Raw genomic sequence first — 144,179 nt, 5'->3', positions numbered from 1 at the left:
ATCATCAAAACATGAAATTCCAACCCTATCATGATGCGTTTGGTCACATTGTCTTTTCTCCCGCTACATCCTATTCCAATGATGATGAAAATCTTATTGACTATGACAGGTATCTTGAGAGCCTTAGATGCCTTTCGCCAACCATCCCCCAAAATCCAACCATTCCTCCAAACTATCTAGTCATGCCATCTCATATCCCAGCTTCTCCTCCATCACCCAATCAACCAAGCTTCCAATCTTCCACCCCCATCACACCAGCTATTCATGTCAATCCACCACCTCCACCTCCAACACATGAGTCTCCCAAGAATCTCCTAGAGGAAATACAAGAAAAGCCACCTCCAATAGTCGATAAGCCATGTCATCTAATCCAACCATGTGAAGTAGTCAGTAATGAAGCTTCCCCATCTATAATATCACCTCCATCTCCCATAGCTATCATCCCCATACCATCCATCAAATTGCTTAAAATCCTTCCACTTCCCACAAGCATCAAAATCCCACCACCTGTCAAATCCCTCCAAATCCTATCCACATCACCTCCAAGCATTTCTAAAATCTCCCGTAATGACCCTTATGCATCCATCTTCTACTCACCCATCTCCACTACTAAATCTCCCATCTATCCATCCGTTGCCTTTGAAGAATCCATCCCTTCACCTCCTATCGCACCATCCACTCCAATCCAATCCTATCAAGATCCTGCCCAAAAGCATGTTGACATCTCCCAAAGCATAAACGAAGATATCATCATACCATGTCTTCCATCCATAGTGCAGTCACCATCCCCTCCATCTCCACAACCTCAAGCCATACCTCCACTACTACAAGATATCTTTTCATCCCCTCAGCTAAATAAAGATCCTATCCTACCATCTCCTCCGCTCCATACATTCATCTTACCACCTATCCAAGCTATTCCACCATCTATAATCTACCCTCTTGATTCACTTGCATTCATCCATGGTGGCCTCGTCTCAACAGAAGAATTAAGAACAGTATCTCCTTGTTGCAGTACATCTAATAAAGCACTTCTACCATTTTCTACAAGCAAAAAGTTTCTTCAGCTTGTTCAAATGCTCAATTGATGGAATTAGCAAGGTCAAGGTTTAGGACCACAAGAGCAAGGAATCAGAAAGCCTATTATTGTACAAAAGAATCCAAGATTTCATGGTCTTGGATATGTATCCAAAGGCTCACCATCTAAAAGTGTTGGTACACGCCATCCCCAAACCAAGCCTATCTCTAGGCCCACCATGCTAGCCTCCCATCACTCCTTCAAAAAATCTTATGTCATCCCCCCTCCACCATCTTTGCAACCCAAAAAAACCTACCATATCCCCCCTTCATCCGCTAAATCCATTTTGGGTTCCCATGTCCCAAAATCTACCATCCTCGATCCTCCTATTAGCCATCATAAAAATCCTATTCCCTCCATTTCTACGCAAGATCAACAAAGGCACATATCAGGGCACATCATCCATCATCATCCCCCTATACGCTCTTCCATATCCTCTCCATCTCACAAAGCTTCTCCTAACCATCTTCCCAAAGCTTACCACAACAATGTGAATGCCAACTTCAAAATGCATAAAGCTAAAAATCCACATCCTAGGCAATCATATGTCTATTCTAAAAGACATACTCCAAAAAGGAAAAATCCAATCAAAGAATGCAAAACAATGCAAAAGCGTATGAAAAGAAAATCCAAAACCATGTGGATCCCAAAGAAAAAAGTTCAAACCCAATGCATAATGGCATCGACCATTGCTAATCCCCCATCCAATGATTCATGTCCCCCATTTCCCAACTCCATCTTGGGTGCCTATATCCCCAAGCACGCTTCCAAAAATCCTCCATCAAGCCCGCGTCTACCATCTATCCCCCATATGCTCTTTTCACACCCATCCCAACATGTGCCAATGTTGATCCTAAGCATCCCCATCTCATGCTCCTTTCGAGCCTTTTTATCCCTCCATCTCCTACCATCAATCCCATCTAATTTGATCTATTGCATAAATCACACATCCAGGTACCAATAGCTAGCAACAAAATTGAACTTTCCAACAGCCAGTGAAAAATCTCAAAAAAGCTAAAAACAGCTGAAGAAAGCCCAAATCATTCCAGCTAAGTCCAAAGTCAAAAAAGTCAAAAAAGAAAACAAGAAAATAAAGCATCCACTGGTGAAAACTTGGCAATTCAAGCACCTTGGACAAGTACCATGATGAAAACTTGGCAAACAAGCATCATGTGTAATCCAACCATCCCTAGCTTAGCCTATCATCCTCATGCTTTTGGTCATATATTGCCATCCAGCTCCATCTTCCAATTTATCCACCTATCATTCATCCTCCAACTTTTATCTATCACTATCCATTTATCTTCTGCAACCTCACCCCATCATCCCCGCTACCATCCATCTCCCTAGCGCCTTCAACTTTTCCATCCTAGCTTCAATCCTATCACATCCATCGTAAGCCCTCCTTCCGCATGTCATCTTCTGACTGGGGGCACTGTATTCCTTGGAGATCTTGTCTTGTCCATCCTCCCTTGTTATTGGTATCTCACTCTAGGCTATCCTCATGCAAATCCAATGCCATCCTCTCATTAGCCATTCACTTTAGCGCCATCTATCAGCTCAGCTACCACCAACCTTAGCATTGTCCCCATCCTTGGTCGCACATTTATCATCATCATTGGATGCATTCTGCCAAATCCATATCTTCTGCTATCACCTCATCCTTAGCTTCTGCATCTTGCACCAACTTGAGCCATCCCACTATCTTATCATCCGGAGCTCCTGTACAGCTTGTAAATCTTATACGTCATCTTGTAAATCTTGTACCAAAGCTTGTATCATCCCTTGTATCATACCTTGTATATCCAAATCTTGTCCATAGCTTGTACCATATTCCAAACTTGTATTATATGCCATCTTGTGTCCCGCTCTTGTAATTATCCTTGTTTATATTATCGCTTGTACCATATTCCAACTTGTAAATAATCTTGTATCCTAGTTTGTACCCTATCACATGCACACACAAATCCTACTTCACTTAAGATTTTCACAAAACCCTCAAATTATCCAACTATCCATCTATCACACATTGCAAACATCCAACACACTCTAAAAAATTTCCATCTCACAAAACCAACACATGAACAACCTTGTACATTTGTAACATATCTTGGTCTATCATCTTGTACATCCTCTTTAGCTTAGTACCATTATATCTATCCAACTTTTGTGTCAGTTCATCCTTGACCAGCATCTTGCACACATTGCACAAATCTTGGTTAGCTATTCCAATGCATCCTTTAGCTAGATCTCCTGTCATCAAAGTGTTATCCTTCTTAGTTCAACTTGCTAGATGCATCACTCATCCAAATCCACTAGCTTAGGTGCTCTCCGATAGATCCTTGCAGGATATAGCTTTCCTCATGTCTGATCTTGGTTCGTTAGTACCTCGTCCTACCCATCTCATTGGCAAATGGTTCTCTTTTGGATTTTCTCTTTCTTTTGATTTGAAATCTTCCCTTTTGGGTCTTGAAGTATCTTTTCCAAGCAATATTTTTGTTCCCTCCTCAAGGTTGCCACGATCTTCCATATCATGGTATGCTACGAATGGGGCACTCTGAGCATATAGTTTTGATCAAGTCTTTCATTTGTTTCTTTTTTGCATGTGGGTTACCCAGCGTTGGTTCCATGCTATTTCCTCCAAGTTTCATGTGTGATGCTGGGGCAATCCTTATGTGTTTGTTTTGAGTCAGTCTATCAGTCCTCTGGATGGTTGGTGACACAGCCTTGATGTTCTTAGTAACCTTGGCAATTAACCAACGGTCCTATAAAAAAATCTAGTGCTCAACTACATGGTGGTACTTCTCTTTGAAGTATCCCCCTACTCAAAAAGCTTCAATGCATTCCCTTCATCTCCATTATCCCCCATCCATATCCAGCATCTGTCTCTCCTACCCCAGCTTATGCATTACTATCTCTTTGAATCAATCTTCACTTTTAGCTTTAGGGATCCACAATCCTAGTCTTAGGGATCCACCAATCCAATCAATCCACCAAGCCTCATCTTTCGAGATCCACAATCCTAGTCCTAGGGATCTCCGAAACCCATCTTCTACCAATCTGACTCTTTGAAATCCTGTTGCATCAGCTTTATAATCCCCTCATCCTTCTCCCTATCTTGGATTCCTTTTTATAGTGCTTTGCTCCTTCATCCTCCACCTTCCCTAAAGTCTTAAGCTTGCTTCCTCTTGTGCATCTGATTCTCCTTTATCATTCTCTCATAGTGAGAGTTTGAGCTAATTCAACCCCTTCTCTTTGCCAATCTGAGTCTCCTTGCTTATCCCAAATTTTTGTATTTTTTAAGAAGCTGTTGAGCCTCATTTTCTCTCCCTACCGCCTTCTTGAGGGGGCATCTCATAGTCCAGTCTCTCCTTCTTATCCAAGACTGGGGCAACTTTGTTGCTAAAACATCTTCCTCATGTCGTTTATATTCAAACTTCTTTGAAATAGTGTTATCTCAACACTATGTCAAAGAGGGGCAAAATGTACACACCTAAATCCTTTAAAAAATAAAGTATTTTTATTTTCTGAAAAAGTCTCTGATGACATCATCATTTATTAATTATTTATTTATTTTATTTATTTGTTTATTTTTATGCCATTAAATCCCTTTATCTTAATTAGAAATATTTAATTAAGGAATCCCTCCCAAAAATGTTTAAATCTTATTTAAACATTATTTCCTTATTTATTAATTATTTAATTAATAAATTGACCAAAAATCCCAAAATAAATAATTTATTTATTTTTTACCCAAAACTTGGTCAATTTACTTAAGACCACTAACCTCTTCCAAAATCTTCTAATCCTTCTTTAATTTTGATTAAAGGCTAATCTCATCATTTCCTACCCCTAATCCCAACTCAAAATATTTAATTAAGATTAAATATTAATCCTCATGTTTATTAAAAATACTTTAATAAATATCTCCTCAACCCAAACCCTTGAAATAAATAAAACTTTATTTATTTCCTAAAAACCTTATTTATCCTCATCCTAAGAAGTTCTAGACTCTTCTAGAAAGTCTTCATCCTTATCCAAAGCCTAGACTCTTCTAGAAGATGTCAATCCTTATCTTTGACCCTAATCCTAATCCCCCCCCCTAACCTTGTCACATTCTCTAAACATGGGTTAAGACTTGCTAACGCAATCCAAAGCCAACAAATATCTCCTCCTTCACCCACCCTCATTAAATGCCATCCACTTGCCCATCTCTAACAAGCCTAATCTAATATTAACCCAAGTCTAATCCAAGCCTTAATCATTTGCACATTCCTAAGTCAAGCTTAAGATTTTCTTAATCCAACCCAAGTCAAAATATCTCAACTCTCTCACAATTATCCCAACCATAAAACTTTATGAAGCCCACAAAGCCATAAATGACTCTTACAAGTTCATTCATTTCTCTTACAAGCCATTATGAGGGTCTTTATGAGCTTTGAGCCTCCTTTGTTGACCCCTCAACCCCTCTTGCTCTAACCAATGACCTTGTGACATGTGTCACTCCTTGATTGGCTGTAAGGAAGCACAATCCATGTGCTCTCCTCTCATTCAATCTAAACCTTCCATAAGCTTTCTCCCATCCTTGCATCCTAGCCCTTGATCCCTCAAGCCCTTTGCCTATTTAAGGAATCCTCTCCCAAGCCATTTTAACACAATCACTCATAGTAACAAAGTAATGCCATTTCGATCATGAAGTAAAGCCATAATACCATTTTTGAAAAGCCATTTTACATCAAATCCATTCACCCAAGCCAAAATCCATCAACAACACCATTGAAGCCTTTGGAGAATCGAGCATACATCCTATCTAATTAGACAAACCTACTCAACAAGAGAGCTTCTCATTGAGAGAGCCCATTAATGGCTCATAGTCTCAATTGAGAGCTCATCTTAGTCTATCTTGAAGTTATGTTTATTTAGTTTTGTGAATACTTTTGATTTTATATTTAGTGTTTTTTGCATTAGTAATCCTCATATACATTAACATCCATTTGGTATACTTTCAATCCTTTATAAGTAGCATATGCAAACAAAGTTGTCACTCTTTCAAATATTACAATTGGGGAAAATATCTCTCCATAGTCAACTTCTTTTTCTTGTGCATATCCCTTACAAACTAGTGTTTCCTTGATCGTTGTGACTTCACCTTTCTCATTCATCTTATTTATGAAAACCCACTTGGTTCCAATCTCATTCTTATCCTTTTCATGTTTCTTTCTCAACTCTAGCCAAATACCACTTAAACATTTGAAATGCATCATATTTTTCTTTTAGATACATCACAATCATCATTATATACATCATCAATGAATAGAATGAAATATTTAAAACCATAATAGCTTTTCACTCCAATAGGACCACATAAATAAGTATGAACTAACTCCAAAATATAATCAAAAGAATGAGTCTTGCTCTGGAAACTAGACTTTGTCATTTTACCTATTTGACATTGTTTGCACATCACTTTTTCAAGTTTTCTCAATCTTGGTAACCCTCTTACTCTTTTCAACTTACTAATGCTCACCAAATTATCAAAGTTCAAATGACATTGCCTTTTATACAATTATAAAATAACTTCAAATTGTGCAAATAGACACGTATCTTTAGATAGGTCTAGCTAGAACAATTTACCTCTTGTTTGATCACCACTTCCAATTAGTTCACCAATAGCATCATAAATGCCTGCCTTCCTATTTTGGAATTCAACTTGGTAGCCTTGACTGATCAATTGTGGCACACTCAACAAGTTATATTTTAAACCATCAACCCAATATGCACTGTGACATTTGATCTTATCATTCAATTCAATTGATCCTTTATCTTTCACATAACATGGTGCATCATTTCCAAACTTAACAATACTTCCATTATAATGCTCTATCCTTTCAAACTTACTTATATCACAAGTCATATAATGTGAGTAGCCACTATCAATTATCCATCTATCATTCTTACTCACATGTAAGATTAAATCAATTTTATGATCTTCATTATAATCATCTTTCATTGCTACATATACAACTTCTTCATCATTTTCATCATTATCACTCTTAGAACCATCTTCTTCAACAATGTAATAGGATTTCTTACCTTTTCTTTTGTAGTTTGTATTACCTCATATGTCTTTGTTATCTCTCCTTCCTTTGTATTTTTTTTTTCTTCCGTTCTTCCTTTTCATCTCTATTAGGACATCTCACTACAATATGACCAACTTTGTTACATGTAAAATAATAATAGGAAGTTTACCTTTGTATTTTCTTTTTCCTCTTGGAAGCCTTCTTGCCACTAATGCTTCAAGATCATCAAGATCATCATCTGATTCACTATCACTATCCACATGTCTACTCTTCTTCTTTCTCTTAGATCCATCAAGGGTTAGTTGAGACTTGAAAGCACATTCAATACTAGTAGGTGAATAATTATGAAAATTTGACAACTTAAATGTAGTAAGTCTCTCAAATGTAGCAAGTCTACCAATTAGACTATTTAAGGTTAGATCATTACCAGGTGTACATCTTAGTTCTTGAATTGTAGATACTCTAATTGCATACATAGAAAGTAAAGTCCTGAATACCTTGTTTATCACAGTGTCATCAGATATGATGCCTCTAGATCCTATTCTAGCATTCACAACCTCATTGATTTAGCCACAATATTGTGCAATAGTTTCACCTTCCTTCATTCTCATGTCATCAAGCTTACCTCTCAATCTTTCAGCTTTAACTCAGAAAACATTTTTGTCAACTTGTCCCACATTCTCTTTGCAGTAGTGTTCTCTTTGCAATAGTGTAGTCATTTACTCATCAAATTCAACATAGCTTAGTATAGATGTTAGATCTATAATCATTTGATCATGTTCATCCTTCTACTTCATTTTCTCAAGAATCATGGGTCCAAGTACTTCAATGTATTCATTTAATAGGTAGTATGTTACAGAATCTCGAACTATAGATAGATTCAATTTCATTAGTCATTGTCATGCTGGAAGTTCTCCTTGTTCAACTTAGGTACCTCTATGTGTACATCTTGATCTTTGATTTGAGCCCCTTTAAACTTTCCTCACAAGCACCAAAAGTTATGATACCAATTGCTAGAATATTTAGAATAACTAAGATGGGGGGGTGAATTAGTTATCCTCAAGTCAAGATGTACCAATTCAACATATTATAAATTCAAACTTTAAAAAACTCATTAAACAAATCAGTCTATATAACATCTCATTACCAACTTAACATTCTTTAATTCTTTGTTTGGTATATATGTCAACTGACAGTAAACTTAACAACAATAAAATTAGCATGTATAACATAACATTCACACAAGTAAATGACACCAGGATTTAATATGGAAACCCAATTTGGGAAAAACCACTAGTAACATGGTACCAACTTTTCACTCTTCTAAAGTGAAATCAGTTAAGAGCCAACCCTATTAAAGGTTACAAAACACACTATTAGGTGTGACCCTATTAAAGGATTTAATCACCCTATTAAGAGTGTCTTGGTTAGAGGACTTTGAATCATTATATTAGAATGTTAGCTTGATTAAAGGATTTACAAAATGACTATTAGGTCAACCTTGATTAAAGGATGTTGACTGCCACAATGATTAGAAATTAATAACAAGTTTGATCTATTAAAACACATCTCACTTTGCAAATTCAAATCTCCATTTAGCTCATTTACTATTTCATTGAATTGACTTCATTATCATCTCCACCACTAATTTTCTTGGCATCCCTTCAAGCAATCACACTTCACCAATCTCTTCACTTCTCCTCTGCTACTTTGTTCTTCATAGATTATCTTTGTGATCACCATTCAACCAACAAACCAACCTTAGAAAACATCTCTTGGGCCTCCTTAAATAGGTAATTTTGATCTTTTACTACTTAAACATCATCGTAGATCTTACGGTTAGGTTAGATCCATTGAATCTATCCATCATTTTTTCCTTCTACTTGATCTTGATACTTCTAGAAGCTTATTCTTAAATCCTTATCTTTGATCACATAACAAACTCTATTTGTGCATTAAATATCCCAACTCATCAATCCTTATCATCCATGCATTTTGACTAATCCAAAAATTCAACTATGTCGGCCTCAAACTTGATTCTTTCAAAAACTATAATTTTGTTGACACTCAAACATCACTATGTAACCTGATCATTACTATTATGTCTCACTCATCTTCCACTAGCTCACTCAATCTCCATTACACTTAGTTGCTACTCCAACTTTCTCGGCCATAACTATCGCTCATATAATACTATTTACTTAGCTAACCTTTAAGTTTCTTAATCTTCTTCTTCAATAGCCTTGTAAAATTGTCACTTGATCAAGCTTAATGTTTTACTCAATTGCTTGTCTTCTCTTCTAAACATCAATTCATTTATCTTCTCCACTTCATATAATGATTAAAAAATTCATTATCTTGTCAAAGACTAACTGATAAAATGTCCATTATAATTCCACCATACTTACTCCTCATCACTTCTCAACTTCACTACTTCATCTAGTTATCTCTCTTTTCAAATCCTCTTCATCAATCAACAGATATAACACTCAATGCATGCAGTAAATGTCTTACCAGTAAGGTTTGACATCTATGAAAACATACCAATTATTTCAACTATAGCTTCCAACAAGTAGAACACGGGTACATCACATAGGAAAATAGTTTCCTATATGACCTCTCTCCTAACAAGACTGAACAACTAGAAGTTCTAAATGATGAATCCAAGAAGCTAGACAAATAAGTTTTTCAACTAATGGATGAACTAAATAATACCAAAGTATAATATGAAAATATGAGGAAGTCCAACGAAAGCACCAAGAAGCTAGAAGAGAAAATAAGGACTCAGAGGAAGACCATTGATGCAATCGATCTAGGATTTAAAGGAATCAACACAACTAAGAAAGGAGAATATTCAAGAGAAATAAGGCTCAAATTCCACAAAGAACAAAAGGAAAAAGAATGAACTTATGTCATCAAACAAACCTACTTATTTTTGTTGTGGTAAAATAGGACACAATTCAAATGTATCTTGGTATAAGAAACTAGTAACTTGTAGTCAATATGTCTATTGAGGCTACCACAATATATGTTACTAGTATGGACACAATGCACATGAGTGTAGAGATATCACAAATAAGGAAAGAGAGAAAGGTTATTGTTACCATTACAATAAGTAGCATCATAGATCTCAATCATGTCAATCATCTCCAAGGTGGGAAATATACACTAGGAGTAAGTGTGAGAGAGAATTTTTCTCCACATTTGTATATGATGGTCATTTGACATTTCATTGAAAATTGAAAATAGGTCACATAAAAAACATAGGACATTGGAACAATACAATAAGGACATGCTACAAATTTCATAAGATAGGTCAGTTTCCAAGGATCTTTGAGTCAAGCGTAAATCCAAACAACATCACAATGTCAAAAAAGGAAAATACAAGGCCATTTATATTGAGCAAGTCAGCAAAAACCTTCCTAAATTATGGACCAAGAAAATGTTGGAGGTAATTGGAGTGAGGATTGGAGAAGCAATAAGCTCATTGAAAAGTGGTGAGACTTCCCAATAAAGTTAAGAAAGTAAATCATAAGAGGGGTTCGGAAAATGAAGACAATTTTGCATCGGTCCCTGCATTCAAACTGGTAAGTCATGACCAGTTATGCATTGGAAAGTGGTCATGTTGTTGCCTAAAAAGTGAAGGCAGGTTGTCTCCAAAATCTAATCATTGGGTGAGTTGTCAGAAAGCATTTATTGAAAGAAAGTAGAGGTAGGTAAGAGATGAGGCTATCTTTAGGACCTTAACATTACTTCTTAGCTAGATCTATAAATAGATATATCATTTCACAAATATCACTTTCACAATCTTGAGATCCAAAGACCTTTTATTTGTAAAACCCTAGCTACCAAAAAAGTTATCTTTGTGTGAATCTAAGCAAGAAATTACTAGTCACATTAAACCCTAGCTACCAAAAGAGTTATCTTTGTGTGAATGTAAGCAAGAAACTACTAGTCACATTGTAACCCTAGAACTAGTGAAGTGCAACAAATTGTGTAAGGAGAAATAATTTTATAGCTAAATGTTACAATGGCACAGGAACAATATGATTATCTGTATGATATCAAATTGGTTGATGGATAAGAAAGAGAGCCACTTGTTTATGAATTAATCTTGCAAAGTGTAGATGAAAATGATATAATAGGATCACTATCCTCACTCCCAAGTATATGTTGTTGATCAAATATTTGAGAGACTATCTAAAGGAAAAGATAGTGGAACTAGGAGATAAGGAGATAAGATCAAAGTATGAAGAGTTATCTGATAACGACCAATGAAAATTAGGTTTTGAAGACCTCAAGGAAATAACCCTATCCCATGTGGTGGATATCACTAATTTCTTCAAGAATGAATAGGTAAGATTCACACTAAGAAGAGTGAACAATGAGTATATGTAGCTTGATAAGCCCTAAGAGATCATAAAGGAAGTAATTGATAGAGTTACAAGGTTCAATGGAACTACAATTGAATTAACAATCAAGAAGCACAAGCCGAATGAAGTGTCTAAGCTAACTCAATGTCATCATGATGGAAAAATATACTCACTTTATGATGCTACAGATGAGAAAGTGCAGTTTGTAGCAAGGATGATTTCATATGGGCTTTACTAGTTGAGAAAGATAAATAGTGTGCTTAGTAGAGTGGTGTAAGGAGCACATGAAATCATAAAGGAGAAAATCGATTTTAACCTTTGTGGTTGGCTACATAATCAGATGATGGGGAATGAGAGAAAAATCAAAAGGGACAACAGTGCACACATATTCAAGTATGGTGTTTTACTTGTATGTGTATTCTTTTGTTTCAAGGTAGAGTTTCTTGGATTTTGGTTAGTCCAATGGAAGTCCAAGGGAAACATAGTTTCTCAAAGATCAAGTATGTATAACAGGTTAGGGAGAAGTGCCCTTAATTCACTTGAGGAATACTTTGATAAGTTTCAGATGAAGATACACATGAGAAGAAGGATTACCCTAAAACTAATTATTGACTACACAAGGCAAATCTAAATTCTAGCTAACATTGACAAGTGCATAGTTCAAGTGGTCAAACCATAAATGCATTGGTTGAAAGAGTTCCCTTATGAAGTTGAACAAAACTTGACCATATAACATATCAAATGGTTGTTGGAAAAGCTTGTTGATCAGGAACAACAACGGTTTGGAACAACTAAAAAGAAGATAAAGGAGTTGATAGAGCTACAAGAGACAGTCACTCAAGGGAAGGAGTAGAAGAAGAAGGGTACAAACAAGTTGAAGAAGAAGGCCAAGAAAGAAAAGGAAGAAAAATAAGGAGATGAAAGACCACATATGAGGTCTCAAGGTGAATCTTCATGTGAACTAAACTTAAACAAGAGGAGACCAACAAGAAGACCTCTTCTACTGTTAAACTACCAACAATAGAGATCTATAAGAGGAAAGCCTCAATGAAAGCAAAGAAGAAGCCTCCTACTCCACTAGAGGAAGAAGAGTTAGAAGAAGAGACAGAGATAGAGAGTCTCAAATCATTGAAGGTAAGAAGCTTACCTTGAAGAACATAATTGAAGATATTGAAAATAATGGTAATTATAATACATTGAAAGAAAGATGCTTTAAGCTTAAAAAACTCAATAAAAATAAGATTGTAAATGTTGTGTTGGTAAGTTTAAGAGTGTTCAATAGAACACCAGGGAAGATAGAGGCATTAGTTCCAAGAAAACTATACACAACAATCAATGAAATATGGTATAAAGGCATATTAGAGTGTAAAAATATGCTAGATGATGTTCTATCCAAAATTGGACTAGATATGAATGAAAAAGATAGGAATGGATAGTAGAGTTGTCTAGGAAATATTTTGGTATGCCCTCAAATGTAGCATTGAGTTTTGAAGAAAGATGCATTTAATAATACAAAGAAATTTTGGATCAAATTGCATAAACAAGAGGAGTCTAGCCTAAAGAATAAGAAAGATCAAAAATAAAAAGTAAAGGAAGCCAAACCTACTAATCTAGAGGCCCCAAAGAAGAAGACAACATAACAACTTGCTCATCAATGGAGGAAAGGACAAAGATCAATTAAGATTTGAATATGGAGCCAAAAGAGAGTGGCGAGGTCCAATAGGATCAACCCACCAATACATCACCAAAGGTGGAAGAGAAGAGAAAAGATGGTACACAAGATGGAGAAGACAATCCAAATATTACTGATGTCACCATGGAGGACATAGTGTTACAAGCTAGAGTTATTGTTGCACCAAAAGATCAACTTGTCAATGCCCAATACAACCACTAGACTTATATAACATGGGAGGTAGTTAAGCCATGTCACGAATCCTAAAGGGAAATGTTGGCGATTAGTCCAACAATCCCCCCCCCCCCTCAATGTTATCCGAGGAGATTTGAACCTGTGACCAAGCTCTGATACCACTTCTTACAAGCTAGAGTTACCATTGCACCAAAAGATCAACCTATCAATGTCCAATACAATCACTAGACTTATAGTACATAGGAGGCAGTTAATCCATGTCACGAATTCTAAAGGGGAACAATGGCAGTTAGTCCAATAGATAGGTCCAAACCAAATTGAGTAAGAAAAAATGTCAAGGTATGACTGCTAACAATGATTAACAAAGAAAACAATCTACAGGAGAAAAATACACTGGAGAAGAAACACAGGACCAATAATTTCCTACTACAAAAATTCTCTAAGATATAGTAGGACATGCATCTCAATCAAAGGAACTAGTGAGGGAAACTGAGCATGAAAAAGGAGAGATCACAAGCCATCATGTCAACCAGAAAGGACTCCAACTAAAAATATACCATTCGGGTTACCATTTAGAGGAGAAAGGAGTGTCAAGAAACTAGAAAAAGCAAAAGAAAAGAGGAGAAGAGATTCAAAGGAATATGGAAGTAGGAAGAAGAGTAGAGGAAGACATGAATCCCTAGAATTATTAGAGTCATCAACATTAGAGGATGAGATTGAACTTGACGATGTTGACATAGAGGAAGTTGCAATAATGAAAGACCTTGGTGAAAGGGTAGAAGAAATAAGCAAGCATTCTGGTAAGATGAACACCAAAGAGATGAATAAGTATGTTAGGCTCATAGCAAAATAAAAACTAATGAAGTTGAATAGCAAGAGATATGACAGGGAAACTACACTAGTGAAGGTCCAAGAAATCTTCAAGCAACTTGCACTAGAGGCCCAATAAAGAAGATGATTTGATCAGTTAGATCTAAGTTCTTCTATGACCTCTATGATAAAACATCAAAGGTAATGCAGATACTTGACCAATAGGCTCCAATATCAAATCTGGACAAACATGAATGCTTTGTTCAAGACAAGAAAGAGGAACTTATAGCCTTAAGGAATAAGATGTTAGAAGAACATAAAGACATAACCCCCATATTTTAGAATCCAAGCACATCACACACCTCAAAAATTGATCTAGAGCAACAAAAGGAAAAATTGCAACAAGATCTTGATGAGGAAACATAGGATTATGATCCACTAACTGTATCCACCTTGGACCATATAACCAAAATCCAAGATACCATTCACCTGATACATAAGATGCAAGTAGAAGAGGAGAAAACAAAAATCCTCCTTATTGAAATTTAATGTTGCATATCCCCACTATCTTATTATCAACATGCACATGAAGAAAGTAGATACACAATTGACCAAACAAACTGCAACGACAAAAGATGAAATTTTGGAGCAATTGGCAGAACTGAGACGTGCCACATTGGCCCTCTCTCACTTGAAAGAGTCTTGGGGACTCTACTAAATACATCTAGGGAATGATACAAATGTATCTTTATGAAGTCGTAAGAACCAATACCCCACACCACCTAGCAATTGAAGGAAATTGTTTATAAAGGTACCCTTTTTCATTGATGTAAAAAAGGGGGAGAAATATTATTAGCAGGTGGATGATGAGAACCAGGGAGATAGAGAAATAGGAGAGATTGGAGATGAGAAGAAGGGAGGAGATATTATTGCGAGATAGTCAAAGAGAACCAAGGAGATATAAAATTAGGAGAGATTGTAGATGAGAAGAAGGTTAGATCTTACAAGAGTAATCTACCAAGGGGGTGAAAACACAAAAAGGGGAGCATAAACAAAGGGGGAGTCTATAAATAAGAAGGAAAATTCATAATGAAAGGATATTGCATAGTAGGTGGAATAATGAGAAAAACAATCTCTAAGGTCACAAATAGGTAAAGATGAGACCATGTGCAATAGCATATCTCTCGTTAACCTACAAATTTTATTTCCAAGTATAAATTTTTTTCCATCAATTCCAAAGAGGGAGATTGGTGAACTAAATTACAATGGCATGATTGACCAGGAAAAATGAGAAGTGAAATCAAACATTGAGTAACTATCGATGTGTTGTCAATGATTGAAAATTAGTTAACAAGAAAACTAAAGTATTGCAAGCAAGTGCAATCATTGGTAGACTATCATACTAGTCTTGACAAAGGAAGAGAAGATGAAAAGCCTATGAAAGGCAAGTAGACGTAATACCAGATGGTTACAACCTAGTCACCATTGATGTGGACAAACAAAGAGAAGGTCTGAAAGTGATGTAACATACATGCAAAGAGAAGGGGAAAATGTGACAAAAGAATGTAATGACTCAAGTCTACAAGTAGACTTATAGATGGATAGGTAGGCCTACATGTATATGCACCTACAGATAGATAGCCATGGGTGTCTTCTGACTATGCTCACTATTCATTTAAAATTTCAAATTCATAGTTTGAGAAGGATAATTTTTAGGTTTTCTACCCATGAACAAAATAAGGGATTTAAAGACACTTAAGACTTCATTTTTGAATTTGTCATTATTATTGTCCCTATAATGAGCATAGATCATGGAGGTAGACAAGAATAGTCATGAGAAGAGTGTAACAATAGATCAATGCACAAGCACAAGCAAGAGGAGGTGAATAGAGAAAGTTCACCAAGTTGAGCCAGATCAGAGGAAGGAGATCGAAAGATCTTCAAGGAGTTTTCACAAAAGATCTATAAGGCAAGGTGTTCCAAATATTTATATCTATTCTTTAGTTTTCTTTCTTACCATTGCAACTATTGTAAGTCTTTGATAGAGATTACTTGTAATAAATCTTTGAAATCCTCTAGCAAGGTATCTCTTGGAAAGAGATCAAAATCCTCTAGCGAGGTAGCCTTAACATGTAATCTTAACATATTATATGCATTCCTAATAGGATGAGTTCTCAGAAGAAACATATGTGAGCCTTTAATAGGGCACCCTTTTACTTGCAAGGAAAGGTTAGTGGGTACATTACTCCCACCATGTTTTTTATCCCCACTTTGAGAGTTTCCATGTTAAAATATGTGTCATTGATGTTTGCATCTTTGTGTAATCTTGTATGGTTTTACTACATTGATTTTATCATTACCTTGATAGTGAAAGTTTTAGTTACAATGTGTTTTTAAATTAACTACAGTAATTGATATAACTTGTAGAATTGGACACACTAATTCAACCCCCCCCTCTTATTACTAGTTGGGACCAATATTCGCATGCCCAAAATATGCCAACCACCTATCATAACAACAAATCTAAAACCCTCAGATCTACACTAAACAACCTACAAAACCCAAATATCTTGCCCTTTCTTTTATTCATTCATAAATTTGCATGGAATCAATAAAGGGTTACAGTAGCAAGATCATAGCTCTGATACAAGGAAACTTGCAAGTAAAAATATCACTATTTCCATACAAACCATAATAGATATGTAACAAATAAGCACTTAAAACCCACATGCAAGAGAATAGACAACATACCCACAAAAATGTGACAAAAGATATACCTTGGGAAATCCTCATTAAGGGAAAAGAACCAAACCTCCAAAAGCATCCATCATCATATATTATTTATTAAACCATCGTTGCAATACAAGCATGGAAGCCTTCAATGTCTTAGCCAAAACCAAACAATCCATGCGAACAAGCATGAATCCATACATCCCATGCCATACTTCCAACATCCACAAAATCTCCCTTGGCTAATATATCTATCACTCATCTTGATTTTTCTTTCATCTAGAACTACCCTTGTGGTTGTTTTCATTGTGGCAAGATCTTACAAACCCACCAAGTGGTATTAAATAAACCATGTGTTAAAACTATGTGGTACCTAACTCCCAGCAACCTAGATTTAATATTGGGCATTAAATATTTTTCTCCAATATTAAATAACTACATCAAATATTATCACAATGTGTCAATACAACTCATCGAGAATATTCCATGGGAATCTCTACATGTTGTACATCCATCTAGGTGCTCCTATGTGGAACATTACATAATAAAATAAATCAATATAGTATAAACAATATTATGCAATGTGTGAAACACACATAATCTCAAGAGCATTAGTATTACTCACCTTCACAATGTTATTAAACTTTATATCTCAATTATTCTATGTCATAACCAATAGTCATCAACTTTATCAACCAAGCAACTTATCTTAGTAGGATTCACTTGAAAAATATTACCTTCGGTTCTTGTACATGTACTAATCAATTTACCATGTTTGTCTTCAGTTGTGCATGTCTTCTCAATGAATTGTAGATGGTATCCCTTATCAACAATTTGTCCAACATTCAATAAGTTATGTTTCAATCCATCAACAAACTATACATCTTTGATGTTAGTTTTACCATCAAGTGTAATAGATCACTTTTCCTTAATTGGACATGGAGAATTATTACCAACTCTGACTACACCAACATCATAAGTATTAAATTCAACAAATCTATCTCTTTCACCTATCATGTGATGTGAACATCTAATCAGTTTTTGTTTACTTAATTTGTGATGCAAGTGTTTTTTTCTTCCTTAACAAGATTCTCTTTCTTAATAGAAACAAAACTTATCTCATCTTCCTCATCATTGTCTAAGAAATTTATTTCTTTGAATTCTATTTCATCAACACTTGCATACAAACATTCCTTTGGTATCTTTGACTTATAAGGATTCCTAGGCTTTACTTTTTGTTCTCTCTTTGAACACTGATAAGAAAAATGAGAAAATTCTTTGCAATTCCAACAAGAAAAATATTTCTTACCTTTAGGTTCTCTCTTTACAATTAGTGAAATAAGATCTCAGTTTTCTTTTCTTCTTCTTGCTATTCTACCCAATCTCCATCATAATCACCATCAGTGCTTGCATTTTTAGTTAGTATCCTTTTATCATTTTATAGACTAGTTTTGAAAGCAAATTCAATTCTATGCAAGTTGTCTTTTTGTCTACTTGATGCAAATGCTTGTGACTTTTTAATCAAAGTTTATGTATTGAAGTCAAGCATAAATGGAATAACTTCTTCTATGTAATCACCTTAGTATCATAAGCATGAGTTAATATCTCATAGTTTTGTGACATACCTCATCTTTTGATATTGTTCCTCCAAAACCTTTTATTCCTATAACAATTTCAATAATCCTTTGAACATATGACCCAACAAATTCATCTTCTTGCATTTTGGCACTTTCAACCTTCTCTGTATATGTATCACCTTCATAAAGTCTTTCTAATATATCTCAAATTTCAAAAGAAATTTGTAGATTGTTTACCTCAACAAACTCTATTTCAGGTTATGCAGAGATCAATACTTCTCTTGCATACATGTCACACATAAAGAGTTTCTTTTCTTCATTGATACATGAGGGTAACCCTTTTTCTTCCTTCACTATTTTTTTAGCTTTTTTGATCCACCAATAGTCAATTCCCATGCAAATTAGATGATTTCTTATCTTATCCTTCCAACTTTCATAGATGTCTTTGTCAAATTTCATACTCTCCTTTCTAAATTCCATGAATCTCATCAAGTTTCTAAGATTCCTTATCAAAGAGGACCTGGTGCTCTGATACCAATTGTTAGAAAGTGAAGTCCACCCACACAACTTGGGGGGGGGGGGGGGGGGGTGAATCAGTTGTGACCAAATTAAACTTGAATCTAATTACTTATTATATCCATCTTTAATAATCAAAATAATGAAATATAAGAAGCGATAAACCATGCACAATAACACAATTATTTGTTAATTAGAAAAACCCTTGATCACAACAAAAATTCTAGTGGGGATGACACCCACAAGATACTAATATAAGTGAAAGGATGTGACCCTGTTAGGAGCCATATATAATGCAATTAGTACAAGTGTCTAGGTTAAAGAACAAATTTCTATTAGGATACCTTAAATCCTTGTTAGAAGGTTCAAGCCATGTTAAATGATTGTAGGGAGACAACTGGACTCATTGTCTGAATCACTTCAACCAATAACGAAGAGCAGATTTTCAAGATAACATATCCAATGTCGAACTAACCAATAGTGCAACTCAATTGCCAATACAGCTCCTTTGAAGTCCAGTTTGATTAACCAACTCTATTTTTTTCTCTACTCTAATCAAACTCACATCCTTTGACCACATGATTATTCCCAAACCAAGGAAACAACTTTCCTTTATACCCCATCCAAATAACTAATTAGGTCGGCTTATTAGGCCTTTCAATATACAATTCATTACATACGACCACATTAAGGCATACATGCCTTCTTAAGCATCATTATAATTATTACACTAATGTTCCTACACGTTATAATACAATCAACACTTTCACTATCAATATTAACTACCAATAGAACATACCACACATTTTACTTCCACGACATTTCTAGAATAATCTCCAAGATGTGTTATCACAAAAATAATGTCTAGAACATGTCTTTAACCATGATCCAATCTCACTCACCTTAATTCAACCTTGCTAATAAGATACAACCAATCTACCAACAACTATCTTTGTCATAATTTTCTACACACAAGTCTACTACTAGTCTTCACCAAATTAACTACAACTCATCCAAAGCTCAATAGAAACATAGGTGAACATAGATGTAGCTAGCATCAACACTTATTCATGAGCACAATTCTAAGCTCACATAGCTTTAATTGTTATGTGCTAACTTCATTGATCAAATAATCCTTTGTGATGTTCAAATCCTTGTCTATCGTGTACTCAAATATATATGTTGACATCAATGACAAAATTTGTCATGAGTACAACACATAATTGCCATATCCAAGTGCCAACCAAACCTTTATTCCTAACACAACCATCATAATAAGATTTTCATTTGTTCTTGTCCATATGGATACAAAGAGGTCATAGATTTAGATTTTTTCCCTTTGATAGTAATTCATACCTCTTCCACATTTTCAACCTCATCCTTGCAAGAAATAAAATCGAGAGAAGTCTCCACTGAGAGAGCCAAGAGAAGGATCCAAAAAGGGACCAACATAATCTAAAGGTGCAGGTTCAACAATAACCAAAGAGATGACTCAAAAGCACCAACAACCTGAGGCACAATAGCCTTAACACTAATTGTATGTAGCAAAACCAAAACATTACCACCCTCCTAAGAAAAAACTATACCAATCACTTGTGACACATAATTCAGAGGGAAGGAGAAAAAAATCTTGTGTAACCATTTGGGAAAAGCTCTGTTGGGACAATTTCTTCTCTACCATATAATGTTGAGAAGAGGTGCCTTTCCACCAATACACAAATCATCTTGATCACACTTAATTAGCAACATGACCAATTTTAAAGCATCTTTTGCACTTGAAGGGAATCCCTTCATATTCGAAAGGCTAAATCTAGCTACCCTTAGGAGAGATAAGCTTCATCTCCACATGCAAACCCTTAGAGTCTTAAAGCCTTTGTTTATCATTTTGAATTTGATTCTTATGGTCATGTATGGATTCGTGCACGTTCCAATGATAGTTGGTATGGTTCATATTGACATGTTCCTTTTTCTTTCATATGTGGCATGTTGGAGGATGTGAAAATATTTTTTCTTGAGGTGGGTATGATGATTGCATTTGTAGATGTAAAGTATGGTGAAGATTCATATGGTACATGGATGACTAAGGGATGGTTTCCTTGTTTGTGATTCCTATGGATGTATTTACAATGTATTGTGTTATGTGGGAGAATGTTAGGATTAAGGGGCAATCTGCCTTATAAATTCAATGACATGGTTCCCATGTCCTTCGAAAGTCTCCTAAGGCCTTGAAGATGTATTTAAAAAAAAGTTTATGGTGTTTATTTCAATTTTCTTTACAATACATCATAAGAGGTGATAGGTTGCACTACTAGTAGTAAAATTGGGTTGTCAACTATTTCATATTATGCCCCCACTTATAAATGTCTAAAATAAGATATTTAATGACTTTAAATTTTGAAAAATGATTACCTATGGGATCTTTTTAATTATCTGTTGTGTGTATAAAAAAATTTATTACTAAGAGGAAGATTGAATCTTCCTTTGTATCTATTGGTAGTGCCCCATTCACAAAGGGAGTTCGCCCATTAATTATATAATTAATATATTATTTATTATTTATATAATCATATTATCAATTATATTATTACAACGTTTATGTTATCTATGTCGACTCAAAGGAATCCAATCATAGCAACAATTAATATTAACACACTCTCTTAGCTAGGGAGGAATCCTTCTCGATATTTGAATAATGTAGTGGTATCCACCATGGATACACCAGGAAGGTGGGTCCATCATGACTACTCCCATGAATAGAAATGCAAATAAACACAAGTGCTCATCATAAAATCACTCAATGTAATGTTGCCATCGCATTATGATGTTCACCATGGCTACTCCCAGATGATGAATAAACACAGGCTTTAAGTCATAAAGTCTCTCATATGACATCCCCCATGGATACTCCCAGAGGGTAGAACAAGGGCTTTTACCTTAGACTTATCTCTCATAGAGAAAAAATGCATTAATAAGGGCTTGCACTTCAAACTTCTCCCTCATAGATAAGAATGCATTATCAAGCGCTTGCACCTGAGACTTTTCTCTTACAAAGAGAGAGATGCATTAACAAGGGCTCGCACCTCAAATTTATTTCTTATAGAGAAGAATGCATTGACAAGGTCTTGCTCATCAAACCTCTCTCACAGAGAATTTTTTATAATACAATTCTAGAATTCATTGATGCTGAGACTCCCTTTCAACAAGGACTTCATTCACCCCCGTTCCAAGCTTGTCTTAAAAATAGAGAAACTTTACTCTAGCAAGGGACTTGGTGAGAATATTAGTCATCTGATCATCAATACTAATGCACCTCAATTGAATAGCACTAATTTGTACCATATATATATATATGATCTCCACATGCTTTGACCTATCATGAATACAAGGTTGGAGTCTTGATTACCCTTGGTGAATCTGAAGCTCACCAAGTATCCATCTATCTAGGAATATCATGACCTAGGTGTTTGAATATAAGGCCTTGCATCACATGGGACTCCATGTCATGAATCATATTCCTCTTACTAGTACAATTCTTGATCACTAGAGAAACCATCTCGACATGGTCTACTCCCTCTGAATAAATATGAACCAAATCATCAGAAGTTAATTATAGTATATCATATAGTTGCTCCCTCTATCATAGAAGCATAACCTGCTCACATGGTCCCAATTAATGAGGCTAATTATTGCCTCTATTTCATGATAGTTTTTAAACACTTTGTTTCATTTTCATCATGACATTTGTGAGCCTATGTTTACCTAAACCAATGATTAACCTATGGGTAAATAGTATGTCATATTTTGCCAATATCATATATATGATGCAGTATTTCATATAATGATCAAAATGTGTGTTCTTATATTTGAATTTAATTTGAAAATGCTTATTTTCAATTATCTCTGCATTATCACTAACTTGTTAGCAATGAAGTTGAAGATGATTGGAAGAATTCAAAGATGAACGTTGAAGACAACCAATAGCATTCAAGGAGAAAAGAATGTTGAGGTGTAGCCACAGAGGAGAAAAGTCATAACAATACCAAAGGACACGACAGCAAGTATGGAGGAGCTATGAAGACTTACTACATTCTATGCATTTATTATTATGGCAAGAGGTTATTTAGACTTTATTATTCTCGCCTTGAGACGTTATCTCGTCTTCTCGCCTTGAGTTGTTATTTTCCTTCTTTCTCTCCTGAGGATTTATAGCTAGGTTGTTTAGTTTTTTGTTTTGGAATAAGCGTCGATCTTTTATATATAGGGATCAACCCAATTGTGTTAGTTTAGTTAGAAGGAAAAAGTTTATGAGAACAAACTGTTAACTTTTACAGTGAGTTGTTTTTACAGTTCTATGTGTTGTTTCTATGTAATGAATTTTTGAAATGTAATGAAATAGTTTTTGGCTTCTATCCTGTTAGTAGTTTAGTTGAAGCCAACCAAGGGGGCCCACTTGGGAGGTGGATTCGATTAGGATAGTATAGATTTATTTCCAAGCATTTTTAGTATTGCAAGTAGAAGTTGTAAGTTCCTTCCTGTAGCACCATACTTCGTGAATGTTCCTGCATCATCTATGAGAATAGTTTTAGTAGATGGACTGAGTTGGAATATTTGTTAGCCTTTCATTGTATTTCCATTACTCATTTCATAAAGAGTTAAGTGTGTTAGTTTCCTACAACAATAGTGTAAGTTCTTTTCCTTGCATTTTACTTTCCTGCAACATAAACATAGTGACTCATTAAGAGACCTAGTGCACATATTGTGCCGACCATTTCAAGTATATGTCCTTGGGTTGAAAAGATTAAATGCACCTTATAGTGGGAAAAATAATCCTTAGATTGAATACATTATTCCTAAGCATGGCCTAGAGCATGATTATTATATACCTATTGTGAGGCGAACCATTTTTGGTGTCGTTATCGAGGATGATGTCAAGCTAGGAGCATTTTTGAGTCATAGTTCTTAGATAAATTTTTTTAGAAATTTCTAGTTTTAAAGCTTCCTTCACCAGTGTGAAGAGTTCAATTGCATGCATCAAAGAGGAAGATGATGAGATGAATATGGCAGATCTCTTCCATTGGAGTCTATTAATTTGAATGAAGAAATTGAAGAATAAGAAGTTGAGTTTCCTTTTGAAGATGCCAGCCCTATTTTTCTTACAACATCATCTTCAAGAGTAGAACCAATAGATATAAGTGATCTCCAACCTTTTACTGAAGTTTTGGCCAGTTTCCTTGATAATACTACTTTTTATGCACCAATTGTTAATCATCTAGTACCCAATGTTCCTTTTCAACAACAACCTCATAATCTAATACCTCCAGTAATGGCACAACCTACTTTTTCATTTCCTCTCCCAAGTCTCATAAATACTGATAATCTCAAGAATATACATGCAGCTACTCTTCCAAAGTTCTATGGCCTTGCAACCGAAGACCCTGATACTTTCTTGTTTGAATTTGACATACTTTGTCATAGTTTTGACTACAACACTGACACCCATAAGCTCAAATTGTTTCCAGCAACATTGAAAGAATCAACTCTACAATGGTTCATGGGCTTAGGAGCCAATGCAATAGGAACTTGGGATGAAATGCAAACTCTATTTCTGGATAAATATAAAGAGTATTGAAAAGCATCTAGTTCAAGAGGAGATGATGTCTTCAGGATATCATAGAAGGAGGAAGAAACATTGGAAGACTATGTTTCACATTTCTTATATACACTATAGAAGAATTCTCAGCATGTGTTGTCTGAAGATTCACAAAAGCTAGTCTTTCTAAGAGGTGTGAATGATAACTGTCTAGAAGCACTAGACCTAATGGTTGGTGGTGATGTATATCAAGCTTCTTGGGATGACCTCAAGAAGATTTTTCAAAACTATTCAAGGTCAACCATAAAGAAAGGTCGAGGACCTCGTTCTACAGTCACTAAAGGAATCAACCAAGGGATTTCAAAGCTTGAGATATCTAATCTATTGTCAGATTTCAAACAAGACATCATCAATGATGTCGCTACACATCTTGACACAATGACTGCAAAGAAGAAGTACGCAAAAGATGAGTTACAACTAGCTGACTACTACCCTCATTGCCGAAAGCAAAAGAAGGATTGCTAATGTAAACTAGTTGCAAGCACAAAAAACTAGCATCTTCCAACTGAGTACCTCAAGATAGATGGAGATGATGAGAAAGATTTTTTTGTTGCTCAACATCAGCCATGGGCCCAACATCAAGGTATGCCTCAGGACCCTTTGCAAAATTCAAATTCATATGGTAATCAATGGCAAAACTGTGATCCCCAAGGTCCTCCACAATATCAACCTAATTGAAATAATGCTAGGCAAAACAATCCACAACCCCAATGGCCTCATAATTCCCAACCATCTTGGCCTAACCAATAGAATAACCAATGGAAGAACTAATAGAACTACTGGCAAAACCAATAGAACCAATGGCAACCACCCCAAGGGAATTTGCAGTCTACAAACCAATGGAGGGTATCTCAACAATGGCCTAACCAAAATACCAGTACTCCACAATTACCACCTCCAATTCAAAAACCTGCTCTAATGCCACCACCTACAAATCCTAGAGCTCAAAAGTAGACACAGTTACCTGCACAACTTTAGCCAAATCCAAATAGCCAACAGACACAACAACCCATGTATAGTGTTGATGCTCAACAATATCCTACTTACGATTTGAGTGTTGCAAATATACATATGAGATTCGGTACAACTTTACCAGTGCCTAAATTACCTCTTATAACTGAAATACCAGATCCTCTTGTAGCATCAGAACCCTCAATCGCTGAAATGGTTGACCCAACCAATGTCACCATGTCAACCCAAGCTCAACCAGTGGTGGAACCTCCTTTTCCAAAAAAGTTTATGAAAAGTAAAGCTATACAAACAAAGGAACAACCTTTTGATATTGTTGATCAGTCGAAGAACATACATGTCCAAATACCCCTGTTCCAAGCCATTAAAGATGTTCCAATCTATGGAAAAGCCATTAGAGATGCTTGTCTGAAGAAGCCTAGAAGGAAGAAAAAGGACCCCACCACAGTTCATGTTGTGGGACAATTGGCTGACATTATGTTAGGAAAATTGATCACACCAAAATATTCTGATCCAGGTAGTCCAATAGTGAATGTCAATATAAATGGTCAATCTGTTAAAAATGTTTTAATAGATCTTGGCACTACAATAAATGTATGAAGAAGTTGAAAATAGAAGGATTAAGGGCTACTCCAACAATTCTACAACTTGCAGATAGTTCTACTGTCACCCCTGATGGGATGATAGAAAACATAGTTGTAACCTTAGATTCTCTAGAGTATCCTGCAGACTTCATGATTCTATCCCCCAAAGTTAATCTATCTGGTTACCGTGTCATCCTAGGTCGACCATGGTTAGCCATAGCTGATGCAAATATAAGTTGCAGATTAGGGAATATGACCATATGCAATGGCCAAGCAACAAAGAAATTTGATTTATATCCTCCAGCACAACCATTACCAGATTTGAGCACATCTGTTTGGCCAAATTTAAGGGATGAAGAAGAAGAGTTAAATTCTATAGTATAGCTCATGATGTTACATAGACAATCTTTTCTAAAGCTGCAAGAGGAAGATTTTGTAATTCAAAGTATCCTTACTAATAGTTGTGTGGTAGAAAAATATGTATCTAAAAGTTATGTATTGGAATTAATAACATATGAAGAATGTGATGAGAGGTGTACTCTGCTCAAAGAACCTGACATTCTTCATCCACTCTTATCGTGTGAATTAGAGGCAAGTCCAATCTCTGAAGCTACTATAATAAAGTCTACAACTACTTTTGAATTGTCTAAAGGTCATAATCTCCATGTTAATCCCAAATTAGCATCCACACAGATGGAACAATTAATAGAGTTGCTTCAAAGGCATGAAAAGGCCTTTGCATGGGACTATAGTGATATGAAAGGGTTGAGCCCTACATTGTGTACCTATAGGATATACATCAATGAAGGTTGTCTACCACTCTGTCAACCCCAGAGAAGGATAAATCCAAACCTTAGAGAGATAGTTAAAACTGAATCACAAAAATTGCTTGATGCTAGTTTTATTTATCCTATATCTGATAGTAGATGGGTGTCACCCCTGGTCATAGTGCCCAAAAAAGGAGAAAAATGGAGAATTTGTGTAGATTATAGAGAATTGAACAAGGCCACCAAAAAGGATCACTTTCCTTTACCATTCATAGACAAGGTTCTAGAGACTCTAGCTGGAAAGAAGTATCTTTTTTCTAGATGGGTATAGTGGTTATAATCAAATCAGTATTGCTTCTGAAGATCAAGACAAAACCACATTTACATGCCCATGGGGTACTTTTGTATACTCTGTCTTACCATTTGGTCTATGTAATGCTCCTGCAATGTTCCAACAAATTGTTATTAGCATCTTTGCTGATATATCACATGATTGTATGAAATATATATGGATGATTTCACAACATTTGGAGTCACTTTTGAGGAAGCAATGATGAATCTTGAAATGGTTTTGGTAAGGTGTCAAGAACATAATTTGTCACTTAATAGTGAAAAATGTGTCATGCTCATGCAAGAAGGTGTGGTACTTGGTCATTTCATATCAATTGTAGAAATACAAGTGAATCCAGCTAAGATAGAGGTAATTCAAACATTGCCCATACCTACAAAATTGAAAGATGTAAGATCTTTTTTAGGTCATGTTGGATGTTATAGACATTTTATAAGAGATTTCAGCAAAATAGCTAGTCCCTTATATAAATTACTCACAAAGGAAGCTGAATTTAGTTGGACATCCAAATGTAATGAAGCCTTTCTGCAGCTTAAGAAATTTCTGACTACAGCCCTAGTTTTACAAGGCCCTGATTGGAATTTACCTTTTCACTAGCACAACAATCTCAAAATCTTGAAAATGCAATATATTATATTAGCAAGAGTCTTCATGGACCAAAATTAAACTATACAGTGACAGAAAAAGAATTGCCAGTAGTAGAATAATCCCTGAACAAATTTTGACATTACATAATTGGCTATCCCATATTTGTTCATACTAATCATGCAGTAATTAAATATCTCATGAACAAACCTGCTATAACAGGCAGGTTAGCAAGATGGTTACTGTTGTTGCAAGAACTTGATCTAACTATTGTTGATAAGCCTAGAAGAACCAATGTTGTAGCTGATTATTTATCAAGAATCCATCATGATGATACTGACACTACTTTGGTAGATGATGCATTTCCAGATGAGCGTTTATTTCATATTGCTGTTCAAACTCCATGGTATGTAGACATTGCTAATTACATTGCAGCTAATAAAATACCAGAACATTTTTCTTACAAAGAAAAGAAGCTACTTGTAGAGAAAAGTTTTCGTTTCTCTAAGATAGATAATCTCTTGTTTTACATTGGACCTGATCAAGTTATGAGAAGATGTGTGAGAGAGGATGAGACATATGACATTCTACATGCATGTCATAATGAACCATGTGGAGGACACTTTGCAGCAAAAAGAGCAGCTTTAAAAATCTTGACAACTGGTTATTATTGGCCTACACTTCACAAAGATGCATCCAACTATACACAGAAGTGTGATAAGTGTCAAAGGATGGGCCGACCAACAAGAACAGATGAAATGCCTCTTAACCCATAGATGACATTAACACCATTTGACAAATGAGGCATGGACTTCATTGGTCCAATTGATCCTCCATATAATGGGAAATCCTATATTCTTGTGTGTATTGATTACCTGACAAAATAGATTAAAGTCAAAGCCATGAAACATGCTCGTGATGAAAAAGTTGCAAAATTTCTATATGAAGAAATATTTACTTGCTATGGTGTACTCAAAGAGCTAGTCACTGACCAAGATGCGCAATTTACCTCTAATCTGATCTTAGAATTGATGAAATAGTATAACATCAGGCACCGAAAATCAAGTCCTTATCAGCCTCAAGCTAATGGACAAGAAGAAGTCACAAATCATGAGCTAGAGAACATCCTAACAAAAACAGTTCATCTACACCATAGGGATTGGACCAGCAGATTACAAGAAGTTGTTTGGGCCTACAGAACAATATGGAAGACTACTACAGGATTCACACCATTTGAGCTCCTATATGGGAAAGTAGTAATGCTCCCTATTGAATTTGAACATAAAACTTTGAGAATTGTATTGGAGTTAGACATTGAACTACCTATAGCACAAAGAGAACATCTTCTACATCTTAACTATTTGGATGAAATACGCAAAGTTGCTTTGGAACGTACTGAAATTATATAGAAACAAAGAAAAAAATGGCATGACTGATATTATCAGTAAACAATTTCAATTTGGTGATTGGGCACTACTATATGATTCTAGATTTAAAGATATGCCAGGCAAGCTACAAACAAGATAGTTGGGTCCATATGAAATTAATCATGTCTTTGATAATGGAGATGTTCAATTAACTACCATTGATCCAATGTCTTTTAAATTATTAGTCAATGGTCACAGACTCAAGTTATATAAATGGCCCCAAACAAAAGAGGACTTCTTGCAGCAGTTCCAGTGGCCAAATTCAAATACAAACCAGGTAACTCTTCTTGCAACCGAAGGTGTCAACCTTCTGCCTGCAGCTCTTCAACACTAATTTCTTTGTGCATGCTCATAATAAAAACTTTATACCTACATAAAGTTTCAAATTTCTCCATTTACTTTCTCATTTCATCTCATTTCTTTACCTTCCACCCATCCACCTCATCTCATTTCTTTACCTTTCATTCACCCACTTTCCATGTCATCATTTTCTAATGCTTTCAATAAACCTCGTGAGTTTGCTAACGAATGCTATCACTACTGATGTACCTTCCACGACCTTTTGGTATGTGCGACGATCAATTAACAGGTATAAGGTTTTCAAATTATAATTCATTTATAGTTCACAGATTTCGTTAATTATATTTAATACTATATTCTTTATATTATGGAAGCATTATGCCAGTTCCATACCCCGTACTAAGTCTGACAAGTGTGGACACTTGTCCATATTTCGTGGGGGGTAGGGAAGGTTACTAAAACCCAATGACTGCATTTATTCATAAAGATTTTTCCAAATCTTCATATTTCCTTAAGTACACAAGTGTTTAGGTGTTGTACCCCTTATTTTTTAATGATTTTATTGTTAGGCTGTGATGTGACGTGTTTAAATTTTAAGTGATCTGAATCCCATTTTCGGACGATTTTCACACACTTCCATGATTTACTCTCATTAAAGCCATATTATTGCTCATAACGAATCATTATGACATTAATTACCTGTTAAATGAAATGTGAAAATGGGTCTGTAAAACAACAAAAGAAGCCTGAATTTGTAAGGGGGAAATAGTGCAAGCAGTGCAAATAGTGAAAGTGTTAAAGCAAAATGGGTGGAAAATTGCAGAGGCAAGAATCAATGGAGCATATCGTTTTGCTCTCAGATGTAGAGGTTGTGAGGAGATTTAATGTGTGTGGCTAGTTAGGGTACTTTATAAGTTTGACTGCATTTGATGAAGAAGTAGCCACATAATTCACAAAGACGTTTGATGAAGGGGAAGCTTATGTATGTGACTTAATGGTGGTTGCTATAAGAGAACGTATAGCAGAAGTAATTGGGTTACCGATGATAGGAGAACATTATCCCAACACTCATGATGCAAGATCAACTAGGGCTCAATTTGTCATACCAACCGACCCTCAGATGGATATTACCAAGCAAGGTTGTAAAAGAATGTCTCTTTTGCCACCATACAATGAGCTAACCATGCACATTATCAGGTACCTCACATGCAAAGGAAGATTTTCATATTTACATGCACATCATTTTAAATTGCTCAGTTGTATAAGGCATAATCATCCAATTAATGTTCCCAATTTCTTGTACAATATGGCGTGTATTAGTGTGGAAGAAACTCAAAAGGGAAAGGACAATTCCATCACCCATCATGCCCTAATTAATTACTCATAGAAAGGTCACTTAGGGATGTTTCTCCCCTGTCATCGGCAGAATTTGTCCAAGCTAAAACCTTACAACCCCAGGCTGCCCTTCATGAATAACCTAGTGAGGAGAATGTAATTCCTACTCATGAACCTACTAAGCAAAGCACTCAAGAGGCTAAAGCCGAAAATGTGCAAGAGACTGTGCCTTCACCTGTTCAAGAAACCTATCTCTAGCCGAGCAAAGAGAAAACGAAAATTGCAAGAAGAAATCTTTGTTCAAGTAAAAGAAGAGTCAAACCCTACAATCATGAGGCAAAAGAGAACTAAGAATGGGTCCTATGGTAGTTACTCCTGCAGTAGAGACACCAAAAGGAAGAGGTAGGCAGAAGGCTGTGATACTAGAAGAAACCCCTGTAAAAAGAAGTTCTAGAATGAGAGGACAAATTTCTAAAGAATCCCCCTCATCCAAGCCATCTACTAAAGAATCCCCTGTACAAATTGTTCCTGATCACTCTCCTACTCACCCTAAAAATGAAAACATTTCTGAAAACCCTAACGAGGAATGTAAGGTTGAAGTCAATGAAAATCTAAATGATACCCCAGCAGGCCAACCAGGTACTTTGAGTTGTAGGAATGAAATAGTTCCTAAACAAGTTTATCCAAACACTGCCCTAGTTCCCTATAAATCAATATTGATATTGTAGAACAATTATGGAGGGAATAGAGAAAGAGGAAAAGAAATCATGAAGAAGACAGTGGTTTCATTACCCTGCAGAAACTCCTTTTCCAGTTGTTTGAACAACATATGTTTGCTAAGGCCTTATGGGAAGAGGAGAGGAAAAGAATGAAGAAAGACATAGTGTCTCTAAGTGTAGAAATTATAGATTTGAAAGAGCAATTGGCGAATCAAAAACAAAGGATGGATCATGCCCTCAAATTGGCTCATCAAGCACTTGCCTGTAGACCGCCGCCATGAATTTATGCTCTCTGTTTAAAAGAACAATTTCTCTTATTCCATCTCATGCTAACCTTTAAGAATATAAATGCAGAATTTAAATCAGCCTAGGAGTTCTATGGTTTACATCAAACTCTACCATCCTGGCAGCAAAATTTGCTCTGTGAATTATATGTGCATAATTTTTTTATCCCTTCAGAAACCCAATAGAACCCTTTACTCTATATAGGGGATATACATTTAAGAGCTTTGATGTCCTGGATGTCTAATGAAGCAAACTATGATAGGCAACTGAATAATTATAGAGACGAGGAAAGGACAAAACCCTTGCCATTAAGAGTCGAGAGCAGCAAACTAGAATAAGTTTGTAGGGATTGGTTCAGGTTAACTTACGGAGATAAGAACAAGGGAGTAAGGGATAGAATCTTCATTGCCAGAGCCAAGGCCTATGCTGATTATGAGAACTTGCCCTACGTTGCTTTCCAGAGAGCTATGGCTGGTGCTAGAAGTAGATGGGCCAGATTACCTGAGTCACTTAAAAGGTCAGACCCAAATAGTCCCATAAACCTGGAAGCTGCCCTTCACTAAGCTCCAAAGTATTTAGAGTTAGGAAAATAGGCTAGACCTGAATTATGGTGCCCACTCACTATGCAACCTCCAATGCTCATGTGGCCTTTATATGACATTAATGCTAGCAGACTTGACAAGCTATAGGAGGACAACAGAAGGGAGGTTTGGGAAAGAACACGAGGATTCTATTATACTTTTAGGAGCAGCAGGAAAGGAAGGGTAGAAGTGGGGGAATTCAGGTCACTGCCTAGGAAATGCCATGCTTGAGGACAAGCATCAGTTTACCAGGGGGCAGATGATGAGACTAATTATTGCCTCTATTTCATGATAGTTTTTAAACACTTTTTTAATACTCTATTTTATTTTCATCTGACATTTGTGAACCTATGTTTCCCTAAACCAATGATTAATCTATGGGTAGATAGTATGTCATCTTTTGCCAATATCATATATATGATGTAGTATTTCATATAATTATCAAAATGTGTGTTCTTATATTTGAATTTAATTTGAAAATGCTTATTTGCAATTATCTCTACATTATAACTAACCTATTAGCAATGAAGCTAAAGATGATTGGAAGAATTCAAAGATGAACATTGAAGACAACCAATAGCATTCAAGGAGAAAAGAATGTTGAGGTGTAGCCACGGAGGAGAAAAGTCATAACGGTACCAAAGGACACGATAGTGAGTATGGAGGAGCTATAAAGAATTACTGCATTCTCTGCATTTATTATTATGGCAAGCAATTGTTTAGACTTCATTATTCCCCCCCTAAGCCGTTATCTCTTCTTCCCGCCTTGAGTTGTTATTTTCCTTCTTTCTCTCTTGCAGATTTATAGCTAGGTTATTTACTTTTCTATTTCAGAATAAGCGTCGATCTTCTATATATAGGGATCGGACCAAGTGTGTTAGTTTAGTTAGAAGGAGAAAGTTTATGAGAACAAACTGTTAACTTTTACAGTGTGTTGTTTTTACAGTTCTATGTGTTGTTTCTATGTAATGAATTTCTGAAATGTAATGAAATAGTTTTTAGCTTCTATCCTATGTTAATAGTTTAGTTGAAGCCGACCAAGGGGGGCCACTTGAGAGGTGGATTAGATTAGGATAGTATAGATTTATTTCCAAGCATTTTTAGTATTGCAAGTAGAAAGTGTAAGTTCCTTCCTGTAGCATCATACTTCGTGAATGTTCCTGCAGCATCTGTGAGAACAGTTATAGTAGATGGACTGAGTTCGAATATCTGTTAGCCTTTCATTGTATTTCCAGTATCTGTTTCATAAAGAGTTAAGTGTGTTAGTTTCCTGAAGCAATAGTGTAAGTTCTTTTCCTTGCATTTTACTTTCCTACATCATAAGCATAGTGACTCATTAAGAGACCTAGTGCACATACTGTGCCGACCATTTCAACTATATGTCCCTAGGTTGACAAGATTAAATGCACCTAATAGTGGGAAAAATAATCCTTAGATTGAATACATTATTCCTAAGCATGGCCTAGAGCATGATTATTATATACCTATTGTGAGGCGGACCACCAATTATGGAAGATATCTCACTCTGAGATTCTAATCATCTGGCATGATCCTTGTACAATTGAAAGTGCTAGATCCAAGGCCACCTTGGACCTATTGTTAGAAGATCGACCCTTAAACTAAAAAGGAATATGACCATCCTAAGATTAGAACAAAATCTTGTTATAGTCTACTCCCTCTCACTAGTAGAGGCCTCTTGTCTCGACTTTGCTTTTATAATCCTAGATACTACCATCACCTACATAATTGTCTCAACAACATTCCCACACTTAGATTATTACATTAAGTTACAATTTACTATAATGACCAACAATGAGCCTTCGAAGCTTGGCATTACTTCACAAGCTTGTTGATCCTCTACAAAGGACTAAATCTAAAGCTCTTAACTCATGCCATTATTTCTCAAAATGTAACTCCTTGTGAATGCAATCGCTCATCATTCTTATGCTTCTTGATTCATGTCGGAAGCACTTGACAAAGATTAGTAATAGACTCAATCTATGTATCGAGTGATTTTAGAAGCATACATGATTCACTATTTACTATGTTATTGTGTGAATTAAATACATAAAATTCATGAATAATATTCAAAGGTATTGTCAAATAATAACGCCCTCCATGTGATACTTGAACTCCTTGAGCAACAAAGCCTTCAATTAAAATTTTGGTCCAGTCTCATGAAGATTAGAGATCAAAGAGTCTTACTTTACAACTCCAACTTTGACCAAGAAATCCTCGAGCATCATCTCCCCCAATGTGACTTATAATTAACTTGACTCTCCAAGTGGGAGCATGCAAGGGGCAACATCCATCTCTTGTTTTTCAATGATCTCTTACATTTAATATAAGGTTTATCTTGTAAGTATAGGTGCCCCTGTTGGAGGGAAGGTATTGGAAGCTAAAATGATATCTTTTCAAGTATCATGGAGGCATTCCAATGATAGACTCTTTTGTGAACCTTTATTGGTGGTTTTGTAGCTCTTGTCAATTCTATAAATACATCATTTGGGGCAGAATAAGATTAGAACAATTGAATGTAGAGATCTCTACAAGAATAAATGATTATATGAGAGGCATAAGAAGGTTGTTCACATGTGCATAGGTACTTCTCAATCTTTTCTATTTAACCAATTTATTTCCCAACACATTTGAAGTACCACACTAAGTGCATAATTTGATGCATCACTCTCAATCTCAGTTTCTACGAATGACACAATTTCTAGCATGATGCAAAGTTGTTGCTCCAACTCCTCAAAGGCACATTGATCAATAGATATCCCCAGTGAGACAAGTGGGATTTGATTCAACAATGCTATGTATGAAAATCCAACGTAAAAAAAATAATCTTAGAAAGATTGGTCAAAGGGTGCTCAAGGTCTCCTTATATGCATGGAACTTGGGCAATGAGGTAGCCCTAGTAATAAAGTTGTTCAAAAAAATGTGTTATTTGCACTTACACAACGAGTCAAGGATGCTCCCAATATTTTGAATATGCCCTTTCACAATCTTGTAGAAAAGAGAACAATATCTAAGTAGGTGATGATAACGAGTTTATGAAAAGTTTGAGAACACCTTTAATTAAGTGCAAACATGTAGTCATCAACTTAGTCCAACTTAAATCCATAATCAAGTCTTTATAAAATCAAATATTATCTTGAAATATATCCTTGAAAAATCCTAATAATTGATAGGAATATAGTGATGATAGATTTATCATCAAAGTTGTTGAAATATTATGCACCTCGAAGGTTATCTAAAAGGTCATCACCACATGAGTAAAGGCCTCAACATTTCATTATTGTTTTGTTGTGTGTGACAATTTGTGCACAAGAGCCATGTGCTACCTTCCTTCAACACAATAACCATCAAATTGCCACATAGAAACAACATAGACCTAACCTTCTCAAATGCATATGATGGTATAAAATATTTATTAGGGGAAATATTAAAACTAGTTGATATGACACTTTATGACAAATTTTAATGTAGTACCTTTAGACTTGTCAAGGACAACATACCATTACATTAGTTTTTCTATAGGTCATTTATTTTGCATAGCATATAACTTTTGGCATACTATCAAAGAACTAAGGTGTGTTTTGGCAAACCACAAGTAACACAAAGTTCCATATACTATGCAAGCTTTAAGTGTTGCTTGAATGATGCTATTTTGACTAATTTTTAGAAAAGATTTCAAAATTTTGAGGACATATTCCACATTTATAGTTCATTCTTATGGTTTAATTCTATAGAAACCATCAACATATACATGTTTAACTTGTCGAGAAGAAAGACACATGCCTTAAGTAACCCCATATCACAAGTTGTATATGCTTAGCTCCACACCCAAACATATATTAACTCTTGAATTACATTCCCTTACCCTTCTATAACCAACAATAAAGTTAAGGGTTGCCAATAACCAAGGTTCAAGTCCCTAAGGAGTCACTCTCTACCATGGTTCCTAATGGAGAATGAGAGTTGTTTATCTCGATCAAGAAACTTTTAATCCTTGGATGATGAGTCATGGGCTAATGATGAGGATGAAGCTTCTACTACAAAACCGGGTGATGCTCCTACTACAAATATAGGTGATGCTCTTACTACAAATCGTATGGATACCATTATTGCTACTACTAGTGTGGCCTCCTTTAGCCCTGAGGACCCTTCTCTACCTCCCACTCTTGCTTAGCTCCTATCTCCAACTAACAATATACAACTTTCACAACATTTTGACCCATGTGCTTACAATAGCTCAAATGGGATTTCATTACTTCCGTTATAGGAAATATGACACCACCTATCACCTTTCCATTCTTGTCTATGATGTTATAAGAATTAAAGCCTTTTAATGGTTGATTTTCTTCTTGGTGCAACATGCCAATTATTCATGAGAGTTTTATTTCATGTCAATCCCTATACATGGCATCAAAAGATGTGAACTTCCACATCTTTTCTTTTGGATCTTCAAGCCACACTGATACACTTCCTATAATTTGTACTAGTGAACGATTCTCTCTTGGAACAAATACAAGGATACATTTCCATTTTGAGGCCTCATCATGCTTCATCTCAATAACATGAAGGCTTATAAGGTAGTGACATAAATTGGTGTGAGTTTGCCCTAATTGATTACATTAGAGTAACTATTGCAAATTCATGAAATCCCTAACACTTGAGATATTCCACTGATGAGACTAGTGTGAGCATTGTGGTGCAAATAAGATTATCTTTTCAAGGTCAAGAGACAAAGATATAAGATTCTATGACCAAGTATATTTATTATACACAATAACATTAATCTTTCTTTGAAGCATGTGAATGTCTAAATAGATTTGGACCTTAAAACATGACTTGCTATGTAAAGTCATGTTTACATGTGAGACATGAGGTTGTATCAAGGTCAAGGTGACCCAACTGCATCACAAGTTCAAAAACTTTGATCAAGAGAAATACATTAGTCTTAAAAAAATACTAGAGTTGTTAAGCATCTACGTGGGTGTCAAAACTTTCTTTTGAGAACTGAGTGCTACATAAACCAATTGTGTTCCCTACATTGTTGTGCACTAGTATTAAGACGAATTAACAAATGGGTACCATAAAACTTGCTTTGATACCAATGATGATAATCCCAAGGAATCTCTTAATCACAACACTCCATACTATGAATCTAGATGCTTTACATGTAAAAGTGGCATTAATGATTCTACAGAATTTTAGGACAAACGATAGAACTGAGACCAAAAAAAGGGTATGAGTCTATGCATTCTTTGCATTACATAATCTCTTCAAAGCGGTATGAGCATCTTTGACTAGCTCAATCTATGCTATGACAATTTAATCTACATATGATGTTATAGTTGCCCATTGTAAATTAAGAAGGATGCTTGCATCGAGAAATGTTTTTCAATGATTTCGCTTAAATAACAGTGTTACTATTTGTCTCCCAAGTAGAAAAGTGTGCATATAGGTATGTTGAAATGGTGTGCCTTAGCAGCATTATTTCACATTATGTAAGCCTTAGACGCACCAATTTGATGTGGCAAAGAGTTCTAGCATGATATGTGAGTCATATGCACACCGTTGGATTTTTGTGCTAACCAACGATGAAATGAAACTTTTTGTGCTACATAGCATCAATATGCTAAGAAGAGAGTTTTCAGTTAACCGTCATTAAAAGATGACAAGATGGCCCTAAAGTTGTAATGACAAGATGACCCTAAAGTTGATAGCTTGTGAGATGGAGTGGACTATGCCTTATTGATGGTGTGGCCTGACATGATTGGTGTGAATCATCCCAAACATTAGTAGCCTATGACTTAACTTTGTAATACACAAATATATAGAATAACATTGTTATTGTATTTAATAGCAATTTTGACAATATGCAAAATACAAGCAAAAATGTTTATATCCACTGAAAATAATAAAGCAAAGCATGTTGTCTTGCAATTTTTATTTCAAAGGTAAAATAAATCAAATTATTATTTCCCATATGAAAGAGCTTTGTAAAATCTAATCTAGAGGAGAAATGGGATACATTACAACAGACCAGCATAGTTTTGGTGAACTTGCTCTAAGTACAAAATAAATAGAAAGCTATTTACATATTTTGAAAACAAATGAGGCTCACGTAGTCTCCAGGCCTCCTACATGAAATAATATAAAAAAGAAATTGTGCAAAATCAGACACCACAAACTGGGATGCCCTTATGACATATTTAGTTCAGAAGAAATTACGAAGTCCATCCCAAACCAGAGAACCCTTTATTGCCCACTGCTTTCAATGGTGAAATCAAACCATCTTTTTTATTTCCAAGGCTTTCTCCCTGTATGATGCAGCAACATAATTTAGTGATCCATTAACAGTTCTAGCAATATAATAAACTTGATCCAACTCACAATAGATGCCCATAGAAAGAAGACCATAGAAACCAGAAATGAAAATGAGAGAAATAAGCGGTAGATGCATGATCTCTAAGCAAAGAGATGAAACATTTTCATGGATGTTCAATTTTGTTGATTGATTTGGCCATCATTGTTGAATTTACTGAAAATGAAACAGAATAAAAACCATCTTAAAAATATTGCTTCATTAAATGGCTCTAAAAAGCAAGCTGGAAAAATGTACAATGCCTAAAAGTTGAAACAAAACAGCAGGGTGCCTGTCACAGCCCCAACAAAAGGACCAACTGAAACCACCAGTATCAAGAAGAAACTAATATGAAAAAAGGTGACGGTAAAAATAAGTTAACTAGTAAAAAAAGGCACCACAAGAATGTTTGAGGAGTGTAACATTGCCGGAGTAACATAAGCATGGTGCTAGCTGTTCACTCACCCAGCACTTAAGACCAGATAAAAAGTTAATAATGATGCCTGCATTACTATATAGCTGAAATCTCTCATGTCTCATCTTTGCAATCTGAAAGTATTAAAATATTCTCTATTTTTAGTTTTCTTTTTAGTCTGCCATTCTTAGAATTTCTTAATTGCTCTATCAATGGTCATCTTCGTTTAAGTTGTCAAAATCTTTAGTCTTGCTATTTTTAGCACTTTAGTCTTGTGATCTTTGTTTAAGGAGCCTTGGTCTCATTAGTTTAATACAATGGATTACATCAAATATTTGAACATAGTATCAGAGCAGGTTTGGCACCGACTCCCTCAAGGGAGTGCCTAGGAATATGGAAAAAATAATCTTCACAAGTCGCTGAGCACATGGATAAGAGCAGTAAATATTTTAGGCGCAACTAGGGTTTTGAAAGAGACCTTTTCACCCCCATAAAACAAGTTTGGTTGTGTTAAACACATCTAGGTTTTCTGGATTTTTCACAGATAAAATTGCAGTTAAACGATCACACTTTTACCATTCTCCAGCTGCGATCTGAGGGTCTTTCTCTGCCACATTGTTTTCCTACAGAATGATCCATGATTTCCATCTAAAAAGGCATGATTTTTCAGGCCCTAATACTTTTTTTCTCACCAACTGATTCTCTCCCAGAACCACTGGATGCTGATGCGGATGCATTCTGGTGCGCAGGTGCTTTTGGATGCTGCCCGGATGCACCCAGGAAGCTCATTCCGGACCTGTGGAATCAACTTCCCGGGCGCATCCAAGAAGCATCAAAGAGCATACATGGGCCAAGATGCTTTTCCAATACCCTAAATGACTTAAAAGTTGTTTTTTGCATGTGCTTTATTGTTTTATTTTATTCTTTTTGCTCCTAAACCCTAAAACAGCCCTAAGAGAGGCAATTCATTGTTCATTCTCTCGTTTTGTTTGCAGCTGGGCTCTTCTCATTTGGTCTCCATTTTGGCATTCTGAAAGCAAGGTCATTATTTTTGAATAGGATCATTTGTAGGATGTCAAATAGCTTCTACCTTTTGACTTCTAAGCATCCAAGGTAAGCATTTGATCCCATTCTTGAGTTCTTTTATGATTTCTATTTTAGGAAATGAAGAAACAAGTTTAGCTATCTATTTTAATATTTTTGTATCATATTGCTGCACTTGTATGCTTGATGTTCATAATTTATTTCTAATTTAATTTTTTTTATTTTCCTATTAGATTCATAGATTGTATTGTACAAGAATGGCCACTACCAGTAGTCAAAGTTCAATAACAGGGCAAGGTGAGTGAAGTGATAACTTCAAAATTAATGTAGCATCTCCATTATGGAGACATACCACAAGATTATGATAGGTTTTAGAAGGTGGGTCATATATTTGGAAATGTAATGTATGTCATAGTAAACCATTCAATAGCTCATGTTCTCAAGTTAGAGCTCATTTTATGGGCCCTATCCGTAAAGTATTAGGATTGTGCAAAGGAAGCAAAGATGGAAATGGGATGACCAATGCGTAATTAGAAGGATTTATAAAAGAACAAGAATTTGTTGATCATTTAGTTAACAAATCAAAAACAAGTTTTTATTAACCTTCATCTGGAAAGAGCAAATTGAAATTGCCCACTGATCATGTTGTATCCTCCAAACATCCATTCTTGCAAGTACCTATTCTGGGAGAGGAAGAGGTAGGTAGAATTTATTGCCCACAAAAGAGGTCTGTTGGATTCCACATTTAAAATGGACGCAAGAGAGCTTGTTGATCAAGCAATTGCACGTTGCTTGTCTTGCCCACCCATAGTTTGTTTTTTCAGTTATGTTGTCGAACACTTTTAGGCTAGTTTTTCATTACGAGTTAGTTCACTTAGTGATACTTGAGGACTTGTTTGTATGGCATTACACTATGATTATACTTATATCTTGAAACAATGCTTTGACATTACATGTTTCAGTTGATTGCTACTATTTTTCTCATGGTATATTACATTTTATGCTTTCAGTTGATTTCTATGTTTTTTAAATGGTATAATTATTTTATATACTTCAAATAGCAATTATTATTCTTATCATGATGAATGGATTTATATGTTATTATGTACGATGATGAGTTATTGGTCCTAACCCCATACTTTTATGTGTATGGTTTTCTTGTATGTTTTACTTTTTTGTTTTTTGTTTTACGTGTGTGATGTGGTTGAGGGAGGAAGTCGTAGTCACCAGTGAGTTGGGATCTTCACAATATACCACTCCCCGCCATTGCCTGTTTAGTTAGATATATATACATGTACATGCTTGTCTCTTATGTAGGATTGCAGATACCGAGCATCGACTTCCCTGAATTGCCAAGATGAGCGTGCCCTATCACAATAACTCTATGGTAAGAAGGGGAGATAATATTTAGGTCGAAATCCTAACCTAAACCCAGTTTGTCCTAATACAGTGGACAAGTATCATTTTGACTACCCACCAAGTTGTCAGATGACATGGATTCGGTAACCTATTCTTGAGCATGGTGTTGCATTACTGGTTATAGGTATGTTTTCTCGGTTATGGTATGTTATAAGATGATTTGTTTTGGAAATTATAGTATTAAATAGTTAAAGAAACTAAATAATATTACTTAGATAATAAATTAATACTAAGTGTTTGGAGAACTTTAAGTTTATATGCTTTTGAGAGTTAATTAAATACTATTTAATTAATAGAAAATTATGAGTTAAATACATATATTATATAATGGTAAATATATTATGTGATTTTTTCAATTATAGCATATTAAATGGTTGCTAAAATAGAAATTGGATGATTGAGAATAAAGTTAAAAAGAAAAGAGAAGTAAATAAATATCTCACATAAATTAAATCTCTATAAATGTCAACATCAAATTAGATTTTCTTGAATATCAAGTTGTCTACATATGTCACATCACTTAGATATTGGTTAGGAGACAACTACAAGCTAAGATATTTTATCTCAAAATTAGATATCCCAAAGGGTCATGTTCTTAAAGTAGATTTTCTACAAACATCAACATCACCCAATTTGATCTTGTTTAGAGAATCAAGATATTAATAAAATAATAAGATATTATGATGCATAATTAGTCTAATAAAATAATATACTATGATTTATTCAATTATAACCTATTATACATATTAAATAGCTACAAAATTATAATAATATATGTTTATTTATTTATAGCATATTGTAAAATATCAAATAGTGATTAAAAGATTTATGATGTGACAAAAAAGTATAAATAAAGTCAAAAAAAGGAGGGAATACCATAGTAACACGGGGATGCGTTCCCCCCCCCTTTTTGCCCCATGTCCCGAAGACTTCAACTCACCGGGGACTTGGGGACTTGGTCCCCCCGTCCCCAACGGCACCACCAGATTCTGCCACCTCCACCAAGGATGAGGGACATCCTGATGTTGACTATTTCCAGATTCGACTATTTGTGTTTAATGTTCGATGTTCCAATTCAATGCAATGTTCAAGTATTTACTCTTTTACATCTTTATATCTTATATTGCAATATGCATTTTCATAACTAGCATTTTAAGTACCATATATATATATATACCCCCCTCCTACCCCCGCCGTCGTCCCCCCATCATCCCTAAATTACAGCCCCTCTATCCCCTTGTGTTGGAAACTTGCCCCCCTCCCGTTCCGCCATCCCCCCGTCCCCTAGGGCAGTGTAACTATGGGGAATAGTTAAACACAAATTAGATCTTCTCTACATGTCTAGTTGTCAAAATTAGATTCTTCTAAAAAAAATCAAGACACTAAATTTGACTTTCCCAAATGTCACACTACTAAATTAGATTCTCCTAAATATTTTATTACTAACTAAATTTTTCTTAAATATTATAATCCAAGATTAGATTTTTCTCCCAAAATATCATGGCATCAAATTTGATTTCTTAAATATAATAATACAAAATTTGATTTTCTTGAATATCATATTAGTGAAATCAGATTTTGTGAGGGAATGAATAAATCTATATAAAGCCATCTTGGCCATTTCTATATAAGGGTTTTTGGGAAGAAGTCTTGGAGGTTTTCAAGTACATATTGACGGAAGTTTTATAAGAGAGCTTTGTGAAGAATTTTTTAGGGATTTTTAGAGTAAGTTTAGAATAGTTTTGATGCAGGAGCATCTTGCATCGTAAAACAAATGGGGGCATTATTAAAATTAAAATTAAAAAAAATAAAATTGTGGAGAGAGAAAGTAACAAAAATTAGAGGAAAAATAATAATGGAGAAAAAAAGGGAAAAAGGAATTTCATTTACCAAGGTGGCATTTTAGAACTTAGTGGAAAGTTCCTTATTTTATGTATTTAATGTGTGCTACCTAGCCGACTTGTGGCTTGAAGGTGTATTTAATGAGTGTTTGTTTAATTTCTTTTATGCTAGGCCGACTTGTGGCTTGAAGGTGTATTTAATGAGAGTGTTTTAAGTAGAGGATCTTGTGGAGTCGAGAGTCATTATTTATCCAGCATGGAGAAGAAGAGTAGCTAAGAAGAGAGAAGTTGAGCAGAGCTATAGCTGCAACTTGAAAAAACAAGATTAAGGTTGCTTGGTGGCTTGCGAACACAAGTTTAGATTCTTCTTGGGGTTTTCTACTAGATTGCGGATCTGGGGTAGCTAGGGTTTAGATCTTGCGAGATCTTGCAGAGCAGTTGTTGTATTTGCTTATGTATTTCATTGTAACCTAGAAGGCCTTATAGTCAAGCATGTTGGATATAAATCTTATGATTATATTATGAGAATTGGCATTATTTTGGATCTAAATCTCTGTGTTATTGTTATTCTTCTATTGTGTGGTTATTTGCTGGGGGCTAGGACATCTCCTATGGGGATTCTCCTGCCTTGTACTACATTAAGTGGTATCAAAGCTAGTTTTCTTGAGCATGTAGACAGATCACTGAAGTTGAGGCAGTTTGCACCAGGACCTAGAGTGAAGATTATTAGAGCAGAGTTCAATCTTGTGGTGGATTGTTTCTTCTGGAGTCCTAGATATCTTTGTTGTGAGGTGGCAAATCGTGGTTTTGACTTACAATTACAGAGGGCTTGCAGATGGATCATGATATGAAGAGATGGTTATGAAGATGAAAGGTTGATCTTATTGAGTGAAGGTTGGATCTGGTTGAAGATTTTGTATAGAGTGTTTGCGAAGATCTTGGAAGATGCCTTCGAGAAGATTGGACCTTGCGATGATTGCATATCTCTGTGATGTGCTGGAGATGAAGATTTCAGAGACGTTTGCTCGGTTGGAAGCTAGTTTAACCAATCGAGTTAAGGGATAATTGAGTTTCACAGAGATTTTTGGAGCTAGAGTCTACTGATCCGAAAGAGAGTGGTCTGCCCAGTTAAGAAGATTGTGCAAAGGAGAAGATACTTTGTTGTTAAGGAAAAGGTAAAGGATGACTTCACTAAAGCTGAAGAGGATATTTGTTTTCCTTATCAGTTAGATGGATCTGACATAGAAATTGCAGAGCATCATATTGTGGATGATGAGATTGCTGATTATGAGGATTTTTAAATGGCTGCCGATATGGATTTCCATATTGCTGCTGATATGGATATGGTTTTGGATTCACCTGTTGCTGGACATTCTTTTGTTGAGGATACTGATGTTTCTACTAATGTGGAGTTGGATGTTGCTGGTGTGGATTCACTAGTTGCTGATGTGGTTGAGGCTCTACATGATATTGCAGATTTGTATGTTCCTGATTTGCCTGTGGTTGACATGGCTGAGGATTTACATGTTGCTCTTATTGTGGATTTGAGCTTACTTCTTGATTCGGTTCGGGAGTTACCTTATGTTGCTGACATGGATTTCATGTTTGAGGATATTGTTGTTAGTGGTTGTGATCAGCTACAGAGATTGTTGGTGAAGCATTATGTTCAGTTTGTTCTTAGGAGTGAGCTTTCTAATTGGGTTGCTAAGATTCATTTGATTATGATGTTTGAATGGATGAAGCAAAGATGGTGGGTTTGCAGATTGGTTCTCTTGTCTTTGATGATTGAAAGCCTTTGGTGAAGATGAAGATGGGTGCAAATATTTCTTTTGGCATCAAAGTATGGGACATACTTTTTATCTACCTGGGGAGTCTGATGCAGGAGCATCTTACATCACAAAATAAAAGGGGGCATAATTTAAATTTAAAAATTATTAAAAAAAGAAAAAAAAATTGTGGAGAGAAAAAGTGACGAAAATTAAAGGAAAAATTAATAATAAAAATAATAATGGAGAGAACAAGGGGAAAAGGAATTTCATTTACCAAGGTGGCATTTAGAAGTTAGTGGAAAGTTCCTTATTTCATGTATTTAAATTTTAATGTTTGCTACCAAAGCCGACTTGTGGCTTGAAGGTGTATTTAATGAGTGTTTATTTAATTTCTTTTATGCTAGGCCGACTTGTGGCTTGGTTAGCATAAGTAAAGGGTCTTGTGGAGTCTAGAGTCATTATTCATCCAGCATGGAGAAGAAGAGTAGATGAGAAGAGCAAAGTTGAGCAGAGCTAGTAGCTACGGCTTGGAAAAACAAGAAGGTTGTTTGGTGGCTTGCGAGAACAAGTTTAGATTCTTCTTGGGGTTTTCTACCAGATTGCAAATCTGGGTTAGCTTGGGGTTTTCTACCAAATTACGGATTTGGGCTAGCTTGGGTTTGGATCTCGCAGAGCGGTTGTTGCATTTGCTTATGTATTTGGCCGTAACCGGGAAGGCCTCATAGTCGGGCATGTTGGATGTAAATCTTATGGTTATATTATGAGAATTGGAATTATTTTGGATATAAATATCTGTGTTATTGTTATTCTTCTGTTGTGTGGTTAGTTGTTGGGTGCTAGGATATCTTCTTTGGGGATTCTCCTACCTTGTACTGCATCAAGTTTTGAGAGAAGATTTATAGAAATGTTTTGGGAGCTTCTTGAGGAAGATTTTGCATAGGAATTTTAGAAGAGGAGGATATTTTGTTGTAGAACTCTTTTTGAAGGTTAGGAAGGAACTTCAATAATAGAATTTTGATTCAAGAGGTTTAGCTTGGCTACTACAACTATTCTTCATCTCAAATTTTCTAGCTAAGGACTTGAAGTAGGTTTTGTGCTTAAATTTATGCAATCACTTCATGAAAGAAACTGACTTCTTTGTGCTCGCCTTTGTGTTAATAACCGGTTGTATTAGATTTTTGTATGTAGTTTTACTTAAGGAATGAGGATCTGAATGCTTATGTTGAGAATTTCTATATTCTTTTCTTCAATTCTCTTAGGTCTCAAACTCTTTAGACTTTTAAATAAATAAATAAAAATATTGATGAAGGAAAATAATAGAAGGATAAATTTAGCCTCCTTTACATATTTGGAAAAAATAAAAGTATGTATATATCTAAATATGATGAACATTTTAAATATATTTGATCTAAGAATTAGAGTTAGTGATATTGGTTGTTAAGTTATGTTAAATTCTATTTAATTAGCATGTACTCATTATAGTAGATCAGTTTTAACTATTAACTTTAAAAAACTATATACATATACATATACCTTCAAAGGAATGGTAAATACAAGTTTTATCTATAATAGACTTGATTAATAAGAGAAAATCATTTAGTCTTAAATTTAAATTTATCATGATATTTGGGGTTTAGTTTACAAAGAAGAATGAATAGCATTTTTAGGAATAATTGGGCACTTGATAAAACTTTAAAGTATTTAAATTATATAACTAGAATTGACACTCTTAGAAAGTGAATCCAATAAGTATTGTTAAGTACATAGCACTTGGGTGCATGAATTTCTTATGTGAATGTTTTTATTCACTATCCCTACTTATGTGTAGCTATGTAGATTTTTATAAAGTCTTTATTAAGGGTTAGTTAACCTCGTAGGAATGTATATCACGAGGCTTGGGTAGATTATACTTGGTTGATGTGATGTGCATTAGGATAATTTTATGTTTTTTATCTTTACATCCCAACCTAGTTAGTTAGCTCTTGTTATGTGGATAACTAGTATGTAAATGTGTGACATCTATATATTGCGATGTATCATGATCAATAAATCCCAACTTGATTTGAAAAGCTGGTGTTATCTGGATTCTTGGAAATTCTTTTATGATTCTTGATTTGAAGACTTTGTACTAATTTCCACTTGATTTTTACTGAAACAAAAGTGTATATTGAGCTTTCCGGATTTCTATATGATTTATTGAATTTTAAACCTAGGGTAGGTAATCTAGGAGTGTAGAGAGGGAGGCTTACAATGAGGGCCGAGGCCCTAAGTGGCTTCCAAGGTAACTCACTGTAAGTTACTTAAACAAGTGATAACATCAAACATTAATAGGGTTTAAAATGAACTAAAAAGATATATGTGCCTCGCCCATGCCTTGAGCACATGTACAGGCTAGGATGGGAGTGGAAGAAGATGGATGATTGAGGTTTTGCATAGTTAGTGAACCCTATATGTACAAAAAATTACTAACACCACATAGAGTCACTAGGGGGCCGGGGTCTAGAGAGACTACTAGGGTAACCTTTGAGTTGGCTCATGTGATAACACTTCCCCATATACATCTAGGTTTCCTACATGTGTTGCTTTGCCTCTAGAAAATTATGTCTACCTTATTTTATGCATGTTTAACCCATTGTGTTAGATAGCTATCAGGATTTCCATCGCCTAGATTCCTTGATGTGTTATGTGGACTGATTATCGAGTGGGACCTGAAGTTGTCTCCTTAGCATGGTGGGAGTGGACCATTTAGGTTCCACATGGTCGGGTGGTATTGAATTTTCTTACCATACGAGTTCTCTAACAAATATGGACCAGTGCTAGAAGACTCTGATGTATTTGTATATCCATGTTCAGCATACTTGAAGACTTGAACTTGTCTTCATATTTTTCATGTGCCTTGTATCATTTTGAGGAATCTTCAACGATACCGTACCATATATGTACTTGTTTTTGTGGACATACCCTACGACTTGTGCAACGGTGTCACGTATCAAGTTTCTCAAAAATGGAATTGGTTTAATCATATAATTTATATTGTAATAATGGTTCATGATGTTAGATAATGTTACTTTTATTTGGTTGTTTAATGGTAATCTTAAACCTAAATAACTAATTTAATTAACTAAAAATTTAATACATGTGATTCTTCATTATGGAGCCTTAGCGGAATGTAATCTATGTTATTAGAAAATCAATGTATCGCTTCCGCACTCTTATAAATGGTGTCGTATAAACTTTTAATAAGAAAAGAAAAGAAAATGTTTGGTAAACATTGTAACTCTTAAGGCTAATTTCTCTGGGCTCCTAAGTGGGGCCTTACATTGCCTCTATGCCAATGATCTTCCTTTCAACTTGGTGAGATCACCATATTGGAAGGAAATGGTGGTAGTCGTCAATATAGCACCAACTGATTACACTAGTCCTAGACACGAAAAGGTGCACGCTACTCTTTTCCAAAATGAAAAGACTTCTATAGAAAAAGCTCTTCAACCAATTAAAATTTCTTGGAAAAATTTTGGTATAACTATTATGTATGATGGATGGAAAGATAGAAGGAAACGGCTATTGATTAACGTGATTGCAGTGTCCCCCAAAGAGACTGTTTTTAGGGTGGTTGATTGTGAAGAAGTTGAGGATTCATAGTCCATTTCTAGAATTCTCATTGAGGCCATAGAGATAGTGGGTTGTGAGAATGTGGTCCAAGTGATCACAAATAATGCCAAAAATTGTAGGGGTGCAAGCGCTTTGGTTGAGAGTTGATACAACCATATTTTTTGGACACCATGCATTGTACACTCTCTCAGCTTGGTCATGCAACAAATTGGCAGCCAAATATATTGGTGAAGCAAGTATACTAAGAGGGAGAGGAGATCCACATGTTTGTGAGAAATCAACACATGTCACAATCCATAATCAAATCATTTCTCCAAGTTAAAATTATTGAAAGTAAATTCAAAATTGTAATTAATTTCATTTATTTGTTAATTTGAGTGAGTTTCATGTTCATGTTCAATTATCAAATTGTATATAACTTTGCTTGATATTTATTGACATATTGCTAACTTACTTAGGTGGTTGAGACCTAATTTGCATCTCAAACTATTGTTGTGAGACGACTCCTTAAGATGCAAGGGGCATTGAGCCAAATTGTTATTTCTAGCTAATAGGGTATGTGGAAGGCTTCGCGAACAAGGAGAGCTCAAAAGATCAAGGCTTTGGTTTTGGATGACGGTGGGCTCGTGTGCAATTTGCATTGGATTTCACCAAGCCCATCATGACTATGCTCCGCTTTTCTGATATAGATTCACCTTGCTTGGTGGATGTGTATAATGGCATGGACAACATGGTAGAAAAGGTAAAGTTTTCCATACAAACACATGAGAATGACCCCACAAAATGTAAAGCCGTATGCAATAAGGTGGAAGCAATCATTCATCATCGTTGGGAGAAGATGACTACCCTATTGCACCTCCTTGCATATGCCTTATCTCTAAGGTACTATAACCAAGAATTACTTACTATGCTGGATAGAGTTACACCATATGCAAACGAAGAAATTGCTAATGGGTGCTACAATGCATTTGCAATATTCTTCCTGGATTATGAAATGCACAAAAAGGTGAGGCTAGAATTTGACTTATTTGCTTCGGGATCAAACTTACTCCATATGCAATAAAGGACCAAAATGACATAGGACCTATTACATGGTTGTACATGTAAGGTCAACCATACAAGCATCTACAAGCTCTTGCAATCAAGATCCTCTCACAAGATTTTTATTTTACCAATTGTATTCTACAATTTAGTGTTTAACATTCTTTAATTTGCTTTTCATTTGTATGTTTAATTTAATGAACACTATCCACGTTGCAAGTTCTTCTGCTCCTGAACGAAATTGGAGGACATACTCCTATATCCATTTAGTAAAGTACAGCCGGTTGGGCTCAAAGAAAGTTGAGGACTTGGTTTATATTCATGCCAACTTCCATCTTTTGTCACAAAAGGAGGATGAATACAAGGAAAGGTCGACAAAGCTTTGGGATGTAGCCCTTGAATGTGAAAATTTGGATACAACGTTTCAAGATCTTACTACAATCACCAATGATGATGTTGATAGCATCATGGGACATGGTGCATCTAGCACAAGTGGAACCATTTTGGTTCAAATGATCTTGTACTTGCAAGCGTTGCAGCAATTGGCGATGATGAGAATGTGAATTTTTTTAAGAATCCTTATGAGTTTGAACGACTGAATCTGATTAGTAAATCCTGAGTCTTCACTCTTGATTGCTGAACATTGAATCGCGTACTAAATTTTGATTTTGAAATTCAAATTGCATTAGAATCTTGTAACTTGAGTAATTGACTAATTAGTTATTTCAATTTGTATGTATTTGTGAAGTTTGAAGTTGAACCATGAATAGTGAAGTATCATACTATGGAATGGTTTCTTTTTGTATATTTCTTCCATTTCTTTGCATATACAATTTATATATTATTATACATATTTTGAATATATATATATATATATATACACACACACACACATTCAGACACATCCAAACATGACCCCAAAAAAATTTGCACATCCAACTCTCGCATCCACATTAGCATTCATAACTTAGCTTTTTTTCTATTTTTTGTTGTTTGTGTGCATCTATACTAAACCCATGACTATCATGACTATGCTCTGCTTTTCTGATATAGATTCACCTTGCTTGCCAAATGTGTACAATGGCATGGACACCATGGTAGAAAAGGTAAAGTTTTCCATACAAACACATGAGAATGACCCCACAAAATGTAAAGCCTTATGCAATAAGGTGGAAGCAATCATTCATCATTGCTGGGAGAAGATGACTACCCCATTGCACCTCCTTGCGTATGTCTTATCTCCAAGGTACTATAACCAAGAATTACTTACTATGTTGGACAGAGTTACACCATATGCAAAAGAAGTTGCTAATGGGTGCTACAATGCATTTGCAATACTCTTCCTGGATTATGAAATGCACAAAAAGGTGAGGCTAGAATTTGACTTATTTGCTTCAGGATCAAACTTACTCCATTTGCAATAAAGGACCAAAATGACATAAGAGCTATCACATGGTTGTACATGTATGGTCAACCATGCAAGCATCTACAAGCTCTTGCAATCAAGATCCTCTCACAAGTTTTTTATTTTACCAATTGTATTCTACAATTTAGTGTTTAACATTCTTTAATTTGCTTTTCATTTGTATGTTTAATTTCATGAACACTATCCATGTTGCAAGTTCTTCTGCTACTGAATGAAATTGGAGTACATACTCCTATATCCATTCAGTAAAGTGTAGCCGGTTGGGCTCAAAGAAAGTTGAAGACTTGGTTTATATTCATGCCAACTTCCGTCTTTTATCACAAAAGGAGGATGAATACAAGGGTAGGTTAACAAAGCTTTGGGATGTAGCCCCTGAATGTGAAAATTTGGATACAATGTTTCAGGATCTTACTATAATCATCGATGATGATGTTGATAGCATCATGGCACGTAGTGCATCTAGCAGAAGTGGAACCATTTTGGTTCAAATGATCTTGTACTTGCAAGCCTTGCAGCAATTGGAGATGATGAGAATGTGAATTTTTTTTTAGAATCCTTATGATTTTAAACGACTGAATCTGATTAGTAAATCCTGAGTCTTGACTCTTGATTGATCAACATTGAATCATGTACTAAGTTTTGATTTTGAAATTCAAATCGCATTAGAATCTTGTAACTTGAGTAATTGACTAATTAGTTATTTCAATTTGTATGTGTTTGTGAAGTTTGAAGTTGAACTATGAATAGTGAAGTATCATCCTATGGAATGGTTTCTTTTTGTATATTTTTTCCATTTCTTTGCATATATATTATATATATTATAATATACATATTTTGAATATATATATATATATATTCAAACACATCCAAACGTGACCCAAAAAAAAAATTTGCACATCGAACTCTCGCATCCTCGTCCGCATCCGCATGAGCATTGGCAACTTAGCTTTTTTTCTATTTTTTGTTGTTTGCGCGCATCTGTACTAAACCCATGACTATCATGACTAAGCTTTACTTTTCTGATATAAATTCACCTTGCTTGGCAAAAGTGTACAATGGCATGGACACCATGGTAGAAAAGGTAAAGCTCTCCATACAAACACATGAGAATGACCCCACAAAATGTGAAGCCTTATGCAATAAGGTGGAAACAATCATTCATCATTGTTGGGAGCAGATGATTATGCCATTGCACCTCCTTGCATATGCCTTATCTCCAAGGTACTATAGCCAAGAATTACTTGCTATCCCTTATGGCACCATATGCGAACAAAGTTGCTAATGGGTGCTACAATACATTTGCAATACTCTTCCTGAATTATGAAATGCACAAAAAGGTGAGGCTAGAACTTGGCTTATTTGCTTCGGGATCAAAACTTACTCCATATGCAATAAAGGACCAAAATAACATAGGAGCTATCACATGGTGGTACATGTATGGTCAACCATACAAGCATCTATAACCTCTTGTAATCAAGATCCTCTCACAACTTTTTTTTAACCAATTGTATTCTACAATTTTAGTGTTTAATATTCTTTAATTTTCTTTCAATTTGTATGTTTAATTTCATCAACACTATCCAGGTTGCAAGTTCTTCTACTGCTGAATGAAATTGGAGTACACACTCTCATATCCATTCAATAAAGTGCAACCGGTTGGCCTCAAAGAAAGTTGAGGACTTGGTTTACATTCATACCAACTTCCATCTTTTGTCACATAAGGAGGATGAATACAAGGAAGGGTCAACCAAGCTTTGGGATGTAGTCCCTGAATGTGAAAATTTGGATACGTTTCAAGATCTTACTACAATCATTAATGATGATGTTGTTAGCATCATGGCACTTCGTGCATCTAGCACAAGTGGAACCATTTTTAATTCAAATGATCTTGTACTCGCAAGCCTTGCAGCAATTGGAGATGATGAGAATGTGGATTATTTCTAGAATCCTTATGATTTTGAACGAGTGAATCTGATTAGTGAATCCTGAGGCTTGACTCTTGATTGATCAATCAACATTGAATCATGAACTAAGTTTTGATTGTGAAATTCAAATTGCATTAGAATCTTGAACTTGAGTAATTTACTAATTAGTTATTTCAATTTGTATGTGTTTGTAAAGTTTGAAGTTGAACTATGAATAGTGAAGTATCATCCTCTGGAATCGTTTCTTTTTGTATATTTATTCCATTTCTTTGCAAATATTATATATATATATATATATATATATATATATATTGAATGTAAATACACACACATCCAAACGTGACCAAAAAAAAAAATGGCACATCCAACTCTCACATCTGCATTCGTGTTTGCATCAACATTGGCAACTTAGCTCTTTTTCCATTTTTGGTTGTTTGCACACATCGGTACTACACCCATGACTTTTCCAAAAGCTTCATTTGCGACTTTTTAACATTATTCCAGCCAAATTCCCTGATTTTTGGAAGCTTTTATTTTTTTAAATTTTTTTTTGAAACCCTAATCCATGAGAGCTGAGAGGATATTTGTTGTTCCTGTAGCCACACTTTAGCCGATGGGGCCCTGCTATCTTTCAAGGCTAAAATTGTGAAAGATAATGGGTTGTAACCGTATAACGCCCTGGAAGGAAACATGCCTATCAACATATGATACGTCAAGTTGTAGCAATACTCGCACACATAAAGCCACTTAAGCCAAGCTCGTTGTTGTCTGGAAATAGAGTTGCGGAGGTACCCTTCTATCCACTTGTTCACCGCCATTGTCTACCCATCCATTTGGGAATGGTAACTAGTGCTAGGAGTCATTTGGGTCCCAATGAGTCTAAAAAGCACCTGTCAAAATATGCTAAGAAACTTACTATCCCTATTAGTGACAATTATCTTAGCTAGACCATGTAATCTGAAGACCTCTCTAAAGAATAGTGTTGGCACTTGCGCAGGGGTCCAATAAGCTGCCACTGTTAAGTTTGTAGTTGCAGTCAGATTGATTTGATCATGAGATACATTGCTGATGGTAAATCATCATTAGATAAATATTCTTAAATATATTATATTATATATATAATAATATATATATATTATACTTATGGTTATTTATATTATTAATGTATTAACTAATGATGATTAACTACAGAGACATGTCTCTTCATGAGACATGCGTCCTCTCATATTTAGGAGTCTTCAAATCTGCATTTGAAAATTATCAATTACATTGGCAGTGTTAATACATTTGCAGAAAACAATCCATGTTTCTCAACATGGTATCAGAGCCTAGTTCCTTTTATAAAATCTAACAACTTGAAGGTAGATCTCTAGAGCAAATCTAAGGAAGATTCAATCAGCTTATATAAGCAGGGATGAATCACATATGAAGGAACAATATCTGTAATTATCACTTGTCACCATGAACATATAATGAAATACATGGATGTTGTTTGAATGTTCAGTCTGTGGCTATACTCTTAAATGCCAATATGGATCAGATTCCCAGTAGTATAAGTAGCAGTGCAGAAGGAACATTGCAACATAACTTTTCATGCTTGAGAGAAATAATTTCAAATTGGAATGTACACTCAATTTTAATCGTCTATGACCTCATGAATATGACCTCTATATATACCAATCTGGAAATCTGTGATCTCCAACATGTGACGTGCACTGCATAACGAACTGTATTTAGAATAGGGATAGTAAGTTTCTTAGCATGTGGGAATAGCATAAGTATCCTTACTATCCTTATATACTTTGACAAATCAGAAGTAGCATGTGGGAATAGCAGAAATAAGTATTTACTAATCAAAAGATGCATTTAGAATTCTAAGTTATCTATTGCATATGCAAACAGACAACTGTACACAACCAGTGATGGTTTCTTGGCCATCGAGCTATTAACAGTGGCAATTATATTAAAGTAATCTCCCTTTCTTAAGAAAGAATTTGGAAGTAATATGGGCCACCGGTATTATAATGACAAATAAGCAATCAATATATTAAGGTGTGCTGCTATACCATGCTCATTATCATTCTGACATGGTAACAGGAGTTTGCCATTTAATAATTATGGAGTGGAGGCTTGTGATGCATGAAGAATGGCATCTGCTTACTACCACTGAGCAAGAGGAGCAGTCAAAGGAAATATAATACTATGTTGTTTAGGAAGAAAGACAAGGTCCATATGTGCTAGACAATAAACATTTCGGTAGTTAATAATTATGAAAGGAAGATAGTAATTGCTAGGGAAAATGTGATCATAGGGAGGAAGGTAGCCTCGGTTGGTGATAACAATTATTAAGAAGACATCAAGTGTTGCCAATAGCCAGATCCAAGAAGACTAAAAGCATCTGAGACACTTAAGAAGATTGTGAATAGGATTTGAAAAGAAGAGTGTGAATACCAAAGAAGGGCCCACATTACCGAGTAAGAGGTTTGGAAAATGGGTGGTCAACTACAAAGGGCCCATGACATTGGATAAGGTGCAGATCGGGCATTGCAAACAGTCACATGTGATTTTACCACGTCAAGATCATAAGGATTGGTCACCAACCGACCAAGGTATGTGGGATGTTATTTAATAATTGATTTTCATCTTATTAATGTTAAAAGGGGATATGTATTCATTAATCCCATATATCTAAAATGAAATTAGGTATATGGTAATTATAAGGGTATATAAAGTACATTTATTATTTCATAAACAATTACTAATGAATTTAGTCTGTAACAGAAATCTATAATGCATATAAGATTATAGATTGGAATAATGAATATCAAGAATTATAATAAGGATTGATTATAATATATTAATAAATTGTTGAATATTCGACTATACTTAGTTCATTATGAATTAAGTATAGAATCAAAATTTTAAATGTTCTTACAATTAAACTACAATAATAGTTTTATTGAGAAAAATGATTAAAAGTGATTTTTTTTATAAGAGCTACATGCCTTGATTTTTTCTCTGAGAATGTTATTGCATGTGAGGAAGTTTGAGATTCCAAGGGAGCTAGACATGTCATTAGAGGCAACCTTGAAAGAGAGGGAGCAAATAGAGGAAACATGTATTCCGAAGAGTAAAACATGTACAATCTCCTTAAAACCAAGGTAAACCCTACTACATATCAAAGTGAAAGATGAGAAATATTCTACAAGGAAACTACAAGGATCCTCTTGAAATTGGGAAATCAGATAGAATCAAAGCAACTGTATAGAGGGAACTTTACATACTCACACCAAGGAGATGATGATATGAGGAATAATAGCAATGATGGATCATTTGTGGAAGCAGAACTTCAATACATTCCTCAAGATACATAGAACAAAATTATCGCTCATGAGAACTAAGTATCACTAAATAGATACTATCACCCAGCAATGTTGATGGAATGAGCAGGAATTTTACATTGTGGGGGGGGGGAATAATAACCAGTGTTTCATTCTCATTAGTTGACAAATGTTTATACAGAGACATCATCTTATTTGATGCATATGGACCTTCATTGGAACAACTTGTATCAAGAACATTGATGTGCATAGAAGTATTTATTATTATATTTACTTGCTTATTGTAGTCTCTCTCTTTTTTGTAATTCTACACATACTATAAGAGTTATTTGCCTTGATCTTTTCCTTTGTATCTGAAGTTGATCTTGCAGGAAAAGAAGAATGACACATTAGGCAGCTTATCACAATAGCTTAAAAGAAGTTGTGATCAAGCTAGATAAAAAGAGGCTCTTGAAGCAAATATCTATGATAATTGAGATTATGAGTATCCTTCTACATTAAGAGAAAGTATGACACTTCTTCGAAGGCAACACAGGAGATTAGAAGATTAATACTCAGAGGGAGTCTACAAATACATGTGTGACTGCATGATTTTGATGGGCCTACTCTTGAGTGCATCATGGGTAAGTATTGACTTATCACTAGAAAATCGAAAGATTGATATCAGATTCAGAGTGAGTCTAACAAGAATCCTTGGGGGAAGAGAGCCTCTAAGGGAGTAACTACTGGACCTAACTTCCTAGGATCATTGTTCTGAGGGAGAATTTTGAAGTGCAATCCTTTGTGAATGATATCTTCTCTATGAGGAGAAGTTCTAAGTAAAGTTCCTTGTGATGCATTCTACTCTGTGAGAGAGAATTGAGGTGAAAAGCCTTTGTACCAACCTCTGACTTAGTTCATGGTAGTTACTATTTCACATTTGATATGTAATGAAAGGTGATGATCTTTCATTGACATATATAAACAAAAGGTAACCATTGTAAGGTGACGATCTTATAAATGGTAGACCTGTTATCATGATAGACTTCATTAAGTTGTTGTCCCAGAGTGTTGGAAGTCATGATAATGAACGTATCATGATCAGACAGAAGGTAACCATTGCAAGGTGACGATCTTATAAATAGCACACCTATTATCACGACAGACCTCATTAAGTTTTTGTCCTAGAGTGCTAGAAGTCATGATAACAAACGTGTCATGATTAGACTTCATTAAGTTGTTGTCTCGAAGTGTCGAAGATCATGATACTTGTCATGATAGAGACCATGACATTGTGATTTCTTGTTATCTAATATACTATATTAAATTGTTGTCCCGGAGTGCCGGAAATCAGATAACGCATATCCTTCTGGGATATATCATATTCTTTTAGTAGGCATCAAGGATTTGATGCCAGTGCACATACCAAAAGAATATACGTATGATGAATATCATATGATTGATATTTCTTGTTGAATCATACTTCGCATTATATCAAAAGATAACATCTAAGTTGATGGCTTTATGTTGATTCCAAGAGTATAATACTAAGATGATATCTCTTCATATACTTAAAAGCATAATGTGTTCTAGATCAATCCTCCCTAACTAAGAGGGAGTGTTAAGTTTGTAGTTGCAATAAGATTGATTCGATCATGAGATACACTGTTGATGGTAAATCATCATTAGATAAATATTCTTATACATACATACATACATACACACACACACACACACACACACACACACACACACATATATATATATAATATTATACATATGGTTATTTATATAATTAATATATTAACTAATGATGATTAACTGTAGAGACGTGTCTCCTCTCATATTTAGGAGTCTTCAAATCTACATTTGGAAATCATCAATTACATTGGCAATTTAGTACATTTGCAAAAAACATCCATGTTTCTCAACAACCACAAAAAAGAAATGGGCATACTTCATCAATCTACTCATCACCACGAATATGCAACCCTTACCATGTACCTTCAAATGTCTTGCAATGAAATTCATGGATATACTTTCTCATTTGTGCTCAGAAACTGGTAGAGCAGTAATAAACTAGCTAGGTATACATGTTCGGACTTGTTCTGTTGACAAGTCATACATGTCCTAACATGCTGATGGATATCACCCTTAATGCCCTTCCACGAGAACCGCTCCCTAATCTATTTGTATGTTTTGAAGTACTCGGGATGACCTACTGTCGAGCTATCATGAATGGCATGCATAATTTTCTCCTTAAGTTTGGATTCAGAGACCAAACAAATTTTGTTTTTGTAGTAGATAATATCATCTATAACATTATATCTGTCATCCTAAACCTGCCCCATTCATAATCTCACATGCAAATGTGTTCTTGAAATACTCACTAATAGTTGGACTTCCAATCAACTGAAATTTACGACATAGCACAGCACAACGTTGGTTGGTCTCCCGGAAAGTGCATAATTAATATATTAACTAATGATGATTAACTGTAGAGACGTGTCTCTTCTCATATTTAGGAGTCTTCAAATCTACATTTGGAAATCATCAATTACATTGGCAATTTTAGTACATTTGCAAAAAACAATCCATGTTTCTCAACAACCACAAAAAAGAAATGGGCATACTTCATCAATCTACTCATCACCACGAATATGCAACCCTTACCATGTATCTTCAGAAGTCTTGCAATGAAATTCATGGATATACTTTCCCATTTGTGCGCAGAAATTGGTAGAGCAGTAATAAACTAGCTAGGTATACATGTTCGGACTTGTTCTATTGACAAGTCATACATGTCCTAACATGCTGATGGATATCACCCTTAATGCCCTTCCACGAGAACCGCTCCCTAATCTATTTGTATGTTTTGAAATACTCGGGATGACCTACTGTCGAGCTATCATGAATGGCATGCATAATTTTCTCCTTAAGTTTGGATTCAGAGACCAAACAAATTTTGATTTTGTAGTAGATAATATCATCTATAACATTATATCTATCATCCTGAACCTGCCCCATTCATAATCTCACACGCAAATGTGTTCTTGAAATACTCACTAATAGTTGGACTTCCAATCAACTGAAATTTACGACATAGCACAACACAACATTGGTTGGTCTCCTGGAAAGTGCATATGCTACTACATTGTTCCTCCCCTTCATGTACTCAATGTCAAAATCATAAGCCCAAATCTTGTTGATCCACTTTTGTTGTCTTTTATTTAGCTCCTCTTGTGCCAAGAAAAAATGCAAACTATTATGATCAGTCCTTACTACAAAACGTCCACCCACCAAAAATGTATGAATTTAGCTAGAGCGTGATGATAGCTAGCATCTCTTTCTTGTAGGTGGAGTACAACTTCTCATGATCCTTCAAATTCCTCTCTCATTGGTGATAGGATGCCTATCCTACATAAGTATCGCCCCAATCCCAGCACCTCAGGCGTCACACTCCAAAATAAATGGTCTAGTGAAATCCGGTAAGGACAATACTGGGTATGTGCTCATCATCTGCTTGACTCTATCAAATATCAGCTCTATATTTGTGGACCATCTGAAAGCACCCTCCTTTGCAAGATCAGTAAGTCGTGCCGCAAGCTAAGAAAACCCCTTCACAAAACTCGTGTAGGAAGAACACAACCCAAGGAATCCTCTCAGATCTGAAACATTCTTTGGTGGCAACCAATCTAGTATAGCCTGTATCTTTTCCTAATGAACCTTGACCCATTAGCTTTGATTACATGCCCAAGGTACACGATCTCTCTCAAAAAAACTAACATTTGGATTCTTTAGCAAATAGTGAATGCAGCTCCACGATGTTCAGAACCTCATCCAAATGTTGTAAATGTTTCTCCCATGTCTTGTTGAAGATCATAATATCAACAAGGAATACTAGCACAAAATTACAGAATTACTTATTAAATAAGTCATTCATGCATGATTGAAATGTATCATGTGCATTGGTAAGTCCAAAGGGCATCACCAAAAATTTGTAATGTTCGTAATGGCATATGAAAGTTGTCTTGTGAACATCCTCCTCGCAGACCCTAATTTGATGGTACCCTGAACGAAGATCAATCTTTGAGAAGTAGACGACCCCATGTAACTCATCCAGTAGCTTATCAGTACGGGGTACGGTATACCTATTCTTAATAGTCCTCTTATTCAGGGCTTTGTAGTCAATACACATTGATAGAGTCCCATCCATCTTAACCAAAACCACCGATGAAGAAAACAGGCTCGAGCTTGGCTTGATGTGTCCCATATCAAGCAACTCTCAAATGGTACTATCTAATCTCCTCCATATAATGCCTAGGGTAACAATAAGGTGTTGTAATAACCGACTTCGTGCCCTCTTCCAACTCTATCACATGCTCAAATCCACAATCAAGAGGTATACCAGGAGGGATATCACTAGAAACTCCTTTGTGCTTGTCTAGCAGAGACCGAATATTGATATGATGTTGTCCTAAATCTGAAATAGATATAATGGAGATAAAGCAATGTGTTGCCCACTATGTATTATCATGCCTCAAAATGGACTCCATTCTATGAGCTCAAATGATCCTAGGCCCCCTACCAATCATAGCTTTGAGTATGATCTAATCACCTCCACTCATGAACTCAGTATGTTTTTGACCATGATTGATAGTATACATACAAAGATTTTGGAGCCATTGAAGACCCAAAATAGCATTCATCCCTCTTGATTCAATCGCATAAAAATCTGCAATAAGTGTGTAACTACCCAACTGAACCTCAAGCTAAGAAATCATCCTTGAACAATTAAGATCTCCAATAGCAACTTTAACATCAAAATGTGAAACCGCATTTACCTATAACTTCCTTTTTGTTGCTATAGAAGTGATAATGAAGTTATGTGTAGCTCTTGTATCCACCAAGCAAACCATTTGTTGACCTCTAATTGCTCCCTTAAGACGGATAAGACTGCCTGTAGAAATTCTTGAGAGGGTGGCATTATAGGAGGCTCATTTGAAACTTGTATCTCGATCTTCTCCAATTGGGGATGCTTATATTTACCTTCTTCCTTGTTGTCATCAGATTCATTGCCTTCATTTTCATTAATTGAAACCACTTCAACAAAGTAAGCATTACAGAGGGTATTTCAAAGGGTCTACCTGAGAAATTTAATGTTGAACTTCCTAATGGGAGTAGCTGGATTCAGATATTGGATTATGAAGGAATTCCCTTCAAATATAGAAAATGCTTCAATACTGGGCTTGTGGCAGCTCATTGCGATCTTCATAGGCCTAAGACTAATAAGGATTCTTCTTGGTGGAAGGGGGCTTCTTCTGAACACTCTACTATTGCTAAGAAGCTTGCTCAGGCTTCCCCCATTATAGAGTCCTCTGCTCCTATTGCTCTTGACCCTGCTCCTGTTCAAATTGTTTGGATGTGGCTGGTTTGGATGTTGTTGTGTGTTCCCCTGCACTGGTGGAGGCCGATCGTGTCAAGGTTCCTGTCAGAGTCAGTTTTTTTGTTGTTGTTCCCTCTACTGGAATTGTTGTTGTTGGCTCTACCCATGTCTCTTCTATTGGTTCTTCTAAGGCAGATTTGCTTATTTTGGAATCACAAGTGGAAGTCTCTAGAAAACACCATCAGATATGAATCTTCGCTCCAAGAAGAAGGGAGGTAAAGGAAAATCCTAGTGTTTTCCTTGTTTTATTTGGTTGAGGGTTTCTCTCCCTCAGGGCTGATTCAAATTTTTTTTCCCTTTACCAATTGGTCTTTGATCTTTCTTTCTTGGTTTTTTTTCATTGATTTATTGTGGACTGCTAGACCTTTGTTTGTTTACTTGGTGGCAGAGAATCATGAATGTGGGGTTCTAGATCCCCTTTAAAATCTATTTGTACGGGGTTTCAGGTCCCCTCAAAGCCTGCTTTTACCATAAATTGAAAACATGGTGAACATTACCCTTCCCAAGGCATCTATGATCTAGTGACCAAGGTTCCTTGCATGTAAGGCACAAATTATTCCCTTTTAACTCATTCCTTGACTCAAAATTTGTTTTTGGCAGAGTACCCTTATTCTGATTTGAAGATTTCAGATTAGTCTTTGATCCCTAAAAAAACTTTTGGGGAGGCTGAACCACTAAAGATGAACTATCTAGATCAAGTGCCATCTAAATTGCATCTTGGAGAGTACTTGCTTTCAGCACCTTGACAAATCCCTTGAATCTAACTCTCAAAACTTCCACAAACAATTTCACATTCCTGTTTTCAGACATGCAAGGGACCATGATAGATATTTGTTAAAATTCAACATTGTAAGTGTCCAAAGCACCAGTATGCTTGAGCTGAGCTAGCTTATTGTAGTACACTTCTATACCCTTCCTATCAAATCTGGTTATCAACTTGTTACTGAACTCCTCATATGAGTTAATCATGCCATGATCTTGAGTAACTAGTCCATGGTGCCACCAATCATAAGTTGGTCCATCCAAATACATAGTAGCAAACTTAACTGCTTCAATTTCAGTCATTGGTTTTAGTGTAAGAAATGTATCCAGCTTATGTATCCATGCCCTAGCTGTAGTTTTTCCACTGCCATCAAATAGTAGTAAGGTAAGTTTGTTCATGGCATGCTATCCTGTCTTGCTCTCATTATTTCCCTTCATTGTCCAATATACTAAACAAAGCTTAAAACTGCCTTAACATTACCGGAAACAAATCCCATTCAATGTACATGGCCATGACGTCGTTCAGAATATCCATTGCTGCTCCAACATTAACAACCTCAACCTCTTCATTATGTTCAGCAAATATGGGCATTAATGGTCTATCAGTGGTACGAGTGGGTTCTCCCACGCCTTGCGGAGTTCTTGCTGCATTACAACCCTCATTGTGATAGTCCGGAGTCCTCTGGGCCCGGTATTCATTTGTTGTATTGCTTGAGTAAGCTGCTGCAATACATCAGCAACATTTGTGGGGGTCTCCAAAATCTACATGGTTCTCTGTTATACTGATGCATTCAAAGCTAACACCCACTAGGCAACAGGTTAAAGATGAATTTGATTTTGTTACCAGAATTGTCAACTAAAACAGTCAAGGTAATCTAACTCTGATATTTGTCAAAATCTGAAATACACTTCAATATGATTCAAGGTAATCTAACTTTGATATTATCAAAATCTGAAATACGCTTCATTATGATTGCATATAATATAAATGTCAACCAATATCATATCCAGGAAAACTAAAATTCAGTCCTATCCATGCAACTTAGAGTTTTTCATTAGATATTATCAGAACTCATTTATAATGAAGTTATGTTCGATTCAAATAGCTACAACCATAGTTGGCATAATCACCGATTGCCACTAATCGCCAAGTTTTTTACTTAGGAGAGTTTTTGGCAGATTTAATTGCATAGTAAAAACTCGTCATTTTTTTGCATTTAATCACTATTTAATTGGCGATTTTTTAAAACAACTCGGCCGCGTTAGTAGACAGCAAGATAGAGAGAAAAAATGATATCGCATTGTTTTCCAGTTAATTTTCTACGTTTGGAGGCATTTATATATATCTAAATTCTACTTGTTTCTTTTGTGTTCACTTTAATTAATCATTAAATGCATCTTCTCAAAAAAATTAGCCATTTTTTAGGTTCTCGAGTTTTCCTAAGTTTTTTTTATAAAAATTGGAAGCCTTTTTCCCAAATTAACTTTTAGGGGCTTGGCGAGTTTTTGCCAAGTGAGAGTTTTCCAACTATGGCTACAACAATTGGGTACCATAAAACAGAACCAGTGAATACCATGCACCTGATATGTGATTGGCAACCTCCAAAATGTTATTCCACACACACGTTATGTGTCGAAGTGGGTTGGACTTTTTTTTAGCTATTTGTAGGTCGTAGTATAAACAGAGGGATCCTCCTTCCCTGTCAAGCAAGGTCAAGTATTGCCTACCAACTATAGTGTCTTACCACGTGACCTCATTCCTTTCCACCATGAGATAATGTAATAGGTCCATGTGTGGATTGCAGAAGATTTTCACCACTCGATTACTACTCTCAAACATTCAATCCAGCGCAAATGAGCTTCTCCATGAATAAACAATAGAGATTTGATACCATGAAATGAAACAAAACTGGATAGGGGTGTCGTCCTATCCAATAAACAGAAGGGATTTTGTCCTTCAAGAAACACATGAATTTACCTTAGGAGAGCAAAGTTTTGAATTCAAGCATATCTTGCATTTCTCCTTCATCCACCTTAAGCCTTCATTCGTTCCTAGGATAGCGTCCATTACATATGGAAGACCATGTATGGAGACACAATAGAATCCTATAGAAAATAATGTTTCCAACTGCAAGGAGTTACAAAAATGGTAAGCGCTAATATGTTCATAACACTTAGCCAAGTCACCAACCGTTCTATCCACCTTTGTAACACACATCGTCTTGGAGCCCACAACAAAGATAAACTTCCAAAAACAGTCTAAGGCTCCCATGTCATCCCTTTCACTAGCTCCTAATCTGCCTATTGGGATGCCTAATAGGCTGGGAGTTGTTAATGCAGGTCAAGTTGGGTTGGGAGACATGACAGATGTTGGAACTATGTGAGAGGATTTACAAGGTAGACAAAACCTTAATCCTAAAATTCTTGCAACTCAAATAATTGTGCACCAACCTCTAGAGCAAGTAATTCCCTTACAACATGTAGCCCCTCAACCCTTGGCTAAATATTCTAATGATGAAGACATACCAAATATTGAAGAACTAGTTAAGTCATGCACTCACCACCTAGGGTTATGATTAAGGCGCCTCCTCAAGATAGAATGTTAGTTTTGTAACAAGAGATGTGGTAAAATAAGTTAGGGCATAGGCTTGCACAACATTTATGTCAAAAGACAAAATAGTCAAGTCTGAGGAATTCAAAAACTTCCTATTCAAAAACAAAGGAGAACAATATAGCAAATTATTGAGGGCAAGGAAGGACACTAAGGAAGTTTAATGTCTCTCGTATTATACTTGGGGAGGTAACAAAAAGTGGGTTGGAAGTATGGGATATTGCTTATGTTGTTGCTCTAGACACAATCAAAAGGCAATATGTAGATGAGCTTGTTAGCACTAGATGAGCAAGCCCATTGACTCTAATATCGATTGCTCATATATGATAGGAAATGAAGAATTTGCACTCGAGGAATATTGTCAAACACTTTGTATGCATGCTGGTTTCTATTACAATCTGATTGCAATTGATGTAGGAAAACATGTAACAACTAAACATGAACAAATTTGCCCAAAATACACTCTAATTCTGAAGTATACATTTCATCAAATACTCACCATACATGCTCCAGAAAGAAGTATGAAAATTCAATACTGTGTCATAAAGTTCTGATTACAATTTTAGACATTATAAGGTGCAAAACAACATTTATTTATTCAATACAAGCGACATGAAAGCACTCTAATGGCTGCCCCTAATTTCTGAACACAAATACCTCAGAAAATAATTACTTAAACGACAATTAATGCTCAAAATCTGGTATAAGAAGCTGGAATGAATTTCAGATGTAATCATGACCTCACAAGATTTTTTTGTGATTTTTCTAAGCCCTCCAAGTGCAAAAACGACCCTAGCATATGTCTGCTTCCTTGCCCTTGTGTTGCAAATGTAAAATAAAATAAATGCAGCCACTGAACTCTTCCAAACCACCCTTGAATTGATGGGATAATCGATAGAAATTGTTTGCACAAATACCCAGAACAAAATGATGCTTCAAAGTGAAGATATAAGCAAAAATATGATGTCAATGATGCCCTAGCAGCAATATAGAAGACCTCATAAAACAATAATAAGCAACCTGATAATTCCTCCAAGATACTCCAAAATGATTGCCACATCCTTCCAGAATTATTGCTCCAACACCCACAGAGAAACAACAACAAAATGAAGCCACAAGCAAAAATCTGAATATAGATGACTTCCATTAAAGCTTCAGCAAATCTGGCCTTTCACCACCAAATCGGCACAATGAAGAGACTGAAGTATCTCCTCTAATTGCTGCAAAAATCTCAGCTGATAATTTCACAGCCTCCAAACTTGCTTAACCTACAAAAATTTCCGTTCCCAAAGGCTCAATAAAAACTGCAGAAACCCTTGGCTCCACCAAAGAACATAGCAAAGAACTGGATGCTCAACAATGAGGCGCTCACCTCTATTTATTATTTTTGTCCACCCCTTCTAAACACAAATAATATATTATTTAATTGCACTTTCTAGAATATTCCCCTTGAAATAATAGTATTTAATTCACTTAAGTGACTTTATGATATATTATTTTCTATAGTCACTCTATTAAACTAATTAAATATAAAGGCATCCTTTTGATGTATTAATTTATTTGAATAACTTTATAAATAATTAACTTAATTTTTTAATTAAAAAAATCAATTGAGCTATCCTTAATAAATATCATTAATTTGAACAACTTAATTAATTAAATTAATTAAATCACTTTGCCTCCAATTTGGGGGCATTACATGACCACTATTCTGGTTCAAGGTTCAATGCAGAGTATCAAACTCTAGCACTATGATTAGTAGGCCCTAAAACTGACAATCCACAAGTTGTCAAGGGATGTGAGTGAGCTCTTCAGAAACCTTATTGTTAGAAGGTTGGTTGACACAAGTGCCCCACATGTAGCAGCTCCAGAAGTAAGATAAGATAAAACTATTAATGTCCAACAAAGACCAAAAAGTGGGTCCATGGGACTGCCGAGAACAATACAAGGGACCAGCTTAAAGGAGGGGCACCATATGGTGCTCGGAAAAGAGCAGTAGAAACAAACAAACCACCACCAAAAACAGGAAGAGAGAGAAAAAGAGAGAGGGAGAGGACTCCAACAGGGAGAACCCAAGCACCTGCTACAAGATCTGCACTACCAAAAAGAACCCCATAACAGAAGGATAACCTCAAGTGCAAGCAAGGGGGAGTCAAAACTGCTTCCAACGCTTCGCAGGAGGGGAAGAGAAAGGAGAGGAGGTCTATTGAAGGATAGATCTCATCCAAGAGTTGGCAGACCGAGAATAACTGGATTGCAGATCTAGTTGACACTTAGAACCACACCTAGAGTGAACCCCAGTGAAGGAGACGATAAGTTGACAAGAAAGCATGGTGGCATGATGTTGGTGATAATGTTGCTGCTGCTGTGAGTGGTCTCAGAGTCTACCAAGAGAGTTCCATTTTCATACCTAGATGTTTCTACCTCAGATATCACATAGTCCATTGATGCAAATATTTGCTTAACCAACCCACAAGCATCTACATCAAGAAAGCAAGTTCAAAGAGAGGAAGACTTGTTGAAAGAGGTGAAAGACCTTAAAGAAAAACTAGATAGGATGGAAGCTGTGAGGATAAGAGACGATATGAGGAGAAGAATTGATGCTCTAAAAAAATCTTATGCAGCTAGTAATTTAGTTGTGTCAAATGTTCTCCCTCAGGCTTTTCCTGTTAATAAAATCCGTAGCTCCATATGGGAAGTCAAATACGCAGGATACTAAACAATAAACCCTATATGCTTCCATATGGGCAATACTAAGGCCAATTAAACTTGACAGCCCATGATTGTTGCATTGTCCTCACCTTTATCTCGTTGGAAGTTTAGAATAACATCCCCAGCTTTAGCAAGAAAAATGAAACATCGAAGATGAGATGACATAAAAAAAATGAAGAGCTAGATGGTTACAAAATGCAAGAACAAAATCTAAGGATTAATAAAATTGACGTGTATCTATGTACTATTAACTTCTATGGAAATGATATAAAATTCTTGGTTGAGGCATCTGAAATCGAATCTCATGAAGACCCAACTAAATGTTTTCTGGTCTCAGGAAGTGCTGGCACTGTCCATCCATATCATTACTAACAAATTAAAATAATCAAGATCAGAGTTGAGCTTCATAAGGCAATGCTAGAAGCAAAGGAATAAAGTGATGAACTAAGGTAATACAATCACGAAATGGATTTTAAATGCAGTAATTAAGGTACTCCTAGGAACTTTGACCCAGTATTTCCTTGAAAAGATGTCTTAAAAGAAACCTGAGACATTGAGAAAAAAAATTAAATCCCTGTTAAGATTTTTTATCACATTTTAACTAATTTTCAAGTTCAATTCACTATATGTAAGACACTTGAACCTAAATAATAATAATTGAATTTGATATATTAAATCAGTATATATATGTTGCAGAGCAACAGTTGTACTGTGTTTACGGGTGGCAGTTAAACACATAGAAAACAGGTGCTTTGATTGTGTGTTCGGTGATTTATGGCTATATTCATTCCCGTCTTATCTTTACTGACTTAGGAACGTGATCTTTTACCAATCACACAAAATGCCCACAATTCCTTGTTTCAGTTCGCTGTCCTTTGACTGGTCTCTTTTGTCCTTTACTGATTTGCAGTCTACTCTAATTGGTATACTTCGCTAACAGTGTTCTTTAATATGGTATTTTGTTTCATGTGTATCATTCTTGGCATATTCACCAAAGGCATATAAATAAGGGAGTAAGGCTGTTTCAGGAGACCCTGTCCACAAATGGACATGTCTCCCACCTGGAGGCATGTCCATTCTTGGATGGATCTCCCTTACTCCAACTGACATGGAAGTCAATCTTAATACAAACAAATTATAGTCGCTATTTATCATAATGCAAATGGTGATTGTACTTAATAATAAAATTAGTTTCTCATGCGGTTAAAACAGATGCTCAGACATTTAATCAATTCAACATTATAATGTGCAATAGTTTATGTGAAGGATAATATATATATATATAATTTATTGTACATTTATAATATCTGCCATATCTTATTTATATATCACATATATATGATACGATGAGAATTCTATCCGACTGAATTATAACATTAACACTCCCTCTTAATGAAGAAGGATAAACACATGAATAAATATTACACCATAGGTAATATTAGGTATGGCAATTTTAAGGATAACTTTGATTAGAAGATATTCACCATTTTGATAATCTATCATGATTTGTCTAGACATCATAAGATGTCCATCACAATAGAAAGCCATGGTAAGGAACTTTATCCACCATGCAAGTTTATGATCTATTTGATCTGTTTAGACATCATAAGATGTCCATCACAATAGAAGGCCATGGTTTGTTTAAGGAACTTAATCCACCATGCAAGATATCATCTATTGTGATCTGTTTAGACGATGTCCATCACAATAGAAGGCCGTGGTCTATTTAAGGAACTTAATCCACCATGCAAGATATCTTCTATTGTGATTTGCATGAACATCATGAGATATCCATCACAATAGAAGGCCATGGTCTATTTAAAGAACTTAATCCACTATGAAAGATATTATCTATCATAATAGAAATTAATTTATTGTAAAAACGTCACCTTTCAATAACTTCTGCAAATACAAGTGATAATCATTTGGAAGTCGTCACTTCCTCATGATGTACATAGGGCCCATATGAAACAAAAGAAATCATTCATTAGTACAATAATCAAATATTATGATACTCTCCTCAATAATTACAACATACCAAGTTTTACCTCGATAGTGTTCCACTTTCAAAGGCTTGGTGTGGATAGTAAATGATTGTAAACTCCCTCGTAATCCAATATTACATTAACTTTAAGGATATTTCTTTAGAATGGAGAATTCTTCGAGTCCAAGTTTGGATTACTGACTTCAGTGAGGGAAGCTTGATGCTTAAGTCTGTTAGGACATGTTGTTGTGTGCCCATAGTTGTCGCATCTATAACATTGTACTTTGGAGTGGTCTCTTTGTCTCTTGTGCGAGTGTTTACTATTAGAGCACTTGCCCTTTTTCCTTTTTAATTTAGTATGAAGAATCTGAATGTTTTCATTTTTGGATCCATTACTGATTCCTCTAGATAATAGACTACATTCTTCTTGAATGCGATCAGCCTTCAGTCAATCAAATTTAGGGACTTTGGAATGAGCACATACTTCTTGTCTAAAATTTTCCCATGAAGTAGGGAGTCCATTTAATGTTACCATAGTTAACTCCTTACTATCATAGATGTGACCAATTGTTAAGAGTTGGTCTCTTGATTCCATTATCCTCCTAAAGTATGAGGTGATGGTTTCTCCTTTATTCATTTTTATAGTAGCAAGTTGATTATTTAGAGTAATACGCCTACTAGTGTTGTTAGTTTCAAACATGTCTTCTAGTGCTTTTAGCATATCATATCGTGTTGTCCTTTTCCCATTGATTCGTCTCATTTTCTATCTTAGGTTTAGGAGAACTCACTATAGTTATTAGGTCATGCTTTTTTCAAAACTAGCATCATTCATAATTTCCAAGAAGCTCCTTCAAGTCTGTCTTTGAGTCTCATGCCATTTACCATTTTGATATAGTGTGATTCTTTTAGTGTTAGTTTGATAATCTTCAATAATCTGATAGATCTTTTCTTCAGGCCTACTCTAATACCATGTTAAGATTTTTTATCAAAATTTAATTGTATTTCAAGTTCAAGTTCAATACACTATATTATTAGGTTGATAGATTCAAAAAGTTCTATCAATATATATATATATATATATATAATTGAATTTGATATATTAAATCAATATATATATGTTGCAGAGCAACAGTTGTACTGTGTTCACAGGTGTCGGTTAAACACGTAGAAAACAGGTGCTTTGACTTTGTGTTCAATGATTCATGGCTATACTCATTCCTGTCTTATCTTTACTGACTTAGAATGCAATCTTTTACCGATCACACAAAGTGCCCACAATTCCTTGTTCCAGTTTGTTGTCCTTTGACTCGTCTCTCTTGTCCTTTACTAATTTGCAGTAATCTAATTGGTATCCTTTGCTGACCATGTTCTTAAATACAATATTTTGTTTGTGTATCATTCTTGGCATATTCACTGAAGGTGTATAAATAAGGGAGTAAGGTTGTTTCAAGAGACCCTCCATGAATGGACATGTCTCCCACGTGGGAGGCACGTCCATTCTTGGATGGGTCTTGAAGAGCACACGATAATACTGACAGGGGGTGGGCAGGGTGAATCAGTATTATAATAACTTTTGTCAATTTAAAGGTTTTTATCCAAACAATCAACTTCGAACGTAAAAATGAACAATTATGCACATGAACACAATAACACAATTTTCACGTGGAAACCCAAAGCGAGATAAAACCTAGGCAATTTAATGGCTTTTATATAACTTTGGTCTTTTACAAAAATTTGTAGGCTCCAACCTACAAGAGGCTCCAACCTCGATTTTTACGAGCACCAACCCACTGGAAGCTACAACTCCCACAATTCGTAGGCTCCGACCCGCAAGAAGCACCTCCTCCCACTGCTGATGAAAAACTTATCTTCCACCTTTGTTTTTTTGCTCTTACAATAGATGATGGAAACTAATAAATCGTCTTGCTTTGAAGTCGGCCAATATTTCTTCAATGTATGTTCCTTCTTTCAGCACTCCTTACACTGCTTCTATAATTCTGATTTAAATATATCAGATTAAAATATCTGAACATATATTTCTTTTGTTTGCCCTTTTCTTCTACTCAAAACTGCTGACTTACTTGAAAATAAAATAATCCTTATATATATCTCTGTGACTTTGCAAAAATGAAGTGTCATATCTCTTTACAAATAAATAACACTCCTCTTTTTAAAATAATCGCACCATTTGATAATTATTAATTAATGAACCAAATTCTTAATAGTTTTTAAGTAAATATTGACATATCGTTATTATATTGTTAGTATTCACAATATCGCTCAGTCTATTTGGCGTGTATTTCACATGGAAATGACCCAGTTTGCTGCAATTTCTGCCGTCACTTATTTAAATTTCCATCCCTACATACTTGAAAATTTATATGATCGTTGTTCCTAAGTTTTTAATCTCTTCCGTCATCATGCGTTTGTTGATTCATATGTGATGTTTGTATTTGCCGCATCATATGTTATTCTGAGACCATCGTGCCTTGTGCTTCTGATACTTGATAGTATATCGTTCCTTTCTAATGATGTGGCATGATTAATAAGCTCATTCAACACTTCTTCTCAAAGATATTATCACTCTTGTCACCAACTGTGAAGTAACTTCTAACCCTTGTCGATTGACTCTCCAAATTGATATTCTTCTAAAAATGTAAATCCTTCCCTTAAAAATAATCATACAAGCCAAAATTGAATGTTGTTATCGTAATCGACTATTTGATGACTTTTTCTATTGTGGCTATTCTTGGTGATAATTGTACCTTTCTCAGCGATGTTCTGAGACTCCACAACTTTCTTTGAGGACTCTCTTATTGTAACAACCCCTTTTCTTAAGCCTTAGCTAAAAACTAGCATATCATTGAAATACACTTACTATTTCACATTCATGAGAAGGCAGATATAATAGTTACAGTGATGCGAAAGAGATTAATTGTTACAATCAATTTAACTGAATTGTCATAACTTACAATTGAAGGCATCATCAATAAATCTAAATAGAGGATTTAAGTTTTGCATATATTAAATTCTGAAATTGTAATCCGCTTAAGGCAGCATCTACAAAACCCAGGTTAGTCCACATATACCACTTAGGGCACAAATAGTTATACCACTATATCGTAATGACAATACTATTTAGGGCATCAAATACCACTGTATCATTCCTTTTCTTTCCTATTGCTAATTATGGCAAAATCGTATAGTTTAAAGATAAGTTCATATTCATTATTCACATAAATGAAGGACAGTTATAACAACCATCAAGTAAGCCTATCTCATGCATGCAGAGACATTTCATGATCAATTTCAAAATCAACTGATTAACTATTTTTTGAATACATTAAAGAAGAACTGATTTGTAAGCATTGAGGGGAATAACTAATTAGATGATACTAATCAATCTAACATAAGTCCAACTTGAGATTACATATATAAAGTAAAATACCGTTACCAGAAGATATTTTGAGTGTAGTTTGCATCTCTGTCTTGTGCAAGCCTAGGCCTCCGGTGGAGGGAGAAGCATTGTCAAGGGCTTAACCTCCCAATCACGGACCCTATAATATCCCCACACAATCTCATCCGAGAAAGGCCCTCGCTACCCGAAAATAGAAAGGGAACACCATGTCTAGTCATTGAGCATCCCAGTATTTAGAGTATCAACCCACCACTCGAGTAGACGACAAGATCTAAACATTGGACCTCCATGAGCTGACTCAATATATGCAGTTTTGATTATTAATTTACTCTTGTTTACTGACATTCAATGGTTCTTGCAAGGATACTTTTCCTCTTCACCCATTTATGCTTGACCTTTCTGGCCTTAGGTGCATCCTGGGAGATTTTCTAGTATATATGTATTTATCAATCAGAATTTATTTACTCCAATCTGATTCTTATCTCAATTGGTATATTGATAATACCACTGTATAAGTCAGACATATGCCTCATTAAATATAATGGAATCTATGTGTGGTGTACGTGATTATGCATTTTACAAGTGTTTTCTTAACAATTTCAATGGAGTCAACCTATGCATAATTGTATGGGTATGTACTAGCACCCGATATTCATGAATAAAAGAAACTATAATAAGATAGGAACAATTCTTATGTTTCAGAATCAATATACTCTTGAGCCTTTAGTTACGGCTAGTATGCTTACCCATGCCGTGGATGTACATTATCACAACATTCATTCATTCCCGTAGTGGGAATCATCTTTAAAACAATCGAAAAGGCATAGCATATATATATATATATATGAAAAGAAACTTGAGTAACGATTTCATGACTTGAGAATGATGGTTAAGATCAGTTGTCATGCTCTGACAACACAACTTCAACACGAAAATGAGCTTCTTGTACTACTAAAAATGGCCTGACTAATGTTGCAATTGTGGTATCGTGACATGTAACAGGAATGATATTGAGTTTCCGAAAGAAGCTGAAGTAATGGAAGATCTCCTTAACGATGTGCGACTGTGCATTCAATATGCAAATGGATTACAACATACAACTATGCTTCTGATTTATGCAATTGTGAAGGCAGTGTACGATGGGAATATGTTGGGTAAGGTGAATATAATATGCGACTAAGTCATGGATTTAATTGCAAAGTCATAAGCGATTGGAAAAACATTGCTATTGAACCATATCATTGGTAAATAAGAACCCTCGTACACAGAGCTTGCTAAGGTATGTAATACCAATGGTAAAAGTCTCATCATATCCATAAATTACCTCAAGCTCCGATAAAGAAAAACAAGAAAGGAGCGGTGAAGGAGTTATAAAAGAAAACAAACAGCCATTGGCTATTACTTGGCAACATTCTATAAAGAAAATAAAAAGGTCATCAGCACAAATGTTTAAAATGACCATCTCAAACTTATAAGCCCTGATGGAAAATAATATAGAAATATGAAAAATGGCCACACATGAAATAATATTTAACCATAGCCAAGGTGAAAGAAATAGTAATACTGTCTTAATATATATCATCATGGTATCTAAGATACCTATATATGTATGTATGTATGTATATATGTATACATGCATAAACACCAACAATACATTTCTTATGTGTACGCCAAATATTAGATATGCATATACGTCCTTATATATATATAATTGGTTTATGTATATACACATATACATGTATGTACATGTATAGATATTTAGGTATCATGGTGTCGATATGTTAGGACATGCCTGCTACACCAAGAGGCTCCGAACAAATAACTCAAATGATAAAGGTAACAACTTGCTCATATTTCAATTTATGCTTAGTGATTTCTTTTATTATCAAGTGATATATATATATATATATATATATATATATATATATATATATATATATATATATATATATATATATATATATATATATATATATATAGACTGATTAGCTCATGGTTGTCCAATGTACACTCTTGCTTGTCTAGCAATTTTTCCCTTAGCCATAAGGGTTCACGAATCGTACTTATTTTCCCAATGATGGTGTTGCCCCCCATGCCCAATTCCTTTTTGGCAATGCTTCCCCCCCTTCAACGTGCTCCTGCAAGGAAATTCTTCACGATTATATCATATTCCTTAATATAATCGCAATTACAAGTTATTATTCATAAACCATCATAACGGCTAACCACCAATTTACTTCCATGATGAATAACCAATTTTTCGAGATTTCAAGATAACAATATAATAGCATCATAACAATTAACTAACATGTCATCTTCATATGAAATTATAGCGATTACCCATCTTACCATTTCACGTGATCATAACTAATTTTACCTTTCAACTAGCTTCACATTAAACCTCAATGGCTATATGAACATTTTTTAATTGAGTCAAAAATTGGGATGTAACATACCCTTCCCCTTGTGTTTCATCCTCCTCAGTGAACTTTGAAATTTTAACAAACACTATAAAGGAGATTTAAAATTAGGCTGAAAATTGGGATGTAATATACCCTCCCTCTTGTGTTTCATCATCCTCGCTGAACTCTGCATTTTTAAACACTAAGAGCATAATTCCAAATACATGATATATATAGCATCATTAAATCGTTTCATTTCAAAATTGAATCAAAATCTAAGCCATGACCAAAATCAAAGTCTATCATTCCTTATCTCAATGTTTTAAGAAAAATGCTTACACAAAATGAAAAGTGAAACGCACTCACCTATGTTTATTTTACCGTACTTGTGCCCACTTCCACATTACTTTGAATTGATAAATGTTTGTAGGATATTCCATTCCATATTCCTGTCATACTCAAGTAGAAACTCAATATTTTTAGTTCAATTCTCATATTGATAACTCATGTAAGAGAATTTTCAGTGTTCAAGAATCAAGAGTGAGATAGCCATTCAAAAATTTGTAATTGCTCAACTAACATGGTCTAGATCATAACTTGATCACATAAATTAAATCACTCATATATACCATCTAGCATATGGTACTCATCAAATGAGTTAGGTCATCCTTGTAAACTCACCGATCACCTAAAATGGTTAATGGGTCCATGTTTCCATTTATGTAACCTGGGCCTTATGCCATCTTACCACAATAACATTTCATTAGAATAATCATTTCATGATAGAAATATATTTCATCTCTAAAACAATATAAAACAACTCAGTATGTCTTAATATTCCATTACCATTTAAAATCAATATCGCATGTCTATTATACATGTATAACAGTGTGCCAAAAGGTTAAAACATAATATACTATGAAAGATCATCGTACATCCAATCAAGATCATAGAGGTTATCTTTAACATGGTACCACACCATTTGTATCCCAGTTTTCCTAAGCCCTTGGACTACACACTCACATGTGATTCTTGAGCTCGGGTGTGGCCCAGAGGCTTGTATGTTGTATTCGCATCATTTCAATTGTGGCTGGGACCCTAAATCTGATCTATCCACAAAACTTTTGCATATCCATGGGACTCTACCTATAGAAATCTCATCACTTATCCATAATCAAGTTCATATTGATATGCTTCTCATAGTATCAACTCATATCATAAATCTTGTTCACGTAGGTAGATCATCTAGGCGTGCTTGCCAATCACTTGTAAAAATTTTGGAAATTCACTTTTCCCATTCATGCGACCTAGGCTCTCATACCCACCTTGTCATCATTACATTCCAAGAAGAACTCAAGTCAGACTAAAGTTACATTTATAAATAAGCATTGATAGTTTCAGTTATGCAAGTGTGTTTACTTACTCCATATTGGAGCACAAATTGTGATGTATAGCCTTCTTGTCATTTAATCATCATTAGAAAAGATCATCACTTTACGACACAAAACTAACAACATATAGGTACCCCCAGCCACTTCAAGATCAAAGAATCTCAAAATCATGGTTCACAATTTTATTTTATTTTAATTTCAAGTCTAAATATGGATAACAAAACATTAACTACCATTTCATATGAACGAGAATGTAATTGCATAAAGGATAATGCTGAAAACATTCAACTGGAAGAAATAACTAGTTACAATCAAGGTTTAGATAACACTGCATCAAGGGATATAGAAACTAGTTTGTATTGTGCAAGCCTCAGCATTTGGACCTAGTGTAATCCTCACTCATTCTCTTCGGAGAATGGCCCTTCCGACCTGGGGTAAGGCATGTACACCATTCTAGTCCTGCCACCCGAGCATCTTGGTATTAGAGTGTCGACTAAACAGAAGATGAGGTTGCAGATACCCTCCATCAACCTATCTTCTAACTACTAGCACTCTAACCTCTATTGATCACAGCAGCAATCTTGCCACTAAATCTACCTTGGCCATAGATTTACAATGGACATTGTGTGCCCGATCACCCATCACTTGACTTGCCAATCATGTTATCTTCTTTAGTTCTGATTCATCTTTATGATTTTGCAAATTTATCCATCTATCCAATTCATATGGGCTATACCATCATATCAGCCCTTCCCCTACTATTCTAGATGATCTCTGGTGTGATTTTCTAGCTTACATTGTAAAATATTCAGTTCTACAATATAAATATTCAATTTATCTCATTCTACATTACATTTTCAGCTTCTCTGAAACAGTGTTGAACCCAAGGTTTAGTGTCAAACCTAGAGCTTTGATACCATATGTAACAACCCCTTTTTCCCGAGCCTTAGCTAACAACTAGCATATCATTGAAATACACTTACTACTTCACATTCATGAGAAGGCAGTTATAATAGTTATGTTCATGCGAAAGAGATTAAAGGTTACAATCAATTTAACTGTATTCTCATAACTAACAATTGAAGGCATCATCAATAAATCTAAATAGAGGTTTTAAGTTTTCCATACCCAAAATTCTAAAACCCTAATCCACTTAGGGCAGCACCTACAAAACCCAAGTTAGTCCACATATACCACTTAGGGCACAAATAGTTATACCACTGTATCGTAATGACAATACTATTTAGGGCATCAAATAACATTGTATCATCCCTTTGCTTTCCTATTGCTAATTATGGCAAAGTCATATAGTTAAAAGATACGTTCATATTCATTATTTAATTGGCCAAAAAATGAGGTGACAATACGAAAGTTTTCACTTTTCTCTGAGATAACTCATTATTGATTGGCCAAAATTGATCAAAAAAATTTCAATAATCCATATAATGATAGGTTTTATTGAAGGTTCTCATCAAGTCTTTTTCATTTTTTCAATTTGTTAGCTTATACTTGATTTTTGAGACTATCAAACTCCCTTTTTCATTTTTAAGATTTTGTTTTGATTGTTTTAGTTTTATTGTTTCCTTCAATCTCTTGCTTTTGGTCATAACTTTGATTCGAGATATCTTGGGGTGTAATCGGAGTTGTTAGTCAAGAGATATTAAAAATTAAGTGCCCAAAAAGTGGAGTTTAAAAGTTCAACCGTATATTTAAAATATTGACCTTATATTTTAATGTTGAGTTGCACTTTTTGAAAATAACTTAAAATGACTTTATGTTATGTTTTGAAGTTACTTTATGACTTTTAATTTATCACTTAAGTGACTTTGATGTTCAAATTTACTTTAATGTTTTAATTTTAAAAACATTAAAGTGAAATATCACGTTTTGAATATATTTACACATAATATTTAAAATATATTATTGTAAATATGTATTTGACCCCTTTAAGTGGGATTCACTTAAATATATCAAATAAACATGTGCTAAATAGAAAACTTAAGTGATGCAAATCCATTACATTTTATTTTTGTTTGAAATACATGTAATTGCTCCTCCAAACCACGTTTTTGGCTTGCAAACCACAAGTTTCTGAACAAAACAACTTGTTGGGTGTTTTTACTTGCATTTTAAAACATGTAAATGGATCCTCAAACCCTGAATTTCCTCTTTGCATGTAAATACATTACATGTAATGGCATCTTGTAATCACGATTTGCCAAAGGATTTCATTTACATGTAAATGCAAGTCACAAAAATATGCAATGACTCCTAAACCTAATTTTAGCTTGGGCATCCAAATGAATACAAATGCATTGCATATTTTAATCATGCAATCACTTCCCATAACCCCGATTTTCAAAAGGGATGACATTTTGGTCAAAGACATGCATATGCGTTATATGTAAAGTATCTTTTTAACCATGATTTGAGTCTTGCATGCAAAAATGTTGCATGTAATCCCGATTCGCCTTAGACGTTCGAAAGTCTTACAAATGCATTTGCATTAAAAACACTGCATGTAATGCATTCTTCTAAGCTCAATTTTGATTTGGGAATGAGTTATGTGCACCTTCATTGCATATTTAAAAAATGCATTTGAGTTTCGAGAATCCGATTTTGCTCTTCCAAGGCAAAAACATCCAAGCAATAGGGCATCTAAACCATGTTTTTCTCAGCAGCTTACAAGGAAAGATATTTGCGAAAAATCACTTGGCCATTTCATGCACATGTAATGCAGCTTCTAGACCACAATATGCATTGAGAAGTAAATTTCAAACATGCAAATCACTCCAAGAGGTGCGATCTGCACTTAGGAATGCATTTGCAACTTCTTGCATAGGCATTTGCATCTTCAAACCCTGATTTCAAGCTAAGGTTTGAATCTTTCAAAGGCTTTTGGTCATTACATGCAAACACACTTGCTAAACCTGATTTTGGAAAGAACAAGTTCATTCAAATTTCTTCTTCTTCCAAATTTTGCTCTTTGCTCTCCAATTAAGTGTGAGAATCCAGTTTTTCTTGTGTTTCCTACTTATTTTGCTAATTTGTTGCATTCTTTGGCTCTTTATCATCCACTTGTTCAAATGCAGCCCCATTTTTTTGCTCCAAGTTATTAAATAAGTTTGAAACTTTCATTTCTTGCAAATGCAAAACGTCTTCCATTTCAAAAACAAAATTGCATGCAAAGTGAAAGTTTTGGAGTTTATCAAAGTTTGACTCAAAGCAAGAGGTATGTTTTTCTTTTTGTTATTTGTTTTTGTACATACTTTGTTGTTTTTTATTTATTTTTAGTGAGAAAAGTTGGAGATCTTCCCTCAAGAATGCAAGTGCATTTTCATGCTTTCATCTTCCATATTCGATCCATCATCCAAATACATTCAAACTCCATATTCCTACAAATGTAATCGCATTCTACAAACCCGATTACAAATTTACATCAAGTAAAAACGATGAATTTTTACCACATGTAATTGCATCTCCTAAACACGATTTTGGTAAAAATTAACAACACCGAAAATCTCATTTTACACACATCCATATGCTTCCAACTTGCATTCTTCAAAGAAAAGAACCATTTCACCCACATGCAATCCACCACCTAAACCTTGATTTTGGCCATTTTTTCCCAAAATACAAGTTCGAATAATTTCCATCCTTCCTAATTGTTCAAAAAGTATCCAAATCATACCTAGAACACTTATCCTCAACGGATCCACCATCAGTTGTCCAAATCTTGAAACCCTCATGGATTCAATCCCATTGAAAGATGTTTTCACTCTTCCGAATTCTCATGTTGCAACAAACTCTTCAAGTCAAGATATGTCAAAATTTCTTCAAAGAATAGAGACATCCTATCAAGAAGATATGCTTTGAATCAAAAGAAGCAATAATTCATTTGGACTCCACTTTTCCAATGACTGAACTAGAACTTGAGTTCGTGTGGAAATTCGTCAAACATTCTGATCCAAAAAAAAAAATCAGTTAGAGATGTAGATGGGAAGGTAGTTTCCAGCTTGCATCCGGATGTGATTGAAAAGATCTTCAAGGGTCCTGAAACTCTAGAGTGCATCGATCTAACAAAAGAAAACTCACAACAATTGTCGAATGAGAAAAGTTTGACCAGATCAATTTTTCAAATGATAACTAGCAATTCATCAGAGAAAATCAAGAGACTATCAAAAATACAACACTATGGTTATCAAAGTGAATGCAGTGGCTCAGAATACAGGAACTCCCGACAGATTCAACTTTTTCTTCAAGTGTATTTTCAGCTTTGTAGATTCAAAAGAGATTGCGTGTAATACATGTGCATGTAACTCAATTACATGGACCTTCAATCATTTAATCCAATAAATTTTCTTTTTTAGCTTGACTTAGTCAAGGTGGTTGAGTTTTTTCCACCTTTTTCTCCTTTCTCTCACTCCTTTGCCTATATAAAGGAGTGCCCCTTATTGTAAGAATCATCTTTTATTATATGCAAGAGAGCTCTACCAAACTTGTGCAACCATAACTTTGATTGTGTAGTGCGAATTTGAAAGAAGAGTGAATAAAATGAAGCAGTTGGATTCGAAGCTTTGACTGGAAACAATCATGATGGAACAAATTGGAAGTGGTGACTATAATTTGTTTCTATTATCTTCAATTCATGTTATTATTGTACTTTTACTAGAGCATAATGAGTACAACAAATAATTGGAGCTGAAGCTTTGACTGGGAGCAACTGTGCTAATAAAAACTAGAAGCTTTAACTGTAGTTTATGTTATTGTCTCATATTCACACAAATTATTAGAATTAAGTTTAAGTGTAGAAATCACCCACTTCTAGAAGTTTGTGCTCCTCAATGTTAGAGACTACTCTTGTTTCATAGCCATTCTTATAGATTAGGAAAACTAGACATAGATCTAAGCCAGTATGCTCTCAATCAACCTTTTAGTTGGTGTTTGGTATTGGTACCATTGTTTCCAACTGTTAGATAGGTTATAGAGATTAAACCTTGCCCATTACTCGCTCCACAAGTATGTGGATTGTTTTTTGAAATAAGAAGAAAAAGTATTGGTAACACCCCTTTACAATATCTCTTAACTTCTTGCTTACCTTGAGTTGATCCAAGGAACAGTGAGAAGGGGGACCCTTACCTTTAAGGTAGAAGAAACACTATCTCACACCAATGTGCCTAGTCAACCTGTTTTGCAATTGAATTTGCATAAGCTGTCGGTTACAAAATATCCACCCAACGGTTTTTGGCAACTTCGTTGGGAATACGGCACACATTTGAGAGCCTTAGGCTTTCATTTGAAGCATACTCATGTCCTTTTTCATTGTGAATATTCCTTGCAATTATTTCAAGCGTTTGCCAAGGACATGTAAATGGCCCAATGTCCTTGGGGAAATGCTTTTGGACCATTAAATCTAGCTTTGCCTCTACATACTCTTCTTGATGGCTCATGAAATAATTTTCCCAAATTCTTCAATGATGGACAACAACATCCTGATGAACATATTGTTGCTTTCTACATTGCATGCGGTGCTCATGATGTCGGATATAAGGACATATCTATGAGGTTGTTTGTGGAAACTCTTTGAGGCGTGGTTGCTGATTTGTTTTACCATTTACCACCAAGTATTATCACAAACTAGGCTGCTCTAATAGCCAAGTTTGAAGAAAGGTTCAAGCCTCCTAAAGATGCAAGTTCATTGTTGGTCCAACTTACTCAACTGAAGAAGTCATCTCATATGCCTATGCGTAAATTTGTTGGTCATTTCAACAAACTGACACAAAAAATTCCAGTTGTTGCTCAACCTAAGACTGCAAATTTGAAGTTTTTGTCAATGCTCAAATTCTTGAAGTCAGTTTTCTATTAAGAAGAGCAGTCCCAGCCTCTATTGCAACTGCACAGACATTGGCAATTGAAATTGAAGATGATCTTATGCTAGCTGGGAAGAAAAAAATTGAAGTAACTGGGTTTGAAGAAAGTCGTCATTCTTCCAATTTATCTTCATCTAGCACAAGGAAGGATCATGTAGTGCAAAGGCTAGCAAATGAGTTACTTGCCCTCAAAAAGCAATAGCTCAAGACATGTTCTTCATTTCTCACAAAGATGTAGAAAGGGGGCCTCTTCCAACTATTCCTCATAGTCCTATTGTTGGGAATCAACAAACGTTAGTTTCACCATCAAATAAGCTTTCAGTTGAGGAGCAATTAGCGAAGACAACAGTAAAGCATCATGTATTTGAAGTTAGTGATCTTGCTATTCTCTTTCAGGAAAAGGAATAAGATATAGCTAGCGACTCTCATATCTAGTGCATGCAGTCTCAAAAGGCCAATAATGAAAAGACGAGGAAGTAATCTTTTTCTTCCAATGTGCAAGATAATCATGTCATAAAAGGGACATGCAAGCAAGTTCTGATCAAGCTGAAAACGATGTATTTGTGTCTCATGATTGTGAACTTGCATATACTTTGCATGAATGTTCTATCCCAAAGCTTGAAAATGAATTTCTCATAAACACAAAGACTTTCCCAAGTCAGAAGTTTGTCAGCAATATGTTAAGGTAGGCAGTGCAGTCATGTCATTACTAAAATCACATGAGCAAGGTTTTCTCAATCATCTTGAGGTGTTGGTGATTGATGAACTAGTCACGCAAGTTGCAGTTGGCAAGAAGAATCCAGAATTTGTTCGATCAAGGGGATGTCCAATCTGACATCTTGCTTGGTTGGAGGCCAACAAAAAGCAAGACATTCCACATGTACCTAAATATGAAAATACTATTGACCAAGAAGCAAAATAGGCATGTTTAGTTCCTCAGGAGCAGTTTCAATTCATGGACCTATTTTGGAGCAGCAATACATATGATTCATCTCAAAGAGGTGAATTTTTTCATCTCTTCCACAAGGTGTTACATCAGGCATTGACACCATTGCTCCAATTGTTTGTGCCTATGAACATGAAAGGTATTGCAAACCGCTGAAAAAGGCAGTTATTTTGGTGAACCCATAAATGGCTTCATCTAAAAGTTGCATTATCCGCTAGTTTTAATTAGGTAGGTTTTTCTTTGTTTTTTATAAGTGCGCTTGCACATGTTTGTTTTATTTTTAACTAGATTAGTCGCGTTTAAGTTTTTTTTTTGTTTTAGTTGGTCGCCTGACTCTATAGCCTAATGGAGTGGATGAAGGAACTTGGAGAACTGGATTTCTATGTCACTCATTGTTTTCAACAACAAACGAATGACATTCTTCAAATAGAGCTAGTTGTTGTCCTACATTTTGTCACCACAAAATGGAGGTAACAATATGAAAGTTTTCGCTTATCTCTAAGATATCACATTATTTGATTGGCTTAAATTGATCAAGCAATTATCACTAATGCATATAATGAAACGTTTTATTGAAGGTTCTCATCAAGTCTTTTTGGTTTTTTCAGTTTGTTAGCCTATACTTGATTTTTGAGACCTTCAAAGTCTCTTTTGCATTAATAAGAGTTAGTTTTGATTCTTTTAGTCTTTTTGTTTCCTTCAATCTCTTGCTTTTGGCCATACCTTTGATTCGAGATTCGAGATATCTTCAGGCATAATCGGAGTTGTTAGTCAAAAGATATTAAAGATTAAGTGGCCAAAAGTGGGGTTTGCAAGTTCAACTACAAATTTAAAATATTGACCTTCTATTGTAATATTGAGTTGCACATCTTGAAAAATTTAGCTTAAATGACTTATGTTTTAAAGTTATTTTATGACTTTTAATTTATCACTTAAGTGTTTTAAATCATCATAGTGCACTAAAGGTTATATTTTGATGTTGAGTTACTTTTTTATTTATCACTTTACAGTATAATTTGATGTCCAAATTTACTTAATTTAAAACATTTAAGTGAAATATCACTTTTTGAATATATTTACACATAATATATAAAATATATTAGTGTAAATATGTATTTGACCCCTTTAAGTGTGATTCACTTAAGTAAATCAAATAGACATGTGCTAAATAGAAAACTTAAGTGACGCAAGTCCATTACATGTTATTTTTGTTTGACATACGTGTAATTACTCCTCCAAACCACATTTTTGGCTTGCAACCCACTAGTTTCTCAACAAAACAACTTGCTCGGTGGTTTCACTTGCATTTTAGAACATGTAAATGGATCCTCAAACCTCAATTTTCCTCTTTGCATGTAAATGCATTACATGTAATGGCATCTTGTAATGACGATTTGCCAAAGGATTTCATTTACATGTAAATGCAAGCCACAAAAGTATGCAATGAATCCTTCTAAACCCGATTTTGGCTTGGGCGTCCAAATGCATGCAAATGGATTGCATATTTTAAACATGCAATCACTTCCTATAAACTCAATTTTCCAAAGGGATCAAGTTTTGGTTAAAAACATGCATATGCATTACATGTAAAGTCTCTTTTTAACTACAATTTAAGTCTTGCATGCAAAAACGTTGACGTAATCTCCTCTAGAGACCCCAATTTTGGTCTCCAAGTGATTTCAAAGCATTTGCATTACATGTGCTTGAGTCCAGAGACCCTAATTTTGGTCTTCCAATGAAAAAAACCTAGCATGCAAAGGCCCTTTCTAAACCCGATTTGCATTAAATGTTGGAATGAGAAAGTCTTACAAATGCATTTGCATTAGAAACGCTGCATGTAATGCATTCTTCTAAACCTGATTTTGAATTGGGAATGAGTTATGTGCATCTTCATTGCATATTTAAAACATACGTTAGAGTTTGGAGAACCCAATTTTGCTCTTCCAAAGCAAAAACATCCATGCAATAGGGCATCTAAACCACGTTTCACTTAGCAGCTTACAAGGCAAGATTTTTGAAACAAATCTCTTGGCCATTTCATGGACATGTAATGCGGCTTCTAGAATACGGTTTGCATTGAGAAGGAACATTTCAAACATGCAAATCACTCCAAGAGGTGCGATCTACACTTAGGAATGCATTTGCAACTTCTTGCACATGCATTTTCTCTTCAAACCCCGATTTGAACTTAAGGTTTGAATCTTTCAAAGGCTTTTGGTCATTACATGCAAACACACTTGCTAAGCCCAATTTTGGAGAGAACAAGTTCATTCAAATTTCTTCATCTTCCAAATTTTGCTCTTTGCTCTCCAAGTGAGTGTGAGAATCCGGTTTTGCTTGCATTTCTTGTTTATTTTGCTAATTTGTTGCATTATTTGGCTCTTTATCATCCATTTGTTCAAATGCAGCCCTAGTTTTTTGCTTCAAGTTATTCAATAACTTCCAAACTTTCATTTTTTGCAAATGCAAAAGGTCTTCCATTTCCAAAACGAAATTGCGCACAAAGTGAAGTTTTGGAGTTTAACAAAATTTGAATCGAAGCAAGTTCTTTTTGTTTTTTGTTTTTGTACATACTTTGTTGCTTGGTTTTCGTTTGTTTATTGAGAAAAGCAAGATATCTTCCCTCAAGAATGCAAGTGCATTTCCATGCTTTCATCTTCCATAGTTGATCCATCATCCAAATACATTCAAACTCTATATTCCTACCGACGTAATTGCATTCCACACACTCAATTACATATTTACATCTAGTAAAAATGATGAATTTCTACATGTAATTGCATCTCCTAAACTTGATTTTGGTAAAAATCACATTTTTCAACACCTAAACTCTCATTCTACAGACATCCATATGCTTCCAACTTGCATTCTTGACCATCCAAAACAAAACCCCCATTTTGTCCCCATGCAATCCACCATCTAAACCCTGATTTTGGCCAGTTTTGCCCAAAATACAAGTTGTTCAAACAATTTCCAGCCTTCCTAAGTGTTCAAAAATTATCTAAATCATACCTAGAACACTTGTCCTCCTTGGATTTGCCATCAAACGTCCAAATCCTAAGACACTCATGGATTCAATCCCATTGAAAGATGTTTTCACTATTTGGAAGTCTCATGTTGCAGCAAACTCTTCAAGTCAAGATATGTTAGAATTTCTTCCAAAAATAGAGACATCTTGTCAAAAAGATATGCTTGAATCAAAAGAAGCAATAATTCATTCGGTCTCCACTTTCTCAATGACTGGCCTAGTACTTGAGTTTGTGTGAAAATGCGTCAAGCATTTTGATCCAAAAATAAATAAATAAATAAAAACGAAATCAGTTAAAGATGCAGATGGAAAGGTAGTTTTCAGCTTGCATCTGAATGTGATTGAAAAGATCTTCAAGGTTCCTGAAATTCTAGAGCGCATGGATATGACAAAAGAAAATTCACAACTATGGAATGAGAAAAGCTTCACTGCATCAAGTTTTCAAGTCACAACTAACAATTCATCAGAAGGAGGCTATCAAAGATATGACACCACAGTTATCAAAGTGAATGCAGTGGCTCAAAATACAGGAACTCCCAACAATTTCAACTTTTCCTTCAAGTGTATTTTCAGCTTTGTAGATTCAGAAGATAGATTGCATGTAATCCATGTGAATCTAACCTGATTACATGGATCTTCAGCCATGTAATCCAATAAATCTTCTTTCTTAGTTTGACTTAGTCAAGGTGGTTGAGTTTCTCCCACCTTTTTCTCCTTCTTTCTCTCACTCCTTTGCCTATATAAAGGAGTGCCCTTCATTGTAAAAATCATCTTTTATTATATGCAAAAGAGCTCTGTCAAACTTGTGCAAGCATATCTTTGATTGTGCAATGCAAATTTGAAATACAAGTGAACAAAAAGAAGCAGTTGGACTCGAAGCTTTGACTAGAAACAATTGTGATAGAACAAATTGAAAGTTGTGACTGTGATTTGTTTCTATTAGCTTTAATTCATATTATTATTGTATGTTTACTCGAGCATAGTGAGAAGAAGAAACAATTGGAAGCTTTGATATGGAGCAATTGTAGTAATATAAACTAGAGACTACAACTCTAATTTATGTTACTGTCTCATATTCACACAAATTATTTGAATAAAGTTAGTGTAGAAATCATCTACTTTTGGAAGTTTGTGTGCCCCAATGGTAATGATTTACTCTCGTTTCATATTCATTCTTATAGATTAGGAAAAATAGGCATAAATCTAAGCCAGTATGCTCTCAATCAGCCTTTGAGCCCGTTTTTGGTATTGGTATCATTGTTTCCATCTGTAAAATAGAGTGTAGTTATAGAGATTAAACCTTGCCCATTACTCGCTCCACGAGTAAGTGGATTCTTTCTTGAAATAAGAAGAAAGAATATCAGTAACACCCCTTTAAAATATCTCTTAACTTCTTGCTTATCTTGAGTTGATCAAAGGAATGGTGAGAAGGGGGGGCCTTTCCTTTATGGTAGGTGAGACTATGTCTCACACACTATGGCTGGTCAACCTATTTTGCGACTGAATTTGCATAAACTATCAGTTGCAAAATATCCACCCAACACATATCTAATTATACATACAAGAAACACAATTACCAAATTAAGGTTAGTACCGGCCCCTTATTTATTATTTCTGCCTTGGTTGGCCCTTAAGCTGGGTTGGCCCTTTTCACACAAATACCATTACTTGCCAAACATTTACTTATGTATGGTGGTATAGTGCATTGCTTCCTTCACTGGAGGCAATGGTTTGAAATGCTGCAACCAGATCTTATGATGGGGGGGGATTTTGAATGTTGTAATTACAGTACACCTAGGAGCTTTGACCCATTATTTCATTGAAAAGAGGTTTTACAAGAAACTCAAAACATTGAAAGAAAAATTATAAGACAGTTGTATCCAGATACTTTTCAAACAACTTTTTGAGTCTTAACTCTTTGAGTCCTAGGATCTGCCAGTAAAATTTATAGGAAGAAAATGCATTTTTTCTTACAGTTGAAATTCTACTTAAAAATATGTACCATATATTAAAGAGAAATGAAAGGAATAGGTAAGTTGATGTCCACAAACAACCAAAGCCTGTCAATGAGACCCGAAAGTGCATTTAGTTGTGCTATAGAGCACTTGGGGAAAAAGAACCTTGATCTTTATAAAACAGCTACACATTAAACAAGCATCTAAAGGAGTTAATGCAGTTAAAAATCTAAAAGCCCAATCATATATAATTATATGTAGAAAGAACATAATTACCTCCATAGTGTATGTTATATATTATTAACTAACCAAATTGAGAAAGTCAAGCAGGAAAAGACAATACACTGCTTATGTTTACAAGTGCCATATTCTTATCACCTAAAAATATTTTTGCTTTGCCATGAAAATTTGGGAAAACTATCCTTAAAATGCAATTCAGAAAGTTCTACAGTACCTCTTTCCAGCCCATGCCTTCTAATATCCGTCTTGCAAGGCTGCCTTCTCCAAAAGCATGATGCGGCACATCTTCTCCAGCTGACTCAACTACCTCTGTTGTTGGACATTCCTCTAGCTCCAAGTCATTCTCAAAGGTATTCTTCTGACCAGGACCAATTCCAATTCCTCCATGAAGAGTTCTTCGCTCAGCAGCTCGATCTTTGTATCTCTGCTTTCTCTGTGTGCATTGTAAAGTCAAATCAATACTTTCTTGCACATTTTCAACAACCAGTTATATTCATGGATATAGTAACATATGATGAAGCCTAGCTTTAAAAGTCAAATCTTTCTCAACCGTTTCCTTGACATCATTATGGACAAACTGATGACATACCAGCTCAACATCTGTTAGCTCTTTGTTCGTATAAGCCTTTATCCTCATGCATGTCCAAGAATCTTTTTGTCTCTGTAGTGTAAATAGCCCAAACATCACATTTTACTTAGAATTCTGCACTCTAGTAAATCTTTCACGATGGTAATACAGAAAGAATTTTAAGTGAAAACCAAGCAACCATTTGAGCAAAGAGACATCCTCTTGAATTAGTCATTACAAGAGATAAAATGGGATAATAAATATCCACACCAAAATAAATATCATATTTACAAAACAACTTGTGGTAAGGTGATGTTGAGACCATTTCATCTGAGAATAGTTCAGGATAAATCAATCTCCAAGCCAATTCTTTGCACAGACATGCTAGAATGCCTGATGTGATAACTTTACTGGTTTAACAAAATATTATTAGGTAAGAAAATAAATGATGAACGTAATCACCAAGAAGAAATTTCCTTCAAACTATCTTTCACAAAAGATTGGGTAAGTGATGCAACTAACACTGCCCTATGGTGCCAAGTTGTATGAATGCAAATCAAACTTGATTGTGATTCCTGAATGAAAGAATACTGGACATTCCACAGTTTGATTCACAGAACTCAATATTTAAATTCAACAGATAATGCAAATCATCCAAAACAGGGTAATGAACCAAGTGCATGATTTTCAACATTTCATGGTGCAATGCAAGGATGAGAGCTTATTAAGTATGCAAAATAGAAAAATCTTGAAGCCCGTATATACCAAAAATTGATTCTAAGATACATCCAAGAAATAACTGTTTGATCAAACCAGCTTTAAAAATAGTCTCCGTGAAATAGGGTGATGACCAGTGAAAAACTCAACAATAAGCTCCTAGGTCCCCAAGTCAAATCTAGTAAAGTTGAATTCTTATTGTGCTCCCAATGGGAATCTGGGATCATCAAAATGGCATCTTGAAAGAGAGAGAAGGCAAATGTATAGGGTTTCTCTTTGCAAAACTTGCATCATTCGTCCATAACATTGTAAAAAGGAATAGATGCTTTAGGTTCATTGAAGCAGAGCAAATTTCACTCTTGGCAATCAAATTTATGAGAGATTCACGTAAAGGATATTAGAGGTGGACTGACTGAGGGAGTAAAAGATAGCCAATAATTTTATAATTTTGATTTCTGCTGCAAAAGCCAATAATTTTATAATTTTGATTTCTGCTGCAAATGTTCGCCAGCACTGTTCTCTGTAACAAGCCTACCAACATTCTGGCAATCTAGGGGTAAACCACATGGCTAAAAGCATGGTCATCTTACACATATTTATTAAGCATATGAAACTACCATGATTGATGGCTTAGATTATTTAATCAATAGATGGTTACCTAGTTGTAATGTCCCAAAACGCTGGTGATTTAGTTAGTTAAATTAATTATTCTAAAATTGTCCAAATGAATAAATATTAAAAAGGGAAGACCTTATTTTAATTAATTTAATTACAAGTGAAATAAAATAAATATTATTAAAAGTCACTTTATTCTCCAGCTTATTCCGGAAGCTACTCATGAGGGAAAATTCTAGAAAGCTCATCAGTTGTTATAAAAAGAGGGGTTTGCAATGTACTTGACACGTTCAGAATTGTTGGAATTGATATGAATTTGTCTGATGCTTTGCATTGGCTGAATCTTTGAGGACGCAAACCTTTAGAAGACTGATAGAAGGGCTGCATGAAACCCTAGTTCTTCCTGGGAGTGGATTTGTGATGAAGTTCACATTTGTGCCAAATTGGTAAAGTCTCCTTTGGAGACAAATTCGCAGTAATAAAATATTAATTCATGACTAAATCTTATCTAACAAATAAGGTTGTTGGTTCTGAATATTAATATTTCTGAGGAATGATATTGAGCGGCATGCATATCATCATACCGGCTCTTATAATGAACAAAGCACTAATTTTGGATCTGAATATTAATATTTCTGAGGAATGATATTGAGTGGCATGCATATTATCATACCAGCTCTTATAATGAATAAAGCACTAACTACGTTTAGCTCATCACCCTTTATTGAAGCTGCTGAATATTATTAATAATAATAATATCTTTATGCTGGGCAATTAAAGTTCTTGGGCTAATATTTGATGATTGCCAGTGTGGTGATATTTTCTTGGAGAAATTAAAGATTCCATGGTTGTATTGAATATTTCTAAGGTTCAAAACTAGTGGCTTTAGTATTTCGTTATGGGCCTGAAGAAATGTACATGATTTTGTAGTTGGAAAAATTATTCATAGGCCTATCAGAAATACTCACAGTTTTCACTAGGGTTGAAGGATTTCCCACGGCAAGCCATTAAAGGGTTTTCATATGCATATGAGGTATTTCTTCCGTAAAGTTGCATCTGCAGAAGTATTCTTTCTTGACCTGGGCAAGCAAGCAATATCTAAGGACTACCACGGGTTTTCACATGCTTGGGATTGACACTGGACGGCATGGTTTTGATATGCGGATGCTAGTATTGATGTGATCTGAGAAATATGGCACACCTGTGTATTCAACAGGCTGGTAACATGAGCACAATGTAGTGATTCAGAACCAGCGTATTAGAGACAGAGGAACTGTTCTCATTTGATGAGTATAGCTGCACAAGACAACCAGACTCAGCGGAAGAGATAATAAGAACGGGTTCACATTGGCGGCTGACTTATTGGTGGAAAAATAGACCATTGCCGTGAGTCTGTGGTGACATGAGTAACTTGCAAAAGCTGAACCCATCACCATTCAAGAAATGATACTCATCAGATACAACTTGGCAGAGATCCACATTCAAGAAATGATACTCATCAGGTACAAGGAAAGAATTGATGTTTACCATTTGGAAATAAAACCAGTAAATCTCTAACTTTTGTCTCCATTGAAATAACATTAATTTCTATGTTGCTATCATTCGTTTACAAGTTTATATGATGAATGTGACAATCTGATTACATGTGAATCTGAAACTATACTAGATAACAAAAGATCATTGTTACTCTTCCTTCTGCAATTCAGTGAACAGAAAACTATATGACTCTAATAACAGAACAGTGTTTTCTTGCAAACTGAAAGGAATATGCCAAGTGTTTGACAGAATTGCTCTGTGGAACAAATGATGAATTCTGAATATTACATTCATCCAGCTTAAAAGTACCGAATTTACCAATTGAAAAGCCTTTTTAACAAGATTAATTCTTACACAGTCCTGGACACAATATTAGCCACTTGGACATTGACATTAAATCTTAAATTGAGACAACATCTAATTTATCTAATCATTAATATGCATTATAAGATAATTTGACAACTCTCATATTGAGATCTAATTGAGGCATTAACCCTTCCAATGTGGAGTCCCACAATAACCTCATTAGGAATTCGTTGAAATGTTTGCAAACCACATTCTCAACATTGGTTTCTCTTGCACCATGAGATCATGGAACATGGACCGCCCTCTCATCCCTTTGTTCACCTTGGAGGCTGGCTTTCCTCCTTGTTCAAGCCCAAGGGCACACTAAGCCCCTTGGCAGACAAGCATAGCAATTATCTCAGGGTGGCATACTTAATGGAACCTCAAGCCCAAAGGCACACTGAGACCTTTGGCCCACAAGCATAACATTCATCTCCAGGTGGCATATTTGGGTCATGTGATCTTGAAATGCCGGTTGTCCTCATATTTGTAATCCATTTCTCTAAATTCCATATAGATCATTAAACAAACCCCTTATCCTATATAATAAATGAAAACATTTACATTACCTTCGAAGACCATTAATTTCTGCTAGTGTAGCATGGACATGTAAATATGCTTATAATTATATTATATTCATAGGTTTTTTTGATCTAATTTCTTCTATAATATAAATATTTTCTGCTCTTACTCAGTTTTGTTCCTTAATTCTTTTCTTACTTATCCTCTTGATCATTCGATACCTCTTCAAATGAGGCTTCAACTTCTTTCCTAACCCTCAAATTGGGAAGGGTTTCGTCTACTAAACTTTGAAAGATACCACTCTCCTTGTGCATCCACTGCCTTTTCATTAACACCCACTGCCTTTTCATTAATACTTGTTGAACCTTATGACAGATAATAATCAACAATTAAGGGAAGTACTGACCCCTTATTTATTGTTTCTCCCTTGGTCAAGCTCCATTCCAATTGCTAATATTAAAGACTTAGGGCCCGTTTGGTGAGCGGAATAGGAATACGTATTCTGGAATACGTATTCCAAAAATTGTGAATTCCTTGTTTGGATGCACCAAAACGGGATTGGAATACGAAGCAAAAATGGAATACGTATTCCATTTTTGGTCCAAAAATGGGATTTTGCAATTCCACCAAAATAGGTGGTATTGGAATACATATTCCTATTCCATTTTTTTTTTTTTTAGAAAACATAAATTTTCGGGTCCGCGAATTTCCATCAAATATTGGCTGAACCAAACGGAGAACAGGAATACGTTCTATTCCAGAATACGTATTCCAGAATATGTATTCCAGAATACGTATTCCTATTCCGCTCACCAAACGGGCCCTTAGGGCTTGGTCAGCCCTTAACCTAGGGTGGCTCTTTTCAAATACTATTACTTGCCTAAGTTTTACTTATATATGGAAGGACAGTGTGTTGCTTCCTTCCCTAGGAGTAATGGTTTGAAATGGTGCAACCAGTCCATGACTGGGGCATGACAGTCCACCCCTCTCAAGATTGCTTGTCATCGAGAAAAATTTATATTGGGAAAACTTCTCAATAAGAAATGACTGTCTTTAGAATTTCCATATTTCTGGGAATCATTTTTATTTTAGAAGCATAAATTGTTGTGGGAAAAAAATCAGCATACCATAGGAGTAAAAAAATTTGAAAAAAAAATGATTTACAAAAAAAATAAGAACTTGAAGAAAATAGTCAAAAATTACCTTTAAAAAAAATTAAAGGGCGTTTCCACATCACAGTTCTATTGAGTGCAAATAAAATATAGAGTTCAACTAGTAAATTCTTAAAAATAGATTTTCATCCTTTATATCCATATCACTGATTACATTGCACAAAATATACTACATTAGCATAGAAGATAACTCTACATTAGCATAGAAGATAACTACATGGAGACAACTGTCAAAATGTCAATTACAATTTAGTTTGTGACTTTGTACAAAGTCAACCTATAAACTAAGTAAAAATTTCCAAAAACTCAAATGTAGCTTGACATGCTAGGGGAAAGGAGGCTATGTTGATGCTTCTCCTTGGAAAGTCCCTAACCTAATCCTCAAAGAACACTACTCAAAAAGTTGGTCGTTTCTAGGATTTCCAAATCCTGCGGCTCATAGACATTATAATCAACATCATCATCACTTTGAGGCGCAACAATCCACTCAGACTCTGGATCTATTTTGTCAAGGTCAATTGGGAAGTCATCTTCAATAGTTCCTATTTTTTTCCATATAGAAATTAGTCTTTGCATACAAGTGAAAAATGAAAAACCAAAAAAATACTGAGAGGTGGAGGGGGTGAATCAGTATTTTAAAACTTTAAAACAAAAGAAACCTAAGTTACAACAAAGATCACACTCAGCAAAAAGGGGACACCAAAGCTGTCTCATGGAAAACCACGGTATCACTAATCTCCAACAATGGATTGCTATGCAGTACAAAGAAGAGTTGCAACTCTATTACACACCCAATTACAACACAGGCTCCAGCTTGAACATACAGAGGCTACAACCTCAGGAGGGCACCTACCCAATATATCTTGTAATAACCCTCGACCAGTTATAGTTTAAACAAACATCGATTTCTTTCTTTAATAAAAAATCAAGCATTTTGTCAAACACTTGTCACTTTTCACTGTAAAGATGATATTCTGAATTCCGGACACCAAACTAGAGAATGCAAATGAGGTGCTCACAATGTTCAGAAAAATTTGGCTTTCAGATTCTTATCAAAATGAATACCAGTCATTAACTATATAAGTCTTGCCTTACGAGCTTGTCTACACAGGTCTGAAAATATAACTCTCCTCACAATTGCATTTCAATTTAAACAAAGATAACTATAATTGAAACATAACTGTATATACTTGATCAATTTATTGCTGCAAATACACAGGGAGTAAAATAATTATAGATGTGAACCTAATATTGTCTTTTCAATGAACAAGGGTGGCTATCTGCACAAATTGCAGGCCCTAATCAGTGAACCACAGCTATCCCTGGTGACACCAAAATGGGTTGTAACATACGAATTTTTCTAACCAATTTAAAAAACAAGTATTTAACTAATACCTAATTCCATTCACATGACAATGACTTCCATTAACTAATTATAACTAGAAAGAAGTAACTGCTTCTTAATTTATTTGCAATTTAAATTCAACGGTTGTAAAGGAAATAAATAAATGATTACATTGCTATCATTTAAATCAATCTAACATGTTCAACTGAAAGAAAAGTAGCAACTATCATCTTAAACATCTAATATATTCATGTACATATATATCTAAACTATCTATTTATGCTTCCATGATTCCAAAGTAAAAGTACCAAAAGAACATACAGAAATAATGAAGAAATCCCTTTGTCATGTTGTTCAAGCCTCAACATTGGTGAGAGGAGAAGCATTGACATAGGCTTAACCTCCCAACTGCGGACCATACTTATCCCCACACATCCTAACTTAATAGAATGGCCCTCCCTACCTCGGGATCGGGCTTGGGATGTTCTTAAGTCCAGCCATCCGAGCAACCCAGTGGTTTGAGTGTCCCATCAGTTATTACTAAATAACTGAAGCTTCTGGACAAACAAAAAGATCTCATGAGCGACACATATTCCTATATCTACCTTGGCCAAGGATTTCAAATTGGGTTCGTAAACCCGATCTCCACCACTTGACTTGACAACTAATTTCATCAATAGGACATGCATGAGCTATTATATGTGTTTATTACTTAGTTATCTGATTTCAATCTTGATTCTTGCAAGTTATCTTCACCTCTTCACCATTTATGGCTTCCATGCCGGTGAATCCTAGGTGCTTGAGAGATTATTTCCTCTTTATCTTGTTCTACACCTCTTCACCATTAATGGCATCCTTGCCAGTGAATTCCTCAATGTTTGGACTTCATGATATTATCCACACCTCTGCATGATGTATAAAAAGAAAACGAAATAAATTCGGACAGGAACATTGACTCGTGGTTTTCATTATAATTTCCATCTTCCATATCCATGGCTGAGACAATCTCATGGTTATTAGTATAACAAGTGACATGATATCAAGCCCTGTGACGTTTCGGCTAAGGAAGCTATGTTTATATATGCATATTCCATCCAACTGTATATAAATCTAACAGCCACTTTACATTAAAATGGATAGAAGAACAAGACAAAATACCGACTTGGTATAGCAGTGAGAAAAGAGGAAAAGACAGATCAAATACATATTAGGTTGGACCGAGCAAGACTCACATGACTCGTAGCAAGATGGTCTTTCCTCCTACGGCCAGAAATGATAATCTTTCGTGTTTCCCTTGCTCTATACTCACTAACGGTTTAAGATATGAAAGAGGAAATTAACGGGTTGGCAATCTATGAGAAAAATAATGTTCTCAAACTCATCAGTTTTGCTTAGCGCAATAGCAGGTGAATGAAAAAGTTAGTGGAAATAGCAGAGAATAAGAGTTGTGTCAAATACAATTAATGACATTCTATTAAATGGCCGGCCTTGGCTCTTCAACTACCTACAGTTATCAACAAGGCCATTCGAAAGCATCACAAATTTCGAATCATAAAAGAAAGAGTTTAAGAGGGAAAAGAACAAGGAGTTGAAGAGTTTTTAAATCTTTATTTTATTATTACTATGCACTCTTATATACGTTCATGTGTATATATTGGTGAAATGACATCATTAGATTATAAAGTTATAATCTATTGGTGTCACTTCATTTTTATATAAGTGTTCGTATTTTTAAGGGTTTATAATAATGATTAAATAAGAGATTTCAATAATAAATATTTAAAGGTATGAATTTTATATTTTTAATTTAAATTATTTAACTTTTTTTTATTATATTGTTTTCCTAATAGCTAATGCAGTCCTATAATGCAATCTGTGGTCAAGTTTTCGTATCCTTTCCAAGGTAGTCTTAGGTCATACCCGTCGATCCTGATGACTAGACCAATCGACCATCCCCTTTCGATGATCCCGTTTAGCAATGTTTCCCCTCTCTTCAATCTTCTTCCTGCAATCACCCAAGCAAAACATTCTCGCCAAGACATTAATTCAAAAATATATTGATCGTTAATTCCAATCAAACAATTATCAATCATCTAATGACAGTTATAGGTTGCTTGATTATTTTCCTCAACATCTATATTAACTAACTCATTTCACATGAGCATGAAAAAAAAAATCTGTTATCAGTTTGTACAACATATATAATTAACTAACTCGTTTCACATGATGAGGAAAAAGAAACAACATGTTAACAATTGATACAACATATATAATTAACTAACTTGTTTCACATGATCAAGAAAAAGAAATAATTCGTTAAACCAACAGTTATGATCAAATCAAAAATTAGGGCAAAATTTGGGATGTAACATGGGTGCTCATTAACAGCAAGGTAAACAAGGTTTTCCCAACCTAATCCTTCTTCCAATTGGCTGCCAGTAACCACATCTAGTATTACTCCAATGTAGGCTGCACTTGAGCAATGTACAAGCTTGATTTTTGTAGGGAGTTGAGCCACCAATCTCCAGCTACCTTACACCCCTAGAGTCCCAAGAAACTCCAACAACAAGGCTGCTCGATGCAGCTCCAGAATAGCACAATGACAACTGACCTCCTTGCACCAATATAAACAATTAACAACAGGCCCTAGAAACACCCAAAGAAATGATAATATCAAATATTCAACCTGAAACCCTTGCAGATAAGGTACTCCAAGATAAATACTGCCCAGCACAAAGGTAACAACAAGATTCTTCAACGTCTTGTTACAGACAGAACTATCGCCCAAAAATAATGATGGCAACCACGAAGATTTCCCACACAATATTTCCTTCTTAGTCACAGGTAATCACAATATACAAAAGATAGTGTACCCAAATAATGGATATCAATAACCAAACCATCTGAAAACTGATTATAGGCACTAATGGAGGTAACAACCCATCGGAACTCATCCCAATTAAATCACCAACTCTGTCAACACCCGAATCCCCATCCAACTACCACTCACACCCAACTTCTCAGAGACGATGGTAACAACCACTGGTAACTGAAAATCTACCAATTCCAACCTCTACTAAACTATCCCAAGTGTGTCGATACTGCAAGTGATCTAAATTGCAGCTGCCAATCTCATCAGCAAAAGATGGTTCTAACCCATCCCATAATGGATGGTATAAAATTGGAGCCAACCCACATCGATGTGAAACCAACTCCTCTACCTATGGGTCAAACGTGAAACGATGAGCACTCCTCACTGTGTAATGCATGTAAAAAGCCCCAATCTCTGTCAGTGACTCATCAGTACCAAACTGGGAATCAGGAGATGGCTCCAATCTCTAACTTTGAACCACTGGTCGGGCAAGATCCTGAGCAACTCTCTCAACAAGCCCAACCACAAAATCCCTGTGGGAAAGCATCGTTGACAAAGTCTCTGCAATCTTTCCTACCATCCTCTGAATAGTATGAGAGCCCCAAATGAGAGTACCCTCAAACGCTCTATATGAATCCTCCCACAAATTAGAACTCTCAACTAAATACTCTATTAATGACTCCATGCAATAGAAATTATATGTGGAAGCATCAACCTACTCCCCCACAATCCACAACTAATCCCTTTAAAAACATGGCACAACAGGAATCACACTGCAATCCTCCATTGATGCTATCACCTCTTCCGTACCTATTGCACCCATATCTTGGACAGATGTGACTGCCACATCATCACGTCCCTCATCCCCAACTGTGGAAGCAAACTCACCACCAACCACCTCAATATGCAACTGAACTAGGTTTGGGGTTAGTGTTGATTGTACCCGCTCCAACTCCACAATAACTTCATCCAAACGTGACTGTGACTCTTGGAGAGCCTCCTGAGTACATTGAAGAGAGTCCACAGTCACCTCAAGCTCCTAGGTGAGCTTAGCCACCTCCTCTTTCCCTAAAAATGCCTCATAACACGTGCTACCCCACTCCAGAAGGTAATGCCTATCAGCAACTAACTACAAATAATTATGCTTCAAGATCCTGGCAGACTCTCGAACCGGGTGTACCTCTGCTAGAGAAAGAGTATTATCATTGTGCTCATCTGACATAGGAGCAACCCAACCATATGCGGCTAACATCTAACGAATCGCATCATAATGCTCAAAAAATGAAGAGATGTCACCATCACTCACCTTTAGCTAACTAGCCACATGATGCCTCTGTAACCCCTAACTCCTATGCAAGCTCTTTGTCTTGCTAAATGCATTGTGATAGAAAACTGAATCAGAGTTGCTCACCACATGATTGCTCACCACATGCGTGTTACCGTCCTCACACACATCAGCAACCGAGATACATCTACTCAGTACTTTAATGGAAACCTCCTCTAAAGATGCAAAAGCCCACGCAGTATCACACTCCTCGCATGTGTCTAAATCCCCCTCAACATAAAGTCTTTGTAAATCCTAATCCTAGGACCCATCCAAAACCTCGTCAAAGTCATCACCTAATATCTGGCAAGGAATATCATACCCGGTACAGATCATAGCATCCTCAAATGGATCATCAGATGTGTCCATACTATCTGCATCCACATCTCCAATAGAGCCTCAACTACTGATACCTGACTCTGCACACATGACTCTATGCTAGTTGTGAATCAATAACGTTGGAGCATAACCCAACATCCATTGACTCTATTGTAACACCCATATCACTAATATCATAGCTAGATAGCTCCATGCATTCGTCTATCCCACCTAAAAAAGGTGTTGCCTCTTGCTCTAGAGTAACACTATGACAACTGACATATAAATGTTCAATAACAATCCCCTCCTCAAGAGACATTGAACAATCAGTGGTAACTATTGCCACAATAGCCCTACACTATTTGCAGTGACAACTCTCGAATCTTGAACATGTTGAAGCTCAGCGTTGTTGTCTACCAAGGGCCCTGACACATCCACATGTCTTTTTGTGGAATGTCCATCATCAAAACTATGGATAGGACTAGTAGGTATCGTACTAAATACCGGTACATCTACATCACGAACACCTATCAGGGAAAACTCAAGCCTCCTTCCCTGCACCCTCGGTGCCAACATACGAAAAGCAGAAACCATATACTTTGTTGCCTTATCAACCGTCTCTGGATCTGACAGCCTCACCACCAATCTTGCCGCCAATCTTTACTAATGAAGCTTAAGTCTTTCCATACTCTCCCTCAAGACATTTATTTTCTCACTATTATGCACACTGCTCTACCGGTTTTGGGAACTACTAGGCCTCATTTATCTGTCCATAGCTAGAAAATGTGAGTGTTGATCACTCCAAACACAATAGCAGATCTGAATTAATAAATGTTTTGCTACCCAACAGGATGGCAAGAAACCGCTTTGATACCACTGTACTAACCCTCAACCAGTTATAGTTTAAACAAACATCAATTTCTTTCATTAATCAAAAATCAAGCATTTTGTCAAACACTTATCACTTTTCACTGTAAAGATGATATTCTAAATTCCGAACACCAACTAGAGAATGCAAATGAGGTGCTCACAATGTTCAGAATAATTTGGCTTTCAGATTCTTATCAAAATGAATACCAGTCATTAACTATATAAGTCTTGCTTATGAGCTTGTATACACAGGTTTGAAAACTTAACTCTCCTCACAATTGCATTTCAATTTAAACAAAGATAACTATAATTAAAACATTATTGTATATACTTGACCAATTTATTGCTACAAATACACAGTGAGTAAAATAATTATAGATGTGAATCTAATATTGTCTTTTCAATGAAAAAGGGTTGCTATTTGCACAAATCGCAGGCCCTAATCACTGAGCCACAGCTATCCTTGGTGATGCCAAATGGGTGATCATTAACAACAAGGTAAACAAGGCTTTCCCAACCTGATCCTTCTTCCAATTGGCTACTAGTAACCATGTCTGGTATTACTCCAATGCAAGTTGCACTTGAGCAATGTGCATTCTTAGTTTTTGCAGGTAGTTGAGCCACCAATCTCTAGCTACCATACACACCTGGAGTCCCAAGAAACTCCAACAGAAAGGACTCTAGATGCAGCTCCAGAATAACACAGTGACAACCGTCCTTCTTGCAGCAATATAAACAGTCAACAACATGCCTTAGAAACACCCAAAGAAATGATAATATCAAATGCTCAACCTAAAACCCTTGCAGATGAGATACTCCAAGATAAATACCACCCGACACAAAGGTAACGGCAAGGTTCTTCAACGTCTTGTTGCAGACATAAATATTGCCCAGAAATAATAATGGTAACCACTAAGATTTCCCATGCAATATTGCCTTCTTAGCCACAAGTAATCACAGTATACAAAAGACAATCAACAATCCCAAAATTCTTTGCTTCAGAGCTATAGTGGTGAATCGTAGAGAAGTGGGGCAAACTTAGCTATATCTTAGCAGCTAAATTGCACAACAATTGCAAATGCAATTCTTAGAATTCAAACTCTTATACCTCAGCAAGGACACAAAATTCAACCTTAGAGATTCCCATAAAGATCACAAAAGCAAATAATTAATCTAATGCTTTTCCATCAAAATGAGCTCATATTTATAACCCCCATTAGCATAGAGTTTCCCAAATGCAACTTCACTTAAGAAGCTTCCTCAACACAACATCATTTTATAACATATTATTATTTATATAATATAATTTATTAATTCCTTTTGGCTCCCAAAACAACCTTTTCAACCATATCATAACATTGTCACTCAGAAGTTCTATGTGACGAAGACTATAAAGAAATTTTGGAGGTATGTTTTATATGCCCTCATTGATTATGTTACCCTGGACCCTAGGTTTGATCAGGTCAGAACTCACCATTTTGTGATTTTAAATCATTTTCGCCATAAGAAAAGAATTTCCATGCCCTTTTACCTTCTCACTTCTATGAACAAGGAAATCTCTAGTTTCAAGAAGAAAGCCACTGTTAACCCTTCTTTGCATGAGGGATTATTGCTCCTCATCCATGAGCATTTCAAAGCTCAGTCTATATGCAAGAACCCTCCTCAAGTTGAGGATGTTGACGAAGGCAGCTCCAACTTTTCTTCTGACGCTGATGACATTGAGAGCATTAGCTCGGAGGAGGAGAATGTTTCCTCAGGAAAGAAGAAAAAAGGTCAAGCCAAGAAACTATCCACTGCTACAACTCCCAGTAGGAAAAGCCCTAGGGATCACGGCCAAGCTCAAGCAAAAGAGGGTTATGCTGAGGAGGAGGAGGAAATGGATACGGAAGATTCTGACAAAGTGTCGGAGGAGGAGTTGGAAGAGGAGAAACCTGGGAAAAAACGGAAGAGGGAGGTTGTGAGAGTTGAGGAGACTAGAAATCAGAGGACGGATGCTATTCCTCTTTCCCTCTCCCCTGTCCAGTCTCAGCCTCCTTCGGAGGAAAAAGCGAATGTCATCACTGGTGAGAACGAGGGGGAAGTGCAGGTCAAAAATAGGATAAAGGCCTGGAAAAATTTCAATGTGAGGACTGCTACTATGGGGATTTTTAGGGAAGCTATGAACCCTCAGATCCTGGTGGACAACCTGGAGCAGCCTAGGCTCAATGAGCTCATAGACCCAGCTATCCTGGCCATCTCTGACAACGCAAGGGAGACTGGAATGAACCTTCTGAATAATGCCCGCAATAGTATGATTGACAACTTCAAATCAATCAAATGGCCCTTCCATGAGCTGGAGGAAGTTAGAGAAAGGGTATCCCAGATGGAAAGTATTAAGAATAAGATAGGTAATGACAGCCAGGAGGACCAAGAAAACAGAGAAAGCTTAAATGAAAGGAGATTAAGAAATCTTGAAAACTACAACCACAACCTGGCAAGTCAGATGATTTCTCTCCTGAGTTCGATGAATGACAACATCCAATCCCTTGCTGGTAAACTTAAGGACAGGGGCTTGCTGGTGGAGGAGGGAGGACAAAACAGGGATAAGGCCAGGCCGGATGATGACAAGGCCACAATCAGTACACTCACCCGTATGGATCAGGGCATGGAGAAGGTCCAGGATCAAATGGCAAAGGAGCAACAAAAGATAGTCGAGGCAGCTCAGACTATGCAGGAAATGGAGAAGATAACTAAAGACTAGTTTTCTTGTCTTTTGTCTTTTCGTCTTCCTGGCTTTTGCCTTTTCGACAGGCTTTCTGTAGTCTGTTTTAGTTTGTTTGTTTTTTGGCCTTTCTGTGGGCCTTTGTTTTGGGCTGGGTCTTCGGGCTTTTTTTCAGCTGTTGGACCTCTGTTTTGGCTGGGCTTCTTTGGCTTATTATCAGCCTTGTTTTTGTAAAACTTATGGGTTTCAGGATCCCTTAAAACCTATTTATCTTATCAAAAACATTGTCACTCAGAAGACCACTGTTTCTTGTGCCAAAGATTTTAAACTTTCAAACCCAGTTCCAACAAGCTATGACACTAAGGTAGCCAAAGTACAATAGCAACCTTAGCATATTCAGATTAATTATTATTATTATTCAACTGTCTTGCAAAAATGACTAAAGAAGCATCAAAATCGAAATCTGACAACACCAAAGTGATCCTGATGAAGAAAGATAAGGAATGAACTAGATAGGGTGACTTACTATTAATAGATGCTCCCTCCAACATTCTTGGAGCCCAAACCAGAAGCCCAAAATAAAAATTGAGAGCATCACTCAACTCCTCTAACTCAACAGAGCTCATCAAAGCCAACCTTTGACTTACTATAAATAGTAAGTTCGTCAAAACTCAGCTAAAGCTCACCACAGACTGCTAAAAAGCCTATAACCTCACAACTAAGACCCTCGAATCCCACTTTCAACTCATGAGGGCCGCGATGATGAACCGACCAAGCCAACTACAGGAACCTGCTAAAAATGGGGACATTACATGTCTGATAAGAATGACACTCAACATAAGCTCTTGCTTTACCAAGAGATGGTCAAGCTCGCAAGACAAAAACTGTAATGCAGATAATACACCCATTTGATAACTGCTTCTATCACGCTATTACCACCCTTTTGTCATGCATTCACTATGACTCTCTGAAAATGCTACCCTATATGAAGAACACAAACAACAATCTACAGAAACAATTTAGACCTATTTTTCAATACAAGGAACCAACACCAAAACAAGATGTGCTCCCCCATATTACCTACCTTGCATGCTTTTTGTTATCTGCCAATCTTTTAGAAAACAAAAAATGCCATTATTTTTAAAAATGACACTAGGCACATAATCATTGTCACCCAAGAAATTGTGTTATGCTCTATCATTCTATTATCCTATCATGCTTTTTGTATGGCACAGTCAATTGCATTACATGGCAAGAAAAACGCTTGTCCAGATTTCTTCACACACCAACAAGGATTACATTCGCATCATCATCCCTATTCTGCACACAATCTATTTGATGTTTTCTATATGCATACCTTTTTCTCTATCTCTTTGGAGCAGTCATACCTACAGAAACTTTGTTTGCAATTTTTCACCAAGAGCCATGTTGTCCCCCACATCATTTTTCCAACATTTCTTTTATTCCAAGAAGATTTTAGCATCAACACCTCACTAAATGAAATGCCTGAAGTCATTACACTTCACATGACATATTATATTCGCATCATCATCCCTATTCTGCACACAATCTATTTGATGTTTTCTATATGCATACCTTTTTCTCTATCTCTTTGGAGCAGTCATACCTACAAAAACTTTGTTTGCAATTTTTCACCAAGAGCCATGTTGTCCCCCACATCATTTTTCCAACATTTCTTTTATTCCAAGAAGATTTTAGCATCAACACCTCACTAAATGAAATGCCTGAAGTCATTACACTTCACATGACATTATTTAAGGCAATGACCACCAAAAAACGCTCAAGTCGCAGACATCCCATGTTTCACAAAAGAAATTGATGCCAAACAATGACGCATCCCTGCTCCTACAGATTCTTGTTGATACAGGTACCTCAAAATACATGTCAATTCTATTTAAAAAGTCATAGGCAGTATTTGAAGATTTACACAAAGCTGATAAAAAACAAATTCCTTGCAAGCACCCAGAAAATGATTAAACAACGCCTCTATTAGTAGCCAATATCAGCGACATTATTGGTCTCACTTGCAAGTGGAAGGATGAATGACTATCACCTAAGGAATCCTACCAAACAACTAAATTGTAACTCCTAGCAAAGAATAATTCCTTTTACAGCGCAAATTGGCATAACTATAGCATAGGATCACCAAGGATTCATCTTCCATGCCAACGCATCAAGCAACAATTTCTTGTTCAGAGATATGACAATTGTAGATTGTTTACAAGTTGCCACAATGGTTCTCCAGTTCTAAACTCCTTATTTTTGTTTGATGCCTTGATTAACAACATACACAGGGCCAATGTTTATATATCAAGATGCTAATTTGTTCTACTGACTATGTGGATATAATTTAGAACTGCACCATTACATCGATCAAGGAAAAATACCAACAAAAGGACACAATGAATACAACATCAATTGAGTGCTAGTTATTAAAACTCCTACCTCGAGCTTTCTTTAGCTTGAAGCGAAGGTTGTGGTGAACAAACACCAAATCATTCATTCGTTTTTGTGCTAGACAATTGCATTTCTTGGAATGTATGTGTTCAAATACACTCCAATTATGATCACAGATGGATAAGCTAGATGGTTGAGTCAAAATGTGCATCATGATCCACCTGAGATTTTTACATTCCTATCCAAAAAATTCCCTCTATTGAGCTGAAAAACACATTACAGGAATGATACCATTGAATAGTATCTTTAAATCATAACAAATTTACTGCTCACATCAACAAAATAAATAGACTAACAAAAGTTTAAAGAGACTATTGGTTGGAAGGTTGTTCCGCCCTTCCTCAACAGCCCTAAATGAGAGAAACCCCCATGCCTACTTATACATTTGCAACTCTAACATAGCGACTTTCGATTTCTCTGTGCTTTGAAACATTTTTCCGATCACATGAACAAGCCTTATACGATCTCAACATCAATCTCTATGAAATTCATGTTGTAGAACAATGATGGATCGAGAAAGTACCTTGCAACATAAAGAGGAGAGTGCATCTATCCATCCCATCTCCTATCAATTATGTTCCATAATGGTTGATACCTTGTCCTATCACTTTACAACCTACCCTTCATCACCTCCTTGGCCCTATTCATGGCCTCATACAAATATTGCACTGGGCATTTATCCCCATCGAATAGTCTCAAGACTTTTACTAATGCCTAAAGAATTGTACCACCTATTCAATTGCTACCCATAAATGGTAGAATATATGTACCATGCCACTCTCATGCCATCCATTTGATGAGTAGCCTAAGTCCATCCACTTGAATGGAACAAACACACGTCTAAAGTTCATTTTTGTTAAACTGGAGGTGGCATTGGCATCATGATGGAAAGATTCGTGGCAGTCATAAGGAGATACTTGTTTGGTTGCCACTGATGGCAACTAAGGCAGAATAACTCAACTAAGCAATCTGAATAGTGAATTCAGGACATGATTGGTGAGAAGGTTTTATGAACGGTGATGCAGCAAATAGGCTAATCCTGGCAGAGTGGTTAACAACATAGACAACACTTTGGTGGCGATCATGGTACAAGTATAATTGAGTAGTGCGATCGCATGCACAACATCATTATGGTTATCATTCAGCATAGTCATGACCACAACCTAAGTGGTTGATTGATAAGAGAGTTTGGATTGGCACAGTTATCAAGATATTTAAGAACACTTGAGTTCTTGAAGACTAAATAAGTAGTATATTATGTGCAATCATGTTTGGTAACATGATGATGAAAGTAGAAGGTTATGGTATGATGAGTTAGCATTCTTAGGATCGTTGAAGAAGTATAAGGCAGATTTGAAGCGGTGCATTGGAGTCGTCAAAATGTGTTTGACTACCTTAGAAATATGACAGGAAGATCTTGTTGTAGGCCGATGCGGTCATGATAAAACGTATTATGACATCAAGATATGTAAATTGCTTAAGGTGTTTGTGCAGGAAGCTTAAGGTTTGAATGAATGGTTAGGATTAAGAGGCAAAAGTTGTGTCTCTATCAGAACTATTCTTAAACAGGTATGTGATGACAAAGCAAAGGACATGTGTGAAGTGCTAAGGTTGCAATCGAGATATTGAACAAAGCAGAATCAAGAACACTCAAAGAAGTACATAGAGTGGATTGGACTTGAAAAGCAAGCAGTGCCACATCCAGATCAGTGATCTTGTTGTTTCATAACAATTACAACAGGCAAATCCTTGAATTGGGTGAGCTCTAACAAGTTCTTGTTGTAAAAAAATTTAACTGAGGAAGCTCTTAAAAGAGTTTTGAAATCCTCTCACAAGGTAGATCTTAGCAGATCTTTTGCACTTCTAACAAGGTACAAATCACTCCTAATAGGGTGAACCCTCAGAAAGGGTTATTGTAGCTCCTAACAGGGCAACTCATTTACTGCAGTAGTGAGCTTGTGGGTATCATCTCCACTATAATTTTCACCCTCTAACAAAGATTTCCACAACACCAAAATATGTCTTATGTGTGATGGTTTTGTGGTTGTTAGATATTGTTCTCTTTTATTTACATGCATCGGTTATATGCTTTGTAGTTTTGAAGTTAATATTTCAGTTCAGCAGATCAATGTTTGAATTTATACATAATCTGTTTGTCCCAATGGTCTTTACTCATTATAATAACTGATATGTTTCCTCCAAGAAATAAAAGGATAAATGGTTGATCTCCTTATTCAAAAAGTTTTGAAACTCCTTGACGATTTGCTCAAAAAAATTGCTTCTTAAATCTGCTTATAGTGTACTCAAGGCTTGTGCATATTCATCCTTAAGATCTGCAACAAAACTCCTTAACGATTTGCTCAAAAAAATTGCTTCTTAAATCTGCTTATAGTGTACTCAAGGCCTGTGCATATTCATCCTTAAGATCTAAGTTACCGGTACTTCCTCTTTTGCCTTCAAATGCTGGTACGGTACGTATCGGATTCGGATACGTCCAAAAAACCCAGTGGAATCGGACAGGAATCAAAATTTTGAAAGCTGAAACATATTTACGATTTTCAACCCATATCCCAACATTTTGGTAATGACCTTGCAATTTGACTGTTATTTGACTTCGATTCTGGTTATTTATGAACATGACGTGTTTGATTTTAACCCTTTTTTCCACTTTAAAAACCCTAAATTCAAATCTGGAAAGTATATTTCATCCGCTGCTCTGTCATTCTTTCGGCTGCAAAGCAAAACCCTTTCGTCGGACAGTAGAAGCAGCTGCAAGGACGGGAATACACTGCGACTGCGAGGACGGTAGCCATTGCAATTGTGACGACAATCTGCATTAACCTGCGTCCAAGTCGGGAATCCAGACGGTATCTGCTGTGTCAAAAATATGCATTTAAAATCTCTGTCGCCTCCAAGTTCATTCTGCAACCAGTGTTTAAGTTCATTACGTGTATCGGGATACGTATTAAAATGATTTATGATTTGTTTTAAAATTTATTTGATGTTTTAAAATTTATATAATATAAATCATATATAATTATTAATATAGCAAGTTTTCAATTTTTTTATTAAATTATATATAAAACATAAATTTAGATTGTTAGTTTTTTTAACGTTCAGGCAGTATAGTTTTATGTAATATTACAATGACTAAAATATTATAATATATTATAATATTTATATAATAATATTTGTTATAAATTTTAATGTTATAATCTTAATATATATTCAATACTTATTATTTAATGTTTAAAATATAAATTAAATTTGTTTATTTTATATTTAATATTGTATTATTAATATGTTTTTTTAAAACCTGTTGGCTCTTGTAGACAGCGTTATGGAAACTTCTACTACTCGGTCCAAATTCAAGACCGACCCGAACTCAATGAAACACAACCAATTGGCAGCAAGCAAGGCAGAAGAATTGGTTTATGTGCATTCCAACTTGCGCCTGCTCACTTTTAAACAAAATCGGTACAAGGGGGCACAAAGCCGTTGGATGTAGATCCTGAGTGAGCTAATTTGGATTTTAGCCAATGTGCTTCTAGCTATGCAAGTGATACTGGGGCTGCATGTGGTTCCAGTAATCTTGATTTTGTTGATGACCAATACAACGCTGATTACTAATTATATTATTTTAACAGTTGAACTGGTGCACAATAAATTCGATATATCTATGATAACATTCAAGTTTTGACAAATTGATATGAAACTAGACTATATACATGCATAGATGTATTTATGATTTTTATATTTTTTTTTTGTATGGACGTACCCAGACGTACCCAAACCCCCCTCCAGAAAAATTGCCGTACCCACGTATCGTACCCACGTATGCGTACCCGTGCCCGTACCCGTACCGGCAACTTAGCTTAAGATCTGCATCAAAACTCCTTAACGATTTGCTCAAAAAAATTGCTTCTTAAATCTGCTTATAGTGTACTCAAGGCCTGTGCATATTCATCCTTAAGATCTGCAACAAAACACCTTCGATTTTTTTATATGTTCAGAAATTTCTGCTCGGGAGGGTCTGATACAATCTGCTAAATCTGCCTAAATTTGTTCACAAGCCTGGAAAATGTCTGCCAACAAATCTGGAAAATGTCTGGAATAAATTGCTTTAGAATCTGCATATGAATTTCAATGATTAATACTCACAAGTTCCCCTAAATCTGCTCAGAAAGTCTGAAATAATTGGATTACTAAACCTTCAAAAATATGCTCACAAGGTATGCTCTATCTGCATTTTAAGCAGAGTGATTACCAATTAAATCCATGATAAAATGGTCTCAAATAAATTCTTATGTATACCATCCAAATAGTACTTGTAATGTCTCTCTGGCTGGCAGGAATGTTGCTCTAGTACCACTTGTAATGTCCCCTTTTGGAATTGCCCTAAATCTTGCCTTTCAGACTGCTGTTACAATCTAGGCGGATTTGACTTTATGCTGATTCCCTCTTTGGATGAACGCTTATGCTGATTGGATCGTGTATATGCTTGAGCTTGGAATGATTTACTCCATCTCCTTGATTGATTTGAATGGTGTCTCCTTTATACATTATTGCTAAAAAGGTTACCACCTTTCACAGAATTGAGCCACCACATTTCACTAATGTCCTTGCAAATAATATATTATTCCACAAATTGATCTCCCTTGAATGTCCTCAAATGAAGCCTACTTCCCTTTATATCTTCCAATGTGGGGGAGAGACACACCTCTTCATCATGTCTGCCTTCTGCAATGGTCACAACCTTTTACAATTACAACCCTTTGGATGGGTCACAACCCTTCATCATTGTTGCCCCTTGGAAGAGTTGCAACTTTTCAAAATTAACACCCTTCGAAAGAGTCACAACCCCTTCGAAAGAGTCACAACGCTTCATAAGTGCTGCCTCTTTGGAAGTCATTTCCTCCTTTCTTCCATTAATCCTTCCTTAATTCCTATGCTCCTCTTTTCCCTTTTTTCACTCTTTCAAATGAAGTTCTCTTTCCTTTTTTATCACTCATGTTTTAGTGAGTCACAGGTTCTCCTTTCATGCGTTTTGACCCTTCATTAACTTAACTAAATTTAATTATGATATGTTTTAATTTTATTATTATCTCTTATTCTAAAATCCTATTTCAGAAAGGGGACATCATAATGTCATATTAAAGCAACAGAAACTAGAGCTAGGTTCATGTTTTGAGAACCTGTCGCAATTTAAGACTCCCTCTAGGTTAGTCAATAAATTTTCCTTTAGCATATCAATTTCAAATTGATTGATGTATAAAGCAGCAACAAACAGAAGCAAAACATCAATATTTTGTAAAGATGCCATAGAAAAGAAACAGAAACATTATCATAGACTTTTTCAAAATTCAATACTATCAATGAAATGAAAAGCAATATACTAAGAAACTTCAATTCATAAAGTGAGGCAAGATTGGTTTATATGAATAAAAAAACCACCTTTCTTTTGGGACAATCTCTATAAACAAGGTTTGGTGCAAAAGGCTTTGACAATGTGAAATCCTCACAAAAGTTGGATGCATTTGCAGAGTGAGAATCATCTGTTAAGTCTTCTGAAGCATTTTCAGATTCAGAGATATGTAGCTGTGGAAAACCCCAATCCTGAGTGGGATCAGAAGAATTGAATGTTCTCAAAGAAGACACATACTTGGCACTTGGACACCTTAGTCTGTATATTTGTCCTGCACCAAAAGATTTCAGGAAAAATCCTTAGGCACAAACATAAAGAATTTCAATGCTACTGCCCGTGTTTCTCTTTTGGGCAATCTATGCTATAAAAAGACCAAATAGAATATAGATTCGTAAGTGTTGTAATTGATCTTGAAATTCACTTGCATATGTCTAAACTTCCCTGTGCTTAAGGAAACAATGATAAAAATCAAGATATCAACCTTCATGAAACAGACACCAAAATACCATGTGCTCCAATTAAGCCTATCCAATTTCATTCAACATATGGACAAAAAGAAATTCTCACCTGACGAAACTCGGACAAGGTCCAAATGCACCTCACAGATAGCAGCAGTTTTAAGAAGGCTACCTACACCTTGAATAGAGGGGTGTAATGTTTTGTTTCTCGGTGCTATCCTTCCAATCAACCTGGCTGACTCTCCTTTCTTTCCTTTCATACATTCTAGAATCAGTGACCATTCCCATAGGTCGAGTGCCGAGACCGAAACGTTGTCCTGTTCCCTGGATCTCACAACTTGGCCATATTGTGCTCGCCAATTCTCTTCATCCCTCAGGTTTTGTTCTTCATCAGAAATACTTGCATGTTCTGAACTTAAATGGTCAGTCTCTCTCACATTATTGTCAGTGCTTGCACCACAGCTCTCAGACTGAACTGAATAAACACAATCATCATCTCTTTTTTCAGTTCTCTTGCTGGAGGTGGGACTATCCAACGCATCCTCTGGAACCCATTCACCTTCTTCAGTTTCCTTATCCCATTCCCTGGCGCATGTATCACTAACTGTATTGGATTGAGAGGAGGCCTCTTGAAAAGAATCACTAAATTTTTCATTTGAAAGATTGCGTGCAAAATCTAGACCATCTCCAATATTTGATTCACTAAGTGCTGAGATGTTACAAGGGATATTGCTAGGAAACTCCATTGAGTTTTTGTCATTTCTATTGGAAATATTGGTAACATTATTATTAGATGTTCCTGGTCGCTCCTGTACATCATTCTCTAATTCGGAATAACCCCTCAAGTAGAGATTAATAAGGAATTCTTCAATCCTGTATGAAAAAACAAATAATACAGAAAATGACCATCAACTTTACAAAGAGATTTATGCAGGCACGCCTCACACTAGCCAGGGCAGGCATTGAACATTGACATTGTCATGCATAAACAAAAGCAGATGAATGTAGTGAGAATGGTGAACTTTCATATTCATATGTTCAAGTGAAACTTTTGGCTGACTATAGTATTTCAACAGTCATTTAAACCCAGCAGCAGCCTATAAATTAGAAATATTTATTATGAAGCTACAAAGCCCACCACTCGGAAGGACGATGTGGATCACCTCCTTCAGCCAACAACTCATCTCTCAAATTTTCTGCATCAAAGTCAATGTAGTCTTCTGTAAACTACAACATATCTAAAAAGCACATCAACAACTGAATATGAAATAGAAGAAAAATATAAAGACATTAGATCCGCATATACACAATTACCTGCAGTTTCATTTACTTCACTCTCACCAGTCAAGCCTGTTGCTTCACCCTTTAAAATATTTGCATAAGACTGACTTTCTATGGATGAATGCTTCTCAGTGGCATTATCATAGGGCAAGTTTGTTATGCCCGTGTCTTTTGGTTCTGATTTAACCATTGAACTTGAGTTTGGTGTCATGGAAATGTTCTTCCCACCCTCCGCATCTGCAACTTATCAGTTTGCAAAGGAATATATCAGTCACTTAAGGACTGTCCTCCAATATTAAGTCTGCACAATGATGCCCTCTAGAATTCTACTTCGATTGTGAAAGTCTTTCTAAATAGGGCAAATGCCAAGGAAATGCCTTGACGTACATAGCTTGAAACATAATGGAGTTACTTTACTTCCTATGCAACACAGGCCATAACAACAAAGATAATACATCCAACAGCTCAGACTCTTTCTCTTCATCGCCTCAGGAAGCTTGAACCTATTTCCATTAAAACTAAATCTTGTAGTGCATTAGTAAATACAATGTATATAAAGAAGAATGAGTAGTCATACAATTATCCTTTACCACAAAAGAAATGGCAAGATTAAATTTACCATGTTTCCCTTTAGGGACGTTGCCAAAACCCAATACCGGCTCATATTTGTAGTAAGCATTTGACTCTTTGTCAAAGTACCAATACTCAGACAAATCATAGTCATAATACCACAATGGACAAGTATTGTCCATTGCATTGACAGAGGAATGCAGAGATTCTGAATCTCCCCCAATTGAATTTTCCTGGTAACCTCCAGAGGATGGCTCTCTATTGACAATGTCGTTGATTACATAATCTTCAGCCACAGCTTTTGAAATTCCCGTATCATTTAAACCATCAAAGTCCTGAAAGATCTCTGCAATCTCCAAGGGTATGTATCTTCCATTCTCAAATTTATAATATGCGTCTTCTCTGCTGCTGTAGTACCATCCTGTCTCTGAGTTGTGATAGAAACCACTACTGTAATTGTCAACATGGATACTACATTAATTTATACAAACTTAAGGAATAATCAACAAATATACTCAAAAGTAAGAATAGTATTTATTAATTGCTAATTTTTTCCAATTAGCTTCCAATTCAAGGGTAAATAGTGAACAAATACACTGGTCACATCAAATAAATGATTAGCACCAAAGAAAGGACTTGAGATTAAATTTGATGGTGCCTCAAAAGCTAATTTAAGAGAAGGTGGTGCTAGCTTTGTGATCAAAGATTCTCAAGATTCTTTTTTGCAGGGGAGTTCCAAATACTTAGGGGTAAAAACAAACAATGAGGCTAATAAGGAATAACTTCTATCAAGTTGAGGGTTATAGATGTATAGAATTCGAAAGATATTTGCAAATAGTTATAAATGCTTTAAATAAGGAAATCGGACCTAATTGGAAACATATAGCATTGCTGGAAGAAGTGGTTAATCAGAAAATGAAGTTAAAATCAGTCCATGTGCCTTGCTTCTGCAAATATTTATGAAGGGATTAAAATTGGCTTTGGTATGTGTTGTTTGTGCATTATTCTATTGCTGTGATTTTCAGAAGTATTGTTTGCATTCTGTGTAGATGTAATGTTAATCGCTGGGGCAGTGATTCCAGTCGCCTGTTTTGTCATGCATAGGTGACAAACCATAGATTGAAAAATATTTTTAACTGCAATTAAAGAATAGGGAAATTGAATGTTATTACAGCAATCATGGACCCAGATGGGATTGACAACGATGCAAGGTTTCAGTCAAATTGCACCATTGTGATGACTTTTTAAGGAAGCTAAAGTTGTCAGTTGATGTACAAGAAAGCTTGCTTGATCTCTTGGTGTTCTGTCCAGGTAAGATGGATGTTCATGGGGATTATTATGTGGGTTTTTAGGCAAATTCTTTAGCTCCAGGATTTAAGGGCAAGGAACTTGTGGTTTGATCTGTGGTTGTTTTTTAAGCTGTTGATACTGTTCAAGAATGAGTACAGGATATAGAGACAATTAGAGATAGTTTGTAAGGTGCTCTTTGTCTATGTTAGAAAATGACAGACTAGTTAGGGCTGTGGGAAGGGTGGAGTTGATATAAGGTTTAGAATTCAATGGGTTGGATAAGATAATGGATCCAATTATTCCCTCAAAAGAAACAGTTCCAGCTTCAGCTAATCGAGTATATAAAAAGGCTTATGATCATTGGTTGACAGCTCCACCTGCTACAGGGATGAGTTGGATGGTCAGTTTCGCAGATGCCCTTAAGTACTTTTTGGTGTTGTGGTTTTCTTGCAATAAGGTCCTGTAGCTACTCTGATTTTATGCTTCGGCTGGTTGGGTACTACTTTACCCATATGATCTTAATGAGTAGTCTAGTGGTTCTGTAGCATGCTATACCCTACTGAAGGGTTGTTCAAGCAGTTTCGGTATTATTGTATTGTTGGGGTGTACAGGCAGTTAAGAAGATACCCAACACTTAAAATCCGGCAGCCATTCTTTTGAGTAAATCCATAACAAGTTTGAGGCTGTACAATATTCAGTTAACATCTTGAATGTGAGAATTCCTAATTGCTGAAACCCGGTAGACCATCTTTAATATAAAGTTTTAACAACCTTAAGGCTTATAGATTCAGTTTAAAGTGTAAGAAAAAATATCCAATATTTACTCAATAGGCATGTTTGTTAGGTAGATTTACAGAAAACTTGACTTTGTTGGGAAGACAATACTCTAGCTTCTTAAAACTCACCAGGCATTCTTTTACGTAAATTTATTAAATTCAGTTTAAAGGCCTCCGAAAAGTTTCTATGATTAAAACCCAGATGATAGATAAAATTGAGTTTAACCAAAGATAGATGCGTAAGAGTTTACCCCAATTAATATTAAATAGTTGTACATTTAAATATGCAATGTCTTTGAACACAGGTCTCCATGCTACAGATTTAGATGTTTGACAAATCAGGGGAAAAAATTTGAGGTTTATAACGGAATTTATCAAATCACGCAATTTTAATCTACCTGGCATGAAAGTACAGACCAGTGCTGGCGTCCCACTCAAACTTAGTATTATCGTTCTCTTCCATTGTGGAAACGTAATTCTCCTCTCCCTCTTGCGTGCCGTCGTCAAATGAAGATTCTCTTTCTTCCTCTTCATTCATGCTGCAGCTTTGAATTTTCTGGACCATCTCCGCAGTTAATTTTCTAATAGAGTATTGCAATCCCAATTGGGTTTCTAAATCATTATAACTAACTTTCAAAAAAACTGGATTAGTCCACCCCGACCAAATGGCTCGACCAAGTTAAATCCGACCGAAGACAGAAGGTTTGGAATAACCAAAACCAGAGAGGTGTGGCCAAAAAGCTAACACAAGGAAAGGTTGTCTTATTTATAGAGCTCGGGGAAAGCAATGATATGATGATATGATAGATTTTAATGACGTCCAAGAGACTAAGTAGTCTATGGGACCCATGCAATCACCCTCCCGAGTCAGGAGCAGAACTAGTCAGTTGCAAAGTTTTGGTTAACTTGTCTCTCTTTCTCTGAAGTTTGATAATCAAATCTGTTGTTCTCTTCACTTGATCTTCCTCGAATAAATAGTTGAATTTCTTGTTCTATAGTATTTTTGTATAACCAGATCTGATGTCGTTGTAAGTCAGACACTCCTTGACAAAGTGTTGCTTTGTCTCAACTATTCCCATATTACAGAATAAACATATTCTGTTTGCCCACTCTTCCTTTGGAATTTGCCATCTACCAGTTTCACATCGTAGCTGATGTGAACTAGTTCTAAGTTGTGTCATCAACATTTTTGTTTTCCAGTTAATAGGTGCTCTTATATAGGCCTTTTCATCATGACTAGAAGTGGGATTAAATTCTTTAATGTAATAAGATTTTTTTCGCCCTATGTGTCTTGTCCATAGAATATTGCGAAATTTTTCATTGACAAACTTCTTTATTTCTTTAATGTTATCCGGGCAAGTTTGGATGTTGATATCTCATTTTTGCATCCATTTGTCATTTTGCTTCATCCATTTGCTTTTTTGTCTCACAAGTTTTTCCTTTATGACCAACTTCGGCCAACGATGTGTTTCCAGACTTTGGGTTTTCTTTAAATAGCTTAGCATCCGGACCAATGCGACGACTTCTAATGGAAAGGAACCCACCTCTGCCAAAATCATCTCATACGGAACTTTGGTCTTGACTTTAAGATTACATGTGATGAAGTGTTTTAAAATTATTTCTAGTTGCCGCCATTTCTGTTCAGACATACTACCGCCCCACACTTCACATCCATATAAGATAACTGGAGTGACCAGCAAACCAAAAAGAGTTTTCATGGTCGTCCAATCCCATAATTATGCATTCCTGCACTTGTTTTGTAAAGAGAATAACGCCTTCCAGCCCCCTTGGATCATTTTTGATCTGCAAGTATCCCAATTGAGTTTGTTATGAAAATCGATGCCCAAGTATTTGTACTCTTCCAAAATCTCAAGGGGGCTATTTTCAAACAGAAACTCGTCTTGTATGCCCCTATTCTTCTTCAGCGAGAAGATCATTATTTTGGTTTTCCTAGTGTTAACTTGCATTCCTACTTCATGACAAAAAAATTCTAGTGCTTTGAAGTGCTCTTTCAAACCTTTAGCTATTCTAGCAAGAATTATGAGATCATCTGCATATAAGAGCAATCTTATCACAAAGTGGACCAGCTGCACCCCCTCACCATTGGTCTTGTTTATCCACTCTTCTAACTTGTCAATATAGAGCCCGAATAATGTTGGAGATAGCGGACACCCTTGCTTAACCCCAATGTTACTGTCAAAATCTTCTGATAGCCCTTCTGTCGTTCTGATTTTAGCTTTGACCTACTCATATAATCTGTAAACTGTTGACCTAAGTTCTTTAGGAACTTCCAACTCTTCCATTCTATCCCATAATTTATTACGTGGCACTGTGTCGAATGCTTTTTTAAAGTCCACGAAACAACAAAAAGCCTTGTTCCCTGAAGTGTCCCAAACTTTCTCTATCAAGTGTCTGAGAGTGATGTCGTGATTTATAATAGAATGTTTCGGTCTAAAGCCTGCTTGCCCTTTTGCACGTTTGCCTTTTGTTTCAGCCCAGTTGCTGATTTTTTGTTCTACCAAGTTGCCAAATAATTTGCCAAATAGTGGATTGATCATGATGGTTCGGTAATTAGAAGGATTCTTTATATCTCCACTTTTGTGGAGTGGGATCACCACACTTGTTGTCCATTTTACAGAAAACCTTCTCTATTGACACTGTTGAAAATCTTAGTGATGTGTGGTGTGAGGGTTTCAGCACCCCATTTTAAGTATTCAGCTTGTAGCCCATCTATATCTTGCGCTTTACCAATAGCTAACCTCCTTATGCCTTGAATAATATCTTTTTCATTGAATAACTCCCCTGTAGTCTCTGTTTCCATGGTTCTATATCCTCCTAGATCACACTCGTAGAGAGTCTTAGCATATTCCAACCATTTGGTTCATGTTATGTTGTTCTCTATCTGAGTTTTTCTCTGCTGAAGCTCTTTCCAAAACTTTCTGGGGCTATTTTTACCAAGATTAATCAACTCGATTCTTCTCTTGTTCACATACTCTTCTTTCTTCTTTTTAATCAGCTGATCATACTCCTTTCTACTTTCTCTGTTCATGTTCTTTTTCCAATTCTTTTTTGCCATTTTGCACTCCTCATCAAACCACGGATTGGCCGAAAAAGTGTTCTTAGCTTCTCTTGTGGCCCTAGACCTTTTACACTCCTCCAGTGCTTTAATGATAGTAAGAACAAGATTATCCTTGTCCATGAAATGTTGTTTATCAAACTCGGGATGGTTTCCCAGAACCCTAGACAACCGCAAAAGAGAGTCTTGGAAAGTAGCATGGTTTTCTTGTGTCATTAAAACTTTGTTGATCGGAATCATCTTCCTCTTCTGTAAAGGTTTTGGGACAATATGTTGATCTTTAAAGTGAGTCGCCACCCTTATCAAGATGGGGTTATGATAAGATTTTAGATCCATGGGCCAATCCTCTATCTCCTAGTTAATTATCTTTGTGACATAGTCTTGCGAGCATATTACATAATCAACAACACTTTGTCCATTGTATCTTTTGCATGTGAATCCACCTGATTTAGGCCACTTTTCCATACCATTGCATATGACCATGTTATATAGGTAGCATAAGCCTAGTAATTCAGCACCAAAATGATTAATCTTTCCTATGCTATCCTGTGAAGATCTTTCCCATTTTTGTGTCCCTTCTTTGTCGAGCCAAACTAGGTCTCTGCTTTCATTGTAACTCTCCTTAAGATTGAGAGTTTGGTAGTTTGTTATTCTAGCATTGAAATCCCCTATTATCATTATTTTCCCTAAAGAGCTAAAGGTTGCTATGTCTTTTTTGAGTGCACCGAACGGGTCTTCTCAATCCAATCTATATTTTTTATACATTTTTTAGCCTTTTGGGGCAAAGTAACAGACAGCCAGCCTTGTAGAAATCTGATTCTCAGTTATTTTTATCCAAATATACTACTTGTTTACATCTTCTTTCTCTAAGTTTACAAATCTGCTCCAAGTTTCTTTTATTAGAATGGTGATGCATCCACGCCCCTTACCATTATCTATCTTCTCATTCCACAGTGATACCTTCTTATACCCTTCAAAATCTGGAACCCTACATCCATCATGTTCATGAGTCTCAGTAAGCATAATGATGTCATTATCTTTAGCTATTAGCCCTAACCCAGGTCCTCTTCTCCAAGGATAACCTCTACAGTTTCAGCTAACTATAGTTAAATGTTCCTGGGTGAGCCCGAGTTCCTATTTATTGCGTGTGATTTTGTCGCTGATTTGGGCTTTGCCATTTTGTAGCCATGCCCACTTGTTGTTTTCTCTTGTTGTTTTCACTTTTTCCCATTCCTTCCTCTTTTCTTCTTGCTGAGTTACGATGAGGTCATCATCAAGATATATGTGTGTGCCTCTAAGAAACTTCCTCTTGCTAAAAATGTTGTTTTTATCTCATGTATTCCTCATTGTAACTCTAACATGTCTATCTTTGCCTCCTCTAATCCATTTTTCGATTCTTTGTGCTTGTATGGTTGTTCCATGCACTAATTGGTCTTTAAAGAAGTCTTTAACTAAATCTGTTGTTTTCTCCTATTCTCCATAGTCTCATAGCCCTTTGATGACGATATTTGCTACTTTCTCATTTCTTTCTTTTTCCTCTCTAATCTGTCTCTAAACTTGTTTTTCTATGTTGTCAATAGGAGTGTTTGCTGGCCCCTTTACTATGTTAGCCCATGATCTAACTTCTTCGATTTGTTCTCTGAGTTGATTCTCTTTTATTTCCATATTGGCCATGGCATCTTGTATATTTTTCATTTGCAGGTTTTTGTCTCCTTCCGTAGCCTCTCCTTCTCCCATAGTACTTGATATTGTCCTCTTTTCTCCTACTTCTTTCTTTAACAATATTAATTCATACTCTCCTTTTTCCATATTAAATTGCAATTTTTGAATTTGTTCTCTAAGTGACTTGACCTCCACTGCCAGCTTCCAGTTATCCTCAGTAACTCTTTTCATTGTGATACTTTCTAATTGGCTCCTCTCTTCAAGTGTCCACACCCTTTCCTTCATAGCTACCAAATCGTTCACAAAGATATTTGGATACCATGCCATAGGTGTCTTTGTGGGGCTGTAATTATTTGGCAGCCCATCCTCCACTGTGTCTATCACCTGAGAATTATTTGTCTTCCCTTTACCATTAATATCTCTGATATTATCAAACCGCTTAGTTGTTTCAGAGATTTCAGTCGGCCTCAGATTTATTTCTCCCTCTCTTGCGCTATCTGGGGTTTGTGGAATCGATTTCAGAAGTAAAGTTGCTAACTTCCCTCTTTTTGCATTTTTAAACTTTTGTATCTTTCTCCGCCTAATTATTCTTTTATATTGTTTGGCATTCACATAGATGTAGTTTCCTCCTATGGGTGGTCTGCTGGCTTGTGAGAAGCTCAAAATGTTTGTGGGTAAATTACCATTTGTCCCTCCAAGATTGAATGAACTCGTGTGTCCGGCTGAGGGTCCTGGAAGAATGAGGAAGCTCCCTTGATTCAAAAATAAAAGGAGGACATAGTGGATCATGGTTTTGGCAAGATGAATTTGTGGTTGGTCTACAGTACCAATATTGGAACGAAAATAAATGTTATTCACTTTTTTCCACTCAAGATGTACTACTAAACTCACAGCTATCTTCTAGACAAAATGCACCTTTGATCAAAATTCAAAAAAAATTAACTATAATAGAATTTTCAGAAAATTTCAGCATTTGTTTTTTATGATATGCAAGTTTTATAATCATAAATAGAAAAAAAATCAAAAAAAATCATTGTATTTTCGAAGATTTGAAAATAAATTGTTTGACTTTTGGTGCATTATGTTTGGAGGATAGTCGGTGTTGTGTAAGGAGTACGCTAATAGATTGTGGATGTAAGAGCAATATTTGAAATAATGTTTCATTGTGGAATAGTCGATTGTACTTAACAAAATTAACTTCCGATGAATTGAAGTTTAGGAGAATTGTACATTTTGAAGGTATAATCTTACAAAGATTATTCTTTTATTTAAATTTCGATACATTAGGAAATGTTGTATTTAAAATTTTAATCAAACAAGTATAACAGAAATATACTAGGAAACAAAGGTTATTTTTAAGCAATTGTGTATGGAAATTAACTTGAACCTTCCAAAAAGAAAGGATAGTTGTTTGCATATCATTAGGCTGAAATAACTACAAATTGTGTGCACTGTTGTTTTACATATTCCATCATTAGAGTCCAAGAAGAATAGAAGTGGACTATAGAATATGAGAAAGGTGAAATGCAACAAATCTCAAAAGGAAATAAACTTTTCCTTAGATAGAACATACTAGAATTATAGAATAATAAATCAACATAAAAATACTTGAGTTTATAAATCAAAGAAGATGGCAAACCTCAATATCCAACTCAATCTACAATTAGAACAGTGACATCTTCTATGGATGCAACTTGGTACTTGAAGAAGAGAAAATATAGTCGCAAATAAAATAGTACCTTGGCATTTGAAGAGTGAAGTACCTCTCATAGACTTAAAAACCATACAATTTGCAACACATACCATTTATTTATCTATAAGTTAATGTAAAGTGTATTTGGCTTTTTACAAAATAAAAGGAAGTGTATTCAAGTGTCATTGTACAAAGTTGTTTTGTTGTAGAAGGTAGCATTGTACGGAGCAAAATCTACTTAGGATGAATTAAATTATAGTAATATGGGACAATTTTGTTTTGTTTGATTTCTTTAAAAAAATGTAACATTGAAATGATTGAAACATAATCATTTTCTCTTATTTCTACTTCTTCATCAAATGTGTGAACTAGTAGATGAGGAAAAGTTATAAATGGTCAACAATAGAAATATGGTTGAAACTGCATGAATCAAAAAACCATAAAATATGGTGCATAAGAAACATCATACACATGAGAATCCTATGAGAGGAATTGTAGATGGTCCTCTTCTTTCTTTCTGCTATATTATGTGGTTTTTAATTTTATTTTACAGTAGTGCTTGAAAGAGAAGGCAAGTTCAATGTGAAGACATTATAGGGATTTGGCTCTAAAGACCAATGTAAAGGTGAGGCATTGCCTTTCAATTTTACTTATATCAATGGTGACTCCATCTAGAATAACCACTTCAATTTGTGTATAGTAATAACCTAGGTACTAGTTAGTGGTAGTTTGTGTGCTTGCCTCAAGGTATGGATTGTATTAGAACAATTTTTGGATGTTGTTCATCCTAGGGTGGATCACAGTAATTCTCAAATTCAATTATAACATCTGTTGGTAATTGTCGAGGCTTAGAGACAAAGGGATATAAAATATTGTTGACCTCTCTAAGAGATCCATTGACAAGGCAAGCTTTTATCCAGAGACTAATGGTAAGTATAACACGTTAAAATCTACATAATAAGACTTGTTGTGATGGTCATCATTATTAGTTTCTATTGATTAACTTTGTGTATTGAGTACAACATAGTGTGCAATAGGCACATGTAGTTGTTTTAGCCTTTTCCTATTATAGAGGGCCACTAGTTCATTTGTCTCAAACAAATGTATTATGTGGTCAAACTCATTTTCATCTATAGTTAGTTCATCATTTGTGTGTGCCATAAATAATTGTCAATCATGTTTTGTTAGTTATGCATTACACATATTTTATAATGCTTAACAAATTTTTACTTGAATCAAATCATCACCCTCTCATCTAAAACTATATGCAATGTTACAATGGTGCTAGATTCGTGTCATAGATTTATTGGATGTGTGTGTGTGATGCATAGATAGGTTTATTCATAACATGTGGGAGTTGGGAAAGGCCTCTTATTATTATAGAGATTTCACCAAAGAGGAGGTGTTGTTGATGTGGTATTAGCTTCACATAATAGACTATTAATTTTCAAGAATAATTTTGCTCCTATGAAGCTTGTCTCATCGATGAGAATGTATTTTATATTTTCATGTATTCTTGAAATGTTGTTAATGTATGTCCTTGTAGTGGTTTCATTTCCCTAATTGGAATCTTGAGGGTTGTTTTTATGGTCAATTCTTGTATATAAAATATCTTGATTCTAGCTGGAGCGAGAACAAGGAATGGATTTATTTGTTTTGGTCAGCAGGTTTGGAGTGAGTTTCTTGTGCAACTAATTAGATATGATTTCCCAATTCCTTTTGTTCATCCTATGACAATGTTCAAAGGTTGTGTTGCATTATTAGCCATGTAGTGGTCTTTAATGATAGAAGGACTATTTGTTTTTTTTTTTGTTTTTTTTATAAATAAATGCCCTAAGCATTGATACATCATAAAGGACATAGATGCACCTAGATAATCATATCTTAGTCCCAAGTTACACATTTACACCTTCCTTTTGGGTTATTCCATGTACTTCTCTTATTCTTCTACTTCCGATTAGGATTTGTATATTATATAAGCACTGCATATTGCACTTATGTCAAGGATTAAGCTCTGAAAAGTCATGAAACATGAATACATATAGGGCATAGAAACAAAATGTAAAGTGATAAAAGAATTTTCTTAAACAAAAATAAAATGTACATTTAAGTCATTAGAGAATGCATATAATACAGTGAAGTAGTCATTCCTCAACTGACAAAACATATCTTAAGTAGTGTGATTATCAATTTGTTACATTGAAGGGTGTTTTGTCAACTTAATTACATAAAAATACAACAACGATAGACCTATGTTACTCTGCTGGCGTAAAATAGGGGGAAATAGGCTCCCTATCATTCTAAATTTCCATCAAGTCCAAACTGGATGATTCTAGAACCTCAAAATTTACCTCAAACTCATTTTCTTGAGCTCCAACACCATCTTCCTCAATGGTTTTGTCTATCCAATCATATTGTCTTGGGATATGAGATGAATGTAGTGGGTAAAAGCTAACAAAGACCCCTAAATTTTCACTGAGAAAATACGATGTAAATTATGGTTGAAATTCTAAAAAGTCTAAACCATCTCTAATTCAGATGGAGACCATATAGAGAAATTTTGACTTCTTATGTCTGACCTTCTTTTATGCCTATATTAGCTAATTCATCCGCTTTTTGATTTCCCTCTCAATATATATGATTGATTGTGATCTTGTCAAAGGTTTGACATAAGGAGAGGGATCTAGATAAAATTGAGTCCAGTCTCCAATTAATGAGGGATCCTTTCCTTATATCATTTATTATAATTGGAAAATCTCCTTCAATCCCTATATTCTTGCAACCAAGAGTTTTACGTAGTTATAGTGCTTCAACTAAATCTATTAATTATGCCCAAAAATTAGTTTCTATTCCTATATATCTTGCTAACTTTTCTATCTCCATGCCTTCTGAGTTGTGGATACTACACAATTCCTTCTCTACCTAGATTCCCACTTGAAGCTCCATTAAAATTAAGTTTAAACTATCCTTTCTTGGGAGGTTACCATTGGCATATCTCTCGTTTTCTTTTTGAAAATTTCCCCTTGCTCCTACGAAGGGGAATAATTTTAGACCTATCCACTTGCCTATAATTTTCTCATCCCAATGAGACATTATAGCCTCCTTTTATTTATTCAAAACCCAACTGTTGGTAAGTTCAATGAAAAAAGTCTCAATTTTAATTAGAATTTTTTCTAGATTCATTTTCTTAAGCTGAAAATATATTCAATTTTGTTCCTTCCATAATTCCCATAGGACTATGAAAGGTGTAGATATCCATAAAGAGATATAAATGCTATCATTTCTAAGGGTAGACCATGCATGTAGCATATCTATTATAGTTCTTGGAAATATTGATATCCACCCCATTTGTGAGCAGAGTCATTTCTAGGAATGATTCGAATAAGGGAAATGTTAAAAAGGTTGTCAATGGATTCTCCCTCATTTTCATGTAAAGGACATCTACTTGGACCTTGGTATCCCATTTTCTTAACTCTTTTTGGGGTAAGAACCTTGTTATTTAAAACTAACCAGGTAAAAGATCTTGCCTTAGGCAGACAAGTTTTATTCCAACATAATGTTGTAGACCAATGGGGTCCTTTGTACTCATTTGGAGAGAGGAATTTATGGCACTACTTTGAGTTATAATCCCTACTAAGAGAAAGAACTATTTGTTATTGAAGTAGTAGACTATAGTTTTGATTGAAAATATTAGTGATGGGATGAATATGTTATTGAGATAACTTGATCCTATGTACAAATTAAATTGTAGTTTCATGCAACTATAAAGGAACATTGTCTTCTTCACATTTGTTATTTTTGTCAAAATCACACTTGCCCAACAGTTCAAGTTTATTTGAGTTGGCACTTGTAGTGAGACACATTTGGGACAATAACTCCCATGTATTCCTTGTTGTACTATCGTCAACATGCTAGACATTATAGTTTTGTGTATTCAAGTGCTTCCAATTATTAAGGATTTCTTCTTTGGTTAGGTCAGTACCTCAGTCTACCACAAGAAAATATTTAGACAGAAGTTCACTCTCACAAAATGTCTCAAAATGTTCAAAGTTTTCTTCTAGAATAGAAAAAATCTTGGGAAAGTCTTGGACTATTTCTTTTCTACAATGTCATTTGTATCCTTTGTGACTAGCATCATACATATAAGATCTTGCTAATTTAATTAGTGTGACCAGTTCCAAATGATTTGGACATTGTAAGTAGGCTTGTATATAGCTATATTGTATCTCATTGTCATTTCTTGTGTGCTTTGAGCAGTGCAAAATCCTTTTACGAACATTTAATGATATAAATTAGTGGCTAAAAACAATGAGAGGCCATTTTTGTAGCATATAACAAGTTTCTTGTACACCAATGTCTCTTTCAACAAGAATTTGGGCCATTAACTTTTGATATGATTTGATGTCATGATCTTATAGGCTAGCATTATAATAAAGTCTTGCCAACATATCAACACAACTTCTAGACTTGTTCTCAGCTTTAGATGCATACTTGGTAATGTATTTGAGAACAAGATGGCATGATGTGATACATTAGTAATCTATATTTACTCTCCATATGGAGAGAATATGTGGGTTATGGATGTTCAACCTATTACCATTTCTAAATTGTTCAACAGATTTGTGTCTAGAGTCATCACAAACTAATTTTGATTCTTCACATATTTTCTAAGGAGATTTATGTCTACATTCTATATGGGGAGGCTACTGGCCAAACCATTAATTGGAATAAAAGTGTGATTTACTTTATCAATGTTAGTGAGGCTAGACAATCAGAGATTAAAAGGATTATTGGGTGTGAGAGTGGAACCTTGCCAGGTACTTGTCTGGGGCTACCTTTGGGTTTATCTCCTCCTAATAGCTTTTGGAACTCTTTGATTGACAAGATTCACTTGAAACTTGTTGGCGAGAAGGGGTCTCTCCTAAGTCAAGCGGGGAAGGTTATTATTTTGAAATCCATCCTTCAAAGTGTGCCACTCTATGCTTTGAGTGTCTTTAAAATCCCTATAAAGTTTGCACTTACTATTGACAAAATACAAAAAACCTTCTTGTGGATAGGTATGGAGACCAAAAAGAGACTTCCTCTTATTGCTTGGGAGAATGTTTGCATTCCCAAAGGGAAGGGAGGGCTTGGGCTTCAGAGGATTTCTTTTACGGATGAACTTTTATTGGCTAAACTTCTTTGGAGATGGTATAAGGAAGAGGGGGGATGGAGGAATATCTGGGATCACAAATATAATTGGGAAAACTCTGATTTTCAGAACTTCCTATTTTCTGATTCTGGTCAAGGGGGATCTCAGATATGGAAGAATGCTAAAAAATTTAAACACATTTAAAGGAAAGGAGTTAAATGGAAGGTTGGAAATGGTTTGAAAATCCTTTTTTGGGAAGATATTTGGATTTTGGATTATCCCCTTTGTGAATACCCAAGGTGGAATGGGTTTATGGAGCAATGCAAGACTCGGTTTGGTACTTTGGTTAGCGATTACTAGAAGGATGATTCATGGGTGAATCTTCTTAGGGTGGATTTGAATTTGGCTGAGCTTGCAAAATGCTTGAATGCTTGTTGTCTGAATCATGAAGAGGATGTTTTAATTTGGAAAAAGGGTCCTCGTGGCATGTATTCTATTGGGTCAACTTATGCTAATTCTTTTGAGGATCATGACATTCCTTGCTGGGCTACGGCTTGGATGAAAGGTATGACTCCTAAAATTAATATATTTTTTGGGATTCTCTTGCAAAACAAAATATTAACTCTTGATCATCTTAAAAAGAGGGGATTTTTCATTGTTAATCGATGTGTTCTTTGTAAGAATGATGAGGAATCAGTGGATCACATTATGCTTCATTGTTCCTTTACTAATAAGGTTTGGGATATAATTTGGAGTTTACTGAACATGCACTAGGTCCCTCATGCTACAATCCAACCATTCTTTTCTTCTTGGAAAGCTCCTTCTAAGAACCCTCTGATTATTAAATTGTGGGATTTTATACTTCCTTATCTTTGTTGGGGTGTTCGGAAAGAACACAATGATAGGATATTGAGAGGGGTGAAATCCAATCCTATTCAGGTTTTCCATAAAATCAAGGTCCTTCTGCATGAAAATATCAAAATTTGCGGTAAGGGACAACAACCTTCTAATGAATGGGATGTGGGGGTGATTAATAATTGGAATATTAGGAGTCTGATATTGAACACAAAGGATCCTAACCCAAGGGAAAGCGCTAGATGGGATTGTCCTCCGACCAACTAGTTCAAGCTAAATTTTGATGGGGGCTCGAAAGGGAACCCGGGCATTGCTGGTTGTGGAGTGGTGATTAGAAATTCTAATGGTGATTTTGTTGGTGGTATGGCAATACCTTTGGGGTGTCAAACCAATCACATGGCGAAAGCCTCTGTTGCTCTTTATGGTCTTATTTTTGCCAAAGATTTGAATTTGAAGAACATTTGGATTGAAGGTGATTCCCTTAATATCATAAATTGTTTAAAGAAAATTTACCCACCTTCATGGACTATAAGCAATATTATTTCTAAGGTACGCCATATTATTAATTTATTTCAAAATTGCATAATATCCCATAATTATACGGAAGCAAATGGCTTAGTCGATTGGGTTTCAAATGTGGCATGTTGTAATGATCAAAAAATTATATGGGATTCATATGATACTTTACCTACTGATGGCCACGAGCATGTGAAGCATCACAAATGGATATCCCAGCAAAAATCTCTTAATAATGATGTTGTCAGGGAATTATGATTTTTACTTCTTTGAAGTGAGGTGGGCAATTATTTTTGGAAATGTGGGCAACTCGCATGGATTATGGGTTACTTCTTTCTATCCGTGTTTAGGTTTTGGCAAGGGCAGAGTTTTTGGAGTTTTTAAGTGTGAGCAACTAGTGCTTCTAATTGCAGAGTGTTTGGGGTTTTTCAGTGTGAGCGTACCAGTGCTTCTATTGTAGAGATAATGGGGGAAAGAGGAAACGGGCTGAAATGCCCAGCTGTGTGGAATGGAAGAATAAACCAAAGGTTTGGGATATCCTTAGGCATGGCAATTTTACTGGTTACATGGAGAGACTTAAAGGAAATAACCCGACAATCACGCACCAGTTTGTAAAATCTTGGAAGGATGGCTCAATTTTGGTCGAGAATCAGAGGATGGAGGTTACGAAAGGTACCATCATGGAGGCTACTGGTTTGGATTTGGACAGGATGAATTTTTATAGGGAAAGGAAGATATCAGACAAGGCAATTGATGACTTTGTTGAGACTGAATAGGAAAGAAATCACCTAGATAAGATAGGTAATTCTTACTTCAATCCGGCTTCTGTGTCTCATCCGTGGCAGTTTTTTTTCTTTGTCATTATGGAATATTTGACTTTGGATGAAGATACACAAAGTTGTATGGTTACCACTTTGTGTTGGCAAACCATTTTTGCCATAATGTTAGGGTGAATTTTCCTTCCTATCTATTGCAATCTCTTGCCATCTCTACCCAAGCCATTCAATGTGACCCGACTAGAGAACATGTCTGCCATGAAGGGCTTATGGTTTTGATCATGAATGTGCTCTAATCTAAAAAAATCTCGAAACCTAGGAACTTTAAAGGGGGAGATCAAGACATTAAAGGGAGCATTCAAGAAAAGGGCTACGACTCTAATACGTAAGATGAGGCCGAAGGAGGTCTATTGAGCCCAAAAAGAGGTTTGAGTGGTAGCAATAAGAAAAGGAAAAAGAATTCTGAGAAGGAGGACTCTGACCAAGAGAGGGAGAGTGATTTTGTTGAAGAAATTGTCAGAGAGCACATCAAAAATAGGGGAGGCAACAAAGGTAAGGGCAAGGGTTGTCATAATGAGAGGGCCTCTCCTCATTCTGATGATGAGCCTCTAGCTCAACGCTTGGAGAGGAAAAGGAAGTCTATGTGGCGACAAGATAATAAAAATGTTTAAAAGGTTAAAGAGGATTCTGACTATGACAAGGATGATGAGTAGGGGTCTAAATCTGATGGGGGTGATTATGCAGGCAGTGGGTTAGGGTCTCCTAAAGGCTTGTTTGGCAACCCTGGCTCTATGTAGAAAGACATTGACATATTAAAGCATAAAATATTTTTGCTGAGAAAGGAAATGGAGCTATTTGCCAAAATAGCCAGAGGGGAAAGAACCTTAGGACAACATATTGACAAGCTCTCAGAGGTCATAGGAAACACTGAAGAAGTGAAAAATCTTATGCATAAGATTCATGTGTTGGAAGCTAAGAAGAGGGCTATGGACAAGGACATTAGCAGTATCCAAGGGAAGGTGTCTAAACTTGAAACTAGGTTGGGAAACATGGATAAGAAGCTTAAGAAAATGATGGATAAAGTAACAAATTTCCTGAAGAAGAATGAGGCAGATAAAGGCCAGGATTCTCCCTTGGGGGATAATTCTCAAGGACCTAGTATGTGTACTGAGGCCCATTCGAAGAAGATCAAGGAAACTAGTAGGAAAGACGAGGTGAAAGCTACTGCTAAAACCATGCATTCTCTGGTGGACTAGGCTGTGAATCTGATCAATACTCCTTAGCTAGTCAGTTGTTCTTCCTTTGTTGGACTTTTGTTGTCTTTTCTAGCACTGTCCTCTGTGACCTTTTGTTGTCTGAGGTCTATTTCATGTTTGTTCTTGGTTTCTTTTCTTTGTTGTTCTTTTCTCTTGCTTCTCTCTAGAACTCTATTATTGTAAAGGTTTTGGGTCCTTCAAAACCTATTTTTACTTAATCAAAACACCAAAATGATCCTGATAATGAAAGACAATGAATGAACCTAACGAGGTGACTTACTATAAACAGACGCTCCCTCCAAGATTCTTGGAGCCCAAACTAGAAGCACAAAATAAACACTGAGAACTCCTCTAACTCAACTGAGCTCATAAGAACCAACAGTTTGACTTACTATAAATAGTGAGTCCCTCAAATGGGGCCAAAACACACCATAGGCTGCTAAAAAGCCTATAACCCCACAACTAAGACCCTTAAATCTCATTATCATCTCACAAGGGTTGCGATGGTGAACTGACCAAGCCAACTAAAGGAACCTGCTAAAAATGGGGACATTACAAATTCTCTTTCAAGTTCTTAGAGCAATGGGCTTATTGTGGACCAATTATCTTTTAGAAGATTGTACATTTAACTTCATTGGATAGAATGCAAAAAATGAAGCTATTGTATTATTAATATATTTCTAAATATAAACTTTGTACAAGGCTTAGAGTAAAATTCTAGTGACAAAGTAAGATGTTTTTTTAAAAGTATTACTTAAAGAGTAGTAGAAAACTCATAGCTACAACCTACTCCCAAGTAGAGGTTTATTTAATCTAGAAACACCTTTTCTTAATTTGAGATGGCAATTATGGGAAATGGAAACAAATCAAGACCATCACATAGAATTCAAAGAAATAGAGAAATCTACAACTTTCAATTACGTTCCAAGTTACACTAGGAGGTACTTCTAGTGTCCAAAAAAGTGAAATAAATTCATGTAGAACATAATCTAGAGCATGAGTGTTGTACATAGTAGACACTATAACACAACCATAAATAAAATCATAATATATAGTCAACAAAAATAAACAAGTTTTGAAGGGGTCTTTGAACCCTTTACAAAAGAAGGTACTACAACAATAATAGTTGATAGAAACAAGATACATATTAATTATAACTGAGTGTTCAAAATAAGTAACTTTCATCAACTTTTACTATGTTCCAAGGGAACACAGGATAGGAATTTTTTGTAAAAAAAATTAAATTCATCTCTAAAATCAACCTTATTAACATAAAAAATGGTTGCTTTTTAATATTTTTCATTGTTATATGTTTCCACATTGTTTGATAGGGCGAAGCGAAATTGATTATATTGTATATGTCTAATAATCTCCTCAGCACTTGCAACTACTTCTTGATTTAATTATACCATACACAAGTCTTTTGTAGGCATGCCAATGAGTTTAGTTGTAGATTCATTAAAAATAATTGACTATATAATACTTGTGGAATCCTAAATCTTGGAGTCAAGAACATATATATAATTACAATATGGAAAAGTAGCTACATACTTTGAACAAAAGCATTGGCCTTTATTGTTTTGTTTGACTCTTTTTTTACACTATTTTCCCATAATATCCATGGGACAAGTTGGATAACAATTTTTTTTTATCTTTATGAAAATCAAGGTTTTTCTAACAATGCACTGTAGGGGCTTTATCAAAAGTAAAGGCTCCCGTGAAATCTTGGAGATTTTCTTTCATGTTAAAATATTAGGTGCATCAAGAAGGCTTGTTTTTTGCATGACTAGGTTAGTATCATTATGTGAAAACCAAGACCATAGTTATTTTGTTTCTTCAATGGAAGGGTTGATAAACAACAAGGAAGTTCCAAGTGTGTTTATGACCTTACCATTATATTCTACAACTTGGCCATGTTTTATTTCAAGTACAATACCCTCTTGTAGATGGCACATTTCCTTTAGTTGTGTATCTTCCTTTTGGGTTGATTTTCCCCACAAAGTAACAATTATAGTTGGTGTAGACATATCTATCATTAATAGACTCCTCTTAAGGACTTCAGCTGCATCACTTTTTTTCTTTATTGTAAAAGAAGGATCCACACATATGACAATTCCAACTAGAATAAGTGAAGAATTAGTAGGTCAAGTTTGGATATCTCTAATGGGTGTGAATAAAAATTAAACTGTTAGAATTAAGAAATCGTCATTAGAAAGGTCTAGCCCCAAATCATCTATCAAATTTATTTCTATTTACTATTAAGTCTATTGTAAAGCTTGTTTGTTGTTTTAACGATATCATGAAATAATGTTTATACACTCACAATTTGAACTTGTTGAAAATAGAGGTCTAGAATTGAATTGAAGTAGATAAACATGAACTTTAGTCTACTTATTATCAATCATATCAAAACTAAAAATGTGCCCCTCAATGTTTTTGTTGTTGAAGTGGTAGATTTCTTTCTTCATAGGTACACTACCTTTTATCAGGAGTAATATGTAGGAAAACATTTCTTCCATAGAGATGCATGCAAGCCAAACATCAATTTTGTTGGACAAGAATACTCATGTAACAAGCTCTCCCACATTTTTTGCATGTATCTGATGAAGTTCCTACATGTTGTATAATTTTCTCTTGTTATTTAAAGAATGTGGGGTCACCTTTGACTTCATGATCCATCCAAGAAACCTCTAAGTTAGAGACTATAATCCACTTGAATTCATTAGATATATACAATTATTATTCTATTCTAGTATCACAATAAAATGAAAATGGTTTGTTGTATTAAAGATCTAGTAGTTGTTGGTTGCCTTGAGTTGCAAATAGTAGAAATATTGAATCCTTTGAGTTGTACCATAGACTCTTTTAAAATTTTCCCTATTTTTATGAGACCAATAAACTTACTTGGCAAGGTAGATTTTTGTAAGCTTATCTCATCAAAGAGCTTTAATTTGTATCTAATTGTTGACCCAAATCCTTGATCAAATATTATGATGATTTTTTTTTGAAGAAGTGGATATGCGTCTAAGTTGTCATCCTTAATAAGCTTAATCACATTGCTCATCAAAGAGGGAGACATGGATAAAAGGAGAAACAATTGACCTATAAATTTGAATAGGTGTTAAACATTACATGGAATAGAAGTATAAAAAAAACTTTAAAAGTATCAAGGACAATGAAAATAAATACCATAAACAAATGGCATGTAATTATAAATCAAGATCATAATGGATTAAGTACTATGACTAATGTAAATGCATGTATACGAGGATTTTGAAATTGTTAACATAGAGCATGAATTTTTTCCATACACAATGTATCAAATATCTTTGGAACAAAATAAATGTTATAGACATTTATGATTGTAAATAAAATAGGGGGAAGGAAGGTTGTGATAATATTAAAGATGGATCAATAAGAAGATGCACATCCACCCAAAAACTAGACAATAATTTTTTGTAGAACTTGTTGAGGCAAGTGTGTTCCTATTATTGGTAGAAAAATATAACCCATAGTGAGAGAACACTGTTATACACATAATTTAATTAAATTTGGTTGTGATTTTTTGGTAGGCATCATCACCATTTGTTAGTAAAGAGAAAACCATTATTAAAAAAATTGTCATTTAATTATACAAGGGGTGAGATCTTAAAAATAACAATAACATATAATTTTATAAATCCACATTCTGGAGGCAATATAAGCAATCTTAGGTTGAATATAATTTAGACTATTTGCAAGAATGATAATATTTAACAATAGGCATGAGGGTGTATACATTTATGGAAGTGGAGAGTTGGAAAAAATAGCATTTTTTTATATTGAAATTGTCCTAATAAATTAACCACTTAAGAAATGGGTAAAGAGAGAGCTCTAATGACAAGGTCTAGACAAGACATAACTTAAATATTAATTGAAATAATCTATTGTGTAAAAATAAATAATATGTCTAATTTTAATACACAAAACAAAAGACTTTTTATCAACCATATTCTTGTGGCTTCACAACACACACCCCATTTTTGAGTAAAAAATGGGGACCCCCTTTTTTGCTTTTAAATCATAGGGACCCACTTTCTAGAATAGGGAATCTTCTAAGACACCTCAGGGAGCAAGGCTCTATAAGTTGAGTTTAGGAGTCTAGTAATTCTACGTCATTTAAGATTTGGTAGCTGAAAAGGGCATTTTTTTTGCACTAAGTCACATAGTGTGCGTGTAATGCACTAGCGTACCTATGCACATACCCTAGGTGCACTACCCTAATCAAGTAGTTGGCATAGAAATCAAGGTGTGTACTTGTGCACCTTGTGCATGTGCATTGCACAATGTGCACTCCCTCCACAGGCACACCTATAAATACAAGGACCTCCCAATACATGTGTTCATTCTCACTCATTGCCTCCTAGTCATTGTACCATCACACCCTGTAGCTCTGATCCTCCTGAGAGATTACACTAAAGTAAATTGTCAACACACATTTGTACCCTGTACAGGTATGCAGGGTGCACAATCTTTGACAGTCCAAGCACATGCTCAAATGCGTAGTCATACAAACATTAGGTGTACAGTTGTGCACCCAGTGCACCTACACAATTGCACTAAATGCATAGTCTCATATACACCCCTAATAAGCATCTTTAGTGCACTATGTACACCATGTGTACCTGCACATGTCTTCAAGGTGCCCTACATGCACTAGTGCACACCTTATCTTTTCTTGGTTTTATGACCTAGTATGTCATTGTTTGGAAGTTTTGTTTGGTCGCTAAGCATCATTTTTGGCCTCTGAGCTACAATTGTGGTGTTTGACTTTTTATGTAGGTTATAATATCATCCTCATATTCTGTAGTCATGAAGATCACACCTAAAGTAGTGAACTTCAAGTTTTATGGTGTATAAAAGAAGTCCAAATTGATAGATTTACACTTTGAGATCTAAGATATAGAACTTGGACATATAGAATGGAATGCATTCCTTGTGTTGTGCAACAAAATACATGAGAGATTAGAGTTGGTCTTGTCACTTATTTTGAGCAGTTTAGTTAATGCAACATCACACTCAGTGTTAGTATAGTCCTCATAGTTGATTATGACATTGGCCCAACATTATGTGCCCAAGGAAAAGATGGTTAAAATTGTAACTGGAGAGACTGTCTTGGACATCTGATAGAACAATATTGAGTAGGTATTCCATCTGCCTATCATTGATGGGTATTATAAGATTATAGAAGACACGACAAACAAATTGTATAGAGAAAATGAATGAGCAACGTAAGACCTAAAGCAAGACAAATACTTGATCATTAGAACCATAAGCAACAAGAAAACAAGCAAGGTGGACATGACTTGAGGGTATATGATTGATGATACTTGTTGCAAGGTTGTTCTTTTGAGAAGAGTAATGGGACTTCCTACAACAATTCATTTGGAGACTTGGATGGTACACTTCATAGAGACAATCAAGAGGAGGGACCTCGAGATTGACTATGGCACTATCATCAATTATTCTCTAGATGAGAAAATCACTTTAGTCCATACAAATCACAAGTTTTACATAACATCATATGTGGTCTACTTACTAGTGGCTAGGACAATAAACTATCTAGGTTCGGTAAGGAGGGGAAACATACAAGACCCTAATGCATGACCATACATTGTGTACTCACAATTGGTACAAAAGAAGCTCCTAGATAAGGGCTCATAATACAAATTAGAGAATGACACCTTTTTCTTTTCCATAATCCATTTTATTGAAGGGGATTACGTGAAAAGACTACTCGTAGAGATTGTAGTTAGAGTGATGCAAGTGAGTGGATACTACCACACATTCACATACATCCAGGTTGTTGGAACTCTCTTATGCCCTAAGAAGCTACCATAATATCCATTAGATAAACTTATACTTTTGGAGATTATCAAGCAATTAGTCTTTGCATATGAGAGAGGTCAAAAGATGCATAGGAAGACATGGGTGTGTAAAATCACCATTAGGCTATATGAGGTGAACCAAAAGAAAGACGTCACTGCCTATAAGGTGGAATGGGAAAAATATCCTTTGTGAGATTACCTAGTGCCCTGCCCATATTTTGACAACATCAGGATGATCCAATGGGTTATAGGAAAAAAGTTCATCTTAGATGCTACCATTGAAGATCACTAGTTGAATTGTATAGATGACTACAAAGTTAAAATAAGTAACTATTGTAGGATGAATCTATCACTAGTAGAGAAGGCATTTAACATGCACAGAGCTCTCAAGGTATGGAACATATATAGCCAAAATAGCCTAGATCCCCTCTACAATAGAGACAAGATCTTTGAGCATCTCATTATGAACATAGAGGTGAGTAGTGAGGAGAATGATGATATACAACATCAGGGTAGGCATGTCATTGAGATGACAAAAGAATGGGGAAATAAGCCTTATTGCTTGAATTTTGTACCTAATTTTTCAACTTTGAAGGTGCTTGCCATTATAGAAAAGGGAAAAGAGACTAAAGTTATTGTTCCTACCTACCACGAGAAGTACCCAGTTAGACTTAAGACAATATACAAGCATGCAAGGGATGTGGCATACATCTGAAGGGATGGTAAAGTCAAGGGAAAGAATGAGAGGAAGTATGATGAAATGGAAGAACAATAGCTTGAAGAGCTTCCAATCCAAATTGAAGCCTCCTCATCAATCCCAAAATGAATCAGAATATAGATAGTGGTAGTAGGGGTAAAGAGGAGGAAATTGAAGAAGAAAAGTATCACTTCACCTATTGAAACCATCCTAGAGGTTGAGGAAGAAGATCAAGAAAAGGACAAGATTGATAATCTCCTTCTTAATAGGAGGATACACTTAGTGTAGGTCGTTGAGGAAGAGAGAAGGAGAAGTGCAACACAAATACCCTCGACTACTCAGGACCAACGGTCCATCCAAATTGAAGAAGGGTCTATGGATCAAGAGCATGAAGGATGGACTGAGTTAACAGTAGGAGAAGGGTCAGATGTGTTCGATCTCTCATATTTTTATTGGATGCCTGTTGGGACACATCTGGAGGAAGGAGGGATAAGACATGTGCTGCACCAAGAGCTATTAGGTGATAACTAGAATACAATACCTCCTCTCCAATATGGTCCAATTGGCATACCTCCTCTACCTCCTAGAATGTTAGAAATGCCTCCTTTGCCTCCATGAGAGTAGGAAATAGTGTTAGTGCTCCCTCCCATGCCAGAAGAGAAAAGTCAGAATATTGCAGAGGGGGAGACACATGCAATTCATATAGAGGAAGATCCAGTAGAGAGTGAGGTAGTTGGAATGGGAGAACATACTCCCTTGACAGTGTAACCATATTCTTCTATTCCTACTACAATAATGGTCACCTAAAGTGTGAAACAACTAAGGGAAGAGGAGACCCCAAAGATCATAAATATGAGAAAGGGATTAGCAGTCTTGGTACAAACCCAGAAAAGAAGATATATACAAACTTTAGAGGAAGGGTTATCAGTTTTGGTACAAGTCTTTCAGACTATAGTGTCCCCCTTGAAGGAGCCACATTGAATGATGTTTGTCACAAAGAATAGGCAAGATGACGTTGCGGTGCATATTGTTGTTGCTCCACTCCATGTCGATCTAGAAATAACCAAGTTTTTGGCCTCTTTTGTGTGAAGAAAGAATATGGAAGTCCCTGGCCTCATGTCGAGGTACTTGTAGCTAATAATTTTTTTTTCGATATGATAGACATCCTTTCCTTTGTATATTTCATGGTAGGAAAATGATTTTGGGTTTTGGGAATGAAGACATGACAAGGTTTATTAATGGAGGAAAAGTATAGTTAATGCACCCTTTAAGTACCATAATAAACATGTTATTTAAGACACTTGAAGGGATTAATTATCACTTTCTTTGATAATCAGAATTGTGCTATGCAAACAAAAGTCTTTATTTGGATCGTTGCCCTGCCTATAAGTGATCATTCCTCAAGTCTACAAGTGTCCTTTTTGGCAGGGATAAATATAGTTTGTATTCGAGTGAGGGCAGGTCTTGGCACTGTGACATCTTTTCATTTTAAAGATCAAGGTTAATGCTTCACCCTTAGCTTTTCTTTCTGTTTATAGGTTGTATTTTCTTTGGTTCTCCACACAATTATTCTTGTCGTTGTCTACTTTTTCTTATTGTTGTTGTGTCATTCCTTTTTGTTTTGGTGATTGTCATTTGGCCTTCTTTTTCTCATGTTCATTTTTGGTGTTTCCTCTGGTCATCTGTCATAGGGCAAAGCTTTCTCAACTCCACCCTCTTTATGTGTAGAATGGGCTAGTGTTCCTCTAATAGAATGGACTTGGTAGCCCAACTTTTGGACAATAGATGGTGATCCAAGATCATATTTCATTGTATATCCTACCATGGAAAGGTGTGTTTGGTTCTATGGTTTTCTTTTTTGGGTTGTTCAATTTGGTTGTTCAAGTTTGCTTCTTTTGGTTTTTTCTGGGTGTTTTCTAGCTAAAGGAGCAAATTTTCCATTTGGGTACTCTCTAGTACCCATTTTTTCCCTTAGTTTAGCATGAGGTTGGGCCTCACTAGTCGATTTAGTTTGTTTAGTTTGGCTAGGAAGTTTTAGGCACATCTTTCGGGTGCCTAGTTGGTGGTTATGGCTCTAAAATTTAAAGTGTGAGATATGTTGTCATAGTTAAAAATACACATGCAACCTCATTCATGGGGGGATAATTATGGCTTTTTGAAATCATGCTAGATGCCTTGTTCATGTTTTGGAATGACTGTAAGGGGTGGATTTCACCTCTAATCATCTATTGAGTTATGTTCTCCATTGTTGGGATGAGTGCCTTGCATTATTAGCAACAGTTGGCTGGTATTTCAAATTCAAATGGCTATCACATCCAAAGTACACAACATTATTTCATCCATTGTATCAAACAAGTGAATGTTAAATTATGGTCTTTTAAATTACATTAGGTCAAGTCAACATTATAAGCCATGTCGTTAGAGTCTTTGTCCCAATGATGTAATTTGGGATTCCAGTGAAGAATAAATAATTGATATTTTGTAAGTTAAAAATTATTTACTTTATGCTTACAAGTTCTAAAATTAAAAGTTTTCAAGGTTCGGGGATTTTGTCTCCCATGACTGGGGAGATAGTTTTCATGCTTCCAAGGTATGGCTTTCGGATACCCTCTTTTTCCTTTATTGGGAGTTGCTTCATTTTTTTTGGTTTCTAGGTTTTGTGCTCCTTAAATGGTATATTTATCTACATAAAGGACAAAAAGGCCTAAGGTCTTAAGAACCCTAAATATTTAAGTTTGGTAAAAAAAATTTTTGTGGATCATGGTATTGACACATGTCTAGTCTTCACAGGTGTTAACGGATTCTGGCTCTAGAGGATCAACAAAATTGTTTGGGTATCAAGGCAGGACAAGAGTTGGTATAAATTCTAGAAGATGGTTTCTACCTTGTAAAATGGTTACTTCCAATAAAAGAAGAGAAGAAAATCCCTTGAGATCTCTAGGCTCACTAGGTCCCTAGATCCCATCCATGGAATGACTAGTTGCCAATAGAGGACTCAAGGTTTCCAAGTAAGGAAAGCCTTGGAAGAAATGAATTAGTAAAAGGAAGGGCATTTGCATGATCAACATTGTGCAACGGTGGGTCCAAGATATTTGTCTTCCTAGGTTTATCAGACCTCCCCTTCTATGTCTGATGCACCTTGTGTCATGACATATAAGGATACATGAAAAGGACCCCACTACAAGCAATATTTTCAGCATTAGGGGATCCTTTTGGTTTAATTTGGTACCTGATAAGAAGGAGCTTCACATGCTTTCAAAAGGACCACAACTTTGAAAAGTAAAGGTCTGGGTTTGAGATTCCTTCTTCCCTATGACCTAGTCAGGTGCGCTTCCATTATATGGTAGTTGACACTCAACTTTTCGTGCATGAGTTCCTTGGAACTGAAGTCCTTCTGTGATGTGGTTGGATATGTTGGAATTCCTTCCGAAGCCAACCATCCACTATTTTTGCTAGATGAAAAACTTATTTAATGAAGTGATAGGAATCCAATGATGATGAATAATTCCTTTTTGTCCTGCTCGCTTCCCCGTTTAATTGGTGCATCTAAGACTATCAGAGAAGTGGAGTGCTCTTATCAATTGATGGTTGCCTCAAGAAGAGAATTGATTGATATTTGATACAAAAAGTATGTGAAGATCACCATTTAGATCATATTTTCCTTGGGAAATCCCCTTCTTCCTATTTCTTTGCTTCTTTCCATCCCCATTTCATGGCTTTTCAAGTGTGATTTCCTCATTTCATAGATTTTTTGTGTAAATATAGTAGTAGATTCTATAATAAAGGTAGTAGGTGAGTTAGTTAAGGCGGAAAGTTGGTTTCCCACCCAAATTGTGAATACTCATTTACAAATAAGAGGATTGTTGACTATCCTAGGGTTAGTAAAATTGATGATTTTATCTTCCATACCATTTTGTAACACCTTTACTTCATAAATGGAAGAAACATGATCTTTGTTTCACCTAGTGCTTGTTGGTATTTATAAAAAAAAATTGAGTAGAAAAATCTTGGAGTGCTTGATATGGGATTCATCTACCTTCAAAAAAAGTGAGATCTTTGTATTTTATTTCTACTATCTTCCTTGGCTTGGATAAAACTAAATGATTTTGTTTACTTTAGTACCAGTTTCATTTGCACCACTTGTATGTGTTAGATTGATTGATTGAGCAAGTATCTAAGTTATCCCACCATTCAAGCATGTATTGTTGATAATAATAAAATAAAAGTAGATTATACGTAGATTAAATTTCTAACTTTGTAGGTTCTTTCATTTCCATTATTTTATTTCCCCTAATTCCATCCAGATATATTTTCCCAACCTAGTTCATGTGATCCATTTCTAAATTAAGATACAAAGGAAAATGATGAAGGTCTAGCTTGAATTATTATAAATTAGTCATCTCCCCATCCAAATTTTCCTATTCTTCCATGACCAAGATCCTATTAACAAGGAGCTTGGTAGTGAAAAGTTTTTGCTTCCTATTCTTTCAGGTGATATTAGCTAAACATTATGGCCTAGTTACAATTGTTACTTTATTGGTAGGACGTAAAACAAAGTCCCATCAACACACAATAATAGAGGGAATAAAAAAATTTAATTTTGAAAAAGACATGTGGTTTCCATTAAGGTATCAAAGTCATAGGTTGCAAATTTGTAAACATTAGTTTCTCAGAAGTGACTAATTATACACATGATTTTGGAAGGCATTTTAGTCTTACTATAATTGATGATTTAGTATCAAATATGATAGTGACACATGTCCCTTTCCAAGTTTTGGAGCTTGTTGTAATCCTTAGTTATAAAAGGATTCCCAAGACTTGGAAAAAAGTGTTTGAGACTTTATTTTTTATGAATACATCACATATTCTTTTAGTCCTTTTTTGTACAAAGTTTTCTATACTTGACGTGTATTGGAATGATAGGTTGATGACTGAGATACATAGTCCTGGTTTATTGTTATTATGGGTTTTGAGAAACATTCTAATGGCTTGATTTCAAGGAAATTATTACAAATAATTCATGAGAAGTATTTCATTCTAAATATTGTCCCCTTTAATGAGATTTGGCAATTTTATTTGTTTTGAGAACAAAGAACTCAAAGTCATGGTTACAATTTGTTTTGAATTGTATGCCATATTACATTATGTTGTTAATTGAAGGAATTAAGTAACTGGTCCATAAAATTTGACATAATTATTCGTTTTTAAGGAAGGAATATATTAAGAATAATTTTCATAGTGATAATTGATTTTTCATTTATAAGGTTAATGAATAGATCACAACATCATGATGTATGGTCTAGATAAATAATACCCAATGGATAGGGCACTAGTCATAGTTTTTTTTTTAAAATCGATAAACGACCAAAACCTTTTTATTATATTTAGGTAAAATAAAATTAAAAACATAAGAGTATCTCCATTCAAACAGGCACTGGTAGGAAATAATGGAGAAGAAAACCTCCAGTCTAGCCTGGGACCATAGTCCTATTTTATTACAAATTTAAAAGGGGCGTACCCCAGTTGATAATTGCAAATCTATTTATGATAAATACAGAAGGATATTGATCCTATCTTGTGGATGCTATTTTCCATATAAATTAGTGAACATTTGAGTATATCTTTGAAGCTTTAGTGATTCTATATACTCCTCACCTTATCCATTTTGATTGAGAGGCTTTCCCTTTTTATCACCTACTACTCAATTAACATCTTCATATGGATATTAGTTTTAATAAAAAAACCATAGTGAAACAAGAATCTACCAGGGTGAAATATGAGACACTTCAGCTAACCATAAGGGGTTGTGCTGAAGGGAACTAAAATAAAAATTGAACCTTGATATAGATATTAGGATACAATGCATCAAATATATAGCTAATGTTAAAGATTAATACTAAATTACTATATTGAATTAGATTATTTAGATATAAGA

At 35.5% G+C, this 144,179-nt stretch overlaps 1 protein-coding gene across 6 annotated transcripts; it reads right to left on the bottom strand.

Annotated features, from left to right (window-relative positions):
- Window positions 1-38,506: 38,506 nt before the first annotated feature.
- Window positions 38,507-117,450, bottom strand: LOC149561130 (D111/G-patch domain-containing protein). Of its 6 annotated transcripts, none has more exons than XM_089824972.1 (9): window positions 117,114-117,450; window positions 114,699-115,099; window positions 114,113-114,316; window positions 113,937-113,994; window positions 112,908-113,671; window positions 112,370-112,611; window positions 90,122-90,193; window positions 89,747-89,965; window positions 38,507-38,911 (listed from the first exon to the last, which is right to left on the bottom strand). In XM_089824972.1, the coding sequence occupies exons 1-9, from the start codon at window positions 117,278-117,280 to the stop codon at window positions 38,819-38,821; spliced, it is 2,220 nt and encodes a 739-aa protein (XP_089681098.1). In that variant the 5' UTR covers window positions 117,281-117,450; the 3' UTR covers window positions 38,507-38,818. The 6 variants fall into 6 exon arrangements, with proteins under 6 accessions (XP_089681098.1, XP_089681103.1, XP_089681097.1 ...); XM_089824977.1 differs by having other exon boundaries at window positions 114,699-115,076; XM_089824971.1 differs by having other exon boundaries at window positions 114,113-114,322; window positions 117,114-117,429.
- Between the last annotated feature and the right edge of the window lie 26,729 nt (window positions 117,451-144,179).

Source organism: Cupressus sempervirens, chromosome 4 (genome assembly GCF_028749045.1).
Source record: "Cupressus sempervirens isolate cs-2001-9-10 chromosome 4, ASM2874904v1, whole genome shotgun sequence".
Taxonomy (NCBI): Eukaryota; Viridiplantae; Streptophyta; class Pinopsida; order Cupressales; family Cupressaceae; genus Cupressus; species Cupressus sempervirens.
The sequence above is the reverse complement of the archived record's forward strand: the minus strand, read 5'-3'. Positions and strand labels throughout refer to the sequence as shown.

What these genes read in the sequence shown, in the direction of transcription:
- LOC149561130 (XM_089824971.1), bottom strand. Translation starts at nt 117,280, where the DNA reads ATGGTCCAGAAAATTCAAAGCTGCAGCATGAATGAAGAGGAAGAAAGA. An exon ending in CGTCCCTAAAGGGAAACATG is followed by an intron (nt 114,323 to 114,698) that starts GTAAATTTAATC and finishes CAAACTGATAAG; the next exon opens with TTGCAGATGCGGAGGGTGGG. An exon ending in AAGGCATGGGCTGGAAAGAG is followed by an intron (nt 38,912 to 89,746) that starts GTACTGTAGAAC and finishes TGCATCATACAG; the next exon opens with GGAGAAAGCCTTGGAAATAA.